General features: G+C 38.9%; 12 protein-coding genes across 20 annotated transcripts in view; 8 read left to right on the top strand and 4 right to left on the bottom strand.

Annotated features, from left to right (window-relative positions):
• Positions 1 to 2,369: 2,369 nt before the first annotated feature.
• RB195_007444 (uncharacterized protein) lies at positions 2,370 to 27,497 on the top strand (the record flags this gene model as incomplete). 3 transcript variants are annotated; one of them, XM_064181075.1, is made up of 19 exons in its annotated part: positions 2,677 to 2,779; positions 9,404 to 9,517; positions 10,546 to 10,684; positions 10,880 to 11,018; positions 11,595 to 11,679; positions 12,153 to 12,263; positions 18,027 to 18,103; positions 20,642 to 20,755; positions 21,754 to 21,870; positions 21,929 to 22,005; positions 23,222 to 23,379; positions 23,468 to 23,561; positions 23,640 to 23,773; positions 24,623 to 24,738; positions 25,225 to 25,394; positions 25,460 to 25,604; positions 26,476 to 26,620; positions 27,180 to 27,243; positions 27,344 to 27,497. In XM_064181075.1, 19 exons carry the CDS (start codon positions 2,677 to 2,679, stop codon positions 27,495 to 27,497), a joined length of 2,256 nt encoding a protein of 751 aa, XP_064037889.1. The 3 variants fall into 3 exon arrangements, with proteins under 3 accessions (XP_064037892.1, XP_064037889.1, XP_064037890.1); XM_064181073.1 differs by lacking the exons at positions 2,677 to 2,779; positions 9,404 to 9,517; positions 10,546 to 10,684; ... (2 more) ...; positions 12,153 to 12,263; positions 18,027 to 18,103; XM_064181074.1 differs by lacking the exons at positions 18,027 to 18,103; positions 20,642 to 20,755; positions 21,754 to 21,870; ... (8 more) ...; positions 27,180 to 27,243; positions 27,344 to 27,497 and adding an exon at positions 2,370 to 2,413 and having other exon boundaries at positions 2,670 to 2,779; positions 12,153 to 12,268.
• RB195_007445 (uncharacterized protein) lies at positions 16,895 to 17,188 on the bottom strand (the record flags this gene model as incomplete). The annotated part of the gene is made up of 1 exon (XM_064181076.1): positions 16,895 to 17,188. The coding sequence occupies one exon, from the start codon at positions 17,186 to 17,188 to the stop codon at positions 16,895 to 16,897; it is 294 nt and encodes a 97-aa protein (XP_064037891.1).
• Positions 27,498 to 27,562: 65 nt separating the features above from the next.
• RB195_007443 (uncharacterized protein) lies at positions 27,563 to 29,287 on the top strand (the record flags this gene model as incomplete). Its single annotated transcript, XM_013448504.2, has 5 exons — positions 27,563 to 27,652; positions 28,301 to 28,453; positions 28,516 to 28,644; positions 28,696 to 28,773; positions 29,210 to 29,287. The coding sequence occupies 5 exons, from the start codon at positions 27,563 to 27,565 to the stop codon at positions 29,285 to 29,287; spliced, it is 528 nt and encodes a 175-aa protein (XP_013303958.1).
• A 2,653-nt stretch (positions 29,288 to 31,940) lies between these two features.
• Positions 31,941 to 35,732, bottom strand: RB195_007442 (uncharacterized protein; the record flags this gene model as incomplete). The annotated part of the gene is made up of 5 exons (XM_064181072.1): positions 31,941 to 32,104; positions 32,469 to 32,551; positions 34,437 to 34,537; positions 35,571 to 35,657; positions 35,727 to 35,732. The coding sequence occupies 5 exons, from the start codon at positions 35,730 to 35,732 to the stop codon at positions 31,941 to 31,943; spliced, it is 441 nt and encodes a 146-aa protein (XP_064037888.1).
• A 192-nt stretch (positions 35,733 to 35,924) lies between these two features.
• On the top strand, positions 35,925 to 42,552 carry RB195_007441 (uncharacterized protein; the record flags this gene model as incomplete). 2 transcript variants are annotated; one of them, XM_064181071.1, is made up of 6 exons in its annotated part: positions 35,925 to 35,927; positions 36,282 to 36,350; positions 36,415 to 36,515; positions 38,236 to 38,318; positions 39,327 to 39,370; positions 41,179 to 42,552. In XM_064181071.1, the coding sequence occupies 6 exons, from the start codon at positions 35,925 to 35,927 to the stop codon at positions 42,550 to 42,552; spliced, it is 1,674 nt and encodes a 557-aa protein (XP_064037886.1). The 2 variants fall into 2 exon arrangements, with proteins under 2 accessions (XP_064037886.1, XP_064037887.1); XM_064181070.1 differs by lacking the exon at positions 41,179 to 42,552 and having other exon boundaries at positions 35,925 to 35,982; positions 36,247 to 36,350; positions 39,327 to 39,490.
• Positions 42,553 to 54,573: 12,021 nt separating this feature from the next.
• Positions 54,574 to 58,527, top strand: RB195_007440 (uncharacterized protein; the record flags this gene model as incomplete). Of its 2 annotated transcripts, XM_064181065.1 has the most annotated exons (8): positions 54,574 to 54,613; positions 54,729 to 54,899; positions 54,961 to 55,140; positions 55,201 to 55,327; positions 55,380 to 55,461; positions 57,383 to 57,467; positions 57,651 to 57,769; positions 58,441 to 58,527. In XM_064181065.1, 8 exons carry the CDS (start codon positions 54,574 to 54,576, stop codon positions 58,525 to 58,527), a joined length of 891 nt encoding a protein of 296 aa, XP_064037884.1. The 2 variants fall into 2 exon arrangements, with proteins under 2 accessions (XP_064037884.1, XP_064037885.1); XM_064181064.1 differs by lacking the exons at positions 54,574 to 54,613; positions 57,651 to 57,769; positions 58,441 to 58,527 and adding an exon at positions 57,532 to 57,542 and having other exon boundaries at positions 54,824 to 54,899.
• A 2,797-nt stretch (positions 58,528 to 61,324) lies between these two features.
• RB195_007439 (uncharacterized protein) lies at positions 61,325 to 64,102 on the bottom strand (the record flags this gene model as incomplete). Of its 3 annotated transcripts, XM_013452108.2 has the most annotated exons (7): positions 61,325 to 61,465; positions 61,791 to 61,871; positions 61,942 to 62,003; positions 62,207 to 62,355; positions 63,078 to 63,170; positions 63,710 to 63,831; positions 63,962 to 64,102. In XM_013452108.2, 7 exons carry the CDS (start codon positions 64,100 to 64,102, stop codon positions 61,325 to 61,327), a joined length of 789 nt encoding a protein of 262 aa, XP_013307562.1. The 3 variants fall into 3 exon arrangements, with proteins under 3 accessions (XP_013307562.1, XP_064037883.1, XP_064037882.1); XM_064181062.1 differs by lacking the exons at positions 61,325 to 61,465; positions 61,791 to 61,871; positions 61,942 to 62,003 and having other exon boundaries at positions 62,178 to 62,355; XM_064181063.1 differs by lacking the exons at positions 62,207 to 62,355; positions 63,078 to 63,170; positions 63,710 to 63,831; positions 63,962 to 64,102 and having other exon boundaries at positions 61,942 to 61,992.
• An 11,261-nt stretch (positions 64,103 to 75,363) lies between these two features.
• Positions 75,364 to 76,300, top strand: RB195_007438 (uncharacterized protein; the record flags this gene model as incomplete). Its single annotated transcript, XM_064181061.1, has 2 exons — positions 75,364 to 75,496; positions 75,903 to 76,300. 2 exons carry the CDS (start codon positions 75,364 to 75,366, stop codon positions 76,298 to 76,300), a joined length of 531 nt encoding a protein of 176 aa, XP_064037881.1.
• Positions 76,301 to 77,017: 717 nt separating this feature from the next.
• Positions 77,018 to 85,287, top strand: RB195_007437 (uncharacterized protein; the record flags this gene model as incomplete). 2 transcript variants are annotated; one of them, XM_064181059.1, is made up of 15 exons in its annotated part: positions 77,018 to 77,072; positions 77,196 to 77,263; positions 77,316 to 77,387; positions 78,620 to 78,664; positions 78,721 to 78,803; positions 79,698 to 79,804; positions 79,864 to 79,922; positions 80,017 to 80,165; positions 80,258 to 80,352; positions 80,432 to 80,540; positions 81,886 to 82,012; positions 82,075 to 82,226; positions 83,215 to 83,368; positions 83,997 to 84,117; positions 85,220 to 85,287. In XM_064181059.1, 15 exons carry the CDS (start codon positions 77,018 to 77,020, stop codon positions 85,285 to 85,287), a joined length of 1,464 nt encoding a protein of 487 aa, XP_064037880.1. The 2 variants fall into 2 exon arrangements, with proteins under 2 accessions (XP_064037880.1, XP_064037879.1); XM_064181060.1 differs by lacking the exons at positions 80,258 to 80,352; positions 80,432 to 80,540.
• A 10,436-nt stretch (positions 85,288 to 95,723) lies between these two features.
• On the top strand, positions 95,724 to 101,909 carry RB195_007436 (uncharacterized protein; the record flags this gene model as incomplete). Its single annotated transcript, XM_064181058.1, has 15 exons — positions 95,724 to 95,775; positions 95,831 to 95,898; positions 95,958 to 96,029; positions 96,309 to 96,353; positions 96,415 to 96,524; positions 98,417 to 98,523; positions 98,575 to 98,633; positions 98,739 to 98,887; positions 98,950 to 99,044; positions 99,127 to 99,235; positions 100,198 to 100,324; positions 100,380 to 100,534; positions 100,595 to 100,748; positions 101,640 to 101,760; positions 101,842 to 101,909. The coding sequence occupies 15 exons, from the start codon at positions 95,724 to 95,726 to the stop codon at positions 101,907 to 101,909; spliced, it is 1,491 nt and encodes a 496-aa protein (XP_064037878.1).
• Positions 101,910 to 109,905: 7,996 nt separating this feature from the next.
• RB195_007435 (uncharacterized protein) lies at positions 109,906 to 116,598 on the bottom strand (the record flags this gene model as incomplete). Of its 2 annotated transcripts, none has more annotated exons than XM_064181057.1 (15): positions 109,906 to 110,022; positions 110,312 to 110,422; positions 110,955 to 111,011; positions 111,070 to 111,162; positions 111,604 to 111,659; positions 111,812 to 111,952; positions 112,034 to 112,106; positions 112,835 to 113,027; positions 113,237 to 113,304; positions 113,365 to 113,517; positions 113,614 to 113,775; positions 113,852 to 113,989; positions 114,219 to 114,382; positions 114,441 to 114,613; positions 116,453 to 116,598. In XM_064181057.1, 15 exons carry the CDS (start codon positions 116,596 to 116,598, stop codon positions 109,906 to 109,908), a joined length of 1,845 nt encoding a protein of 614 aa, XP_064037876.1. The 2 variants fall into 2 exon arrangements, with proteins under 2 accessions (XP_064037876.1, XP_064037877.1); XM_064181056.1 differs by having other exon boundaries at positions 112,835 to 113,024.
• A 3,846-nt stretch (positions 116,599 to 120,444) lies between these two features.
• Positions 120,445 to 122,457, top strand: part of RB195_007434 (uncharacterized protein) — a gene marked incomplete at both ends in the record, with an annotated part of 10,372 nt that continues 8,359 nt past the window's right edge. The window contains one exon of the mRNA XM_064181055.1: positions 120,445 to 120,733. Coding sequence (XP_064037875.1) covers positions 120,445 to 120,733 — 289 coding nt within the window. The remainder of the gene's footprint in view (positions 120,734 to 122,457) is intronic.

Below are 122,457 nucleotides of genomic sequence, written 5' to 3'. Positions count from 1 at the left end.
ATGAGCGTCCTTTAAAAACTTGGCGTTTTGAGAATTTTTTAGAAAATCGGTTGATGTGAAAGGTAGACGGTGGATTGGTTGTTTGTTTTTATATGAATGTGATAACTTAGTATATTGCTGGAAATGACTGTGCATGACAATATACATGAAGTTCTTTTCCTTTTTTCTTCCTCGTAGAACCTGTAGATCTTTTTGGATTCATAGTTGTGCTAATTTTCAAATCTCGAAGAAATTTTTGTTTGGGGAAAAATCTGGGGGAATCAAACCCTTATTTCTGGACGACCCATCTTTTTTATCTTAGCAACTTTAGCCTATATGTCATAGATCCTCTAAGACTAAGGATTAGGCCTTAGGGCCTCCATTGATCTCGTTATATTTAGTTATTTACATCCAGAAATAAGTGCCCCACTAAGTCCCCCACCCCCAACTTCATTTTACCCCTGATATCTTGTTGCCTGAAAGGAACTGAAGCTCCCCCTTTTTTTTAGGGTGGCGTATTTTCCCGTTGAGTGTAACTGTTCGGGATTTCTACACCGTTTCTGTTTTTTTTTTCTTTATTTTAGTACTGGTGAAATTCCATTCTCTATTCCGGATTTCCTATTCTTCAATTGGTTTCTAAATCCCTGATTCCTTGCATGAAATGTTGCTCTCCGCTCAAGAATTTGGACTTCTTTGTCCTTCTTTACCAACTAGAAGAACTATCAGATGGATTAAAAAAGAAAAAGATAGGGAGTAACTAGGAAATGATTTGTACTCCTCGTGCTTAACCGCTCTTTTATTTCTGGAGGCTCAATGTTCTCTATTTCTCTCAGTAGTTTTGGCCTACATCTCATAGAACCTATAAGACTAATGCTTGGGTTTTAGAGTTCTGACTAACTTAGTTATATACTTTCACATTTCCTCCTCCCTCGCCTCCACCCCCCGTCCCCCCGCTTCTCAACAACTACACTTTACCCCTTTGAATATACGTTCTAAGGATAGAATCCTGAGGAAAACTCGATGCAAAAGTATTTGGTGAGGGTCAATGTTCCAACCGAACTAGGTCATCGAGCGCAACAAAAACCGTCCATAGAGCGCAAAGAAAGTTCTTAACAATTTTTTAAATCATTGAAAGTAGTGCATGGTATGATCTAACTATTCACTTTCAGTAACTGTATTTTTGTTTAAGAGTTTGGTGAAGTATTTTATTTTTATTTAAGAGTTTGGTGAAGTTAAAGCATTAGTAGTTATAGCTCTATCTTCCTTTTTCTCTCTTAGTAGCTTTGGGCCACATGTCGTAGTCCTTTGAAAACTGATGCTTAGGTTCTAGGCCATCGACTGAAATGCAGTAAAGTCAAAATGACATGAAGCACAGTGCAGTTGCGTAAGCGGTTGCGCTCGAAGCCGCGCTGTAGACATAGCGGTTAGAATCGAGGTGGGACCATCGCGAATCGCAGCAATGAATTGTGGTAGCGGGGGTCCTCCCGCGATCGTAACCGCTGCGCTCCACCGCACCGCTTCGACCGCAACCGCTTACGCAACTGCATCGCGCTTCATATCGTTTTTTCTCGACTATAGCTACTCATTTCTAGCGATGACCTGTCGATTGATGAATTTTCACCTTCTCTAACGTTAAAACAATTTGTCACTTAAGGACAGTCTTTGTGCCTTATGGACGTTCTGAGCTCAAAAGTACAGTTCAATGAGAGCAGTGCTGAGTGTACAGAACGTCTTATCTCTCCTTGTTGATTACGTAGATAAACACTTGATTATCGATCTCTAAACTTTTCCACTGCAGTAGCCTTTCGTTTGGTGAGCTCATGGATTTCCAACAAAGTACTACAATTCTATTGTTGGCATTTCCAACTTTTTTTTCCTGAAATTTTTCTCCCTGATGTTCACTGTTGTTGTAAAAGTGAGACCAAGCGTCCACGCTTACCAACCTATCTACTACTGGTTGCTCTGCTCTCTTTTATTTAGTTTCGGGGAAAATGTTGTTGGGGCCATTCAGTGACGCCCTTATTTCCCAAAGCTCTAACTTACTTTTTTCTCTTAGTAACTTTAGTCTACATGTCATAGATCCTCTAAGTCTAAGTCGCTTAAACCTTAGGGCTCCGATTGATCTAATTATTTTCTTCGGAAAATAAGGGCGCCACTGAGTGTCCTCCAACGACACTTTATTCTTACTTTCGATCTACCCATTCTATCCTCTTATTTTTTTCTTCTTTTCTTTTAAGGTAAAGAGATAGTCCATTTTTCCGTTTATTACAGCTTGTTGGGTTATGGCAGCTAAAAAAAAGGACTATCTCGTCATCTTAAAACCTATATGGTCTGATTATCCTCCCAAACGTACCCTTAATGTGCTTAACGTTTAACAATCGCACTAAGACATGGACGAAATCAAGAAAACTCACAGAACATTAAAGTTGTTAAAGTACGTTGTATAATCCAACTTGTCGTGTCTTCTAAGCGGTCTTCCAAAAGTTTTCAGTTTTCGGTGTGGATTTTTCCTTTTCCCATCCTCTCCATTGTTTTCGCTATTTTAATGAATATTTCTTGAGCATTCACAATGTACACAATGTAGAGAAATTTGTACAGCTATTGCTACAGGTTTTATTGCTTCTTTGTTGGATTCCCAGTTATTTTGAGATGTTTTACGTTTTACTAATTTTATTTTAGTCTCTTTACAGATTCGAAATGGTTACTACAACAACTGACCTACCAGTGAATGGTAAACGAAAGACTGACGATGATATAAAGGAAACATTTATCATGTTGATGGATGTAAGAACAGAAATAAGTAAGCTGTTCTAATTTGAGAGTTCTCTCCAGTTTCAACTTTTCGTTTGCTTTCTGTATTATTATTATCATTACATATCTTACCTGCTTTACTACATTTCAAATTAACTGATATGACCTTTCAAACTGATAAAGGTCAGCTATAAATACATCTCAATTATCTACCCTAGAAGCCATATGCGTAAATGTCAAATGCTGTGCAAAAGAATAACAAATGGATCGACCAAATAACATAGCGTAGTTCATCTTAAGTATTTTTCTCTTTTTATTTTTTTAATGTTTGATATCACTCGATAACAAAATGAAATTACTTTTTTGAAAAGTCTAGAATATAACAGCTGATATTATGCATAGATAGTATTTTTGAGTGCGAACGTATTATCTTGCTAATTGGTGCATTAAAAAAATCTTTTTTCCTTTTTTCCTGATGCTCCACTGGTTTTAATTCAATTCCAAAAGCAATATTTAAAATGCAAATCACAAAGTATTATTTCACTGTTTAAAACTGCTCTGTACCCCTTCATCCTCGAACGAGTCACTGCCGTAAATAAACCATAATCAATGGTAAACAGGACGTTGACACTCCAAGCAACTCGAATACGGTAATAATTGCGTGACTTGACTTAATCGCCAAAATCCGATTCGTATCCATGGTGTCGTCAAGGACTCATGAGGATTTTATCATCAGCTAATACGGATTAGCGACGAGCAACTTCTGCCATGTGGTGTTCGTAGTATGTAGCGTTACGGGCTGTAAGTTGTTGGTTATACGACTGTGGCATACGACCGCGATCTAAATTCATTTAAGTTCAAATACTTAGCACAAAACCTTTGTTGTAGCTGTTTTATCTGTTTACGTCTGATAAACACTATATCTACAAACTTAGTCCTGGATTTTAACTGAACCAATCTTCTCTGTTCGTTTTCTGTTAATGATAGGACATAGCAAGAAATTGATGACATAAGCATCCATTTAGGTCTTTAATGTTAACATGGTGAATATTTCTTGAAAATGCTCAAAAATAAATGCTCTTATTCTAGATATTGGAGTATTACTCCTAACGAAAACTAGTAATTTTAATGATATGAGTCTGAAGCCTGCATGGTTTCTTTTCTCTCTCTTTTCTTCTTGTTTTTTCTTTCGAAAACAGCCAGAAAAGCAGTAATTTGGAAGACTATACTGCTAGGCATCATCCTTAGAGATGTGACCAGCAGTGGTGGAGCCATCTCCATTGATATTGCGTAGCAAGATGACCTTTGCGCGACCTTGGGTAACATATGTCTGGAACGAACGCGTGAGAGTGCGTGCAGCAGTCATCACCGTTCTTGCTTCCAGCCCACCAGATTTTGTCTGCTCGACAATTGTTATCGATAATCTAATTTAAATAAGGCTTTTATTACCCCATTTCACTGCACTCTTATTTATTTTACTTTTTACTGCTTCTTTCCTGCAAAAGAATGCAAGAGAACAATGAGAGCCTAACAATATTACTCTAATTCTCATCTATCAATCTCGTTTGTTCAATGGACATTCCCCATAGCCAATCGATAAGACTGGAATGCGACGGGAGGGAGCTTTTCATCATAAGTGTTCGCTTCGCTTCACTTCGTTCATACCACAGAGTCATCCATTGGCTTATACTAGGAAGTTTTGTCTTGTAAAATTTGCCATGACTTATTTATCTTTCAATTGGGAACATGCTCCTTGAAATTAGTTCCGTTCACCTTTTCACTTTGTTCCTTACGATGAATTTTCAATCAAAGCAGTTCCTCTTGCGTAACATTACACTCGTCTTGTTCGAGAAAAGTTTTGCTCCTTCCGTTCTGTGCATGTAAAACAAAAGCTGGGCGTTAAAGTTAAATCGCAGGTCTAAGAATTCATTGGGGAAAAGCGAATGATCATCAGTTTTCTAAGTATTCGAAGCCTTTAACAACCTCCGCCAAAATGTGTTCTGTATTATTTCCTCTAGATTGCTTTGACCGACTTACTCATTTTTTGGAACTTCCACTTCCTCTCGTGGTTCCAACGCTGTTTTTTTTCTCAAACCTTTTCTTGAACTCGACTGTTCACTTAATAGTATTTAAAGTATACAATTTTCTCCCTTTTTTTTAGCGAGTGTAACGGAACGGAAATGACTGTTGCTGCGTAGTCGTTGTAATTCTCATTTGCTTAAAAGCAGCTTATCACGAAATTGAAGTAGTGCGAAAATCTGGTGGGGATAATCTTCCTGAAAAACGGCATTCGTTCCTACGAGATAAGTTGGAACGCGTCACTCTTCTACTCGCGTCGCATCCACGAGCGAGCGGTCGAAGATCAGTGAGGTCTCATCAGCAAGCTATTCAAGTAAAACCAGTTAATAAGCTGCTGAAGGAACCGGAACCTGTAAAAAGATGGCTTGTTCTAACATTTCTCGTGGAAACAAACGTCGTTGTTTGGTTTTACTTGAATAGGCTGCTGATGAAACTTCACTGATCTTCAGCCGCTCACTCGTGGATGCGGCGCGTGCAGAAGAGTGGCGCGTTCCAACTTATCTGAGGGATACGAATGCTGTTTTTCTTGACGGTTAGGGGATGTTGAGCGGCGCCACGCCCGTATTCGTGATCTACACCCCGAACTCTGTGTTTTCCATCAGGTTTACCACATCATGTTTATGTCGTACTACGCTCCCTTTAATTAGCAGAAACTGTTTTTATTAGATAGCAGCAAGCGACTGCGACTGTATGCGTTATTAATGGTGAGATCTAACATCTCAATAAAATAGCGAATATTTTCACGATACTTCTCTCCACATTTCTCTCTATCACAGGAGCGAATTGCGTGTGAGGGATTACGGGGTCAGAGACTCATTACAGTACTCAGAATCCGGTTTTTTTAATCACAATAGACAGTATGATTAGTACAGAACGCGAAAGAAATAATTCTCTAATTAATAATAATTATTTCAAAAAATCTAATCCAAAGTAGGTAGATTAGTGCGGTCTGTTCTGTTGGGTAGGATACATAATAAACCTTTCAGTCGTCATGCCGTGGTCGTGTGAGCATCGAGGCTTTGTGCTGGAAGCTTTTCTTTTTTTTTAAAGGCGAATCTGTAACTGCGATGCAGAGAACTGCAATAGTTCTAGAACGGAGAAGGTTTTAGCTGCGACTTCGACGAGTAAGAGCAACAGGATCTGCCCAAAAAAAGAGAAAACCAGCCAGACATCTCTAAAATGTGGGAACTCCCGTAAACTGTTCTTTCGAAAGTCTCCACCCAGGCAGTTTTTTTTTTTGGTTTGGGGGGGGGGGGGGGGGGGGGGGGGGGGTTTTTTTTTTTTTTCTTTCTCCCCCCCCTTTTGGGGGGGGTTTTTTTTTTTTTTTTTTCCCCCCCCCCCCTTTTTTGAAAACCCCCAACTCCCCTTTTTTTTTTTTTTCCTATTTTTTGAACCCCCCCCCCCAGTTGTTTGGTTCCGAGACAAACCTAGGGGTGGTTCCGCTCTCCAATCGTAATCGTAGTAAAAAACGGCGTGAATTTACTCCGTTTTTCACGACGATTCCAGTTGCAACGCTTCACTCCCGTACACGCGCAGCATCCGGTCGAAAGCCAAAAAGTTCTTCTCGACTGCCTATTCAAGTGAAGCCTATGAGTAGGTTGCTGAGAAGACCAGAAAGTATACATAGAGGAGCGTTCAAACATTCCTCGTAGGAACTAAGGCGGTTCTCACGCCGTTTTTTAGGAAAGAGTTTTCTGGGGAAAGCTGAGCAGAACCACCCCTGATCACGCAATCTACAACTCCATCTCTAGATTTTTCCGTGGATTCCCTCACCACGTCAGATTCATGGTATGCTGCCATTAAAGTTTTGGTTCTGAGCTGATTTTTAGAACTGTGGTTAGAAATTCTTACAATTAATTGCAAATTGTCTGATAATTGATAGCTCGTTCATTTGGTTGGGTGAGGCCTTGTTGCGTTCAATTGTACTACGTAAATGATGTGAAATAGTCATATGTAGTGTAATGAAGGCGACTAATGCGAATCGTAAGTCCCTGTATGGGGGTCCGGAGATCCGGTGAGACATAAAAACAAGGAAATGACGTCACCATTGCCATTCTTGTTGTTGTGGGCAGTCTCATGTAGGCAGTTTGATGCAACATGCTGTTTCGTGCCCGGGTGTGAGCAGAGAGGATTGTCTTGCAACCTTGCGCAACCTCCCACTTCATTGTCTCCGTCTTTTCGCGGGAAAGGCAACGATTCGCGGTTCTGAACTGATCAGCGGTCCAAGTAGCGTCGGATCACATCTTACTCCAAAAGCGGTTTATTCTCGCCACACCCCTTACACGAAAACGATGTGTTATTGAGACCATGTTGCTATCGTCACTTAGCTACAACACAGTACGTGTTGTTCTGAAGAAGGTGGCCGAAATAGTTGGTACGTTTGATTATTTAGGGATTGGTAGTTTTATTAACAGTCTTCAATTCCTAAATAAATTAAATTCATGAAATCTTGATATTGTGCACTGAGTTTATGTTTGTTGTCATTGTTTACTTGACATTATTTATTTTTATTCACATTTACGGCCTTTAATATAGACGAGATTGTCAAAATGTCAGGTTATAAATGAAGTTTCATCAAAACACCGTCGCCAAAAGAAGAGAACATGAATTCAGTTTTGTTATTCTTGAAATTAATATTTTTCCAAGGCCCCCTTTTATTTCATATGCTGTATGAAATGCATCCGAGAACTAAATTCCCTGAATTCACCTCTTTAGAATTTGTTTGATACCGAAACCGTATGTAGCTTTGCTTGTGTTAAATAACAAACATGTGGAACTCTGCAGTTCCTGTTCACATATGTGATCAGTATATTCTATTTTGCTTAGACTAAGAATGAACAACCTCTTAGATTTCGTCCAGCGCTTTGGACACCATAGTTTTACTTTTGAAAAATGAGCACATCATATAGCAGTTTTAGCAGTTATCTCTTTCTTTCTGTGTGCAGCCTCACGTCATTAACTGGTTTTATGGTGTCTAGTTTTTGATCGCAACGCAAGCGCGGGTGTTGTTTGCTTCCGATTGTTTACAACGGGCCCTCTTGGACACTACGTTGGTGACGTCATGGATCTCATGCTCAAATTTGTTGAATTGCACTAAGTTGAAATGGGGGAAAACAAGGCTTGACATTGATTTTATAATTCCGGATAAGATATAATTTGAAACAATTACATGCAATTATAGATAAATTTCAAAATTTAGGAGTTTGTGATTTTGGATCTCAGCCCTATGGAAGATATTTTAGCAAATCCATAAGATTCATCGAAACGCATATCAATCTGCAAAAATCAGTCGTGTTCAGGCCTAAACGAGCGCAAGACGTACGAAATTCTATTTTCCTTTCTGACAAATACTCTATCTTCTCAAAACACCTTTCTAACACGTATTAACCCTTCCAGAATCCCTATTCCAAAGTCAAACTTTACGAACTTCACGGCAATCACAGCAAGTTCCTGCTCACTTCTACAAATAGGATACACATGTCTTTGATGACCTAGTAGCAAGTTACATTTCAGTAGAAATGACCTATGTCGCAATATATTATTCATGATAACATTTTCAACGAGAATATCGTAGTCAACACATTCCAATAAACGAAATCTCGCAAAGAAAGTACTATTCGGAAATAGATGGATATAACTTCAGAATGATAATGTAGAAGAAACTTAGTATACAAATTATATAGGTGAACATTCCTAACGTTTCCCGAAAGCTGCTCATGGGAATAAAGATAGCTTGTGGCTCGTATCGACGCAGACGCGTGCAAATTGATTCGGCTTGCTTTGCGATGCCTATATGAGTCCTGCTGTTCTTTTTGAGTGGTATGCGTCAGCTTAATCGTATTGTAAAACAGGCGAATAAGATTGCAGGTATGTGAAAAGAGTTTAGGTAAATAGTATCCGAATAGGGAATAAATAGTTAGTCTTTTTTTCAAACGTACTTTTTCTTCAAAAAAAAAATCACTCAGAAAGTGATTTCATTACGTTTGTCAGAGATAGTGCACGTTTTGCCTCTAAAATTAGCTATCTTACTTGACGCAGAAACGAGAAAAAATACTATGTACAATTGTGCTGCGATTTTGTGCTTGCACCAAAGTGTGTTGTATTGTTTTGCGCACGGATTTCGTCTCTCTCCTGAAATCGACCATGTATGTCTGTTTTCCATCGATTTATTTTTGATTCATCGACTTGTTTTGAGTGCTGCCGTTGTTCAGTTCGCACATGTTCGCTTTGCTTTTGCAACACTGTTTTGACGCTACTGTAAAGGGACGTTCTTTTTTTTATTTGCGAGATATTCCTACAAACCAATTTTGCGATGAGTTGTCGTTCATTACATGCATAAGAAGATATCTATATTTGTCACTGGTAGAGTCATCAGTGTTTGCATTATTGAAATGAGGAAGATTTTTTTAAATTTCTTGTTTTTACACCTTCTGATATGTACTTTTTTGTCAGTGGTGCAATTAAGACGAGAAAAAAAAGACTTTTTTTTTGCATTGCGCAGAATTATTGCATCTTCGATGTACTAAACTTTCTCCAAATTTTATTCTTCGTTTCTGTTTATCAGTTCTTGTTGGAAGGAACTGCATAATTGCAGGAGTCATGCCGTGCCGCCCAATCGTGCTTTCGGGACCATCTGGAGGTGGCAAGAGCACGATTCTCTCGAGGGCTATGAAAGATTACCCAAACAGCTTTGCGTTCAGTGTTTCACGTGAGAAATTTATTGTTCAACTTATTGAACTGAATTGGTGTTTCATTTTTCTTTATCTTCACTTATTTGTCTCTTTCAACACAACAAATTTGCAAATGACTTGCAACATGTTTGCTGCACTATGGAACTATGGTTTTGATCGTTGAGTAAAAAATATCAGAAGTTCCGGTGGCTTAAAATTTCGTATTATGTGTCAAAATCATAGGTACGATAGGGAGAAGCTGGACCCTTTTCAGGTGAAAGGTGTTCAGCTCATGGGGTGTTCATGGGGTATTTCAATAGACGAAGCTTAGCTTTTCACTGTTTTGTTGGTGAAAATTATTCTTTTATTTTATTGATCCTGAACTACTCTCAGATTAGGTGCTTCTCATTAATATTTTCATTACATTTTCAAGATTTTTTTTATCTACTTGGGCTCTTTTCTTGCAGTACCATGCATGTAGGCACGAAAAGTGCTAAATACACAAATGTATTAGTTTGACGATGAACAATGTTATTTCCGTAGATGATATTTTACGAGAGACATCAAACACTAGTTTTATTGGAGTATCCTGACTCTAAGACAGTTCGTTCAAATCTAGTGGTGCTACATCTGCTCCTAAAAAATCGATTCCGTAGGCCATGTTTGACGAAGATCTAAGATATGAAAATTCATGCAATTTTATGCCAATATATATGCTCACGGAGTCGTAGGTTATGGAGAGAGGGGTGATTCCGTCTATTTCTTCTTAATTGCCGTAAAAATGGCTCGGAAGATACGACTTCGAGCGTTCCGGCGCGCTTTTTTCTACAACGAGTTCGATTGGAGCGCGCCAGCCTTGTGCATGCGCCGCATCTTCCGGGCCGTTTTTTACGGCAATTAGGAAGAAATGGACGGACGGAATCGCCCTCCTCTCCATAATCTACGATCCTATGTAGAAACTCTCCACCTGAAATCCGCATCACCCCAGATTCGTGGGTGATGCCTTCAATTTGTATATGAGAGAGTATGTACTTATTCGTTTTTGACATTTACCTTATGTTTCTAGACACCACTCGCAAACCTCGAGAAGGCGAAGAACATGGCGTGCACTACTGGTTCACAGATCATGTAGAAATGCATCGCATGATCGCCGATGGTGAATTTCTTGAACATGCCACATTTGGAGGGAACACATATGGTACAAGGTGAATTCCCTTTCTTTCTTTTTTTTTGTTTTGAAGAAACCAGCTATTTGTCGATTTTCATTTCTAAATATGTGGTGTCACTTAACGATATTATACAAAACAATATTACACAGTCTAGGAAAGTAGAAAGTAAAATGGTTTTTCTTTCTCTGTTTAGTGCATGGTTCGCTTAGTTTCATAGTGTTTCTTTTAAAGCAAGAAGGCGGTCAACGACGTTGAGAAAACTGGAAAGATTTGCGTGTTAGACATCGAACTGCAAGGGGTACGGAATATCAAAAATTCCCACTTGAAGGCGCGTTACATTCTCATACGTCCTCCGTCAATTGAAGTGTTGGTAGGTTTTTTGGTTTTTTTTGGCTCAGTGGTTTGATTTTTTTTCGTTGTATTTCCGATGTAAGCATTTATAATGACAACGAATATAGGAAGTGGTGGTGATTAGAAGACTCTGGAGTTGGAACCCTCCATTTTGTATCCTTGAGATTTCCGAGTAAAAAGTATATCAGAAGAAGCCGAAAGGGGTTTTACATATTAGGATTCGTAAGCGTGACGCAGACATTGCCCTTTAGAAGAGACCTATGAGGAGAATCTCGACATTTGGAGCGAATACCCACCAAACAACCTACAATACATTATTTTTGACACATAGGTCCCTAAAACAATAGTGAACGAAAGAAATGTTGGAGTGCTGGCATCGCAAAAGGCCAAAAATTTAAAAAAGGATTTTTAGGTATTTAGCGGGATCTCATTTATAACAGAGCAGCTTTCAGAATATACCGAAATCTTAAGAGCAACTGTTCATTGGCATTATTTGTCATCCGAGAGCGATGTACCACAACTGAACTGAAATGGGGGCAGCAGCACTTCCATTCACTTCCCCTTCAGGTGACAATGTCTGAGTTAATCATTACAGGAAACACGGCTCCGTTCTCGTGGTACAGAAAAGGAAGAAGATATAGTGAAACGGCTCAATCATGCCAGAGAAGACCTAGAAGCCGGTACGTGTTATATAATTGTGTATAGTTTTCGATTACTACTTAAACCAGCATATATAGTCGGGTCCAAACGGCATGAAGCACAGTGCAGCTGCGCAAGCGGTTGCGCTTGCGGTGGGGGTGGCGGTAGGAGTCGACGCGGGACCTCGAATCGCGAAATGAATCGTGCTATCAATGGTCCTCTCGCGATCCTAACCGCTACGCTTCACCGCGCCGCTACGAGAGCACCCGCTTACGCAACTGCACTGTGCTTTATGTCGTTTTGACTCTACTATATATTCTTTTCCAGAGTTATTGGATCCTACATTATTTTCGTTGTAAGGCTGCTTATTAAACATTGAACAGGGAATTAAAAGAAAGCAATAGGAAAACTACTGTATCTTGCTTCTCAAGGGGTTATATTGGTCTTGAAATGTGTCTGTCGTGTCGATTGTCGTCGATTTGCATAATTTCTCTTCAAATTTTTACTTTTTCAGTGGAACGATGTCCGGATTTGTTCGATCACGTGATCATCAATGATGATTTTGAGTCGGCATATCAACAGTTCATTGCTGCAATTGAAGAGGATCTCATGTCCATTTCATCCAGTTGATGTAATCTCCTACATTTTGGATTACATTTTGTAGTATTTTGTGTCCCATCACATCCTCATCTCGCAACTACTTGTTAGTGTTTTCATCATTGACTTACAGTCTCCGCCAAAGTTTTTATTCTGCTGCTCGTCGCTCCTGCTACCAACCGAGCGCGTTTGTAACGCGGTCCCTATGTTGCCTGACCATATCCGCTGCTTAACGTTTCACTACTTGGTTTGGCCACCGGTCGATATTGGCATCCAACAAAATAGAAACATTGACGGAGACTGTGGGAGTAGGTTCACTGTAGAAGCACGTTTCGAAACATAGGAGGATGTAGCGTAGAATAGGTGATAATCCTATTCTTAATGTCCCAACTACTAGGTGATTCCAAATAATCTTCTATTCCCGTCCTTTATTAACCAATATACCAATATACTTCATCAGATGACCTTTACTAGTTAATTTTCGTTTTCCGTTACTAATAGTGACAGTACTCAACTCATATCAACTTTAATCAGTGTGATGAGCAAGGAGTCGAGAAATCCTTATCCGGTTCAGCGTATTCCAAAATGTGCAACATTTGTTATCAAAACATATCGGTTATGATAATGCGACAGTATATTCGCATTATAAAAAGAAATTAATAGTTTCTGTAGGTTTTATCATTATTTGGAACTTGCTTCCTACGATAAGCTTTATACTTCAGTGCTTGTCTTTTCATACATGATTCCTTTTTGTGATGATTTCGAAATAAAGCATTGATTCCCCGAAGAAGCAATGTAAGATCTTACAGAAGGAGATTTTTAGAAAGTTATATTTGAGGCATCGAAGGTGGTGAGGTGGTGGTTTTTACGGCAATTAGGAAGAAATGGACGGAATCATCCCTCTCCATAATCTACTATCCCGTATAAGAATACTCCACCTGAAATCCGTACCCCCTTTAAAATATGGGGTTTATTTTTGCCGCGTCCCGTACCTCTTAGGAACAAAGGCGATCCCCGCACGACAAGTTCTTCACGACACGAATTAGCCTAAATTGAGTGTGGCCGCCACATACTCGTAATCTACAACCGAATTTCTATGATGTCCCAGCATCTTGAGTTTCGTGATATGCTGCTTTAAGGACGTATGAGACAATAAGTAGTTACGTACGTAACTCATGCACCATTGTACAAAATGAGGATGAAGAACTACACAAAACTAACAAAAAGTTGAGCTAAGGTAAGAATACTGTCACTGTGTTGTATACGAGTAATGGTGGCTGAGACTTGAGATTTGAGAGTAATAAGTAATAACTAGAAACGCTAACGCTTCGGTACCACATCCTAGGCATATCAAAAAGCGTTAGATCATCAATCTGATACATATCACAGGATGTTTTGTTTTGTATTTCAGTTGACAAATGCCTCCATGGATGACATAGGTGTTGTGTAGTGGGTAGAGGTTCTGAGTGTAGCATCTAATAGATCTAAAATCTAAAAAAGTATTAAGCGATTGACTACACATTCATATTCCCATATATTCCTGCGGGTGTAGCGTAGCGGTTAGAGGTTATTCCCCTTCCTGCATGATCGATCGGAAGTTCGAGTCCTCCACCAAGCTCTTCATCCCTCCGGGGTCAATAAATTGGTACCAAACGTGTCTGGGAGGATAAAAACACTAACTTGACCCGACGGCTGGCCCCCGCAAGTCACTGCATGGGCCAGTTACACGTTCGTAAACCTCAAACGATTCTGGGTTGAAGGGAACGTGGTGGTGGATCCCAAGCGGATTGATTGACGCCGCTGACTTTATCCTTTTTGTTTGGCAAACCTGGGGTTTTATTTATTTGTTTTTTGTTTTATGGCGCGGCAAGGCTTTACTACACAAGTAAACGAAGAAATAAATAAATAAGCAAACAAATAAATCTTCATCTAAGATTAGCCATTCAGTCATGTGTTACGCTTATGGCTATAAATAAGCATTTAGTAGGGAGTAGCCCTTAATTACTGGAGAACGGTTGCGTGTACACTTGACGCAAAGCATGCAAACAACATAAACAAATCATTTCACATAGAAAAAAATTATATTTTTATGAATATGAATTTTTTATTTATAGACTCCGCGTACGACTCGGACTCCAGTTTCTAATAGGAACATCAACAACAAAACTGTGATACCATTGTACTCTCGCAAAAACATTTCCCTGAAAATAGTTCGTTTTCCATAAAAAAATCATTTTTAAACCATTTTTTTTTGTCATTGTAAACGAGGGAATTTGCACAAAATAAATTGTAGAAATAAATAAATAAAAACAATAAATAAATAAATAAATAAATAAATTGAAGGGAACGTGGTGGTGGATCCCAAGCGGATTGATTAACACTTTATCAGACACTTTATCCACTTTATCTTCATGGCTTCCAGAAATTCTTCATAATCGCAACTTCTATCGCGACTACAAAGCACGCGAGAGCAAACATCACCATCAGCAAGCGTCACCCGAAATTTGCCACCTGCGCTCTCTCCCCTTTCATTTTTTTTTTGTTAATTTATTTTTCATTGTGCGAGTATGTACTAGGTATATACTGACAAACGGTATTTGCTGTTAATTGAAGCACTGACCAGAATCGGTTGTTTTTTTACATGTCCGCTGCGAGGGACTACTCCTACTACGGGTTTTTCTCCTTTTTTGCCCCCCTCCGCCCCAATTGTCCGTATGGATCATCGGACAATGTCCAATAAAAAAAGTGAACAGATTACAGAACAGACTAGATATCTAACAATCCTTACTGAAGTATTTTTAGATGCTTTGTTCCAACATCATCGGTAATTGTTGTCAGCGTGTTAATATTTATTTATTTATTTACTGGAAACACCTGCAAGTGTGCCATAAAACAAAAAAAAAAAAACAAGATGGAATAGAGCCCACTAGAATTTCGCCTGAATTTTACACAACAAGACTAATATAGCAATATGTTGTATCAATCCATGACCTCTCATTCCTAATAGCAACTATAACGTAGCCGTTTGGTCGATCTAATCATTATTGACCGATGGCGTTTTGCTGATCATTCGGACGACATTTGACACACAATTGGATTGTAACCTTCACTTCACTTATTCATTTCTTTATTTTCCTTACTTCTACTATGTACTTCTTGATGCCTTTTTTAAATAAAGAATAATTTCTAGGTGCACAAGCATTAAAGTTGATCAAAGCCTCTCTTTTTCGAGCAAAAAGGAAAAAATGAAAATTGTAAAATGATCCAGAACTGTAAAGTTTTTTGATCCATGTTAACTAAACTCGACGATGTTAAACCCTCAAATAGCCTTCTTTGTTAGAACTTCAAGTGTTTTTTTTTTGTGGAATTTTTGTTCTCAAACGTTTTTCGAATTGAGACGTCTGAAGGATTAAGTTTTGGAGGAGAAAAAGTAGGATAATTGTCGACTTTTTTGCATACAGTAATTCTCGTTCGTGTTCGTTTTTCTTTTTTATGGATACGGTATAGAAATAGCTCATATTGTAAATAGTTGATAGTCACCCTCACATTGGTGGAGTTATTTTTCTTGTTTTTGGGTGTCTTATTTTATCAAAACTTGAATTTCTCAGAATTCTCTCTGACTTTATATTCCATAACGTTATCGTTTTTATTTTAGGTGCTGTTTTTACATTCATACGGATTCATTCATTGATCTGAAGTGTGTAACCAGCATTTTTCGTTGTAAATTCCGCTCGTATTTCGAATTTTTAATCCAAATTCACGTTAATTGTTGTTCACCAGATGACAATAAGAAGTGTAGGAAGTAACAAGGAGTTTAGAAACAATTCCTCTATTTTATTCCTTTCTCGCCGCCCTTTCTCTCGCTCTTTTGCTTCAGTTTGCCTCTCAAAACATATGATCGATCCATCGTTTAACCTTTGCTGACCAAGAATCAATCAATGACAGTCAACAAAAAACCACGCTTTAATATGAATAGAAGTAATTTTTTTACATTTTATATATAAATGTAATTAAAAGTTATTTTGTCTACATTTTATACATAAATATATAGAAAGAAATTAAAAGTAAAAAATGATAATATACTAGCACACAGGGTAAGAAAGTGTACTTACTTATTTAGATACTTAGATGACCCGTGTTCACTGGACGTGGGGGTCCCACATCTTTTCCACTCGTTTCGTTCTCTCGCCATTGCTATCCAAAGCACTCAACTGATCCAACCATACGAACATATCACTACATCTCGCAGGCGGCCTCCTTCCAGGGCGTTTAGCATCTCTTGGGAGCCACCCTAGCGTTCTTTTAGTCCATCTGTCGTAAATTCTTCTCATGATGTGACCAGTCCATCTATGCTTCGCTTTCGATATATATTCCCCTGGGTCGCGAAGATGAAACACTACTCTTAAGTCAGAGCTACGAAGGCCGGCTAGGTGTTGTGTGCGCCGGTTAAACCTCAGAAAATATCTCTTAAGGGTCTCATCTCTGTGGGTAGTGAATAGCTTCCTAGAGGTGACAGGGGTGTCTGCCCACGTCTTCGCTGCGTAACAGAGCGCTGAAAGAACTGTGAAGTTGAACAGATGGGCACGAAGGTTCTGGTGCGTCAGTTGGTCCGTAACTTCCCTAACGGGTGTGAATGCTGCTCATGCTGCTCTCATCCTTCTATTCAGTTCTTCCTTCAAGTCGTTTTCCATGTTCATAGAACAAGGTTCCGAGGTATACGTATGACGAAGTTCCCACGATTTGAGAACCTTCAAGTTGTACTCCTCCGTACTCGCAGTAGGCGTTTTTCATGAACTGTGTCTTGTTTCTGTTTATTCGCAGTCTCTTCCCTGCTTCATTCAATTCCATGAGCATTGTCTCTGTTTCACTGGTGCTTTTCGAAAAGAGAACGGTCTCGTCCGCAAAACGAAGGTTCGAGAGGAATCGCGGTTCAACGCGCCTAGTCACCTCCATGCCACTATGAGGCCGTAAACCGTTGTGGATGTAAGGAAGTATATTATTTCTCTTTCGTAGGATATTATCATTTGCCTCACTATATTTAATATTACCAATATTAAATTAAATAAAATTGAATGAATAACTAAATTGATAATATTCAGTAGTTAAAGTTGCACAACGCTGTTCAAGGCTTTTGGGTGCGCAGCTACGAGCTCGACTCCAATTCAGAACCTAGAGATTTACGAATGCGTGTGTAGCCTTATGATGAATTGCTTTATGATGGTTAGCCGATATATCAGGCCAGTGTTCTATCCGATCAGAGAACCTTAGTATCGATTTATCGACTCAGTAAGAATGAGAGGCTTGGTTGCCGTGGATAGTTTTCAATCCTTGGGCCGAACAACATGATACCTCACTATCTCCGATTTCTTATCTCTAATGAATAAAGAGTACCGGTATCGTGCCAAGCTCAGCCATGAAAGTTTAGTTTTTCTTCGCGAAACCTCCTATAATTTATGTCCAATTATGCTCAAATAAAGTGATTATCTCCAACTTGACTTCCTAATTGCACAGTATCACACTTTTTCAATGCTGCGTATCATATACGTCACAGTGCAATATAAACGTGTTTGCGCTGAGCGCTAATCACGAAAAGTTTTCGCTTCGTTGGTTTGATGTCTCTGATTGTCATCAAATTAGCGTTTGTCATTTTCTCTCGTGTGATGTTAAAGAATAAAATTGAGATTGAGAAAGGATGCAACAAATAAATCCTTTTCCTATATTGGGCTACCTTTATTTATTGATGTGTTAGATTGTTACAGAAGTGACTTTACAGTTTGTATCTAAGTTTCAGATATTTTTGCTGTCGAGGATGCAGTACGGGCGCTCCTCTGCTTACAAACATTTAAACATGAACAAAACAAGACGAAGGTATAAGAGAAAAGATCTGTATTGAGTTGTATCAGGCTTACTTATGAATGTAAATTTACAGTAAAAGTAAAAGTGATATGGTAAATAACGACTTACGAACATTTCGAGTTATGAAATTAGGAACTCGTTCCTTAATGAAGAAGCGTGCATATATCTTCTTATAGCCGATTACCGATCTACATTACTCTTAGCAGCGTGCTGTCATCGTTTCCTCAAGGTTTGACTATCGATGTCATTTCCTACTAACAATTTAGACCCATCGGATTATCATCTTCTCTAAGCACTTAAGAACCTTGTGCAACTACAAAATCTCTACAACAAATTATGTCAGCAGATAAACATTTTCCGCATCGAACCCGGCGACATCATGGGGAACTGAATAGCCGTTGTCGCACTAGATTCTCCTATGAGACACCTAACAATGCAGAACGTTAGCATGCGCAGGAACGGCCAACAAATGTGCTGCTAACGGCGTTTTTTCCGCTCGCTGGCAGGCGCCACGTGTACGTCTGCTCCCGCAGACGCAACATGTCGATAGGTGTCTAGGAAGACCAGGAAGCGACAAGGACGCTTTCCGCACGATTTTTTGGACAATTAGAAATTGTGGGTGATCACCTTCATATTTTTGATCTACAGTCTTAGTCCAGTTACCACCTCAAACGGTGCTGTACATCCGGTTGGTGTTCGAACTGCAGCGAATGTTCGTTGATTCATGTCATCAAGCAAGCGGACGAACTTTTCTGGTACTCCATCGGTGCGGAGCGCGTTGAGAAGACGGCCTCGATGAGAAAAGTTGAAAGCGACTTCAAATTCGAGAAACGCTAAATGCATTGGCCTCGAATACCACTACCAAATTTCAATCACTCTCGTGACGATGAACACCTAGCCAATCGTAGATCGGACAGAGAGAAAGCCAGTTTGTTCGCCCTACGTTGTTTCTTCGCGTTGGTTGATAAGTCGGTCTAGGATAATCTGTTCAAGAACCTTGTTTGCAACACGCAACAGAGAGATTCCTTGATGGTTCCTAGGGTCCGTGACGGATAACTTCTTGTGGAGGGAAATTGGGATAGGGTGTCTCCACAAGTCAGATATCCTCGTTTATCCATATTGAGCGGATAATCTTTGTCATCTCACGAATCCCAGACGGTCGAAGATATTTCAGCATATTTCTTGCAATATATGGGATCTTTCGCTATATAACAGTGCAGGTTACATAGCTCGCGCGTTCCCAATGGGTACACTCGAACGCCTGATTACGTTTAGTTAAAGCAAGGGCCACTACGAGGAGGTAGCTCTCAGACATGTATACGCGGCCCCACGGTACGCAGAGATCTTAACACACAATTTTGGGGTTTGTTGTCTTTAACTTTGCTTAAAAGCAGCATACCACGAATCTGGGGTGATACGGATTTCAGGTGGAGTATCCGTATACGGGGTCGTAGATTATGGAGACCTGGATGGTTCCACTCATCTCTCGCTGAATCACTGCAAACAGCCGGCCTCTGAATGCTGTTTTGTACGATGCCTTCTATTGCAGCGCGCCACCCTTGCACGCGTATCGTCCCTTACTGCCTATCGGGGCAGTTCGAATTGATTTTCGACGAATCGCAGGGCGGAGGCGGCGCAAGGGGTGGAGCGTTGCAATAGATGGCGTCGTACGAAACAGCATTCTGGAGGCGGCTGTTTGCAGTGATGCAGGGAGAGATGAGCGGAACTACCTCCGTCCCCATAATCTACGACCCCGTAGAAGAATACTCCACCTGAAATCCGCACCACCTCAGATTCGTGGTATGCTGCCTTTAAGCGATACCGAAACATCACCTTGCAGACGAAAACGTTAATATTTGCCATTACGCTGCATGTGCTCTCACACTACAGACAGAAGCGCTCACACTACATTTTAGCTCCATTGTAGCCATCGCTGCTCATTCGTATCATAAAGAAATGTGAGTTGTGAGCTTATCGAAAAGATAAGACCGTTTTCCATTCTGTTCAGTGTTATACTGCAGTTTACTGTTAGGTACGTGGTAGATAAGTAGGTTCGCACGTAACTTCCTTGCATGTGTTTTTTTGTGAGGTATATTAGCAGTAGATATTTTGTTCAGCTTCAAGTGCTCTATGGGTTAATTGAACAAAATTTTGTGTTTTTTTTATTAGGTTCTCATAACATTCTATTTCAAAAATCTATCTAAAAATCTAAAGCATAGAATCCTATTTATTTGTTTTTTTTTATCTGTTTAGTCAACTTCTGAGTAAATTTTCATGAGGTGAGCAGAAAATGTTCCCGTTTCACGCCAACACAATCACAATATTCCACTTGTTCTGCCCCAAAATTCCAGGAATTAGTTCTGTTCAAAATCCTTTGTCCTGATGAGATCATTGGAAATGTAAGGAACGGGCAAACATCCGTTTAGGAGCAAAGTGGGATTATTTGTCAGATTACTATGTACGCTCGCCCTCGTAGAAGCGAAAATTTTGTTCTCCGTTCGACGATCGTAGTCAATCATACAGCAAGAAATATTTATGGATTATTTCCAGATGCAATTGAACAGAGTACTGAGCGAAAGTGATCATCCTGATATAGCAGAAGAACGTAGAAATGCGACATTCGACACTGATGAAATGGCTGCAATCATCTGGGAATCAAAAGAGGTTTGTGTGGGCGATACAGTACTTTTTATTATGCTGTTAAAAAAAATAAAACATGTATGTTCTTCTTTATAATAACACAGATTGACGGAAATGTCAATGTTAGTCACAAACAGAGGAGGTGCAGAAATAGGTATACGTAATTATTCACTTCATTATTGAATTTTGAACATGATTATCTGGAAAAAAATCAGAAATAATGGATGGCTAAACAATAAAAGATGAAATATCAACAAAATAATATGAAATATTATAAACAGGGAGTAACTATGACTCTATCATAACACTTTTACGTCTGTTTTTTATTTTTATTTTTTGCTTTTACGCTTCCGCTGCCTATGTACAGTCCTTAGGTTCAATTCCAGCACTATTATCCTGTAAATTGGGACAGAATGGATATGCTGATCAATACAATCAGCAAAAAACTCGAGAGAAACATGGATGGATTATATATGCATTTGCCAACTATTTTTAGAAATTGCTTAGGAAAGTAAATGTAAATTACATAATGGCGCAATCGGTTCGGAGTCCGCTTAGCCATACGGTCGATGCTTCGAAACCGCCGTAGTGCAAACCAAGCCTTTCATCCCTCGATAAATTGATACCGGACTTGTCTCGGAGGATAAAAACACTGACATGATTATCGGCTGACCGCCGTAAGTAATTGTATAGGGCAACACAGGTTCCATAACCTCAGCGATTACGAATTTCCGTAATTTCTGGGTTGGCGCATCCCAAGTAGATTGATACGTCAAGGACTTTATTCCTTTTATTTTTTTAACTAGCATTATAACTCTAGAAACATAAAATGTGGGAGATAGAAGGAAAAAGCGCGTACAATCTTGCTGAGACTTCTTCCAGAATGTGAACTGTTTCGTCGTTTCTGCTAAACCCTCAAAAATGACTTTAGTACTAAAAGTGCTTTCAAAGAATTAAAATCGATAAATAAACCTGTGTATTTATGATTTGTTGGCCCGAGAAAAGAAACACTAAGGTTTAAGGCAGTACTTCGCCGACGACAGACCTCCAAGAAAGTCGAGGAACATACCGAACTGCACGATCCGTTTAGTCAGGCGTTTATGACAAGAGAAGAAGAAATGGAAAATGCAGCCAGAAAGGTATCCGAGCCATTTACATTATCCGGTACTAAAAATTACTCAAGTTGCTACGTTACAGTCAACCACTATGGTGAGGAAATTAAAAGAGCTTGGCGTCAATCCAATGGATGGAGAGGAAGTGTTTCGTTTGACTAAGTAAGTGTATAATTTCTAAGTGTTTTTTTTCTAAAAGGTACAAAAAGTGAAGTATTGCATAGTTCAACATTGGCTTACTTTACTGCAATGTTTTACTGCAAGTTTTTTTTTCCTTACTCTTCATTTTACTGTTATTTTTGGGGTTGATTGTTAATTAAAAGCAAATTGGAGCCTGTTGACTAATTGCTTTGATTTATAGTTTTCATCGCTTTGAATGTATGACTATATTCTTACTATTGTTCAGTCGAATTAAAACGAGTTGTAGTGTAGTGGTTAGAGGTTAAGGTTCCGCTTCCTGCACGATCGATCGGAGGGTCGAATCCGCCCCAGTACTCACCAAACCTCTCATCCCTCCGGGGTCCGAATAAATTGGTACCAGACCTATCTGGGAGGATAAAAACACTGACTTGACCCGTCGGCTGGCCCCCGTAAGTAGTTGTATAGGCCAGTTACACGTTCGTAAACCTCAAACGATTCTGAATTAAAGTGGACGTGGTGGCGGGTCCCAAGCGGATTGATTAACATCAGCCACCTTATCCTTTACTCTTCACCACTCTCATCTGTGTGCCTTTCCATATTACGTATATGTAGGCAAATTTTCGCACTTATCCATAAACGAATTATCATGTTGATTCATTGCTATTATTATTACACTGCTATCGTTTTCTGTTCGTTTTTTTTTTGTCACTAAATCGAAATGTTTCAAACAAAATTCTTTTAAAAGTGCTATGCTGTTCTGTACGCCGGATATTTCAGCGAAGTGATCGACTGTAGGTCTTGTCAAATCTGAAATATCATTATGAGACCGAAGTGTAAATTATGAAAGCTTATAAAGACGAGCCTAGAGTTGATTTGGGGTGAAAAATAGCAGTTTTATGCGAAGTAAACAATTCGTTCCAACCGGTTCAAATCGGAAACACATCGCACTGACAAAACTAAGTGCAGTGCTTGCATGTGAATGACCTTCCATCATCCAGATGATCATGATTCAAAGTTTTTTTTCTACCTATCGCACAAGAACACATCGATAGTACATAATTGAACAAAAAGCTCAAAAAGTGAAAAAACAAGTGCATTAGTTCATAAATGAAGAAATAAACGATAAACAATAAATAAGCTAAATAAGTGAATAAGTTGTTGTTTTTTTTAAGTTTTTGTAAAGAACTTAAATTTTGGTCTAGCGGAAAACCAAACGATTTAGTAGAGGATATTTTAGCGAAGTGATCGGGATCTCAGGACATCCGTTAGCTCTTCATGGACTTATGTTCACTACTACATTGCAAGGCCAATGCTCAGAGGAACAAATGCATTGGGTGAAACTCGCGTTCACTAGGCAAATTATTGGCACTTATGCGCAAACCGAGATGGGTCATGGTTAGTGGAAAATCCAGAATACTTTCTTCCTCTTTTAAATAACAGATTTCTACACACTCATGGACATCACATATGATTGAATTTTAAGGAACAAATCTTCGAAAACTCGAAACTACAGCAACGTATGACCCAAAAACACAAGAATTTATTCTACATAGCCCAACTACTACATCAATGAAATGGTTAGTCCTTCGTCTAAGAAATTCTTCTTCCTTTTTCCCAAATAGTTAATTGAAAATTAATTTGTTTTTTTCTTTTAGGTGGCCGGGAAATTTAGGCAAGAGCTCAAACCATGCAATCGTTGTGGCTCAGTTGGTGATTAGCGGGAAAAATTACGGCCCACATAATTTTGTCGTTCAAATCCGTGATCTCGAAACTCATCAGCCACTGGCAGGTAAGAGGATTACGTTTCGGATAAAAAAACATCCCAGAATCTTAAGAAATCTTAAGGATCACTGTGAAGTCATATGCTAGATTTATGCAGTGTTTGGCCATTACCGAAGCAGTTCATTGAAGCTCCATATTTCTATAATTTTTGTGGCTGAAGAACATAACGTAGCGATGATTTCTAAAAAAATCACTAAGCTTTCCTGTGCAGAGATTCTCGTCAATTTTTCTATCCAAACTTTAACTTGGTACTATTCTTATTTTCCTGAAAAGTTCAAAAAAGAACATAAAATTTGAGTTCAGAGTCCGCCATTTCAGGATACCAGCATAGATGAACATTTGTTGTCCTCTGTTATTTTCTTCCAAAAATTCGAAAAGAAATTTTTATGAAATTGTAAATAAGAAAATGGTATTTATAACGAAAAAAAAAGTTAGTTTGTTGGTTGTCAGCTTCTGATATTTGTGTAATTTTCTATTTCCATAGGTTCTTAAGTGTTAGTTTATTACTGTTTACTTAATTGTTCCCTAGGTTTTACTCTCAGAGGATTTTCCTACCACTCATAATTGACGTCTTTCTAGCCTCTCCTTTTCAAAGACCTTTCAAAGTCATTATCTCGTGCAAATACAGTAGTCGGTACTTATGTTTACCCTGACAAACGTGACGCGTCTGGAGCAAAATGAGCATTTTCTCTGCTTCACATACACACTACTCCCAATCATCATCGTGTGCAATCCTATGGTGATTGGAAACAGGTCAACATAATTACCGACGTCTATGCAATCGTTTATCGTAAACATTGTTGGGGAAAAATGTGAAAAATGGGAAAATAAATAGTTTTTCTTCACCTTTTTTCAGGTATAACAGTTGGTGACATTGGACCAAAAATGGCCTACAACAGTACCGATAATGGTTTCTTGGCATTTGATCATTATCGAATCCCAAGATTAAATATGTTAATGAAATATGCGAGGGTGAGCTTACAGCTGTTATATTTGAAGTTAAAGTCAAACCCATCACCCCACGAATTTGAGGTGGTACGGATTTCAGGTGGATTATCCGTATACAGGACCGAAGATTATGGAGACCAGGGTGGTTCCGCTCATCTCTCCCTGAATCATTGTAAGCAGCCGGCTCCTGAATTCTGTTTTGTACGATGCCTTCTATTGCAGCGCGCCACCCTTGCACGTGTAGCGTCCCTTACTGCCTATCGGGGCAGTCCAAATTGATTTCCGACGAATCGCAGGGCGGAGGCGGCGCAAGGGGTGGAGCGTTGCAATAGATGGCGTCGTACAAAGCAGCATTTTGGAGGAGGCTGTTTGCAGTGATGCAGGGAGAGATGAGTGGAACTACTCCCGTCTCCATAATCTACGACCCCGTATACGGATAATCCACCTGAAATCCGTACCACCTCAGATTCGTGGTATGGTGCCTTTAATCCAGCTCTCGACTTTATGTAGGTAGCCGCGAATGGAACGTACACTCGTCCACCACATGCCAAGGTTGGATATTCGACTATGGTTTTCGTACGAGCTCATATGATTCGACATCAAGCTATGTATGCATCGTACGCTGTAACAACTGCCATACGATATTCAGTTATTCGACGTCAAGGAGAAATTAAACCAAAGTTAGTAGAAAAAAATTCTAGCGCAAAAAAAATTATTCACAGAAAGTGAAAAAATAAATTTTCAGTTGCGGTGAAGTGAAAATTCTCGACTACCAGACGCAACAATATCGTTTGTTACCGCAATTAGCTCGCGTGTTTGCGTTCTTATTTACTGGATATTCTGTACGAAGATTGTTTGTACAAACTCAGAAGGATGTCGCTAAAGGAAAGGTAACGTCCCTCCCCCATTATCGACTAGTTTTGTGAATTTTTTTTTTGAGAATTGGTGTTTCAGCAGTGTAACTTTATGTTTTCCCTTGTTATTTTTTTGTGATTTCTATTTCTGTCACTTTCTTTGGAACTAAAATTAAAATTGAAGAATTTTGTCTTAGTTTTAGCTTGCTTCGCACAATCTCTTTCTCGCAAACTTTGATTATAAGTCATTTTGAAGTAGTCACATCGCAAATTATCCTTATAATTCAACTTTTCAATGCAAACACATATAGGAACCAATTGAGGTATAGTTGGCTCCAGACGACATGAAGCACGGACAGTTGCGTAAGCGGCTGCGCTCGAAGCGGCGCGGTGGAGCGTAGCGGTTGGGATCGTGTAAGGACCCTCGCTACCGTCACACACCTTCGCAATTCGCCATGCTCCCACCTCGACACCAACAGCTGTCGCCACCGTACCGCTTCCGAGAGCGACCGCTTACGCAGCTGTCCGTGCTTCATGTCGTTTTAACTCAACTATAGGATAATGAAAAGGGGTAGTGGGCGATACGGCATTGAGTGTGTGGGTTGCAGCAGGCGCGTTGCGGTCCAGCAGATGGAAAGTCTGAACGGTGGCGTACGTCGCAGCGGTGACCCACAACTATCACTCTACGCCAACAGCGCTGACTTGAAGGATACATCCGTTCATTTTATTAAGTCACTCACAGTTATCATTATAAACTTGGATAGAATCCGTAACATTGGATACATTATTGAATGTGACGTCCAGATTCTCCTCTCGACCACCAACTATTCACGTATTCGTGTGGGAGGCACGTTGCGATCGGTGATCTGTGCTTAACGGTTTTCGAGATTTATATTTAATTTTTAAGATGGACGGAATGGCCGAATTGCATTACATTACTTCTGGACTCAAAGCAGTTGTCACTCATCTAATTGGTGAAGTTATTGAACAATCACGTATGAGTTGCGGTGGTCATGGTTACTCGAAGGCCAGCAATATTCCCGAGGTTTACGGTTAGTTTGACAATTTCTCAAGTCATGAATTTTGATTTTACTACGTTCTAATTATTTATTCATTTAAAGGCATCACTCCACGAATCTGAGATGGTACGGATTTCAGGTGGAGTATTCGTATACGGGGTAGTAGATTATGGAGAGGAGGGGTGATTCCGTCCATTTGTTTCTAATTGCCGTAAAAAAACGGCCCGGAAGATACGGCATCAGACGTTTTGGCGCACTATTTTCTACAAGGAGTTCGACTGGAGCGCGCCAACTTTGTGCGGCGCCGCATCTTCCGGACCGTTTTTACGGCAATTAGGAAGAAATGGACGGAATCACCCCCTTCTCCATAATCTACTATCCCTTATAAGAATACTCCACGTGAAATCTGCACAACCTCAAATTCGTGGGTTGAAGCCTTTGATACTATCAATGAAATGTAAAAAAAGACGCTAGTGACCTAAAATAAAAAAAGAATAAAGACGTAAGGATACTTCCAATTAGGATTTTTTTTTGTAAACTTGTTGTTATGTTCTTGTTTTGTGCTGCTTACGATCTAAAATTTAAATCTTAGGTGTATCAATCGGAGGCTGTACATACGAAGGTGAGAACATGGTAATGCTTCAACAATTGGCCAGGTACGTAACCATCACAGAAGTTCACCTCCATAATTTACTAGTTCAATTTTCTTTTTCTTTTTTCTTTATTTTTCTTTTGTTTAATTTTTCTCGAAATCAGATATCTGATGAAAGCAGCATATGCAGCCCAATCCGGTGAAGCACTTTCTCCGCTATTGAACTACTTAGTGAAACCGCACGAAACCCAGTCCCTTATTGATAGGACGCCAAATAATGGTAAGCTGCACAAAAATGATTTTTCTTATCCTAACTGAATTTTTTTGTTTCATACTATTCTGCGTATCTGTTGGCGTTCGAATGGGCTGCGCGTCGTCAGATTATGAAAGCTTATGAGAGGTTGCTATCGCTGCGAGCTAAGGGTCTTTCGGATGAAGAAGCCTGGAATGAGAATACTGTTGAGTTGAATAGGGTAAGTTCATGCGTTTTTGCAGTGAACCCTTGCTAAATAAAGTGAACACTTAAGCAAGGTTACATTGAGTCTGTGGGAAAACAGTGCAGTGTCCTACTGGATAAAACAACAAAACAAAATGTGATGACAATGGGAGACAAATACAAATTGATTCCTTACGTACAACACAATTAATATAGCGCTTAAATATTGTTTATCAAGCAGAGCGATTTTGCAACAAAAGATCTGATGCCAAGTCGAAACAAGCCGCTCGCCGCGCATCCACTTAAACGCATCACCCCATGAATCTGGGATGGTGTGGATTTCAGGTGGGTTATGCCTGTACGGGGTCGTAGATTATAGGCAGCAGGGTGATTCCGTCTATTTCCTTCTGAACGCCGTAAAAATGGCCCAGTAGATGCGGGTTCCGGGGCGCCCTTTTCTACAACGAGTTCGATTGGAGCGCGCCAACGTTGCACACGCGCAGCATCTTCCAGGCCGTTTTTTTTACGGCAATTAGGAAGAAATGGACGGAATCATCCTCTTCCCCACAATCTACGACCCCGTATACGGATACTCCACTTGAAGTCCGCACCACCTCAGATTCATGGCATGCTGCCTTTAAATCGGTCAGATTCACACGTCCAAAATAAACGAGATTTTTTTAAGGCAGCTCGTGTTCATACGAAACTCTATATCGCTAGAATGTTCTACGAGAATGCCCATGCAGTGGTTGACGCCAATTGCCGAGCAGTTCTTCAGGATCTTCTCCATTTACATCTAAACTATGAATTGATTGATATGGCTTACTATGTGCTAGAGGTACTGCAGTTTCGTCCAGTGTTTCCATGATTCCTAACTAAATTATCGGAGTTGAATTATAGGATGGTTACCTGTCTTCGCAACAGTTGGACTACATGAAAGAAGATATGTATCGACTGCTTAAGAAGCTACGTCCTAATGCTGTGTCACTTGTAGATTCGTGGGATTATTCAGATCGTGAGCTAAGATCGGTAAGAAACCAGTAATTTCACTCGATTCTCAAATTCTCCCTTATCATTCAGGTTTTGGGACGGAAAGATGGTCATGTTTATGAGAACTTGTATAAATGGGCCCAACAAAGTGAACTGAATAGAACACAGGTCAAACAGATTTGATCAATATTGATCTTAAAGGCATCACCCCACGAATCTGAGGTGGTACGGATTTCAGGTGGAGTATTCGTATACGGGATCGTAGATTATGGAGAGGTGGGTGATTCCGTCCATTTCTTGCTAATTGGCGTAAAAAACGACCCGGAAGATGCGGCGTGTACACACGGCTGGCGCGCTCCAATCGAACTCGTTGTAGAAAATAGCGCGCCGGAACGCTCGAAGCCGTGTCGTCCGGACCGTTTTTTACGGCAATTAGCAAGAAATGGACGGAATCACCAACCTCTCCATAATCTATGATCCCGTATACGAATACTCCACCGTGCCAATCCGTGCCACCTCAGATTCGTGGGGTGATGCCTTTAACCGTGTAACTGGAGGGAGGGAACTTGTTTGTGGAAAATTTTCCATTTCTTTCGCTTTGCAGGTTCTACCATCATTCGAAAAATATCTCCAACCAATGATGAAAGAAGCACGGAAACAGCACGGGAACAGCAAATTGTGATAAGACTTGAAAGAAACAAAAAGCGTAAATCAGGTCGTATGTATATGTACTAACACACATTCGCTTGTAATTATGTATGTTTATTCGAGTGAGCGCAGCGAGTCGACCGAAATACATGATTTTCTTTACTCGTCTTTTTCACTTCTCTTCCAACAGTTGGAAGTGAATAACAGTAGCTCGACTAAACAATTTGTATTAGACGAGTATAGCCTCTAATAAATCTAAATTCTAAAAAAATATCAAGCAATTGACTTCACATTTATATTCGCACATATTCTTGCGGGTGTAGCGTAGCGGTTAGAGGTTCCGCTGCCTGCACTATCGATCGGAGGTTCGAATCCGCCCTAGTGCTCACCAAGCCTTTCATCCCTCCGGGGTCGATAAATGGGTTTCAGACTTGTCTGGGAGGACAAAAACACTGACTTGACACATCGGCTAGGTCCCATAAGTCATTGTGTAGGCCTGTTACACGTTCGTGAACCTCAAACGATTCTGAATTGAAGTGAACGTGGGGGCGCATCCCAAGTGGATTGATTAACACCACACACTTTATCCACTTTATCTTCATAGCTTCCAGAAGTTCTTCATAATCACAACTTCTATCGCGACTACAACGACTTATGTGCATTTATTAACGTTTAGCACATAGGTTTTCCTGCTCCGGACGGATAGGAGGTCTTAAATTCCTCGCACGACGCTTAGTTCACCGAAGAACTTCTGCAGACGCTGAATATCTTGATACGCGGGAATAATTGCACGTTCTGAAGACGAAGACCATTCTGAACGTCTGGCCAAACTTGGACCTCCATCCTTCTTTAGATGCTCGCTTCGCTTGCCTTCCCTGATCACTAAAAAGTGGCGTTTATGTGAAATTAAACATGTGTTTTTTCTAAAATGCTGTACTCGTTCATGCTTCATGCAAATGCTTTATTCGTCTTTTTTCCTAAGGAATTTAAGCATTTATGAAAGATTTCATAGTTTTTCTTTTTTGAATAAGTCAGTTCTACACTTTGAGAATAATCGAATTTTATTCTACAACTGCACTCCTCAAACACCGCTGGAGTTTGAAAACATGAAGTCAGAGTATGAAGTCTTCTCCTGTTTTTTTTTCTCAAACAATTTGTACAGAATGACATGCTAACATGAGCATCTTTGCCAGCGCTACGATAACGTGATGGTACTGATAGAGATAAGGTTCTTTGTCAGATCACGTAAATTACTAGTTACCAACCTAATGCGAAAAGGACACGGAAATAGGGCTAAGTGGAAGGAGGTGAAACACCCATTGGGGTAAAACGCAACACGTGCAGTTATCAGTATATATGGAACAGTTCACAATGCCTTGTTTACTTTTTGCTAAATCCACTTAGAATTATTTTGCAATGCTACTGCACCGTGATACGCCATGTCTTACTGCTTTCTGAAATTTTGTGATACACAGAAAAACATACACATACGCACGGACCAAGCGCATCAGCCTGATAAAGATAAGGATGCTACGTCAGATCACGTGAACTCCTGCTAGTGCTTCGTTTCCATTCAGTTATGAATAGAAATTTGAAGTTGGAGCACCTTCTCCAAACTTCTGCTAGAGAATTAAAAATGCTTTTTTTTTGACGAGGCTTATTTTGCTCTTTTTAAAGAAAGATATGCACTTATGAATGGTTTTCTTATAACCATTTTGATATAGGTGTCTGAATACTGTACATTGAAAAGATATTCAAAGCTGATTTTACGTCCACATTCCTTTGATACCGCAACAGTTTCAAAACAAATTTCGAAGTATTAGACAAACTTTTCGTCTTTCTACTCAGCAATTAAAGTCATCACCCCACGACTATGAGGTGGTGCGCGTTTCAGGTGGGTTATGCCTATAGGGGATCGTAGATTATGAGAAGGAGGGTGATTCCGTCCATCTCTTCCTAATTGCCGTAAAAAACGGCCCGGAAGATGCGGCGCGTGCACAAGGCTGGCGCGCCCCTGTCGAAATCGTTGTAGAAAAGAGCGCCCCGGAACGCTTGAAGCCGCATCCGCTCCGATACATCCCGTATACATCTACGATCCCGTACAGGCATAACCCACCTGAAACCCGCACTACCCCAGATTCTTCGGGTGATGCCTTGAACACAGAATGCTAACGTAAAATGAATGAACGCCATGATCATTCTGATAAAGATGAGGGTGTTATGTCGATTCACGTGAACTCCTGACTGCTATTTGAGCAGCTGTCTGCATGCACGTATCCAGGCTTTAAAAAAAGGATCGGGAAAACAGACATTAGCTGTCGTGACTATAAAACAGCTAACAATACCTCACTTATTCTATAACAAAATCTGCTGGAGTCATTGGCGGTGCCCTTGGACATTAATCCCGGTGATTCCAATTGTTGGCGTCATCGCATCGACCCCGTACAGTGGAATCAAGTTCAGCGATTTCTGCTGCCGACAGACTTATTCGGCACTATTTGGGACCCGTCTCATCCCCATTCTGTAGCTTTCTGGTACGGACGCGTGAATCCGACGCCGTTAGACCGGTGTACCTCGTTTTTTGGAATTTCTTGAGACACAGACAAATACGCAGATTATATATCGGTATGGTACTTTTAGCTCCATTCTAAGGATGTACACTATAAAATTTTTATTGCAGCAAATGATTAGTTCTTAAGAACAAATACTTCGAATGCTTCGAGGCCAAGTAATCCAACGGCTAATAACATCTCAATTATACATGTTATTACCCATAAAAATATAACAAAACCATCATAAAGCTTGACGCTTAAGTATATGAGAATGCTCAACACAGTCGGTGTGAACAACGCTGAAAAGTAAATATTAAAAGCAAGTAATTTGATGACTCGTTTTTTTTTGGCATGATTTAACAATATTCCCAGGATTTACGTTCGCAAGGGTGAAAGTGATGCATCTGCATTAATGTGCCCTCGAGCCACACAAAATTTCAATGCGATTGCGGTGGTCGATCGCACAAATATGAGTACTACTCCTCTATGATTTAGGACTTTCTAAAATTCCGAAATATTAGGAAGGTATTGTGCAGCTCGAATGACTCAGCGTTCATTTTGGATTTTGGTCGTGCGTCTTACAGATCAGTACGAAAATGGAGAAAAAAACTGTTAGCAGAAAAATTTGCAGACCTCTTGAAGGACTTGAATATATCTAATTACCTATTGAGTACTGTACTTTTGTGGTATTTTCAGGTTCACGGATAAGTTGGCGTAAATCGAAGCGGCCGTCAATATTGTAGTACCTGTAACAGCCATGTAAATCAATGATGTATCGTACTACGGGATAGATTGGCAAAAAAAAACCATGAAAATGAAAAAGAATGAAACAACGTAAAAAAAAAACATTACACGTCCACCCCCGACTCTAGATGCAGGCGACTTCACGCTTTCAAGAATTCAGATGCAAACGAACACATTTTTGAGGAGTGTTGACGTCAGTGTAAATATTCTTTGAAACAAAACAGTGGAGTTGAAGGGCGATTGTGGCTACTCCATTGGAGAATTAGGATTGATCAGCTTAGGTCAATGTCAGTAGAGCCAGAATGGAATTGTTTGGTAGTTCAAATTAGCAAATAGAACAACATTTTCAACCCTTCAAAGAAGACATAGGTGTGGAGACGTCGGACCACAGAACACAATAAGCACTTTACCCAACAACCTGTAAGCAAAGTAAAGTGGTCATTGAGACTTTCACAACGACGGGTCGTGAAAGGGATATGGAACTAAGAGGGAGGCCGTAATGGGGTAGGCAGAGGACGAAAAAAAAAAGAATAGAGCAAAGAGGAAAAGAAGAGAGGATAGTCGCTTTTAAAAAAACTCATTAAAGGGTATAAAAATCGCTGTTCGTTGAATCATGTCATTAAGTAGGCAAACAAGCTTTCCTAGTACTCTATTGGCGCGGAGCGCTCTTAGAAGAGGGCCTCGATTAGGTGAGTCAAAAGAGACTTCAATTTCAACTTCAAGAAACGCTGAATGCACTGGTTTCAAATTCCGACACCAGGGATTTCGATCACTCTCGTGACGTGACGACCTGACCAATTGTAGATCGAATAGGACAAAAGGCAGTTTGCTCCTTATTATTGTGCTCAGCGATTTCCGTAGCTGTGTGGACACTTACGATCCAGAGTTTGCATGCTCTTTAATCCTGCAGTCGTACAAATGCGCTTTTAGGTGACGTTGAGCCAAGATCCTAGTATTGGTCCTTCTTCACATCTATCGCGCAGCCTCATTATCTTCTGTTCACCGGCGTCGTCGCAGTAGATAATGTAGTCTCTGCTACAGTGCTTCGCAATTCAGCATGACGGAACGAACGGATGTTGGCAAAGATTCCATGCTACCATCAGGTGATTGACCTTTCTGGCACTGAGTTCTGGCGGTAATGAACGACAGCCTCTTTTGGCAATATGAGTATGAGAATCTTGCGCAATATAAGTGTGCACGTTATGTGGCTCGTACGCTTCCCACGCGTATACTCAAATGCTTGATTTCGTTTAGTGGAAGCAGGAGCATCATGAGCAGGTAACGACTTATATATGTATCAGACTTGTATACGCGGACCCATTATATTGTGTTATTTTATTTTGAACGTACGGCTAAACCAGACTTGAGACTTTCTGTGGTGTTCGCTTCATCGCCTTCACTGATCAATGAAAAATAGTAGTAGTGGCATTTTCTGTGAAATTAGAATTGTTTTTCAAACATTTTTTTCAAATTTTCCATTATTATTAAACTATTTTTCAACTTAATTTCCAAAATTTCTAAAATTGTTCCCTAATCTTTGCTACATTGGAAAATTTGGTTGCTACTTTGGAACGGTTATTTGTCTTTTGTGGATGTCGTTTCTAGATGGGTTTTTTGACAACTACACGCTTGATCCTGGCTGAAATGCACAGTTTGTTTTGATTGTGCGCGCTTTAACTTCTCTCTGAACTGAAAATAAAGTTTTGGCACTGATGAAACAAAACTACGGAAGTTGCTCCCTAAAGTACTACCTTTGCAGCTACCCCTGCCGATAGTTAGGAAATCCCACATCATTAAATCTGCTAAGGGCTGGATAGAAAGGTTTTTCGTCGGACAAATTATTAGGGAAGTTATGCAATGAAAAAATAATAATATACGGCAACTCACCATCTTCTGAAAATATGTATGGTGTACATAACACATAAAATGTTGTAATATATAAACAAAATGATGTCGATACTTCCGGATTGGGTGAAAATCATAAGGATCTGAAATACATCTTGCTATGTATGTGGGTACATCTCTAAAAGCAGCGTTCCGTCATTTTCGGGAATTTTGGACGACCAGGTTTCTCCAGCAGCAAACAAGATTTGGAACGGAGTTCGTAACCGTCACAACTAAACCCTGATGTTATCAAAACAATATCATCAAATTTCACTCCCATGTTATTCCAATCTTCTCATCGCGCTCTCGAGGGTGGCACTGACTATTTTGGGTGAGAATGTGTCACCTCGACGAGCCCTTCTCTTCACGTGGACTCTGACATTATTGTAGAATGGAGAAGATTTGGTCGTGAAGTTGTTATACAGCACACGAAGTATCTCTTCGTATGGATTAAGGACGTCTTGGTTGTCCTCGGCGTACATGGCCGCTTCAGCCTCAATGAATTAAATGCTTTCTTCAGATCGATGAAACTCTCGCGATGCTTCTATAAGTTTTAGAACGGTACAAATATAGCTGATCGTACTGGACTCTTTTGGAAATCCTGCTTGCTCGCATGGCTGTCCTTCATCTACTGCTCTCTCAATCATGTTTGGGAGTAGTCTTCTGAAGACCTTGCAGATGACGGACAGTAAGCAGATTGGGCTATAGTTGTCAATAACATGTGCGTCTTCCTTGTTATGCAACAGCACGGTCTCACAGAACATTGTCTTGCTTATTTTCCATTGCTTAGAAACCCTGCACTCCGACAAATGAAGACTGAAGAGCCTCGTCAGTGTGCTGATAAAGACCAACCATAGATTTTTCAGATGTTCAGAACTGATTCGTCGGAAGGGAAATACAATTCACGAAATTTGTGGATTCAACGGAAATTTCGAATAGTATACTATTGTAAAACCCCCCCCGCAATGTTTGCGGGTTGCACATGCGTTCCTGAATTTCAATGATTATTCAATGAAGTGGAACGCGTAACCGCATTCCTGTAGGGATTGATCAACACTGAATGGCTGCTCTAAAGAAGCATAATAGCACCTAACGAATCAAATCCTATTACTAAAACAAGGTGATGTGAAAACTCACTTGAAATATACAGCAACTGAATTGGAGAGCTCTTGCAGCCCCAACAATATAGGGGAAGTCATAATCACCATAGAAGGATTTGGATTTCTAGAAAAAAAAATTCATTAGGTTGAACGTCACTGTACACCATGATTTGAAATGACATTGATTGCTAACACTCATCGCTGTCACGTTCAACTGCCTCCCCAGTGTAGTGACCACGCAGTGTTGATGAACGAATAAGAATGGACCTATCCTACTCCCAATAAAGAGGAGTTAGGTCTTTTTTCTGTTGATTTTGTAAAGTAGGATAACGGATAGTACATCTGTAATAAAGTTCATTTCTTCTATATTCGTGCCAACACCCTAACGACAATGGTTGGTGTTCTCTGTGTTTGTCGATTCATGATATCAGGATTGGTGAAAGGAAGCAGTGAGAACGCAAAATAATTAACATTTAACCGACGCGCGCGTCTGTTCTGACAAAACAATTCATTTTTGCACAAACGTTTACTTGCTGCGAGAGTGTCTATGGACATTCTGCCAAGCGCTGGAGCTTGTCTGGAGACAATCTGCCCGTAGAGTAAGTCCGCCAGGTTGCTGCGGAGGCATCACGGCAACAAAAGGATCACTAACCTTCCTACCATTAATGAGTTACCACCAAAAACTTGAGCTTCCTAGAGCACCCTTTATTGAGGGATAGAACAAAGAACAGCTCGTATCTATTTCCAGAGCTCATATAGTTTTCCTTTCCTAGTGAACCAATGTAGGACTGTGCAGTTACTTTGTATCATAGTTCAAGTAAGTCCTTTCGAATAGTGTTGTCGCTCCGTGGGGTACCTCAAGTAGATTATACTAATTATAGATCTTCATTATTTACGCCAATGTCGATTACATGGGTATGGTGGCATTCATTCTCAGTATTGCATTATGTCTTTACAACCTCTATGTGACTGGAAGAAGAATGTAAGTGTGACCGTTTCATTATTTCCTGTCTAGTTGGCCAAAGAAAGCAAAGATGAGAACAGTCCGATCGCGGTTACTAGTGATAGCGTCCGCTGGAATTATCGATAGTGGGCCTTTCGTGCAGCAAAATAGAGTTCGGAGGTAGTCTACTAGGGTGGCAGGGAATCACCTTGATCACTTCGACTTCCGTTGATCTTCGAACTGGTCGAGAAGGCGCCAGTATTTCTTCCATTTGTCCCAATCACGTGCCAGAGTAGCCCAATGGTTCCTCCTTTCGCGAGGGAAACGAAGAGCATCATAATTTTCCTTGAGGGACTTCGTGAAGAAATCAGACCATCCGGTCAGCGGTCTTGCTTTATGCGCTTAATATCGCGGGGAACCCAGTCGCTCACGGCTCTGTTCCAATGGTTGTTGTTAAGGCGCATCACGTGTCTGGCCCACCTTATTTTACTTTCCTTGGCAAACGCGGCGGCGTTTCTGATCTTCGATGTGACAGGGAATAAACCTACAAAATCAAAGACCAGAAGATCAGAAGCACATAGAAACCTCAATTTAGCTGATGCGGCAACTCTTTACAGCTGGACGGATGATGAAGATTCGCTCTACCTAACTTTATTTTCCTATCCAAGTGCACGCCAGGACTTGTCACGTTAGGTGAATTAGCAGATTACGAAACTGATGGTGTTGAGCTCTTTCCACAAAAGGATCGAGTTACTGGTGTAGATCACAAGCATGAACGTGATCATGATCAATTTCCTCTCCCCCGATTAACATCTTCATAAAGGTTGTTTTCCGCAACGTTTCCCAGAGCAATTAACTCGAACCGTCCCCTCGGCGCAACACAACGAGTTCGGAAGAATGACTCTAATACTTTCTGTCTTCCTTTAAAGGCATCACCCCACGAATCTGGAGTGGCACGGATTTCTGGTGGAGTATTCATATACGGGATAGTAGATTATTGAGAGAAGGGAAACGGCCCGGAAGATACGGCTTGGGGCGTTTCGGCGCACTATTTTCCACAAGGAGTTCGATTGGAGCGCGCCAGCCTTGTGCACACGCCGCATCTTCCGGGCCTTTTTTACGGCAATTAGACATCTACACATCTACGAAACAGCTGGTTTGAAACCGAATCTACAATCGCACATGTTTAATTCCTACTTGCGTAGTATGTCCATTTGCTAGTAGCGGAGATTGCATTATCTCGGGTGTAGTTTATTTTATTGCTTGCCAAGTATGTGAGGAACATACGTCGGAGAGTCTAGACATTGACGCTAAATTTGGGTGAAAGACCATCTCTAGAGGGATAAGGAAAAAATCTGTGGCGTGTTAACCCGGATGTATCAACGCGTTTTACTACATTTCGGAGTCATTAAGGTTTTGGAACGCATGTTGGCCTATATAATGACTTGCGGGGGCCAGCAGATGTGTCAAGTCAGTGTTTTTATCCTCCCAAACAGGTCCGGTACCAATTTATTGACCCCGGAGAGATGAAGGGCTTGGTTTTCATGAGGGCGGTTTCGAACCATCGACTGTGTGGCTACTACAACGGATCTCTAACCGACTCCGCCACCCGCCGTCCCAAATGAAAATAAGTAAATAAATAGCAGAGCAGGTGTGGTGCAGTTCGTAAGAGGTTCGGCTGCGACTTCAAGGCCGACTTGAAACGAGGCGATTTTCTGAAATATTCTGGAACTTTGGTTTGAAAATGGCATTCTTCCAGGTACAACAATATTGACGGTCGTTTCGATTTGCGCCAGATGGTAAGAGAGAATGATAATCAACTAAGACTTTTATACGCATCCGGTTAGTTTACTTTTGTTTAAAAAATACTGTGAGAGGATGAGAGCCTTGAAAGAAAGAAAGAGGAAGTGAGGAAAGTAATGACAGAAATCTTTTGAATCGTATCGTCGATGAGGACTCTAGAAAAATCGAAACTTAAGACCTCTTGCGAAAGCAGAAGCTAACATCGCTTTCAATCTTTGCCTATTTTATTCACAATTTGCGCCAGATACTTCTCAATGCAAAGGCCAAATATAAAGTGTCGACGTTAAAGTCATCACCCCACGAATCTGAGGTGATACGGGTTTCAGGAGTAGTATTCGTATACGGGACTATAGATTATGGTGAGAAGGTGATTCCGTTCATTTCTTCCTTCATCTTTAATTGTCCTTAATTGTCGTAAGAAAAAAACGGCCTGAAAGATACGGCTTCGAGCGATCCGGCGCGCTATTTTCTACAACGAGTTCGATTGGAGCGCGAAAGCTTTGTGCATGCGTCGCATGTTCCGGGCCGCTTACTACGGCGATTAGGAAGAAATGGATGGAATCACCCCCCTCTCCATTTACTAACCCGTATACGAATACTCTGCCTGAAATCCTTATCACCTCAGATTCGTGGGGTGATGCGTTTAACGCGTGTCTAGATTGCGCAATGACTTGCGGGGGGCTAGCCGATGTATCAGATCAGTGTTTTTATCCTCCCAGACAAAACCGGTACCAATTTACCCGGACCCCGGAGGGATGAAGGGCCTGGTTAGCACTAAGGCGGTCGTGCAGACAGTGGAGCCTCTAGACAGTGCAACTGTGATACACCCGGCTCCGTCTCAGGATAAGAGTGTCCAATGTGGATTGTCCGCAATCTCACTAAAGTCCCACCATTATTTGTTCTCACCTATCGTAAAATCAGCGTCGGTAGCACTAGTGATAGTGTTTTATAATAAGTTTTTAATGTGTGATAGTAGTTTATAATAATTAATATATCTTGCAATAAATGCAATAAATATTATTTAAAATGTAAGAAGCTCTATTGTAGAAGTGTTCACGCCGTCTGTGCTTGGTATCCTCACCTTCCTTATTGTGCGTATTCCGAGTGGAATGGGGAGATTTACGTGGACACTTTGTTGCTGTTCACAAATAACAGCTGCTTTGCTTCTTTTTGCAGTCGAATTTTATGAAGTTTTCATCAAAGGCTATTAGAGGTTTTTTTTTTTTTAAAAATGAAAGTTTGAGGTAAATGTGTTCATAAAAAGTACATCATTATATTCTTATCGCACGGAATACAAAGAACACACTCACATTGTAGTTTTTAGTAAGAGCTCTGCTTTGTGTAATTACGTCTAACGAATTCATCGGGGACCGTTGAGTGTATATGAGTAAATAAGTGAAATAATACATGTGGATACTTTAAACGTTGCTCATGAATCAGTAGTTGTAGTAATCTACATAGTCTAAATGGACTAATTAGTGTTAATAAGCCAATAGCCGTAATTAATGTTCACTTCATATTTCGAATAATCAGATAGTGGATAGCATCTTCGTACTCAGTATTTCCAGCAATTTGTAGCAACACGAGTAATGAATCACTGTGTAATTAGTCATACTAATTATTATTATTAATCAATTAATTATTACATTATTGGTCAGCTTAAAGGCATTACACCACGAATCTGGGTTGGTGCAGATTTCAGGTGGAGTATTCTTATAAGGGATGGTATATTATGGAGAGGAGGGTGATTCCGTCCATTTCTTCCTAATTGCCGTAAAAAAACGGCCCGTAAGATGCGGCGCCGCACAAGACTGGCGCACTCCAGCCGAACTCCTTGTAGAAAATAATGCGCCAGAACGCCCGAAGCCGTATTTTCCGAGCCGTTTTTTTTACGGCAATTGGGGAGAAATGGACGGAATCACCCCCTCTCCATAATCTACTACCCTATATAAGAATACTCCACCTGAAATCCGTGCCACCTCAGATTCGTGGAGTGATGCCTTTAACAACACGTGAGCACGAAGCCGAAATCTCGAACAGAGATGGAATGAAGTTGGTTCGTACTGCAAATTTTGACTTTAAAGTTTACTTTCGTATTTATCTGCATACATTCGATGGTCGTACCCGATGTTCCGTCCCCTCACTTCAGGATGGTTGGCAAAGTGGCACCCTTCACCTAAGCTGTGCAGTTACCACGAGAATGAACAAAAGAGATAGAAGAATGAAGTGTTTGAAGATGTAATGCGGTAGTGTGAAATAAGAAAGCGATGTTTTGAAGAAGTCATCTGCCAACAGAGCGACAGAGGTGTGCATTTAGAGAGTGCTCGTCACTGCTTACAAAAATACACGGAATTAAACAGGTAAAACCGTCAAGCGCCGAAGGCCGAAGGCAAATACGGCAGAATTTAACGAATTAAAAAGTGCAGAACGCATCCAATACGTTTTAATTCCGCTGAAAAATTGGCTCACAAATTAGCGCATAAAAAATTAAGTGGTTTAAGTTTTGAGCCCATAACTTTGTTGTGAGAGAAGCTGACAAAAAAAGCCAACAGTACAAGGAGATACAAGAGAAGAATTGCCTCAATACCTTATCAAAATTGTCTTTTCACTCCTACGACTAAAGTAACAAAAATAGACAAATAGACCTGAAAGTGGAGATAGAAACGTCAAAACTTAAATTTTTTTTGTTTATTTCACCAACTCCGAAATTCGAAACAGAACAGGTAAGTGATATTGTATACCAAACAATCTTCAATCCGCGCTCCATCAGCACGTATAAAACTTAGTGGGGGGATACTTCTTCTCAATGCCCTTCCTTCAGAAATTAGAAACACCTATGCAATCGGTGGCTTAAACAGAATCTAAGAATACGCCCGAAATAGAACTTTACCTTTGTCAGTACAATGGTGATGTTCACTTATTATTATTATTATTATTATTATTATTATTATTATTATTATTATTATTATTATTATTATTATTATTATTATTATTATTATTATTATTATTATTATTATTATTATTATTATTATTATTATTATTATTATTATTATTATTATTATTATTATTATTATTATTATTATTATTATTATTATTATTATTATTATTATTATTATTATTATTATTATTATTATTATTATTATTATTATTATTATTATTATTATTATTATTATTATTATTATTATTATTATTATTATTATTATTATTATTATTATTATTATTATTATTATTATTATTATTATTATTATTATTATTATTATTATTATTATTATTATTATTATTATTATTATTATTATTATTATTATTATTATTATTATTATTATTATTATTATTATTATTATTATTATTATTATTATTATTATTATTATTATTATTATTATTATTATTATTATTATTATTATTATTATTATTATTATTATTATTATTATTATTATTATTATTATTATTATTATTATTATTATTATTATTATTATTATTATTATTATTATTATTATTATTATTATTATTATTATTATTATTATTATTATTATTATTATTATTATTATTATTATTATTATTATTATTATTATTATTATTATTATTATTATTATTATTATTATTATTATTATTATTATTATTATTATTATTATTATTATTATTATTATTATTATTATTATTATTATTATTATTATTATTATTATTATTATTATTATTATTATTATTATTATTATTATTATTATTATTATTATTATTATTATTATTATTATTATTATTATTATTATTATTATTATTATTATTATTATTATTATTATTATTATTATTATTATTATTATTATTATTATTATTATTATTATTATTATTATTATTATTATTATTATTATTATTATTATTATTATTATTATTATTATTATTATTATTATTATTATTATTATTATTATTATTATTATTATTATTATTATTATTATTATTATTATTATTATTATTATTATTATTATTATTATTATTATTATTATTATTATTATTATTATTATTATTATTATTATTATTATTATTATTATTATTATTATTATTATTATTATTATTATTATTATTATCATTATTATTATTATTATTATTATTATTATTATTATTATTATTATTATTATTATTATTATTATTATTATTATTATTATTATTATTATTATTATTATTATTATTATTATTATTACTATTACTATTATTACTATTACTATTACTATTATTATTATTATTATTTCATGTTCATATTATTATTATTGTTGTTGTTTCATGTTAGCATATCATTATGTACTAATGGTTACCGCAATACAGGGGAAAAGTCGAATTCTTCGAATTTTGAATAATGTCTTCTAATTCCACGGATCTCCGTCACTAGAGGGATCGCAGCCGGTTAGTCGCGAGGCTACGTGGCCCGCGCCCGGGTGACGGATGGCGGACTGATCGCGGACCAAAAGCGACCTTGTGCTTGCCCAGAGACGCAAGTGGATTCAGGGGATGGGCTCCCTGTTTCTGGCGAGCCAGGACTGACTCATGACATCCTTGTATCCCGCACGTCGGTCCGGCCAAGAGCCTGCGATCAAGTGACTCGGAGGTGCAAGGGAGGCGGCCTGGAGTCACCTCCAATAAATAAGCTCCACATGTCCACTCCGGGAGAATGCAAGGTTCTCCCAAAAACTCATGGGACCAAAATTTGCGACCCATTTATGGATCTTATCCGTCTTTTCTTCGAAGTTGCTAGTTAAACTTTCTCGATTTAGTTCTCCTAACGTTAGCAGTTAAACTCTTAGTTTCGTTGCATTTTTCTATTAAACATTATGTGTTTTTTATTCTGCTATGGAGATATTCAAGAGAAACAAGTTCCGGGTACTTCAACTTGATTTATCTCGCATGATGATGAATAGGTCGTCTGCTCGCAGTGAACTTTGCTTGCGGGTAATTCTAATCAAGCGCTTCGTCGTTTATCACTAATCGCAATGAAATCCGTCTAGCTACCGTGATCTGTTACCTAGGCCAGCTGTCATTCAACTAATTTATTCATTCATTCATTCAATCACTAGTTCAATTATTTGTCCATCTAATCATTAAGCTATTCAATCATTTTTCCAACCATAATCTATTCAGTCATTCGTTTGTACATCCATTCAATCAACCACCCACTCATTCAATTATTCATCTGTCTACTACAACATTCATTCATTCTTCAATTCATTCACCTATACTTTCATTCAGTTATCCAAGCAGTTAATCAACCAACCATTTAGTCATTCAATCCTCCAGTCATTCAATCTACCATTCAACCATTCATTTACTCATTCAATCACCAGTACATTCATTCTCATCGCTAATTCAATCATTTGTTACGTTATCGTTTTGAAAGAAACATCGTTTTGAAACAATAATGTGACCTCTCAAAAATGGACGAGTAAATATTAATAAACATTATGAAGTAGAATACTGATCACGTAAAAAGATGAAAGTGTTGTGTTGGGCTGAAATGGAGAGATTTGCTACAAAAAAAAAGTAGATTTCATCTACAGTGGCATGTGAACGGTATTCATTCTCCGAAAAAACCCCATAACGAGTATTTACAACCAAGAGTTCTCTGATACTTACTGACGACGATGCGTATATTTACGTTTGAAAACGCGTGAGCAAGGCGCACTTTTGTTTGATAGACGTACTGAGCTAAAGATAGTAAAGCAAAATCAATTGATCAACCTATTGGTGATCCCATCTATAACAGTCATCACAAGCAACTGAGAATAAAAGTTTACCTCAGCAGAGTTAGGTTTAGAATAACATTTACAGACCAAAATATTTCCGTAACTTGTTATCCGCAATTTCCCTCCCCTCTGTGAAGAAATGAAACATAGATTAAAGGCATCACCCCACGAATCTGAAGTGGTACGGATTTCAGGTGGAGTATTCGTATACGGCATAGTAGATTATGGAGAGGGGGTGATTCCGTCCATTTCTTCCTAATTGCCGTAAAAAACGGCCCAGAAGATGCGCACGTGCACAAGGCTTCCGCGCTCCAATCGAACTCCTTGTAGAAAATAGCGCGCCAGAATGCTCGAATCCGTATCCTCCAGGCCGTTTTTTTTACGGCAATTAGGAAGAAATGGACAGAATCACTGCCCTCTATATAATCTACGATCAACCATTTAGTCATTTCTCCAGTCATTCAATCTACTATTCAACCATTCATTTACTCATTCAATTACCAGTACATTCATTCTCATCGCTAATTCAATTATTTGTTACGTTATCGTTTTGAAAGAAACATTGTTTTAAAACAATGATATGAAATAAACTAAAATAACAGCAGTAATAAACAATAACAAACTATACAAATATTCCATCTAAATTCCGTACCACCTCTGGCTCGTGGGGTGATTCCTTCTCTTTTAAAATTCATAGTGAATAGCAGTATTTTAAGTTCATATACTTCTACCTGCTCCTAGCCATCTACGCTATCCTGCAGATAATCCACGTTTCAACTCTCTCTCGGGAACTGGACGATCATTTGAACGAGTTCGACTTCGGTTCAAAATCCTATAGTCTTTTGGACGCGTACGTGTCCTAAAGAATGTCCTGTACGGGGCTATCTGATAAGGTTTTAAATCAGTTACCTTATTCTCGTTAAAATATTTGGCAAATCAGCTCCGAACGAATGGAAAGATTAATTAAATTGAAATTGAATCAATTGTTTTTCACTTTAAATCCACACCAAGCCCTTTTAGACAATTGATATTTTAGCTTTGAAGAAAAAGAAAATTTGTGATTTAAAATGTCATGCAGCTCCCATTCTTCCAATAACAATGTAAAAGCCTAATTGACTCAGCGCTAGTAACGCCATCTGCCTTCAGACACAATTCTAATGCACCTCTTCAAAAGTACAGATGGAAATTGATCTTTCGCGAGCGAATATGACTTAAAACATAGGCTTGAGCACTAAATCGCTACAACAGAATAAATTCTTTTTACTTGATTATTTATATACCAGTCTGATCGTCCGGTTAAAGCCAAACTTTATACGTTCTGTGGTGTTCGCTACGCTCGCCTTCACTCATCAATAAAAATTAGTCGTAGAAGCATTTTCTGTAAAATTAGAACTGAAGTGATTTTACTGCTCTACGACGCCGCCGCACCAATTCGACGCCGTCCCTCTCCCTTTTTGGGATTTCGTGACACTAAGACAAACATACACGAACATACATACACATACATACACACATGCACACGGACTAAGCCTGTCATTACATACCAGTATGAATGTCCGGCTGAAACCGCACAACGGACTTCTTGTGGTGCGCGCTTTGTCCCTCTTCACTAATCAATCGAAATTATTGTAAGGACATATTCCAGAAAAAAATTAAATCTGCACTTTTTCTAAAAACTCTTCTTTCGTTCTTTTTTTTTACCAGAAATTTAAGGAAATTTATGAAATGATCATGAATTAAAGTGGTGATTTTAACCTCTGACACGATGGTCAGATTTCTTCACGAGGTCCTTCAATAACAAATTTTGACGCTCTTCGTGTCCCACGTGGAAGAAGAAAGTGAGCGGCTCTGGCTCGGAACAAATGGAAAAATTACCGGCGCCCGCTCAACCACTTTGAAGAACAACGGAAGTCAAGGTGATCAAGGTAACTTACCGTAGTGAGGTAGGGATTTATAGTGTGAATAACTCCCGTTATTTCTATCACAAGACAAGAACTGAAGATAATTCCGCAGCAGAGCTTGAAAGTATTCCGTCCGATTGACATATTCGGTCATCGCACAAATACATAGTGCAGCCTTTTACAACTCTTTTATTTTTTGATGCTGAGGTTCAAAAAAGACTATTTCTACTTTAAAATGTGTCGCGGAACATTAGAATAAATCTACCTCTCCTAATTTGGGATCTCTTCTAATTTGAAAACTAATCTATTTGATTAATAACAGTACTATCCTATTTTTCTCTACGAATTTCTGAGATTTTCCAAAAAAAAATTCAACTATGGAGATCGTATTATTGTTGCGATATCCTAACATCTGGCTAAGAAACGAGGAAAAGATAAAAAGACGACAAACATTGATTGAAAGCTGTGCGTGGGCAAAAATCAACAATTAAATTTTTCAAGCGGAAGAATCTGCCCGCCCATATCGAAGGAATAATATAAAAAGGAGTAATGAGATTTTCAACGAGAGAAAAGAATCGGCATCTCTCGCCTTTTTTTATCTTTCCTTCATCTCTTCATTTCTTTCTTTTATTCATTCTGAACATTTGCCGCAATCATCTCATTTTCTTGTTCATCCTGAAGAGAAATATTTCCATCCATTGCCGCTGTTCTGCTTTTATGGGTATCACTAATAAATCAAATTTAAAATACTTGCCGGCCCCATCCTGGTAAACCATTTGTGAAATATTAACCTTCTTATGGCCGCTGTTCTGTAGTCAGATTTTCAATAAGCGATTCGTTACTGTGATTTGCAGATGCTTAGAGCAAATGAATAATATAAGAAAGAATAATCACCGCTAACAATCACTTTTACGCTCTTCTCGCTCAACATTTATATTAAATCAGAAAATATTTGAAATTCTTGAAATTTCACAAAATAGTCTGAATAACTTAAGTTTAATTCTTCGAAAAAATGCATAGAACTTTGAAAAATCTAAAGTGGACATGTGTTTTTCGATAAATAAAAACACAAAATACAGTAGCCTATGTCCTGCATGCGAGTCACACAATTTTTTAAGTGTTAAAGGCATCACTCCACGAATCTGAGGTGGTACGGATTTCAGGTGGAGTATTCGTATACGGGGTAGTAGATTATGGAGAGGGGGGTGATTCCGTGCATTTCTTCCTAATTCCCGTAAAAAACAGCCCGGAAGGTACGGCTTCGAGCGTTCTGGCGCACTATTTTCCACAAGGAGTTTGGTTGGAGCGCGCCAGCCTTGTGCACTCGCCGTATCTTCCGGGCCGTTTTCTACGGCAATTAGGAAGAAATGGACGGAATCATCCCCCTCTCCATAATCTACTCTCCCGTACACGAATACTCCACCTGAAATCCGTACCACCTCAGATTCATGGGGTGATGCTTTTAGCCAAGGAGAGATAGAATGGTGATGTTAAAGAGATGGAACAAGAAGAATGATGTATTCAAGGATAAACACTAGAAATCAGTAAGAACCATTAGAAATTTATTTCAGTTGTAAAACGTTGTTTTGTGTTTCTTCGTCGCCTTAATTTGATCAGATATATTACGCTGTAACCATCCACAGTACGACCTTTAACGGAAAAACAATGGGAAAAATATTTAATCATTTATATCTATCTCCTTCTTTTTAAACATTCCTGCTATCTCTCTTTTTTCCAGAGAAGAATTTAATCATATACATATTTGCTGACATATGTAAGCGTAATATCACACACAGCAGCTCTGATATTACGTAGATTACTAGTTATTACTGTAATTCGTCATACAAAACAGTCACCAACAAAACAGTATCAAAGCAATTGCAATCGTTATGTAATTCTATGTTCAGTTTTTACCATCCTTTACTTATAAGGATGATTGCAGTTCTTTTTTATGATCACACAAAAGTTAAACTTCTACAAAAGAAAATGATGGAGGATTCACTCGGAAGAACTCAAAAAGGAAAAAGAAGCCATGAGGGATAGATTTGTCGAATATCGTATTTAACATTTAATTTTAACGCTTTCTGTATGTTATTGTATGTAAACCGTATGAAAAAATGCTACATTTTAGCAAGAAATAAAAAGTTCCTCTTGATTTAAATAATTCAATTCTTTTTTTATCTTCATCTATCATTACTTCTCCACTATTTTTTGTCCTTAGATTCAATTTACGTATCCATGCAAATAAATAAATAACTAAAAATGGTACCCTATTCCCATTTGAATAAATAAGATGTTATTTTTTGGACTCATAGATTTAATCCATTACAAAACAGTCTTGTTGCACTATTCTTCTTAAAGGTATAGATCGAATCAAGCAAAGATCTTTGAACTCCAAAACCATTTAATGAAATATGCGATTTTTTTTTCCACTCATACACGAATACAACGATGTTTTTCTACAAAAAATTTCACCTGTTGTCACTTTTCAATGACCATCTCATTTAATCATGTCTGGAGTTATTCTGCTTATGCTTCAACGAGCAGGTAACACATTTAAAACGACGACGTAGATGATATTCAGAATATTTTGTGAACTAAAAGTTAATCATATGATCATATCATTCGAAAATCACAAATAACGTGCTCCTTTTTCACGAAAACAGCTCCCTGCTTACCTCGTTGTCGCCCTTTTTACAAATATTGCCCTTACGCTAATCTAATTACTTTTGTATTCCACTAATTAGGAGCTATAAGACAAATTAATGTAATCATGAAATATTTTGAAAGTCATAACAATGAGCTCTCTTTCTACGAAATCACATCTCCGACCAGGTAATTATCAGATAATCACCCAATTATCTCTTATCTGATAATGTTGTCCTTACTAGCCTAACTACATACTCTCGCATTCTACGAACGAAGAGTCCATAGAGAGTCATTACAGAAAGATCGCTACTTTAATTAAGAAGGTGGGATCGCGATCAAAGATGTGTTTAATAAATATTTAATAAAAGACGACAACGCAGATGGCCTTAAATCGTACTTAAATACACCGCTAATGTGAACCTTAAAGGAATCACCCGCCCCCCCCACCCCTCCCCCACCCGAATCTGAGGTGGTACGAATTTCAGGTGGAGTATTCGTATACGGGATCGTAGATTATGAAGAGGAGGGTGATTCCATACTTTTCTTCCTAATTCCCGTAAAAATGGTCCGGAAGATGCTGCACAACGCGTGCACAACGCCGGGGCGCTCCAATCGAACTCCCTGTAGAAAATAGCGCGCCGGAACGCCCGAAGCCGTATCTTCCGGGCTGTTTTTTACGGGAATTAGGAAGAAATGCACGGAATCACCCCCCTCTCCATAATCTACGATCCCGTATACGAATATTCCGTACCTGATATCCGTACCACCTCAGATTCGTGGGCTGATGCCTTTAAATTTCATTCACATATAAATCATAACTTAAACTCGTAACTTAACATTTTATTCAGCCCAGCTTTATTCTTTTTTCCTCTTCATTAACAACGTCTGTACAGGAACAACACAATGGGGTTCTTCCTGCATTTTTTTTTGTTTTTTATTCTACTAACCGTTATGATTTTTAAAACAACACTTTGTACAGAAATTAGAATAATAATCAGAAGCATCATGTGCAAGCAATGATGCTTTATTAAACAACTTTTCAGTTCCTGTTCGATGTTTTCATCAGTGACTAGTATTCTATTCATGCAAGTATGAAAAACGCTAGTATTTGTTGAATTCTGGTAAAAACAGTTAAGCGGACAAAATTAACGGGAACTTATTTATGAAGATTTGATTTATGGATAGTGTACACAACTTCTACTAATAAGCATATTTCCACAATAAACATCCGCTGTATTTATATATTTACGCTTGTGTATATGCGTGGCTTCTTTTCAATACCTATACACCAGTTTATAGTCTTCCGCATTATGTTTATGTTTAATTTTTGTTTTTTTCTAAGTTTTTGATCTTCCGAAGTTTTGCATACGTGTGCATTTAAAGGCATCACTCCATGAATCTGACGTGGTGCGGATTTCAGGTGGAGTATTCGTATACGGGATCGTAGGTTATAGAGGGAGGAGTGATCCCGTTTATTTCTTCCTAATTGCCGTAAAAAAACCATTTGTTTGTGAAAACCATTTGTTTCTTTCTAATTGCCGTGAAAAAACGGCCCGGCCATTTTTTCACGGCAATTAGAAAGAAATGGACAAAATCACCCCCCTCTCCATAATATACTATCGCGTATAAGAATACTCCTCCTGAAATCCATACCACCTCAGATTCGTGGGGTGATGCCTTTAACGAATATCCCAATTAAGAAACAAGAAAGAAAAGGCACTTGAAAATACACGAGAAAAAGAAGAGAAGATCCTCCCAGCTCACACTTCTACAGTAGTTTCTTCTTATTGTGAGGCAAATTTGAGGAAGAAAAAAGATGAGGAGCTCCGTTTTATGCTATTGCTTCCTTTACAGCTGAAAACCTCCTTTCTGTTCTGTCGCCCATGTTCCTTTTCCCTTCCTTTACTAGCTTCTTGAATCTTTTCGTCAATTTATTATGTCTGTACTGTTTATTTATTTACTTATTTATATACCTGCACTTGCGGTGCATTGGTGAAAGGTTCCTACAACATCTGCACGTTTTGTAATTCAACACTGTCATGCACCAACTAATTCTCTCATTCCTTCGGAATCGTTAAATTGGAGTCAATGTCCATGAAATCCCGAAAGACGACTGCACTGTTTGAGTTATGCGCTGACTCCTTATGGTCATTGTATGGGCCGCATAAGAGTCCATGAAAACTCCGATAAAAACACACTAATCTAATGATAATTTCATTTAGTATACGCCAAGCATCCCAAATCTTCAAAGATATCCTATTGAACTCTTCGACCAAAACAAAGGATGTCGAGGAGTTGCACACTCGTGGGGTATCTCATATTAAAATGCATATGACCTTTTTGAAATTGGATTTTTGGTGTTTCGAGGTACTCCGATATTCAACCAATGTTACCTGATGATTTCATTCTTATGAAAGTCCCAAAAATGAAAATTGATGGAATTTTGTAGCGTTAAGAAATGGGTGAACTGAAGATGAGCGTGGAAGTCTCATTATTAGGTGATTATACTTATTTGCATGTAATATTTGATGATTGGATGATATGAATAAGTCATCACATGCAGTGAGCCTCTAGAGATTTTTTAGATGAGTAAGATTGCCGTTGTTGTTCTAATTTAATTGTAAATAAATCAGCAGTTATTTATTTTTTCATGTTATACCAACGAGGTTTAAGTGAAACTTTATTATTGGTCTGACGTTTCGACAAACTCGTCTTTATGAAAACTCTGAAAATGGTTTGAATTTTTGTCATTCATTACAGAGATCACAGGGGATTAGGCTTGAGGCTACATGATGGCGCCCCTAGTGGCTAATAGACCAGAAGTCGCAATCGCAGACCAGAAGCGACTTTGTGCCTGTCCCGAGAGGCATCAGGTATACTAAAGGGACTAACTCCCTCTTTCTGGTGTGCCAGGATCGAAATCAGATCAGAATCTGCAACCAACCGATTGAAAGGTGCAACTAAGGCGGTTTGTATTCGCTCCCAACCCAAGTAAGCTCTACTTGTCCACTCTGGAAAGACATAACGTTCTCCCGAAACTCATGGGATTAGAATCCTCTAATCTGATCATGAGTTTTTTATATGCAAAACACAGTAGTAAAAAAGAATCCCCTAACACAAGAAGAAAGCATTGTAGGTTAGCGCCAGGCAGGACGGGATTGCAGGAATCACCTAGGCTATTAAAACGGAAAAGGATTATGGTGACGATCTGCACTTACAATGGTCGTACGCTTGCGTCGAAAACGGTCGTTGAAGATGGTTGAAATCACGACTATAGGTCCATTTCCAATTAACAAATTTCTTCTAGTTGAATCCTTCATATGCTTTATCCAAGCTAATCCTTTATATAGGTAGAAATATACGTAGAGCTCATTTTTTGTAGGATACTTACCAGTACGTAAGAATTGTTTTTGTAGCTCCTATATTTGCACCATACTGCATTTGAAAAAAATCCATGTGACGAAACAAACGAGAAAATAACTGCTGATTTATTTACAATTGAATTAGAACAACAACGGGAATCTTACTCAGTTTAAAAAGCTCTAGAGGCTCAATGCGTATGACTAATTCATATCGTCCAATCATCACATTTTACATGCTAAATAACTATAATCATCTCATTATGAGACTTCCACTTTCATCTTTGGTTTATCCGTTCCTTAAGGCCATAATCTCCCATCAATGTTCATTTTTGAGAATTTCGTAAGAATGAAATCATCGGGTAACGTTGGTTAAATATCAGTGTGCCTCGAAATCCAGAAAATCCAATTTTTTAAAAGTTCATATGCATTTTAGTATGAGATACCCCACGATTGTGCAACTCTTTGACATCTTTTATTTTATACGATCAGTAGGATATTTTTGAAACTACTCAAAACCCAATAAACTCGAAAATCAAGCTTTAGTGAGAGCTCATATGTCATCATAGCGTTACACTGTATTGGAATAGCAGTAGACTTTTCCCTAATCCCTACCCCCTTTTTCCCCTTATCCTGAAATGCTGCCAAAAAAGATCTCTTCATCGCTTATTAACATTCTCACATTCTAAGACTAGTCCTTAGTCATTAATCTGAACCCGATCTCCTCTATCCGAAATTGGCACGATGTCTTAAGGACCATACACTTCAGAAATACTGAATATAAAAAATATAAGTGAAATTTAAAAATTGGAATTAATACATACGAATACGAAGCTCATATTTATGTTGAGAAGGCGTTTGTTTTCAAGAGGGGTTCATTCGGCTTTATTTTTTCTTCGTATTTCTTCTCTTATAATCCATTTCCTGACAAGAAATCAATTTTTAATTTCTTCCTATGCTTAAGGTAGCGTTGAAAAAGGTCATTAAAAGATAAAGGATAAAGTGTCTGGCGTTAACCAATCCGCTTGGGAATCGCCCCCACGTTCGCTTCAATTCAGGATCGTTTGAGGCTTACAAATCTGTAACTGGCCTAAACAATGACTCGCGGGGGCTGGCCGATGTGTCAATTCAGTGTTTTTATCCTCCCAGACAAGTTTGGTACCAATTTGTCGACCCCGGAGGGATGATAGGCTTGGCGAGCACTAAGGAGGGTGTAGCGTAGTCGGTTAGAGGTTCCACTGACTGTAGAATCGATCGGAGGTTCGAATCCGGCTCAGTGCTCACCAAGAAAAATCATTAGTGGAATATTTCAACCGTCCACTCTCTTGATTCGGGAAAAAAAATGCTCTCCAGTCTATATTCTCAAAAATAAATTTAAAAATATCATGTGATACACAAATGTATAGAAAAGAAATATAAACATGACAAAATTGTCTGATGCAAAAAAAAAACTATGAAAACCATGTTTTTCTCTCATATTCTCCGATTACGAGTACTAACGTTATACTTACGTACGATCTTCGACTAGATTACCTGATTATGTACTTATTCAGTTAGCTAAAGAATTATCTAATGATTTATCTTGGTAATGGGTAGTTCCGTCTAGCAACATCAAAAGTTTCCTCAACCACTGCCACCTTCCATTCTCGCTTTTCTCATCCTGTTCATATACATATACGGTCTTCAATCAGAGATCGATAGAACCTCATTTTAAAATATTAATAAGATGTCATAGTAAGTTTCATAGTAATAAATATCATAGGTAAATAAAACAGAACAGTTTTCTGTAAAGAAACGGAAATTTTGACCGCGGCGGTTGCCTTTTTTCGAAAGTCACAAAGATCTTCGCAATCTCATTCCTCTCTAGGCTAATTATCGACCTTTAAAATCACCATATTATCATATCCAATCAGAATGCATACAATTAACATTAACATCTATGATCCTTCTCTTATACAGGGTCAATCAGTAAATGCTGCCAATAGAACGTCTGGTAGCTATATCTGTTGCTACAATCAACACTGATAAAAAAAAATAGCACTGATCAAAGCGTTCTTCACTGGCCTCCACATATATGTGCTCTACCACAAACCTTAATTCACTTAACTTATCGGTGGGTGTAGCGCAGTTGGTAAGTGATTCGGCTGTGACTGCTAAGTCGGTGGTTCGAAACCGCATTAGACTAGCCAAAGATAATGACTCATCAGGAAGGAAAGACTTGTCCGTCAAGACAGAAACACACTTACCTGCTATATCTGCTGGTTCTGGCCATAGATGTGATAGTCGGAGCCGGTGTTCCGACTATGACATCTATGGCCCTTCACTTTTGGACGGTTAGCGAAGGGACCCCTTCACTTGAACTGAACCCCATGAGCTAGACCCCCTTCACCTGAAAAGAATCCGTCGCCTCACTATCACACCTATGGTTCTGGCCTGCTATTTTGTAAGCCATATTTTCGTTCATAAACCTCTAAAGACTCCGAATTGATTAGAAGCGCTTTGGCGCAACTTAGAGGCACTGATTAACATCAGGCACTTTATCCATCATTTCATTCGCTTACTCGTGGATTAGATTAGGTTGTTAATTCGGATGACCTCATAGGACTTCAAAGCACTCATTTCAGATTTGAACACTTTGTCCACTCACAGCACTACCACAGCAGTCATGACTACGGTCACAAATTGGATCGTATATCTGTGCGAAAGTGAGTTTTCAGACTACTTTTTAATATATTGTACCAACCTAGACAATGATTAGAAAGAAATTAACATAAACTCGAAAAGTGTGGATAATTTAGAAGAAAAAAATCATTCTTACAGGTTTTCTTATAATAATTGTGAACACCCCTTTGATTCTTACTATTCTTCTACGGAAAAATAATCGTAATCGTCGAGAGTTTTTAATTATTACTGGCATGGTATTAGGCGATACACTATACGCCTTAGGATTTTTCTTGTCTATTACGAGACGTCTCGAAAACTTGTCATCCGGTAAGTTTCACATTATCTCACCATATAGTACACGTATAAACTTCTTTTAAACATCTTTTAGGTGATAGTTTGGTGACAAGGTCCGAATGTATGGCTCAAATCCCAACGATTGCAGTATTTTTGGGCACATCCCTAATCGGCCAGATGAACACCGTAGTTGCTATTGATAGATTTCTTGCCACAGTATTCCCTATTTGGTATTTTAAAACTACCATACGTTATCCTATAACAATACTTTCAAGTGCGTACAGCTGTTCTATCAGAAACAAATACTTAAAGGGCAAATTTATTCTCGTTTTAGTTGCATATGGATTCTCAATTATTACGTTAGTGCTTAACTGGATACTTGTTCTTAGCGATGAACATGAAAAATTAGCGTTGATCAGTATTCAGTGCAACTTTGCTGACTCGACATTTCCCGGATTCAGGTGAAAACTGGTTCGGTATACTTATTATTCTGCTATCATCTCCCGATTTCAGAAACCTACTCGTCTACTATCGATGGCTCTGCATTATTATTGCTTCTTTACTATACATTATGATCGCACTCTTCATACGAAAGGTATTATTAAAGCGGTGTTAGCATCAATTTTTCAGGGCATTAACATTATTAACTCAACTTAGCGAAAAAGAGTCCATATCTTTTTTGAAAGAAAAGTGGGGACCGATACGAAGCCCATTTCAGTTGTCTTGCTATGGACGGAATCTCGACATCTCATCAACTTCACACTACTCTCAAAATTATAAAAGGATGAGGAGGCTGGCGTTAATCAATCCACTTGGGATGCCCGTCCACGTTCACTTCAATTCAGAATCGTTTGAAGTTTAGGAACGTGTAACTGGCCTATACAGTGACTTGCGGCGACTAGTCGATGCGTCGAGTCAGTGTTTTTATCCTTCCGGACAAGTCTAGTAACAATTTATCGACCCCGGAGGGATGAAAGGCTTGGTGAGCACTACGGCGAATCCGAACCTCCGATCGATCATATGAACAGTGGAAGCTTCTACCGACTGGGCTACACTCTCGAAACTGCCACCTCGATCATTTTGACTCCCGTTATTCTTCGAAGTGGTCGAGCGGGTGCCAGTAATCCTTCCATCTGCCCGATCGTGTGCCAGAATCGCCCAATGTTTCTCCTTTTGCGTGAGACACGAAGAGCATCGAATCTACCTCTCGAGGACTTTGTAAAGGAGTCTGACCATCGGGTCAGAGGTCTTCTTGTGCTGCGTTTAAAGGCATCACTCCACGAATCTGAGATGGTACGGATTTCAGGTGGAGTATTCGTATACGGGACTATGGAGAGGAGGGTAATTCCGTCCATTTCTTCCTAATTGCCGTAAAAAACGGCCGGCGTTCTGGCGCAATATTTTCTACAGGAAGTTCGACTGGAGCGCGCCAGCCTTGTGCGGCGCTGCATCTTCTGGGCCGTTTTTTACGGCAATTAGGAAGAAATGGACGGAATCACCCCCTTTCCGTAGTCTCCCATCCCGTATACAAATACTCCACCTGAAATCTGCACCACCTCAGATTCGTGGGGTGATGCCTTTAATAGACTCTCGCTCGCTCACGACTATGGTCCAACTGCTGTCGTTAAAGCGCATCTCGTGTTCGGAAAACCTTATTTTACTTCCTCTAGATCCATATGGAGAGTTTCGACTTCTTTTTCTTCGTAGCTTGATGTTATAAGCTGCGAAGATTGTCAAAGCTGGCGTTGGACCACATCTTCTCAATCTTCGATTCGGGTGGTAAGTTTTTAATGAGTCAATGTTCTTCGCCATACTCTTGTTGACAAGGACGTCAACTCCTCTACTGTCGCATGTTTCTAAGAACGATTCTTCTCCAGTTTCATACACGGCGTTCAGTGGATGTCGTCGTCTCGTTTCGGTAAGTCCGATGACGACGTACTTAAACTAAGCTTGCACTAGCTAGCTGGCTTGCATCATCGAACACAAGCTTCTGGTCGGAACGACCTGCGCGTTACAAGGATCTTATCAGTCAGTCCTGGAACAGCAGAAACAGGAAGTCCATACCCTGAAACCACCTGCATCTCTGGGCGGGCCACAAGGTCGCTTGTGGTCCGCGATTAGTCCTCTATCCGCCACCCGGGGACGCGCCACGTAGCCTCGCAACTAACTTCCGTCAGTCCGATGACGAGTGGCCGAAGTTAGTCGCGAGGCTGTGATACCTCTAGTGAGGGAGATCTGTGATCTCAAGACTATATTTAGAAAAATTACTCGTTTACCTCAAAAAGTATTCTCTCATTTGAGCCACTGTTAACAGAACTTCCGCATGGCTAATAATACCTCTAGGGTTCCTTAACTCGTTTCCGCAACCACGCCTGCAGGTGGGCTCGGCCACAACAATGTCACTGAAAACCGACTATGTTCCAAATAAAACTGCTAAATCATTTTTATAGCTAGTCATTCAGATTTTATAGATTAGGGTGTTAAGTTTAAAAAAAATAGTAAACTATTACTTTCAGAGGTTCAAAGCCGTTTCACGTACACTTGCGCCACAAATGAACAAAATACATAGCAGGAAACTGATGCGAAGTAACATTACTATGGGTGAGTTATCCTGAAGAAAACTGGTTTCATACTGTACAATTTCTTATAGATTTCATTTATTCAGCGTCTGTTTAAAAATTCAAAGTTACTCAATATATATATATATATATATATATCATAAGCAAACAAAATATTATGGTTATCTTTGTAACAATAAAAACCGAGTAATCCGAGTAATTTCAGGATTAACGACTCTCAGCGCCTTCTTCCTCTTACTAATCCCCGACGTTTTCGCTGAATTTAATTTACCTAATAGTAGTAGTGGTACGAAATTATTCTTGTATTCGCTAATGTTGAACAAGGTACGTTTGTTACTTTCTTTATTTTTAAACACCTCAACCAACAATCTTTACACTTAGATGTTTTTCTATTCTTAAAATGTCCACAGTAAAGATCATTTAAAGCAAACACATATTTTCCGGGTGTAAATACGTCTTAGCGAACATTTGACTCTAACTACTTTCTTTGAAAAAATAGCTCATAGGCACTGCAATGGGATTTATTACGAGACAAGAATGAAGAAAATTTTTGGCGTAAATAACAGCTATAGAATGGGGGATTGCATATGACACACAACTTGGCAACATTGATTCTGATTCATTCAGCGCTTTTCCTACCAATTGAACAAAGAAAACACCAAATTCTTCTATGTTCTCTAAAAAAAATTATTACGTATCATGGAAATCTCATCTTACAGATGAAGATCTTCTCTTCGATGATAAGATTTGGGATTATCACGAGAAATAAAAGTATAAGTAACAGAACCTTATGGCAGCGCCATCGCTAATAGTAAGATTAGTTCAATCCCTTCCTTCAACTATACCCAAACAACAAGCTGAAATCTAAACAATCGTTTGAGAAATGAGGTCTGTAATCTACCTGATCCTATCCAACTCCAACATCATCTGAATGCTGACACATCACATCCTCAGACTACTTACGGAAACTATGTTTAATTCCTCAATTTTTGCAGACAATGGTCAACTTATTAATATTCGTTGTACGACATCGAGAACTGCGTGGTGTGTTCATCGCAGGAGGATCATCAGAACACAGTTAGAAGCAAATTAGCGAAATGCCAAGTGTTTTCTTATGTAAATATGAGTACTCGAATTCACAAATAAACATTAATATCGCATGCAATCATCATCACCAAAGGAAACTAATAAAAGACAAAACTCTCCTCCTATACTGGTACCGAAGATTACAACATTCAAAGTGTGGACGCGATTGAGAACTAGTTCCGGTCATAAGTCGTCGGACTACACTGTCATTATATTCCCAGAGGGAAGTGAGTGAAAACATAAAATCCAATATCACTGAGTATAAAGCGTTGTGAGAAAAAAGATGTGAGGATCTGGACACTATGCACGTTTGCCTCCTTTGTTCGCTCTCAGTAAGAATTCGTTCTGTATTACGCAAATCTACACTATTTATAGAAGAACAAACAGGTGAGAACAAAATAAGAAATCGCCCTGTTCTAAGACTTCAGATCTAGGCTAAAAGTGTCACGAAATCTCTATAGTTGGTCAAAGCGACATGAAGCACGGACAGCTGTGCTCAAAGCGGTGTGGTGGAGACAGCGGCTGGAATCGAGGTGGGACCATGGCGAACAACAGAGATGGTTGGCGGAAGGGAGGATCCTTAAACGATCCCAACCGCTACGCTCTACCGTGCCGCTTCGGACCAGCGGCTTGTGCAACTGTCCGTACTTCATGTCGTTTTTGCCCAACTTAACTACTTTTTACACGTCCTCACATCTATGTACCCGCACTGAAGCTACCGATTCTGAAACGAAAGGCAAACTTAATTCCCCTTCATCACCATGTGCTCAATATTTCATTGTTTCATTATTTTTCATCTCATTATTTTCATTTGTTTCTATTTTTGTTATTTACAACTCAAACTATAGCTGTTGTGCAAGTATAAGTTCATGTCAGTACAAAAACTTCTTCAAGCGGATCACGAACCTAACCCTATTCCTAACAGATTGATTCGCTTTTTATTAACACATCATAACAATGATGAATGTTAAAGGCATCACACACCGAATCTGAGGTGGTGCAGATTTCAGGTGGAGTTTTCGTATACAGGATGGGAGACTACGGAGAGGGGGGTGATTCCGTCCATTTCTTCCTAATTGCCGTAAAAAACGGCCCAGAAGATAGGGCTTCATTCGTTTTGGCGCACCATTTTGTACATGAGGTTCGATTGGAGCGCACCAGTCTTGTGCAGCGCCGCATCTTCCGGGCCGTTTTTTACGGCAATTAGGAAGAAATGGACGGAATCACCCCCCTCTCCGTAGTCTCCCATCCCGTATACGAATACTCCACCTGAAATCTGCACCACCTCAGATTCGTGGGGTGATGCCTTTAATAGAATAGGCAGGATTTATGCTTCTGTCAATTGAAATATTAAGTGATCTTCACAACCTTAATGGTGAATATTTTTGTGTTTGAAGATGATACCTGTGATTCTTGACAACTTGTATTAGGTTGTTACATAAATCCCTTCAATTTCTTTGAATGACGATCTGTTGTGAATATTTTTTTTTTTAATTAACAGGCCTATATTTCAAAAATTATGCTCCTTCCACATTTATTTAGCACTCGGCGCCAACGCTCGGACAACTTGCCGATTCCCTTTGAGAAGAACTGGAGATAGAGCAAGAAGAAGTCACAGTGAACCACTCTGATCCGGGTCCTGAATCTATTTCCACCTAGATGACTGAAGCGTCGGAGAGAGCGAGGCCCGAACTAAAGCAACCTCGGGCTATCACATATTACTTTGGTTATTATCAGCCAGTCATAGCTGTTCAGCACTGCATGGGTGAATGGGACTGCGTTTTTCGTTGCTGTCATGCGTTGTCGTGGCACTTCTTTGAATGTAGGTTGGAGGACGAGACACTCATACTAGTCGGGGAACGGTAAAGAGGGCGTGTTTTGTCCAGATATTACCTTCAGGAAGTCTAGAGATATTATCAGATGATCTCTTTCTTCCAAGTGGTCAGAGATACAGAAAATCTCTGTCTAGAAAAGAAGGCTTCGAAAAACCTTGGGACTTACAGGATAATAATCCTCTTCTCCGCTTCTTTTGGAAGCTGGAATATCCTATGTTTTTAACGAAAACTTCGAAAAAAAAAAACAATTTGAAGCTATTATATGCATCTTCCTCCCATATTTCACGTTAGGATTTCTTCTGCTTCTACTACGGTTACAAATTTGAGATCGCCTCGCATCACAAAATTCAAGTGGATTTGTCTGATTCTCCAAAACAACCCAATAGCTCATGAATTATACCTTATCCGCATATCACTAGCAAGCAGAGTCAACTATTTAGCTAGGAACGAAGGTGAATTTCTTCAGGATACGTACCATCGTTAATGGTTCTGCCGAGACACAATCTGGGGATGTTCAAAAACCCACTTGCACCCTCTTTGTACGCACCTATTGCTTCCTCCTTGCAGGGTGCATAAATCACTGAATCTTGAATGTCTTTGAATTGCTACGATGCTGAAACTTGCCGATGATGTTAGCTGAAGTAGAGATGGAAAATAACCTTGAGGTGTCAACTCAGAAATAATTCTATGAAACCAGATTCTATTATACACATGAAAGAGGCTTATTCCGCTTCAATTTGAGGAAATACAAGAACTATAGTAGTATTATTAATGCTCCTAAAACTTTTCTGAAGACGGTAGAGCTATTAAAGAAAAAATGAGCTAAACTATCACTGGCCCAAAAGTGGGATCGATTTGATATGCTATTAACTAGTGAAGCGGTCAACAACATAGAAAAAATCATTTACGACATCTAATTTTATCCATCTAATACAACTTCGACACATCTAGAAGCCAGTCATTGATCATTGGCGAAGTCAGCTGGATTTTTCCTCCCCACTTCGTGATTTCTCTTCTTTGCCCAATCGTAAAGAAGATACGCGCCAATGGTTTGAGGTAGGAAGTAGTACCATTGATCCCATATGTACGTTTTGAACACCTGAGAGAGGAAAACGTAGTAGATCCAAATAAATGGAAAGCAAGTGGAAAAAAATCGGAGAGAAAAAAGATAACGGTTTCAAAAGCAACTCGATTCTGAAGTTTTATCCCCTCATAAACAAGTTCTTAAGAAAAAGTATTCTGAACACTCTCAACTCAATCAACTCAACACCATACTTGATACATCAAAATTACCAGAGAAATTCTTTAACCAAAAGTAAACAAAGATTTGTTTCACCATATCAACTTCCACCTAAACTGCTAACAGAAGGAGGTAAAGTCAGCAAAAAAAAGGCACTGTACCTCGCTGTTAAGCTTCTACTAACCTTAACAAAAGCTTGGTCCAAGAATCCTTTGAACGCTTTCTGCTCATTAGGAGCTAAAGCAAATCGGTATTCGCCGTACATCTGAAAATTAAAACTCACTACATCACAAATCTCAATCTCAAGTACTTTCCAAACATGCTATTCAACTAACTTTGCCGAGCATTCCGAAATGTTTGCCCATGCTAACTGCCGAAACGCGCATGTTGACGAGACCTACAGCGGATACAATATACAAAGAGGGTAGAAGTCAAGTAATACTAATTCAAATATTTCGGGTTCAAAACCGTTCACATAATCTCACGATCTCATCAATCTACAAATCTTTATTCTATAATAGCTATAGAAATCAATGATCTAGAACTTGTCCACATCATTTGCAATTTGAGACTACTTGCTCCCAGTGAATCGATCGAAACGCTCTAGATTCACGAATTCCGGATCGTTCTTCTGTGTCTCCAACTCGGTCTCTCGTGAACGCTTCCATTCAAAACCAAAGCCTGGTGTTGGTGCTTCCAGACCAAAATTCGCATTAGGACCTTTGTTGACTTGTATGGCTTCTTCACGACTGCAAAGAAACAGGAATTGGAATATTTCTAAAAATTATCTTTTTCGTTTCAAAAAAAGCATCATGGGTAAAAATGCGAGAAACACAGCATGTTTGCCTCCGTTATATGACTACTAATTACTTCTTTTTCATTTGCTAATCTCAGACTTCCGCCTTATTCGAGTTTTTTCAAAAATAACCAAGGGAAGAAGAAGATTTACCCACAATTTATAGTATTAATGTCAATAACTTCACAACTGATTTCTATAAACCTTCCGTGGAACATTTACAAACAAACCCATTTAACGTACAAACAAGCGCTGTTGTAGGAAAGTTCCTACAAACCGACGAGTAAAAGCAATAAAAGGTGGAATGATAAGAAAAGTAGGTAAAGTGTTGTAGAGAGATAAGTGAAAACAGAGATTTCTAGGTAAAAGTTAATCTTTTCTTCAAAAAAGTAATGTTTCGTAGCGGCTTCAATTTGAGTTGATCTATGTAACTTGCTGGTATTTCCCTTGGGGAAAAGGCCAGTAAATACTTATTTTATGCTGAACCTAGTCAACTACTCTGCATTTTATCATATCACTCACAAACAAAAAGAGTATTACAGAAACCAGATGAGGTTATCATATCACATGTTTTGCTCTCAAAAAAAGCTCCCGAAACAGTGAGGTGAAATATGATGGCGATAATGACAGAGAAAAGACTAAAAATAAAAGAAAAGCTGAAGGAAACACATTTACGTTAGTGCATCTCCTGCATATGTCCCATAGTGCACACCTTGAGCGTTTGCTGCGTACAGCGCATTCGGTGGTAGAACCTCACGGCGACCATCTCTGGAGGTAATAAATTAGTAAGCATCGGAACCACTAACATCACTGTTTCCTAGAATCATTATTGCTCCAGAGAAATCTATAAAAAGACATCCAAATAAAAAGAAATTGATGAAAAAAGAACCAAAACATAGTCATTATAACAGATTTAGCCTATTTTTTAATGAATGTTGAGGGTTTAAGAGTACAGTAAGGTTATAGATCAAATAGCGCCATAAGGTTCCATCATAACGGGAAACGAATTCAACCTGACGATGTAAATGCGATGTGTATACTCTAAAGATCATTTATTGTAAGAGCGCAATTCTTTCAACAGGCTTCATTATAAGATAAAAAACTTAATATACGCAAAAAAAGACCGAATAGGAAACTAATATTGCACAAGGCTGATCTGATCATTCTCAAATTATTTGAAAGAAATTAGTCTTTGTAACATATATAAGAGATAAAAACTAATAACTATATATAATATGTGCAACAGATAACAACTAATAAATGATAACAGTTGAATGAACTACGAATAACCTAAGAGTTATTCATACCTTGTAAAGTAGTAGTTCTCAGCCAACTTGTGATGAACACCTCCCGGCAAAGCCGGATGCTCAGCTGAACCTGGCCGAGCCGACTGCGTTTTGGGAAAACGCAAAGGATTATGATACGCAGCCTAAACGCTAAAGTTGCATAAATTCGATTGTGGTAAGGATATATATATATATATATATATATAAAGATTGATATATAAGATAATAGATCATTTCCATTGAAAAAAAGCAGGAAAAAATCGTGCAGCAAACCTTTCCCTCAGGTGTAGGAATTCCCGGTGGTGGAGTGACGGGAAGCCTGTCGACAGCTAGCAATTTGTTCCGAATCCATGACCAAAATGGAGTCTGTGTACGATTTTGCACCGTTGCAGCCGCGATCTTGCGGCCGCTCATCACCTCTGCTATTATGTATACCTTGAGAAAAAAAAAAAACGAAACAGAAGAAGAATAAAGCGAAACGTAGCAGTTATAACGTTAAGATAGAAGTTGGTAGTTCAGTGATAGAAGATCAGCATAAAAATTGAGGAACTTGTCAGTAAAAAAAGAACGAAAAGCTAATCCACCCACTTAAGAAATCGATTGTGCCGAAAAAATTCAAACAAGTAAGGGAGGCCAATCAGAGGGTAAAGTGGGGTTGGGGGACCACTCAGTGGCGCCTTTATTTCCCGAAGCTCTAACTTACTTTTTTCTTTTAAGAACTTAACTTTACATGTCATAGATCCTCTAAAACTAATGCTTAGGACTTAGAGCCCCGAATGATTTCATTACTTACTTCGAGAAATAAGGGCGCCACTGAGTGCCCCCCCAAACGACACTTTACCCCAATTAGATTAGATTATTGCGTTTTTGAAAACGAAGCATTTCAAGTGAAGCAGGACTGGTAAATTACTCGAGTGGGAACATTGAGTGCCAGTATCTGGACCGTGTTCCGGGGCTACCTCGCTGGGCGGTGCAGTCGCGACGCGGCGCTCCTATCTCGCCCAGCTGTGGGGCGCGATTGTTGCAAATGTACACGAAAACCACGTAAATGAGGACAGAGATATGAGAATGCCGTAGAATGTTCTAGAAGCTCATCCCAGTTGTGTATAGGTCCATATGGAGCAAACTCGGATTTGGCGAAATATTGTGAGAAGAAGCACAGCGACAGATGTTCACCTTGACTGAAAATATTTTGTTTGTCGAACCTGCAAAGGCGAAGTTTAAATTCTTCATATTATTCCATATCCGAATTGTTTTCTGCTCGTGATCCTTCGAAACTAACCAGTTCACAAGGAAAATCTACTTTTTTTTCTTCCATTACTGATGTCCGCTTATTTCTAACATATACAGATCTTTCGGGTGAATTTCTACCATAATGAAAACCATCTGAGCAAATATCAAGAGATCGCTTGGAATTAATACTTTGCAAAAAAAAGGAGGAGAACTAAGGATAGGACATTTTTACGTCTCTGAGGTTTTCAATGCAATTTCTCTGTTTATTTCTGTTCATATCTGACCAGAACTGCCCATACATGGGATAGTCGAACCTGCTGCTCCGACCCGTTTCACTTTTGTACGGTTGCCGAAGGGACCCCATTCACTTTTGGACGATTGGCGAAGGTAGTATCGAGTTTGATAAGCTGTACACGAGGTTGTTAAATAAATTTATTGGCTAACATTTCGGCAATATTGCCTTCTTCAGAGCCTGAAAAGATATTTGTTTCGGAATCTTTTCAGGTTCTGAAGAAGAAAAAAGAAAAGAAAAAATAAGAAGGCACTAAGGCACTTATGACACTATATTCAACTATGCCTAGGTTCATTGAAAGTCGAACTTTTCAGCCGATTGGCGAAGAGATCCTCACCATTTAAGCTACACCCCATGAGCTGGACCCCCCTCACCACCTCTGAGGAAGGTCCGGCTCCTCCCTATCGCACCTATGGGACTACCATTGCGAAGCAAAGGCAATGCTTATGTACACGTTTGATATTTTTGTATCGCTGCTTCATTTCCTACGAGTCGATCTCCTCCATCTCCTCTAGGATCTAGGCAAAAGTAGGTGTAAATATCGTCTTTGCTGCTTCTGCTAACGTGTCGTCGCCTTGTACGCATAGAACACGCTTCGCGTTCCTTCAAACCCAAACATTACAGTTGTGTCATAACGACATGAAGCACGGACCGTTGCTTAAGCGGCCACGCTCGGAAGCGGTGCGGTGGAGGCAGCGGTTGGAATCGAGGTGGGACCATGGCGAACTGCAGAGGTGAGTGGCGGCAGCAAGGATCCTTACACGATCTCAACCGCTACGCTCCACCGCTCCGCTTCGAGCGCAGCCGCTTGCGCAAATGTCAGTGCTTCATGTCGTTTTGACCCGACTATACTTAGGTGGACAGAAAATTGCGGATACACACGATACAACTAGCAATCTCTTCTACCACGAATCCATATTTGACACGTTGTTCAAAGTTTCTCCGAGAATTGAATGTTCTCTAGAGAGGGTGACTAGAGACTTAGGGCTTTTATTACCTTAATTGAACAGATCAAGACGGTGGTTCAGTGAAATATATCTATTATATGAATATAGGTAAAGAACAGTTCCAACAGTCCCGCACTCTTGGACGGTACAAGTGGTTATGGCACGAATGTAACCATAACAGTGAACGGTACTTTAAAGGCATCACCCCACGAATCTGAGGTGGTATGGATTTCAGGTGGAGTATTCGTATACGGAATCGTGGATTATGGAAAGGTAGGTGATTCCGTCCATTTCTTGCTAGTTGCCGTAAAAAACTGCCCGGAAGATGCGACGCGTGCGCAAGGCTGGCACGCTCCAATCGAACTCGTTGTAGAAAATAGCGCGCCAGAACGCTCGAAGCCGTATCTTCCGGCCTTTTTTTCTACGGCAATTAAGAAGAAATGGATGAAGTTACCCCATTAGAAGAAATGGGCGAAGCTAATCACGAAACCGCACCAACGAAAAAAACATTGAGATACACATGTATCGAAGGGAAGGAATTTTTCAGTTAGTCTTCCAGTAAAAATTGCTCTCGGTCACTGGAAGTTGCGAGAATTCACCAGAAATGAGTAGACGCCAAAAGGCAGAACAGAAAGTAACTCAGATGAAGATGGTTAAATACACAATCGATCAAAGTTGCAACTCGATCCTAGTCAGGCTCCCTGATCTCCGGATTTCTCATGTTTCAACTTATTTCTTAACTCAGTTCAGGACTCAGGTGCGAAATCTAACACTTGTTTCTTGAAGGGAAAAATTAAAGTCCAGACAATTTACTAAGGAGATCTAGAGGTTCTAAAGGAGTAAGTATGTGTTCCAAGCGCTTATTTTCCTGCCCTAGTTATTCTGTGATCTTCATTGATTCTTTGATTGAATCTGGTACGTCACTCCGTAGCCTTTTAATTTTAATTTTTAGTTTTTTCTTTTACTTTTTTTTTACTCTTTTACTTTCTTCTTTTCTTCCCTCTTTTTTCTTCCTTTTAATTTTTTCTGATTGTAGAAGTTGTCCTGTTGTAGTCATCTGTGCCCGTATGCAACATCATTCATCCAATTGGATCAGCTCTAAGTAGCTCTAAAGTAAATCGAAGAATCAGAACAGCTATACATATAAAATAGCGCTGCGAAAACTGGTCCCCTGGCTGCCACTGACAAGTTTTATCAGTTTTATCAAGTGAATTTTGGGCGTTTTTTGAAAAAGAGAACTTAGAGGCTGAGCTAACAGAACTGTTATCAAGCAGGTACCAGAAATGATGGACGGGAATAGGATGTGCCTTCGATTTTCGAAGAGATTTTCAGTTATTACAATCCGCTTTAATAGCATCAACTCACGAATCTGGGGTCCACCGGAAATCAGAACCACCCCAGCTTCGTGGGGTGATGCCTTTAAGGTGGGTGTAGTGTAGCGGTTAGAGGTTCCGCTGCCTGCATGATCGATTAGAGGTTCGTTCGAATCCGCCGAATCCTAGTGCTCACCGAGCCTTTCATTGACAACCGGGGTCGATAATTGGTGGCAGACTTCTTCGGGAGGATAAAAACACTGACTTGACCCGTCCGTTAGCCTCTGCAAGTCATTGTATAGGCCAGTTACACGTCCCGTAAACCTCAAACGATTCTGAATTGAACGCGGTGGTGGATCCCAAGCGGATTGATCAACTCTAGGAACTTTATCCTTTATCCTTTATATCTCGTCTTATGAGCGATGTGTCAGAGCAGGTAGAACAGCGCGGCACCCTCAGGGATATCGCTGTCGCATGGATCACATTACACGTTTTAAAGTGTGTCATATTAGACAACCTCTCAGAACACAGGTGTCCGTCACAGTCATCACATCATTACGTCTACTCTTTCTTGGAAACCTTGCGCCTTTGCAATAATTGTAGACATCACTTAGTTCCACTGCATTCGCTTCAACTACTGTTGTTAGATTTCATGGGTTCTTCTGCACGGGAACCACTAGAGTTTAGTAGATTTTTGTCGAAACCTTCCCTTACATTGAATTGACATGGAAAATTGAAATTTCCACTGGATACATCTGCCTGACATAAAGGGCCGTAAGAAAAACAGATCAATTTCCATGTGATCTATGTCTATATCCTTTCTTCTCATGGGAAGTGCCGTAACACTTCGCTGCTTCATACGTGATTTTTCAATGTGACCATAGATTTGTATAGATCACATAGAAATTGACCTGTTTTTCAGTTGCGGAAGCTCCGAGAAGCCAAAACTTGCATTTCTTCTCACACCTTTACTGTTGTGGTACGCTGTTGATTGCTCCTTGCTACTTCAAATTCTACTTTGTGTCGATTTTCAAACAAAGGACCGTTTCTAATTCTTAGCTGTTTCACGGATACGATCTGATTATCCTGGGTTACTTCCGCTGATCTTGTTAAAGGCATCACCCCACGAACCTGAAGTGGTACGGATTTCAGGTGGAGTATTCGTATGCGGGATCGTGGATTATGGGGAGGGGATGATTCCGTCCATTTCCTCCTAACTGCCGTAAAAAACGGCCCGGAAGATACGGCTTCAGGCGTTCCGGCGCGCTCTTTTCTACACCGAGTTCGATCGGAGCGCGCCAGCAATGTGCACCACATCTTCCGGACCGTTTTTTTTTTAACGAAAATTAGGAAGAAATGGACGGAATCACCAACTCTCCATAATACACTATCCCGTATACGAATGCTCCACCTGAAATCCGTACCACTTCAGATTCGTGGAGTGATGCCTTTAACCTTTCCCTCATCCTCCGCGCAACAGATTGCTGCGTTCAGTATTCATAATTTATATTTATGTTTAAATAAAAAGCCTGCAAGGTTCTGATTTATCAAAGGCCCACTTTTTTTAGTGCAAATGCAATTCATTCCAATCGTTATTTACCGTAATCATTAGTTTTAAGAAGAACATTCGAGATTACCGAAAGATGCTCGCTAGGCTTTCAGGGATGCACACTCTCTTTTTTTCAAACGAAGGTTGTAAGGAATAAGGATAAAGGATAAATTGTCTGGCGTTATCCGATCCGCTTGGGATGCGCCCCCACGTTCACTTCAATTCAGAATCGTTTGAGGTTTACGAAACGTGTAACTGGCCCATACAATGATTTGCGATGGCCTGCCGAATCAGTGTTTTTATTCTCTCAGACAAATGTGGTACCAATTTATCGACCCCGATAGGATGAAAGGCTTGGTTGGCACTAGGGCGGAGTCGAACCACCGATCGATCGTGTAGGAAGCGGACCTCTAACCGCTACACCACACCCATCCCTGTTGTAAGGAATAGTCGAGAAAAATACTTCTAGTGATTTCTTGGACTTCTCACTAGTTTTTTCTTTTTGATATTTTTTTGATGATTAGTATTTTTTTCCAGAATCAGGTATCTTATCTGATTTCACTCTGATCCTTTTATATGGTATGTTCTTTAACAAATATCTAAGGCTATTGTTAGAGGCTTTCACCGGAGGTTAGTTACTAGTTGAGTTATGCTTATCGGGAGTAATAATCGCTCGGCATTCGTCCCATGGGGATTTTCCGTCAGCGATGCGTCGGCAAATGTGAGATGCTTTAATAGCCGTATTATCGACGCCAAAAGCAGAGTTTCAGACATCTCGCGGCTCAAATTTCTAAATTCGACGTTTCTTGGAAGGAGGCGGAAGTCTTGAACATTATCTTGTATGCTAATGATGCCTTCGGACTAGGATGAGGATTAGATTCTACCGGTTTTAGTTTGCTGCATCTATTTAGAGTAGCGAATACGTTTGGAAAATATCCGGAAGCATTTCTAGGAAAACGAAACAAATCTCCTTAGTTTTTTTTTTACCAAGAACCACTCCTTAGTATTTTTTTTTTTTGACAGCAACCACTTTTTCCCGCAAAATTGCTACAGCACGTGATACAACGGAAATTATCTTAATCAAGAATTTTCAAGAGTTTCCTATGAACAAATAGAGCAAATTACGTAAATTAATAAATAAAGTAATAAAATAAATAAATAACGTAAATAAAGTAAGTTAATCCATGAGAGATAATTTTTGATGTGAAGCAGACTTCTTTCTTCTCCTCTTTCAAGTGAAATCTGTTCGAATTCGTGAAAAGTTTTATGGATTTCGACAAAAAGAGCACTTAGCAGAAGAGATTTCGGTTCTATTCAGTGAGTGAGTGCCCTGAATTAAATTTTCTTGAGAAACAGGAGGGAATCTCTGCCAAGAGTTCATACGGATGGCGCACAAATATCCCCTATCTCTCAGGTTCTTCGTTCTTTTTGAAATCCAAAAACAATATGGAAATCTCTGGAAAACAAGACGCTTGAATTTTTTGAGAAGGAATTGAAATCTGTGGTTTTCCTTTTGTAATTTTTAAAGTTTTGTATTTTTGAGATCTTTGTATAATGATTCATAATTTGTACATCGATTTGAATTTTTTTTGCATAAAGGTCCCCCGATCCAGCTGCTCACAGCGCTCAGGGCGGTGGCGCAATGGTCGCACCTCAACAAATTTCAACGGCGCCATAGGCTAAATGGCTTAATTCTCAACTAAATTCTTATTAACTGTTAAAAGGACAAAGGATAAAGTTTCTGGCAGATCAACCCAAAATCCGGGATGCGCCCCCACGTTCACTTCAATTCAGAATCGTTTGAGGTTTACCGAACGTGTAACTGGCCCATAAAATGACTTGCGGGGGCTAGCCGACGGGTCAGGTCAGTGGTTTTATCCTCCCAGACAAGTCTGGTACCAATTTATCCGGATCCGGGAGGGACGAGCGGCTTGGTGAGCACTAGGGCGGATTTGAGCCATCGACCAATCGTTCAGTCACAGCGCTACACCCACCCTACTAACCGATTAGGTTGCAAAATAGATCTACAACACACATCACATTCCACATGGCAACTTGGCACCAAGCAGTATTTTTACAAAGAGACGTAACCTCATTCCCACAGATAGATTTGCCCTCTCCCTCATTTGCATTCACTCTGCTTTTTTATCAAGGTAATCTGTATCGAATTACCTGACTTTTTTGTTCTCTTATTTCGTCTCCTGTGGAAACTCACAGAATTTCACTGGTAGGCTAAGTTTTAAGTTTGCAGATAAGAAGATGGAGATGTAGGACTAAAAGGATTGGATCGGTTGCCAGAACACCTTAAGAACCTTCCTACAGTACTCACCAACACCCTGGCGTAGTTGCAAGTATTAGATGAGCTGAAGTAGCTTATCAGGTACACAAACATATCCCTAAGGATAAAGGATAAAGTTTCTGGCGTTAATCAATCCGCTTGGGACGCGCCACCACGTTCGCTACAATTCAGAATCGTTTAAGGTTTACGGGACGTGTCACTGGCCCGTACAATGACCTGTGGGGGCTACCCAACGGGTCAAGTCAGTGTTTTTATCCTCCCGGACAGGTCTGGTACCAATTTACCGACCTCGAAGGTCGATGAAAGGCTTGGTGAGCACTAGGGCGGATTCGAACCTCCGATCGAACGTGCAGGAAGCGGAATCTCTAACCGACTGCACTACACTCGCCCCAAAGTCACCATAGATCATTTCATATTGTTAGATTTGTACAGCTCTACGAACAATGTCCTTTTTGAAAATAGAAAGGTACTACTCAGGCTCTTTCTCCATAAATTTACACATTAAATTAACTTAACCACATTCTAGTGAGTTTACTAATGCCAAAGCTGGTAGATGACCATCTAAGCTTGAGGGAAATGAGTTAGCAAATGTCTTTGGAGCTTGGATGGACAAGGCGGCGGTGGTGAACGCCTTAAAAAGAGCGATCATTCAGTCTCTTCACAAAAAAATAGCACCTAAACTCTCTTCCTCGCAGAATAATCGCATTCGAGTTTCTGCTTTGGGATCAATCTGTTTTGGGATCAACAGTACTATCTAACCGTATTTTAGTGGTGGAGGAGTTACGTTGTTACGTAGAGGAAAAGAAAGAAATATGCTTCCAGACATAGGTTATTTCTTTTTTTTCGGTTTCTTTTTTTTTCATAGTTGAAATCAGCAAGAAAAAAAATCGCTACCTCAAGGGCCCATCTCATTTCCCATCTGCAGGATGTGAAATACGTGTCGATAAAATTTATTCTCCAGTTTTATGCGGGATTTTTACTTCGTCTTCTTCATCCCAGTAACCAGTTAAATACTGGCATATGCTTTCTTTGCTGTATGCATTCTCGCCTAGAAAATCCAATGAAAATGAAAGTCAACCATATCTTTGATTAGCTACAGTTTTCCCGCCGAACAAAAACTTTTTTTTTGAAATTTAAATTTATTGAGCATAGAATTGAACACCTTAAATACTTTACAAGTAGCTTACATAAATGTTAAATCTTACATAAATGCTAATAAATGTTCAATGAGTTACGGTGGTCATGTCGTTATCAGTCCAATATAACGTTAAGGTATTAACGTTACGGTCCCAATGATCTACAGCGCTGGACCACCCCCTGGTTGTTTTACTGGATTCACCACTCATCTCGAATTCGCCTCGAATTCTCCTAATTCCATCGGGGAATCTTCTAACATTTTTTTTCCGCTCACATTTACTAATGATGATAAGATGGCAGGCGCACAAATCCAGAAAGAAAAAGAAACGCAAATCCTTCACCCATCCTAAACGATTCATCACCGTAGTGGTTCATTTCCCCTGACTAAGCGTCCCAGATGAGCTGCTCATTCTTCATTCCTGGAGCGTTTTCGAGAGAGAGCGGCCCGCCTCCTCCTCCTATTTTGCATCACTTCGCAACCACATCCTGCATTAGTGGATCCTTATTATACAGTTTTTTTTTTTCTCTAAAAATCCTGAATCTAACGCTTGTACGTAATTACAGAATCATTGGTTTAAAGTATCTCTCCCGTAAATGTTACCAATCCTCACATGACGATCACTAATTTTTTTGGATATTGGCGTTCTATTTTTGAGAATGCTATAAACATAAACATAAACATAACGATGAAGGTTTTCTGTTATACATACGTTGTGAAGCAATTCTCTCTGGAACCGTATTAACCATATGGACTTCCAGAAAATAGCATATGTACTTCAGTTAAAAGCAATTTTATGTGTTGTTACGAGTGCACTCATGAACATATGCGATATCTTATTCTTTTATTGCATCCGAGCATGCTGAGACCTCAGAAAAATAGCGCTGTCTTATTCCTCGTTATCGAAGAAAAGCATCTACACTATTTAAACGTAGAAAAAATAAAAAGGATAAAGTCATTGGCGTATTAATCCACTCGCGATGCGCCAACGCGTTTTTACTGGAATTCGTAATCGTTGAGGGTTTGGAACGTGTGTTGGCCTCGACAATGACTTGAAAAAAATATAGAAAAAAATAGGAAAAACACAGATTTATTTGAACCTAGAAAAAATATTCCATTTGCATTAATACTAATGATTTTGATGTGAACGATTGATGAAGGCCACCAGTGTCAAAAGGTGATATGGCGGAGGTTGTTTAATTCATATTTGACTCAATAATAAACTCAATTTCATTCAATTCAATTTTTTTTCGCTTAAAAGCACCAAGATCAGAATGCCGGCTGGCAAATAACAGTAAATGAAGTAAATTATCTTAAAAATCTAAAATCATGGATTTTTGAGACTGCCGCGTTTCAATGCTGCGACTGAAATTTCCTTCAGTTCCATGGAACATGAGACCACTAGTGATCCATGAACTACACCGTAAAATTTTCTTTACCGTTATAGCCCGTTTTTATGCAGAACATCTTTTTTGACGTAACAATTCAACAAAAGTACAGACGATTGACTAATTTCGACGTTTGATTCTGTTCTTGCAAGGCGTTTTCTTGTTGAGGTTTGTTGTATCAAAAAAAAATTGGATTTTTCTTTTTGAATCACAAATTTTATAATGACATTCCAACAAAAATTATCCCACTAAAATCGTATTTTAATTTCTTGGACGTGTAATTCATAAAGATGAGGATACTCTCTATATATTAAATTAAGGATAGTGAACTGTGAAACCTAAAATTTAGCTCTTCATCCACAACAACTCTGATATTCTTAGTCGTTGGAGACGTATAGCCGGGTACCAAAACGAGATGACGCACAGTGCAGTTGCGTAAGCGGCTGCGCTCGAACCGACGCGGTGAAGATGGCGGTTGGAATCGACGCGGGACCCGATCGCTAAGGGCAGCGATGGGTGGAGGGTTCTCTCGCGATCTTACCGTAACGCTCCACCGCGTCACTTAGAGAGCAGCCGCCTATGCAACTGCACCGTGCTTCATTTCGTTTTCACCCTACTATAGGTCACAATTTTTCTTTTTCGAGATCCCATTAGATCGCCGTCAACACAGAGCAATGCTGATCATCTCATATTTTTTTCCACAGACACCACAAAAGCGTTTTCCGCAACTGAAAAGTAAATATTAGTTGAGAAAATTCTACCAGAAAATAGGAACAGGGGGAGATAATGGCAGAAATTATCAAGATAAAAAATGTTATAATTAAGATAATGGTATATTTTAAATCCCAGAGAGTTTTGTCGTGCTAAATTTAAAAAAAATGAATGATGCACAGAGCACTGAATTATTTATGGGCGTGACTCATTTAGAATATCGAAATAAATCGGACTACAATAGCAAATAATTAAAGAAATTTATCTAAAAATAACCCAAGCTATTTTTTCTTTACAATCTGACCACTACAGTATGCAAAAAACAAAACGGCTCCATATGGTAACTTTCTGCTGCTCTTCTGGCGACTGCAGAAAGTCATGCTTATTGAGAGACAGTCAAAAGTTTCTCCAACTAAGTAATGGACGTTTTCGCTGACAATCTTGTTCTATATGAGGGAAATATAGAATCTTAAAAAAATACCAGAAAAAAAAGCACTAAAGGAAGTCATCGAATAATTACGTTGCGGATTTTCCAAGCACTGCCGGAACAAGTGCACATGTATCAGATTGCACCACAGGTTGAAGATGCCTACATGTAGGAAAAAAAGACAAAATTCTCGTGGTGTCACATATTTCTGCATTTGTATCCATCGTCAAAATTTCAGGAACTGTTTGGACTGGGTGAGCATTTGGATGTACAGTCGGTTCAAAACGACATGAAGCACGGTGCATTTGCGTACACGCTCGAAACGGCGCGGTGGTGGCAGCAGTTTGGACCAGCGAGGTGGGACCATTGGAAACTGTAGTGATGGGTGGTGCCAGCAAGGGTCCCAGTGCGCTGCTAACTGCTACGCTCTGCCGTGCCGCCGCTCGAGAGAGGCCGTGTACTGTACGTAATTGCACCATGCGTGCTTCATGTCGTTTCGATCCTACTATAGTTAGTTTGGTTGTTTGACGGTCCTCTTCCTCAAAATTAGTTTTTCAGTTTGGTCGGTTTTTCCTAGGAAGAATAGCCGCATTTCAAAAGTTAGATATCGTAATAATTGAGAAAAGGTAAAAAAGTTAAAAGTTTCTGGCGTTAATCAATCCAATCAATCAAAGAATGAAAGGCTTGGTGGGCACTAGGGCGGATTCAATCATTCGATCATGCAAGCAGCGGGACTTATTATTATTATTGTTATTGTTATTGTTGTTATTATTACTATTACTATTTTTTCAGTTAAAACAGATTCATTCGTAATCCGAAGATCAGAATTATTAGAATAATCCTTATTGCGCTATTATGATCAGTGTTCCTAGCGCAATAAAAATGATTCTAATAATTCTGATCTTCGGATCACGAATGAGTCTTTTTTCAACTATTATTATTATTATTATTATTATTATTATTATTATTATTATTATTATTATTATTATTATTATTATTATTATTATTATTATTATTATTATTATTATTATTATTATTATTATTATTATTATTATTATTATTATTATTATTATTATTATTATTATTATTATTATTATTATTATTATTATTATTATTATTATTATTATTATTATTATTATTATTATTATTATTATTATTATTATTGTTATTATTATTATTGTTATTATTATTATTATTATTATTATTATTATTATTATTATTATTATTGTTATTATTATTATTATTATTATTGTTATTATTATTATTATTATTATTATTATTATTATTATTATTATTATTATTATTATTATTATTCTGACTATTTGAGAAAAACTAAGAAAAATTACGGTTAGTGTTGATCAAGAAATGTGAATTTGTGAAAGTAAGCGTTGGAGCTACGAGGAAGAACTGAAGCTGAAGCATCCAGGCGTTTTTTTTTCTTCAAATTCATCTGATGTGTAACGACATCGGATGAAATTGAAGAAAATGTAGGATAGATATAAAATAATTTTAGAGGACCATTTTATGGCCGTTATCGATCGACGAATCCCTTTTGTGGGCGCATAATATGGACATCCATTTGCCAACGGCATTGGTTCATTGCAAGAAAAGCGAGCATGGACCTCTTCGAGGATGGAGTGGTGGAGGGCTTTTATCTAAGCCCTTAAAGGCTTCGCGGAGACACGCCCGAGCGCACATTGTACTCTAATCCATCCATCTAGTGAATATGATTGCATAGTTTAAGTGCACTTAGCAGCATATGCATAAAAATCCCGGTCTGGATTCGCCCCGCTTATCTCATCATGTTCACTACAGTACCACCTACAGTAAGCTATGGTTTTGCTTTTGTAACTCTTACACAGCTACATCACTCTTTCTTCTCCATTTATACTGTTCGTGTAGGCACTCGACGTTTTTATCAAATATGTATGGATTAAGCCATTTCAAAAAATCCCCAAGACTGCTACGACTATTGATTTATTGATTTATTTCAGGTGAAGTTGTTGAAATGAAATAGTCTACCTCACTGAAAATAATGATGCACCTACAAACATTTCTTGCAACCATTTTGGGCATCCGAGCAGTAAAAGGTATGCCGGAACTTTGAAATTTCGAACTCTCTTATGAACGCGCTTACTCCTATTGATTACCTTACTCTGCGTCTCTAACACCTACTACAGTTATTGATTAAGTCCCAAGTTCATTGAATTTAGTGCTCGCCTCTGATGATGAGGAGCGCTTGATGATGGATGTATTTCGAGGATATAATAATCTAATTCAGGTGAATTCATGTGTCCGGTTTAATCGATACCGATCAATACCTATAATTACAGCCTGTGAAGAATATCAGCGACACTCCGATCATAGTCAAAATTGCGTTACAGCTGGTACTGCTTATTAATGTGGTAAGCATATCGCGTATTTAAAATTTGATTTGTTTTTTTTTTACAGATTATCATGTTTAACTAAAATTACTTTCGTATTTGTTGGCATTGTTTCGATATAAATGGTTGATTGGAAAAAAGAGAAAAGAAATAAAAGAGTGATAAGATGAAGAGACAGACAGACGAGTAGGAAGACAAGTAAATGAATGTATGGATGAAAAGACTGTCGACTGCCTAAGATGACGCAGTTATTCTAAATTTAGTTTTATTATTTTATTTTATTTTATTTTGATTTTGATTTTACTTTATTATTTTTCATCTCATTTTTTGAATTTTTTCTGCAAACACTATAGGACCTCTTGAGAAATCCTAAAGGGAAATTCCTTGAAGGTCGCACAGCGAGAATCTGAAGCGATAAAGGGTTCCAAAGTTAGAGATTGAGATGTAGATTGCGGGATTTGGGGCGGTTCCGCTCATCTCTTCTCAGTCATTGTAAAAAACGACGTAGAAACGGCTTCAGTTCCTGCATGATGCGTTGGAACGCTCCTCTACGTTCACTTAATGGTTCCCTTAGCAGCCTATTTATTGGTTTCACTTGGATAGACTGGTAGGGAGACCTCTTTAATCCACCACCGCTCGCATGTGGGGCTGCACGTGCACAAAGGTGGCGTGTTGTTACTGATCGTCGTCTTCCACACCGTTTTGTACGACGATTGAAAATAATGAACAGAATCACACTGGCTTCTACTAGCCAAACCCTATATTTTCGCTGTGGGTTTAGCACAATTTTAGATTCATGGTGTGATTCAAATTCATCACCACACGAATCTAAGGTGGTACGGTTTTCAGGCGGGTAATGCCTATGCGGGGTCGTAGATTGTGGTAAGAAGGGTGATTCCGTTCAGCTCTCCCTGTGTCTTTGTGAAAGGACGACCCCGGAACGCTGTTTCTTACGACGGCTTCTCTTTCCAATTCGCAACCATTTTGCCCCGCCCCCGCCTGTGATTTGTCCGAATAGGTTTTTGACGAATCACAGGCGGGGGCGGGGCGCAAGGGTGGCACGCTGCAACAGAAGTAGCCATAAAAAACAGCGTTTCGGGGTCGTCCATTTACACTGATACAATGAAGGACACACCCTGTTCCCCGAATCTACCACTCCGTATAGGCATTACCCGACTGAAACCTGTGCCATCCCAGATTCCTGGGATGATGCCTTTAACTAATCCAATTCTCCATATCCAGTTCTGTTTCAGGACGAGAAAGATCAAGTGATGCATACAAACGTATGGTTAACATTGGTGAGTAAAATATAGCAATTATAGAGACTAGCTATCTATTTATTGATTTTTCACAGAAATGGCACGATTTCCAAATGCGATGGGACCCGGTGAACTACGGTGAAATCAATCAGATTCGAGTCTCGCCGGATAAAGTCTGGTTACCTGACATTGTTCTTTTTAACAAGCAAGTTCATTTCATACATATTGATTGACTAATTGAAGACACAGAGTCGGAAGATGTGAATCTGACTCACATAACTGAATCTGTTCTGCATTTTCTTTTTCTGTGCCCTTTTAAAACACTTGAACAAGAAAATAATGTTTTATGCACAGTAACGTTAACAGTAAAATCTTAACAGCACATAGAAGTGGACGAGTGTAGCGGTGACGGTAAGAGGTTTTGACGTGACAGCACGATCGATCGGTGGTTCGAATCCGCCCTAGGGCTGACCAAGCCTTTCATCTCTCCAGGGTCGATAAATTGGTCTCAGACTCGTCTGGGAAGATAAAAACAGTGACCTGACACTTCGGTTAGCCCCGCCAAGTCATGTGCAGGCTAGGCATCCTAAGCGGGTTGATTAAAGCTACATGCTTTTTATCCTTAAAGGTATCACCCCACGAATCTGGAGTGGTGCGGGTTCCAGGTGGGTTATGCCTATACGGACGGGGTCGTAAATTATGGAGAGTAGGGTAACTCCGTCCATTTCTTCCTAATTACCGTGAAAAACGGCCCAGAAGCGGCGCGTGCACAAGGCTGGCGCGCTGCAATCAAACACGTCATGGAAAATAGCGCCCCGGAACGCTCAAAGCTGTATCTTCCGGGCCTTTTTTCAGAGCAATTAGGAAGAAATGGACGGAATCTCCCTCCTCCACATAATCTACGACCCCGTATAGGCATAACCCACCTGGAACACGCACCACCCCAGATTCGTGGAGTGATGTCTTTAATGCTAAAGCTCCGCCCACTTTCCCAAGACATATTTATCGTCTCGCATTTCTGACAGAGTTTCGCGAACTTTGCAATATTTTATGCGTATTTATGTTGTTTCAGTGCCGACGGCAATTATGAAGTGTCATTCATGTGCAATGTTGTTATAAACAATCTTGGAGACATGCTATGGGTACCACCAGCCATTTACAAAAGCTCCTGTATTATTGGTACGTTTTAATAAATCAATAAATCGACCATTTCCATATTGGACACCACAATTCTTTAGACGTAGAATTCTTTCCTTTCGATGAACAAGTGTGCACACTGGTGTTTGGATCGTGGACGGTAAGTTCACTTCATGTATTCTTCAAAGTGAAGGCTCAGCAATTTATTTGTCGTGTTTATTGTTGTTTATTTGTTGTTTATCGTGTAATTGCAGTACAATGAGAGTGAGATTAAACTTGAATTTGAACAAGCTGAATGGGTTGATCTGTCGGAGTATTCAGCATCTTCTATATGGGATGTTATGGATGCACCGGCATCACTAGTAAATAAACGTAGTCGAATCGAATTTCAAGTGAGAATACGGTAAGCCTTCGAATTTCAAGTGAGAATACGGTAAGCCTATGAGTCCTCAGGGGATATACGGCTATATATACTCTCAAAATGGTCGTTTACAGAAGAAAAACTTTATTCTACACAGTCGTGCTAATTATACCTACAGTACTTATGGCATTTTTAAGCATGGCCGTTTTCTTCTTGCCAACTGATTCAGGTGAGAAAGATTGGCTTAATAATTTCCTGATTATGATTGAATAATCCATCAGTTGCTAGTAATGTATGTTTTTTTTCAGGTGAAAAGATGACTTTAACTATTTCCGTACTATTGTCAATTGTTGTATTTCTATTGCTTGTCTCAAAAATTCTACCACCTACATCCAGCACTATTCCACTTATGGCAAAGTAGGCTTACAATATTTTTTTTTATAACATAGAGCGAACAATGTGCTGTGATTCTTACGGCACTGATGAAAAAAGCATAAAAATTCAAAATTTTATAAGAGTATTGATAAGAAGGGAACTGGAAAGGTCTCAGCAACTAATTATTAAAGCTAAATTAAAGGCAGCATACCACGAATTGGGGTGGTACGGATTTCAGGTGGGGTATCCGTGTACGGAGTCGTAGACTATGGAGACCGGGGTGGTTCCGCTCATCTCTCCCTGAATCACTGCAAGCAGCGGGCCCCTGAATGCTGTTTTGTACGATGCCTTCAATTGCAGCGCGCCACCCTTGCACGCGTAGCGTCCCTTACCGCCTATCGGAGCAGTCCGAATTGATTTTCGACGAATCGCAGGGCGGAGGCGGCGCGAAGGGTGGAGCGTTGCAATAGATGACGCCATACAAAACAGCATTCTGAAGGCGGCTGTTTGCAGTGATGCAGGGAGATATGAGTGGAACCACCCCTGTCTCCATAATCTACGACCCCGTATACGAATACCCCACCGGAAATCCGTACCACTCCAGATTCGTGGGGTGATGCTTTTAAGGTGGGAGTATAATCGGGTCAAAATACAGACATGAAGCACGGATAGTCGCGTAAGCGGCTGCACTCGGAAGCGGTGCGGTGGAGCGCAGCGGTTCGGGTCGTGTAAGGACCATGGCGATCTGCAAAGATGGATGGTCGTAGCGAGGTTCCTTGTACGATCCGAACCGCTACGCTCCGTCGCGCCGCTTCGAGCGCAACCGCTTACGCAACTGTCCGTGCTTGATGTCGTTTTGACCCAACTATAGCTTGACATGCAACATGTGGCATCAATGGAACTCCTACGAGTCCAGGATTCTTTTATTTTTGACATTATTTGTTATTTATATTTTATTCACTTTAGTTTGACATCTTTATTCTTTATTATTCTTTATATCTTTATTCTTTATTCTTTATTATTATTATATTATTTATTCTTTATTTTTTCATTTCTACAAAATTAAGTGAAAAAAAGATAAATTCACGTCGCTCGAAATGGTTGGCCGCGCAATATTTCATCCTGTGATGAAACGAGGGGGGGGGGTCAAACAAGATAAAGACAGTCAAAATACAAATTTCCTTTTTATAATTTTTTCCTGAATTCTCTGGATAGAACTAAAGTTACATCCTGCAGTTACAGTTACATCTGTGGTATTATAATTTACATCGAAATTTATTTACAATTATTATTTATTTATTTGTTTATGTATTTATTTATTCATAATTTATTTATTTACAATTTACAAAATTCTGTATTATAACCCTTTTTCATTGTCATCTCATAGATATCTCCTCCTCACGTTTGTACTTAACGTGATCACCATTTTGGTTACCGTAATCATCATCAACGTCTACTTTCGTGGTCCAACCACACATCGCATGCCAGCATGGGTTCGACAAGTGTTCCTGGAGGTATTACAATTCATTTCTAAGCTTAGTACAGCTCATATGTATCCCTAATCCCAGAATTTTAGTGGATGCCACATGCAATGTGCATGCAACGTCCGAAATCTTCGAGGAAAACCACGCTTAGTCGGAGTCCGGAAATAACACGACTCCCTGGAGTGGGTCAATTCATATTCAATCCAGCTGCGCATCATCCATTCTGCCCAAGTGCTGATGAGAAGTATGTTCGGTTAATTAATAGCTGTCTAAGTTGTAAGCAGTATAATTTTGATCAGGGGCGGGCGTGGCGCAGTCGGTTAAAGGCATCACCTCGCGAATCTGGGATGGTACGGGTTTCAGCCGTATATTTCTCTGCGGGGCCGTACATTGTGGGAAAGAGGGTGATTCCGTTCATCTGTCCCTGTATCAGTGTGAACGAAACATCCCGGAGGATCTGTTTTTTACGACGTCCTCTAGTACAGCGCACCACCCTTGCGCCCCGCCCTCGCTTGCGATTTGTCGAAAACCAATTCGGACGAATCGCAGGCGAGGGCGGGACGCAAGGGTTGCGCACTGTAACAGAAGCTGCCGTAAGAAGCAACGTTCCGGCGGTCATACGTTTACACTTACACACAATCACCATTTTTGGAATCACCATTTTCCCCACAACCTACGAGCCCGTATTGACATTACCCGCCTAAAACCCGTACCACCGCAGATTCGTGGGGTGATACCTTTAATAACCATTCCACTTCATAAAGGCGCAAAAACCGTATTTTTCCATATGTTTTTATTTTCCTTATAAAATCGTAAAAGTTATATAAAGTCCGTAATTTCAATTTAACAACGTCTGTAGAATCAAGTTCAATTTTCATTTTCAAGTTTAAAAAAAGTGCAAATAGTTTTAAAAAAGTTCAATTTAACCACGTCTGCAGAACAAATAGTCGATTAGAATTTCATCCATGGATTTGACTTCTCCAGTCCCCTAATTCCTTCCTCTATCTTTTGAAGGTGACCTGTAAGGAGTCCTCCTCCGCTGCGAAAGACTTGTAGACTACTGACAAACCATTAATTTCCCCGTGTGATTCGAAATGCACAAAATTTCTTGCACTCTTGAGGTAGAATAGGGACCAACATGTTTATTTTGAATGGAAGGAAATTAGGACTTTTCGTGTAACAGAAAGCAGAAAGCCAATAGAAACTATGGCATAAAAACTTGATCGTTGCAGGACCGTGTCGGAAAAAACGTTGAACTCTAACTCGGATTTGATGTGTCATCCTGCCACTTCCTGTTTCTACCCACTTTCTCAGGATGCTATTCGAGCAATAGATGCTATTGAATACATCACGGACCACTTGCGGCAAGACGAGGAGTACAAAATGGTAGGAAATAAATAAATAAATAAAAATACAATTGAAATGTAAACCAATTAAATACGTTATTTCTTGAACTAGAGTAGCATACGTGAAAGGTGAGCGCAAAATGAAGCAACGTAGAAAAGCAGGATTCTGATTGGACAGTGCAAGTATAACGCCCGCCCATCTCTTTCGCTGTGATTGGTCACTTATGCTCGCTCATGTCGCTTATGCAATGAAAAGTGCTTAAATAAGCACTGTAGATAGTTTTAAATTCATATCATATCCACCCACGTCTCTGAATTTTGCTCCATTCCCGGCGCAGCTATACAGTGCTATACTTTACGAAAGACATATCGATTGAATTTTGCGAATCAATCAATATCTACTAGCATTTGTCTAATTTTGGATCATTCTATTTTTGACGACTGAAAAAAAGTGCACTTCTTTCACCGGAGCGTCCTTTTTTTCGCCAGACTCATAATTTTTTCTGGAAACTACTCAGATAGAGAGGATAAAGAGATTTTTTCTGCTTGTTCCCACACTTATCCTGTATCTGCTGCAAATTTCCCGCTTCCTACGGTTACTTAATAGCTTCGCTTACGTCTCCACCGATTTTTTTCCGTCCGTGTTTGAAAAGATCGACAAATTTCAGTATCGAGACGATTGGAAATATGTGGCGATGATTATCGATCGATTGCTACTGTACGTCTTCTTTGGTATCACCATCGGTGGCACATGTGGAATACTCTTCAGCGCACCTTACGTATTTCAAGGTTAATTCGAATTTCTACACTACCGTAGTAGGGAAAACGTGGAATTTAGAATTTTTAAGCATACATAATAAAAAAATTAGAAAAATTACGAGCATAAGAGAATAATTAGGATGGAGACAGAGATGACGGCCCGTTTTTTACGGCGATTAGGAAAAAAAGAACCGAATCACCCTCTTCCCCAGAATCCATAATCCCTCATAGACATAACCCACCTGAAACCCGTACCACCTCAGATTCGTGGGGTGATGCCTTTAAAATTTCACTTCGGACAAATTCGAATTTCACTTTGAACAAATTTCAAAGAAAAAAAAGTAGAATTACCGTACATATTGGGTTGGGGAATAAGTTTGTAGCGTTCTTATCAAGGACATTCATTCAATTAAAAATCATTAATATTATTAATCATTAATATGTTCACAGTTCATTTTTTTGGCCAATTCACGACTTGTTTGGCGACCGTTCTCCTTCAAAAGTGCGGTTAGGCACTCTTCGTCAAAGTCAGAAGGTCTTCCACAACAAGGCGAGTCGTCGACGTTAAAATCGCCATTTTTGAACTTTTCAAACCATTTCTGTGCTGTAGACTCGCCTATGACACCTTTTTCCGTAGACGTTGCAAATGTCCCGGGCTGCTTTAGCAGCTTTTTGGCCTCGGTAGAACAGCGAAGAAGAGCAGGTGTCGAAAATGTTGATTTTTACCTTCCGGATACTCGATTTCTAAGCCTAAAAAGTAATTAAAAATTAAATTACTCAAAATGACAATTAACACAGTTTTGTAGAGCAGAAACAGCTCTATCGAATGAATATTATAAACTTTGTCAAACAGCAAAAAAAAAAAATCGGCGAAAAGCAAAGAAAATATAAAAACGCTACGAACTTACTCCCCAACCTAATAATATTTGTTGGAAATTGTAAAAAGTGAACAGAAACGTTTACTTGCCGCTTACACAGTAGTTGCTTAGAAAGCACACAAAAACTATTTGACATTTTTCTTCTGGAATTTTTTTTCTGGAAAATAAAGGGTAGAGTGCATGATGTGACATTCCATTATTAGTTTTTTTTTCTTTTTTTTCAGTTATGTGCTTTAAACCCCCGGTAATTTCAGTGGTAAATCAACGTGAAGTGCTCGATAAACTAATCAATTTATATAAAACTGGTGGAAGTCGCGATTAACACACTGGACAAATCAATAAACGGGTGATACTCAGATGCTATATGTATGTGCTTTATTTTATTCTCTAAAAGTGTCTTTCGAATAAATTTTCGCCGCTGTTCGTTCATGTCTACGTCCATTTCTGTACACATCCGAATATAAAACCCCAATCCAGACCCCCCACCCAACCAGCGTGGCACACAAGAATATTCTCGATTAATGGAGGCGGGTCCTGCGATGATTGACATTTCCACACACTAGATGAGCCTGAAAAATCCGTTTTACACTCTTAGCAATCACATCGATAATCGTCCATCGACCATCAGGTGTTCGACCCGCTGCTGGCAGCACAATGGATGGAAGCAGCAGTGTACGACGGACGCGTGCTATTCTCCTGTAGAAAATAATAGAAATTTCCTAATTTATTTATTAGTAGTAAGTCACAAACATTTTTCTTAGCTTATTAAAGTTTTTCTTAGTTTTTTCTTAATTTCTTAACATTTTTAGTAATTATAATATTTAAGTAAGTAATTTTTGTTAGCTTATCAACGTTCTTCTTAGTTTCTTAACGTTTGTCTTAGCTTATTAACTTTTTTCTTAATTTCTTAACGTTTGTCTTAGCTTATTAACGTTTTTCTTAATTTCTTAACGTTTTTTTTAGCTTATTAACTTTTTTTCTTAATTTCTTAACGTTTTTAGTAATTAATTAAGTTCGTAATTTTTGTTAGCTTATTAACGTTTTTCGTAATTTCTGAACGTTTTTGTTAGCGCAGTGTACGACGGACATGCTATTCTCCTGCAGAAATAATAGAAAATCCCTAATTTTTTATTAATAGTAAGTCGCAAACGTTTTCTTAACTTATTAATGTTTTTTTTTAAATTTCTTGACGTTTTTCTTAGCTTATTAACGTTTTTCTTGATTTCCTAACGTTTTTGTTAGCGCAGTGTACGATCCCTAATTTTTTATTTATAGAAAGTCGGAAATGTTTTTATTAGTTTATTACTCAATTAATACTCAATTAATTACAGTTACTTGACTATTCTGGACATTCATGTACCAGTAGCTTCATGCACGCTCCAAAATCCTCAATTGAAGCAATCTAGTGGTTGTTCTTCGTCATCCAAAGATCATTCCTTGATCAGATCTCTAATCGATTTCTATACTGAACTATTTTAAAACTATGTTTTTGTGTTAAATCTATACACTTATTCTTAAAATATTATTTTAATTATAATCATATTTTCCTCATATTATTTTATGACCATATTATCATATTATATTACTTTAATTTTATTTATTTTATTTCATATTTTACTGAAATTTTGGAATTTTGGGAAAAAAATGAAATGAATCCGTAATTGGAGATCTAGACTTTCCTTCATATCAGGTGTTGATCTTTCTTTTTTTCTAATAGTAGGTATCAATACTATTAAATTATTAAGATTAAGTAAGATTATTATTACTAAGGTATTAGCAGTTGAATTTTTTTTTTATCTATTATTTGTATCCTTTTACTTATTTCACTTATTTCCGTCATACACAACTCGACTTTGTTCGACGTATTCGTATCGCTTAAGTTGTTTATCCTCGTCTCCTAATATCTGCCTCATCTTATACCTGCAATGACAACTAATTTAAAAACTTTCGGGCTTTTCCTTCGCCTACTACACGCCTACATTGGAACGAAGTAAGATGTGAGTGAAGTGTTATCGTGCATAAAAATTGGTTACAGTCTTTATTCATGTTTCGAAGGAAGACATATATGTTCTCTGGCGCTCTGTAGAAGCTCACATTGATTTCTACGTTTTTAGTTAATTTCATTCCCTTTCATTGATTGATTGGATTAATTAAATCGCCGGAAACTTTCAATTTTTCGTCCTATTCTTAATTATTACGATACCTAACTTTTGGATTGTGGCTATTCTTTCTAAGAAAAACCGATTTTTTGGTTATTCAGTGACGATTGTTTACCCCATGATGGGCGTGGTTTATTTTGGTTCCAACCTAACTTCTTTCAAAAAGTGGAAAAATTGATGTATCGGATATTCCTCTGTTCTTCCTTCCAGAAAAAATCGCTGCTGAAATCATTCATTCACATAATTAGCATAAATTACCAAAGTACAGGATTCTGAGTGTACGAGATGGTTAGGAATTGATATCCACGGTTAATACGTTAAAGGAAAAATATAAAATAAAAAAAAAATTTTTTTTAAAAAAAATTAAAAAAAAAAAAAAAAATTTTTTTTTTTTTTTTTATCCCATAAAAAACTTAAACACCCCACGATTCTGAGGTGGTACGAATTTCAGGTGAAGTGTTCGTATACGGGATCGTAGATTATGGGGAGAAGGATGATTCCGTCCATTTCTTCCTAACTGCCGTGAAAAACGGCACGGAAGATACAGCTTCGAGCGTTCCGATGCGCTCTTTTCTACGAGTTCGATTGGAGCGCACCAGCCTTGTGCACGCGCCGCATCTTCCGGACCGTTTTTTACGGCAATCAGGAAGAAATAGACAGAATCACCCCTCTCCGTAATCTACAACCCCGTATAGGCATAACCCATCTGAAAACAGCACCACCCCAAATTCGTAGGGTGGTGGCTTTAAGGGTTTTCACTGATAACTTCGATTTTACCAAGCACTGACGAAGACGATTACGCTGAAACGTTAGCTAATTAGTTTAATGAAGAAAGATCAACACAAATCTTGGCCACAGCTCAGGGAAATCAGCCAATAACTTCTTCTCCATTGTTTAACTTTCAACCAAAGGAATTTTCGGGAAATTTCTGAGGAACATCATGTCGTTGTATGTCGCTTGTACTCGCATCCGCTCGCGTTTGCAATATTCTCCACTTCTATTTCAATAACAATCAATTCAACACACATTCTCACTTACGTATATGTACTTCTCGAACACACAAAACTTTTCGTATACGGCTAAAGACGTCCCGTGGTGAAGGCTTTGTTGAAATTCGATACACATTCGAATTGCAGGGATTTTTTCCTCGACCTGGTCAGCATTTAGTCGTCTTTCATAGAATTACGATGCGCCGAGTTAATGATTGCATCCAGACGCATACTTCCTTAACAAGTTTAACACCGGCCAGCATTCCCGGATAATTTGTGGTCCGAAGCCGCAATCGTCCTCCATTCGCCGATTTTTATACTGGATCCACATTATAGTCGTTATTTCAGTGGCAGTAGTTTCCGGAAAGTTCCACTCTTTTCCAATCGTACAATTTCTTTTCGTGCTTTTTTTCCTCAATCGTACACAATTCCTTTTCGTGTAATTATCGTTATTCATTAATATTATTGCTCTGAATTATTTATTACTTAAATTTTTAATAAACCACCAAAAATTACAAACTTTATTTCTTTATTATTTATTTATTCACTTCTTATTTTGTGATTTTTTACCATTAATTTATTTAATTCTTATTTTATTATTCGCGCTTATTTATTGTTAATTCGTACAATTGTTCATTACATTATTGTTATTCTGAATTATTCATTACATTAATTTTTATTAAGTCATTAAAAATACAAATTTCAATAATTTATTATTGATTTGTTTACTTCTTATTTGATGATTCGCACTAATTTATTATTATTTCGTGAGATTCATTTATTATTATTATTCTGAATTACTTATTACTTAAATTTTTATTAAGTCATTAAAGATTACAAACTTCAATTATTTATTACTCGTTTATTCACTTCTTATTTTCTTATTAGCGATTATTCATTATTAATTTCCGCGCAATTATTGTTACTCATTATTATTATTTTTAATTATCTAATACTTAAATTTTTATTAAGTCATTAAAAATTAAAAACTTCATTTATTTATTATTCATTTATTTACTTCTTATTTTATTTTTTGCGTTTTTTTGTTATTATTCACTCATTTATTTGATGTATTATATTCCTTACAATAAATCTGTTACTAATAAAATTTTGAATAAATAGTAATTTCCATTCACTTTGCTATTTAAACAACTTTGTTATTTTTATTAATATCGAAGTTATCGATTTTTTTGTAACTGATGGATGTAATATTTTAAAATATATCTTGGCCATTTTTTAGTCAATTCCTGCCTCTCCGATATTTCTTGCGTTTTCAGAAATTACTAATTACTTAAAAGTTAACTGCTGATTATTGAAAAACAACAGCATTATGTACACCGAAACATTAATACACGTAAAATCAATCAAGTAAAGATATATGTATATATATACATACACATATTATATATAATATGTAAATATAATAAATAAATAATGGTATAATAATGTAATTAATGTTAGTAATAATAACAGTAATAGTAATAATAATAATGTAAATATAATAAATGTAATAATATAAATCTTAAATCGATCTGCTTCGGTGCGATGAGTTCGCACTAAATAAACTATCAATTTAAAAAAATTTTATCTACTTTTTCATTTTTTAGACGTAAGAAATCTTGTTTTTCTGAGAAAAAAGGACTAAAAACCAAGAAGTGAAACATGGCCAATAGAGAAAGATCAATCACAAACGTTAATTTTTTGTGCTTTTTGTATTTGTTTTTGTATCTTGTTTTTTGTATTCTTCCCTTTCCCAGTTCCGTTCGAGTCCTTCTTCCGGCAGTTGGTTTACGTGTATTTCAATGTAATAATAAAACTAATAAATAACAAAAGACATTACAATCTTCATAACATCTGCTCTCAAAGGTGGAAAAAATACAAAATATTTGGCATTAAAGGCATCATCCCACGAATCTGAGGTGGTATGGATTTCAGGTGGATTATTATTCGTCGTATTCGGGATCGTAGATTAAGGAGGAGGGGGTCATCCCGTCCATTTCTTCCTAATTGCCGTAAAAAAAACGGCCCGGAAGATGAGGCTTCGAGCGATCCGGCGCGCTATTTTCTACAACGAGTTCGATTGGAGCGCGCCAGCCTTGAACGCTCCAATCGAACTCGCAGAAAATAGCGCCCTGGAACGCTCGAAGCCGTATCTTTCGGACCGTTTTTTACGGCAATTAGGAAGAAATGGACGGAATAACCCAACTCTCCATAATCTACGATCCCGTATACGAATACTCCACCTGAAATCCGTACCAGCTCAGATTCGTAGGGCGATGCCTTTAATCAATCTGCTTAGGATTGCGCCAGCCACCGTGCTCACTTCAATTCAGAATCCGTTGAGGTTTACGAACACATGTGTGGTGGTCGTAAACAATAACTTGGCATCAAGACTGTATTTTTATCCTCCCACACAAGTCTGATTCCTGAAAAATACACTGCGGAAAGATGAATGGTTTGATTGGTTCTAGTGCGGTGTTGAACCCGCATTACATGGCTAGTCTGGTCGACGGACCTCTTACCGACTACGCTACATCCACCTTATCGTTTCTTAAAGCGGAAAAAACTTCATTTTCTCTAAATGTTAAAATCCATTGGAATACTAATTGATGAGTTAATAAATAACTGAGTAAATAGTAAATAAATGAGACGAGTAAACAAACACTCGTAAAAATTGCCAATAAATAAGTCGTAAGCAGCTAAAAACAGAGGTATGCATTATCTACAGTTATACATTAGCATACTTCTTCGTGTCTCCAACAGTACTACATTCTTCTACGTCCACTTCTGAAGAATTCTGTAATTTTACGTGGTAATTAAGGAGGAGGAGGAAAAAAAATTTTCCAACCAACCAACATACTTTTTCTCATCAGTTTTTAAAGTAATGTCCTCACTATTTATGAGTTAGGATTACCAATACAAAAAAAAACGTTTTCATTATGCCGCTTGCATACTAGTAGAAAAAAGAAACACTGCGAAAGAGAAAATTCCCCACAAATGTCCTTCTATCTTTTTCTCATCAAGTTGTTTTATTTTTTCACGAGAAAGTTAGTTTGTTTTTCTAAAATAATTTATTTCAACTCCATATGACACACCTTCTGCTAACATTAGAATTAAATTCGGCATTTAAGTTTTCTTGAACATCTAACAATCTGAAATCTAAAAGAATTCTTTCTTGAGCTTGAGAAAACTGGAAAAAATTTCTTTTGTCAGAAATTTTGTAACAGTTGTGTTTCAAAAGTATAATACACAAACTCAATAATTTGTAAAAAAGAAATTGTTTCAGTATTTAACCTAAGCAATGGAAATTCGAAATTTCCGGATAAACTTCCCTTAGGGTTTAATCCTGTTGGCTTGCTTTAGAACTCAGCCACAATTCTTTTTTTTTACGAATTTTATTGACTAATTAGAGATATGTAGATCTGATTTTGCTCAAATACATAATTTTTCGAAAAAAAATCTGAACATTTCTTGCTACAACCTCAGCCTTAACTTAACTATCATAATGTTTCCTCGATTTTATCCTGTTTTTATGTCCATCTTTTCGATTGTCTCAAATTTTCGAACTGCTTCCAAACTTCCTCGCCTTTCATGTTCTGGGTTTTTTTTTTAATTTAAGTTGTTCAGGGCGAAAATTAGTCTTTCTTTGAATTAATTTATGACACGTTTTAGTTATGGCAGGTTATTGATTTGTAAAAAAAGAAAAAAATCTATCGCTCCATCTTATTCTCACGTACTCCTAGTCGTAAATAACCGAAAAGGAAATTAGGCACGCTTCTCGGATAACTCGTCCAGATATTCCTTTGGGATTAACTCTACTACCTGTTTTTTTTCGGTGCTATCTGGAAATCGTAGAGTACTCCACTCAGCTTTTCGCTTTTCTCAAAACAGTTATTCGTTTCTCCTGAGAATTTCTATTCCACAAAGAAATTTATCGTGTCCGAAAACCATACCAATTTTTTCTTTTTTTTAAAGAAAATAACTATAAGAAAATAAGAAGAAATGATATAGATAAATAATAAATATAAATATGTATAAATAAAGAAAAGAAAATAAGAAAAAGAAAAATAAGAAGAAATATTTCTATGTGAAGTTGCAAAGACGTTGTTGTACGATTGTTTTGTCATCATTTCTATTATATATTGTCAAACAGCATCTGCAATGGGAGGGATTTTCATTAAGCCGTCCGCCACACGCGGCCACGCCTCCGTAATCCTTGACGGACTATGATTTGAATGCTTTCGCATGCGATTTCGCTAGTATGTCCGACGGACAGATTTCCACTGCTCGCGCTATGAACGCATCCTTACATCCTTACAACATTCCTTCATATTCCGACCCTTCATACAATTTATTATTTATTATTTATTTATTATATATTCTTCACATGTTCAGGACAAGAGTCAAATCTTATTAGTTTTCATATATATTTTCATATGTTTTAATTGTTCTTCTCTTTAACAACAGGATACATATTTTTAAGGAAGAATGTTTTTTTTTTCAGTAGAACAATCAGTATTTTCTAGGATATGTTTTTCTTAATACTTACCTAATATTTTCTAGAATTTGCTTTCCTTAACCTACTATTTTGTTGTTTTTTTTAGATACACACTCTGTTTACAGCAATTTACAGCAACTTTATCTATTTTTGACGAGATTCTTTCAAACTCTGTTCCATTTCGTTTTTTTTTTTTGTTTTATAGCACATCTGCAGGTGTTTTCAATAAATAAATAAATAAATAGATAAATAAATAAATTCTCATTTTTCCTGTCCGTACACTCTTGTTCTTACTTTTGTTGTTTTTTCCTAATGTAGAACAAATAATGCTCTAGTTTTTCTCTGATTTTTCTCTAGTAGACAGATTTTTTCCTAGTGGACATGATTTTCGAGAAATCTTTCGTTTTCTAACTATTCCGCGTTAGAATATCGTTTCGAAGAGTTGGTAGAAGTCTTCGATGAAAGGAGGAATCAGTGATTTTGTAGTAGCTAGTGCTTGAAGTGCTCATTACCCCACAAATCGGGAGTGGTACGGGTTTCAGGTGGCTTCTGCGTATACGGGATCGTAGATTGTAGGGAAGGGGGTGATTCCGTCCATTTTTTCCTAAGCGCCGTAAAAAAACGGTCTGGAAGATGCGGCGCGTGCACACGGCTGGCGCGCTCCAATCGAACTCGTTGTGGAAAGTAGCGCCCCGAAACGCTCGAAGCCGTATCTTTTGGGACGTTTTTTACGGCAACTAGGAAGAAATGACCGGGATCCCACCCGTTTCAGCTATCTACGATCTCGTCCAGTTTTTGCCAATCGGAAATCCCTTACCACCTCAGATTCGTGGGGTGATGCCTTTAAATGAACGGAACAGGGGTCAACTTACAGTATCGATCGGATACTTTTTTTTTTTGAAAAACAACAAAAAATGACGTTAAATTATTCCCGGCAGAAAGAATTCTGTATTCATCTACTGATGAGTTTCGCAAGAGAAATTATTGCACCATATAGAAGGCTACTCTGCACTTTTTACAGAATTGTCTCATCAACTATAGATTAACAGCCTTATACCCATGAAGTCAATGAAATAAAATAAGAACGAATGTATTCAGTTTTCATTGCTCCCCATGTTTTCTTCTTCTCCAAAATTATTTTCATCATCCTAAATCCCCTTAAAAAAGGAGAGGAGTCAGGGGATTTTTCCTATTTTTATTTTCAACGAAGTGCATTCGTAGGTTCCTGTTTAGTGACTCTTAACATAAAAATTCCATTGTTTCAACACCAATTATATCCACTCCATGGATTGCGTGTTAGGAGAAAAAGTTTGAATTAGATGAAGTTTTAAAAAAAAAAACAAAAAAAAGTGTGACGTAATAGCGAGAGAGAACGAGAAAAAGTGCAATAAATATGTATAAAACTAGAAAAAAGGAAAAAATATCAAAGAGGAGACACGAGAAAAATAGAGAAATATGTAAATAAAAATAGAAAATTAATATTAGAAAGTAATAAAATAGTTATTTTAAACTTCTCGTTTTACTAGTATGACAAAATTTGTTTCGAAAGTAAATACTAAAACTGCGCTAAAAAAAATCAGGTGTGAATTCTTAATAAATTCAAGTTGAGTGACCAGGTGATGGGATTTCACTAAGGATTTACATACATCCACTAGTTTCATCACGTGAAATCACTTTCCATTAAATTCCAGTAACCTTTAGATTGACTCTTCACTTTCAGAGTAATTCCGTCCATTTCTCCCTGTACCAGCGGAAACGGACAACCCCTGAACGCTGTTTCTTACGACGTCCTCAATTGCAGCGCGCCACCCTTTCGCCGCCCCTCGCCTGTGATTCGTCCGAATGGGTATCCGACGAATCGCAGGCGGGGCGGGCATAGGCGAAGCGCAAACGTTGCGCATTGCAAGATAAGCCGTCATAAGAAACAGCATTCCGGGGTCGTCCGTTTCCACTGATACAGGGAAAAATGGACGGAGCCACCCACTTCTCTCTGACTGGAAAAAAGTAGCGTTCAAATGTTAGTCCCTTTGCTTACTTAGCCCTCATATGTTTGAAGCGTTCCCGCCACGAAAAGGACTGCGCCAGGTCCCATTGACAATGAATTTGCCGATTTTTCCTTGAATGCTTTCACATAGACAAATGTGTTTCCTTTTTTTCCTTTTTGGTGCACAATTCATGTAAGTGAATAATTAAGTAAATAAATAAATATGCGATCATAAATCTTTTCCAGGGACGTTGTAGACGTAAGAAAGAAAAAACGCAGCACAGCAAGTGATTCCGTTTCGTTTGCATCGATCCGTGGTTACATTGATTCGCAACCACAATTTCTTAGAAAAAATTTATACGAGATTTAGAATAACTTTAAAAATACTAAAAAGTACGACAGTATTTCCATCTCTGAGCTGAATCAAGGAGGAAACGTTGCTAACATTAGCAACAACTAGTTTTAGAACACTAACACTCTCGGAGACCAATTTTTTTTCTTTCTTTTTTTCTTCTTTTTTCTTCTCTTTTTTTAAACATTTTCTTTAAAAAAAAACCTAACTTTTTTAACTTTTTAGAACTCTTCAGAGAAAAAAAACATATTCGTGCATTTTCTAAATTATTTACCCACGTAATTGTTTCTTTTTATTTTTAGAAGTTCTTAGTGTCTTTGCTTAGCGCTTGTGGATTTGTGAGAATAATTTCATATTTTTGCTGTCATTTCTTTTTTTGAAATAACTGTCCCATTCAAAAATTTCTTTTACTTCCATCCTATTCATTTTCTCTATGCCTTTTTTCACATTTTCCACAATTTCTTTGCAAGCAATGCGTTCTATTTCTTCGTTTTCATTTCCACATTGTTATTCATCGCATTTTTCCCTTTTCTCTTTTCTTTTCTTTTTTTCTCACATTTTTATTAAATTCTTCCCAAATTCACCTATTTTTTTGTCGGCGGCTATGAGTATTCATCCGTTTATTTCTGGAGGACCGTTGTTAATAGCTTTTTTCTCTTAAACCTTCTCTTTCCACATGATTTATTACTATAGCTCTCTCTCTCTCTCTGTTCTATTATTGCTCATTTTATCGATTGATCACAGAAAACAGATATGTCCCTTCGACATCGGTAATAATGCGTTTTGAGCCATTAATTCACACGGCTCTTGTTGTTTTTATCATCAACGGTAAGCCTTATTAAAGATTTAATTAAACGCAATTAAACAACTTTAAAGTATTTAGTAAATGCCTCGGATGATGAAGAACGTCTTATGGTGGACGTATTTCGCGGTTACAACTCACTGATCCAAGTAAGTCCCCATCCAGTCCGAGATTATTCCGCATCAATCGATACGTATTTTTTCTGCAGCCGGTACAAAACATCTCTGAAATACCGATTATCGTCAAAATGGCGCTACAATTAGTGTTGCTCATTAATGTGGTGAGTTAGTTACAGTTAAATCAAAGGATCTACCGTAATCTTTTCCGTGACTTTACTCTTTTCGTTTTCTATCTACCCTCGTGCTTGATTGTTTTTCGCAAACACATCAGATCTTCGCCTAATCTTTAATTCAGTCGAAAAAGAGACAAAAACACGAGTTTTAGGTTTAGGTTTACAAAGAATTTTGAAAAAGTGACAAAAAAAGACTTTTAGGTTTAGGTCTTAAAATAATTTTTTTTTTTAGGTTTAGCCCCGAAAATTAAAGTATTCGTATTTCAGGACGAAAAAGATCAAGTGATGCACACTAATGTTTGGCTAACACTGGTATATACTTCATTTTCACTTCACTGTTACCTTATCGATTTATTGACTTTTTTTTTTGCAGAAATGGCATGATTTTCAAATGCGTTGGAATCCAGTGAACTATGGTGAAATTCGTGAGATACGCGTTTCACCGGATAAAGTTTGGCTGCCGGACATCGTTCTTTTCAATAAGTTCGGGAATTTTGTTGAATTTTTTTTTTCAAAAGCATGTCAGTATCAGATAAGCAGAATTTTTGGGAAGCAGCCAATAATTTACTTTAAAAAAAATGTCTTAGGCGAGGCGATCCATTTTAATTTTGTCCTCTATTTTATTTATTTTACCTTTATGCAACATAGTCCTCAACGAGAAAAACTATAAGTAGAAACGTAGTTTTTAATTGATCTTCTTGAACTGTAGTCAAGATTAGTATTGATCTTCCTTTGTTAAACAACAGCTAACGTTTCGGCTCAAGAAAATCAATTAAAAACTATATGGCAACATGCCAAAATTCCACGACAATCGAAAATGGGCAATGTAACTGGAAAATTTGGAAAGAAAAATAAACAAAAATAGCAAAAATAAGTTACTTAAAGTGTTTGAAAGCTTTCAAGTATTCCTCAATCAATACATCAATCAATTCTCCAATCAATTGACTATTGCTCAGCGAAACGATCATGATTGTTTTCCTTTCTTTCCTCCTTTTGTTTATCTTACTTTCTGTTTATAAGTCGTTGCCTGAGATTTGAAGCATATTTCATATTTATAGTATATTTTAAAAAAAAGTTCTACGTAGTTTTCGCTACCAACATTTATGGAGAGTGGGGTCATTGGTCATTCTGGATGTTCAAGTGCTGAAGAACACTTTACTGAACATATGGCTTTTATATTCAACTACTAATAGGTTTTTATTTTCTTCTTTCTATTTATTCTACTTTTTATTTCTATTTTCTATTTTTTTTTCCAATTTATTTACTGCCCAAAAAAAAACTTGTCCATTGCAACACCGGAACCGATCACTAAATCAAAATGACCATTGGAAATAATCGCATTCTGTGGTTATTTTTACAAATTGAGCTTATCTTCGGTATGTCATACTCTGGATCAAATCAGGACACATTCCAAGAGCACACAACGATTGGTCAGCCGAGAGATGTGAAATGTGGGCGGGGCGATTGCTCATTGACCAATCGTGACGTGATGGTGCTATATATCATTTCCAATAAAGGACACAACTGAAAATTAGATTAATAAACTATATTATATAAATTAAACTATATTATATAAATGAGATATATAGTCGTGTCAAAACGACATGAATCACGAGTGCGATTGCGGTGCATTTGCGTACGCGCTCGAAACGGCGCGCGGCGGAGTCAGCAATTGGGACCGGGGTGGGACCGTTGCAAATTGCAGCAACGGGTGGTGCCAGCAAGGCCGCCACGCTCCACCGAAGCGCCTAGAGAGAAGCTGCGTACGCAATTGCGTACGTGCTTCATGTCGTTTTGACCCTATTATAATGAATAAATTAATTTTGGATATTAATTAAGGTTGATTAAGAAGCGTAGAACTAGAATTCTCTTCAGCTTGCAAAGTCTCTACGATATTTGCCGGGTTTACGCGATTATTTCAATATAGTCGGGTCAAAACTACATGGAGCACGGACAGTTGCTTGAGCGGTTGCGCTCGAAGCGGCGTGGTGGAGCGCAGCGGTTAGGATCGTGTAGGGATCCCCGCTACCGCCACCCATTTCTGCAGTTCACCATGGTCCCACCACGATTCCAACAGCTGTCTCGACCGCACCGCTTCCAGCGCGCAGCCGCTTGCGCAATCGTCTGTGCTTCATGTGTTTTCGTACCTGACTGTACGTCTCCAACGACTGAGAATATTACCGCTCTTGTGGATGAATAGCTAAGTTTCAGGTTTTAGAGTTCAATATCCTCATTTAATATATAGAGTATTTATATTATGTTTATTTATTCTATATTTGTTATTTATTCTATATTTATATTTACTCATATTTATGGAGTGACGTGTACAAGAAATCAATATACTACCAATATGTGTAATACGTATCGATTTCCAGCGCTGATGGCAACTACGAGGTATCATTCATGTGCAATGTTGTTATAAACTATCTTGGTGAGATGTTATGGGTGCCGCCAGCGATCTATAAAAGTTCCTGTATCATCGGTTAGTTAGGAGAAATAGATATGTGATTTTCATCGTAGGAATATTTTACAGACGTAGAATTCTTTCCTTTCGATGAACAAGTTTGTACACTCGTATTTGGATCATGGACGGTAAGTTCACTTCATGTATTCTTCAAAGTGAAAGCTTAACAATTTATTTGTCGTGTTTATTGTCGTTTATTTGTTGTGTGTCGTAGTTTGTCGATGTAATTCCAGTACAATGAGAATGAGATAAAGCTCGATTTTGATCAAGCCGAATGGGTGGATCTATCCGAATATGCGCCATCTTCCATATGGGATGTGATGGATGCTCCCGCGTCACTAGTAAATAAACGAAGTCGAATTGAATTTCAAGTTAGAATACGGTAAGTAGGTGCTAGTTGCACCGATATCGCACCATTTTTTTTCTTGAAGTGAAACTGTCTAGACGAAAAACTTTGTTCTACACTGTGGTGCTTATTATACCTACGGTACTTATGGCTTTCCTGAGTATGGCTGTGTTCTTCTTGCCAACAGATTCAGGTATGAAAAGACAAGCTCTTATTGATCAACTGTTGATGTTCAGTTGTTTTGTTCAGTTGATTCGAACATACTTTTTTTCCAGGAGAAAAAATGACGTTAACAATTTCTGTTCTCTTATCTATTGTTGTATTTTTGCTACTTGTGTCGAAGATTCTACCGCCTACGTCAAGTACCATACCACTAATGGCAAAGTAGGCAAGACCTATTCTCGTTTATTTGTTGTGAAGCAAAACTTGAAAAGTCAGCACCATCGGCCGTTCAAGAAAATGATCGAAGCGAGCTTCGGTGCACTTTCTCCACGATAACGCTAGGCCCCATGTAGCTAAGTAGACCCATGAAAAACTAGAGGAGTTAGGCTGGGACACGGTGCCCCATCTCCTTATTCTCCCGACATTGCTCTTCCTCGACCCCCGGTCTCCCCAGTTCCGGGAGAAAGGGATCGGTGACCTGTCCATTAGCTCGGGCACTATTGTAATTAATAATGGTGATTATATTATTCAGGGAAAAGTTTAAAAAAAAGGCTATTGTTGTCTTTATCATCTGTAAAATATTGTAATAAGCGAGTGATAACGAGGATAGGGACGGGTGTAGTGTAGCGGTTAGAGGTTCCGCTGCTTGCACGATCGAACGGAGGTTCGAAACTGCCCTGGTGCTCACCAAGCCTCTCATCCCTTCGGGATCGATAAATTGGTACCAGACTTGTCCGGCAGGATAAAAACACTGACTTGACACACCGGCTAGCCACTGCAAGTCATTGTATAGGCCAGTTACACGTTCGTGAACCTCCAACGATTCCGAATTGAAGTGAACGTGGATGCGCATCCCAAGTAGATTGATTAACGCCAGAAACTTTGTCCTTTACCCTTTAACGAGAATAAGTCCATTCTCTACGCTTTTGAACCAAATCTGGGATTTGGGACCGGTTCTGGGACTCCCTGAATTTGCTTGCGTACTGCAAATTATTCGCTTCGGTTCCTATTTTCACAATCGCAATTAGTATCTCAGAAATGTGTAGGATATTTGGAAAGGGTAGGCTAGCAAACGATGATTACATTGAATGCGATGGTTCGTCCTCAACATCCTTACAATGTGGGACAGCAGAAGATTTTTTTCTCTCGCATATTTTCGTCATCCCTAACCTCTATAACCTAAGGTACTTGCTCCTAACTTTTGTGCTCAACGTGATCACCATCTTGGTTACTGTAATCATCATTAATGTCTACTTCCGTGGACCAACAACTCATCGAATGCCGGCATGGGTGCGAAAACTCTTCTTAGAGGTAAGCGAACCCAAATTATCCTATTCGATACGCTCAGCGCCTCTGGGCTGTTCAGTGGATGCCTTGCGTTATGTGCATGCAACGACCGAAATCGGCTTCACGAAAGTTGTTGACTAGTCAGAAGAGGGGCGTCGCTCAACTTCCAGGATTGGGGCAATTCACCTTCAATCCAGCCACACATCATCCGTTTTGTCCTAGTGCCGATGATAGGTAAGGAATTTTTCATAGTCTCTTCAGCCAATCAATAGCTGAGCTACAATTTCTTTGTAGGACCGCCACCATGAAAGTACTGAATAGTTCAACGGAAATACCTAGAGATCCAGTAACGGCGGCATACTATCCGCTATCTCCGGATGCTTTGAGAGCGATAGACGCTATCGAATACATTACTGATCATTTGAAACAAGATGAGGAATATAAAATGGTGAGTGGAGCTTATCAGTTTATCAGTTTCCAGAACTGGAAGAGGAAATATCAGTAAAAACCTTTCTTAAAGGCATCACCCCACAAATCTGGGGTGGTACGAGTTTCAGCCGGGTAATGCTTATACGGGGTCGTAAACCGTGGGAAAGAGGATGATTCCGTTCACGCTCCCTGTATCAGTGGGATCCCGGATCGCTGCTTCTTTCGACGGCTTATGTTGCAGAGCGCCACCACTGCGCCCCGCCCCCGCCTCCGATTTGTTGAAAACCCAATCCGGCCAATGGCAGGCGTCACGGGACGCAATGGTTGCGCATTGCAACACAAGTCGTCGTAAGAAACAGCATTCCGGGTCGTCCATTTACACTGATACAGGGAGAGATGAACGGAATCACCCTCTTCTCACAATCTACGACCCCGTATAAGCATTACCCGCCTGAAACCCGTACCACCCCAGATTCGTGGGCTGATGCCTTTAAGAGGTTCTCCTCTGTGAATCACTCATTACTCGCTCATATTCGTTCACGCTCGCTATTTTGGTTCAAATCCGCGGTATCTGTTTCTTCGCGATTATTCTGGAAAACTGGAAGAATTCTTAAAAGATCGGTCAACACTCGTGACTGTTTGTTGGTTGTCTGGTCCGCTTACAATCGCATCACTCGCCCTTTCTTTCCTACAACTTCCCTAACCTCTTTGTTAACCTTTGGTTTTCTGTATTGGCCCTTCTAGCCACGACTTTCCAAAGGGATATCAATTTTGTCGCTTGCGCTCTCTTATTGTTGACTGCTCAAAAGCTTTCAGTCTCCGTTCCACAGTACCGTCTCTCTTATAAACCTTCGTACTTCAAATACGTCCAGAAAACCATTGTTTTCCCGCATAAATCAATACCGTTCAGTATCGAGATGACTGGAAATACGTGGCAATGATTATCGATCGATTGCTGCTCTACGTCTTTTTTGGCATTACTGTTGGTGGTACATGTGGAATACTTTTCAGTGCACCGTACGTCTTCCAAGGTGAGTAAAAAGCAGTGTTTGGCAAATTATATCGTAATAGGTCGAGTTGACCCTGAAGATTGATAATTTTTGTTGTTACAGTTGTTAACCAACGAGAAGTGCTCCAGAGACTCATCGATTTATACAAGAGTGGAGGAAGTCGGAGCTAAGGCATACAACAATTATGCGGGTTCATTAACAGATGTGCCTTATGGATTTTTATGTCTTTCGATCAAAATTTTACAATAAAAAATTAAATAATTCGAAATGAAGAATGGATTTGTAAGAAGAGAAATGACGTCCAACCTAGATTTTCAACTCAGATCAGCTAAGCACCTCAGCTGATCATATCGATCAATGCAGGTTCGCAAAGGGGATGAGAAGAACAGAAGAGAGCAGAGACAGAAAATGACTTGACTCTGAATCAACCGGCGAGCTGATGTCATCGCCTGACGCGATTACCCGCATCTTAGCCGAGGTATGTCTTCCTTGAATCCAGCTCTGCCCAACCTTCTCGATCTTCTACGAGAGATTGGGCAGAACCAATCCATTCGTCGTTATTCCATATTCTACGAAACATTACGTCTTGCCTGAACTACCTATCCACGCCGAGTGCCATCATCAGGTACTCTTTCACCACCTCACTCCAGTTCATCCATATCATGCGGGTGACGCGCGCATGATATGGATGAACCGTTTTATGGTAGTAATTTACGTCTAACAAAGTCTACTCGCTTGTGGTTACTCTCACCATTTTCGCCCGATCCTTCTTCAAAACCTGGATACATGTAGGCAGACAGCTGCTTAAAGGTATCACCTAACGAATTTTGGGTGGTGCGGGTTTCAGGTGGGTTATGCTTATACGGGATCGTTGATTGTGGCGAAGAGGGTGATTCCGTTCATCTCTTCCTAATCGCTGTAAAACCGGTCCGGAAGATGCTGCTTGTGCACAAGGCTGGCGCGCTCCAATTCAACTCTTCGTAGACAACGGTGCCCCGGAAAAGAACAAGATTTCTGGGGTGATGCCTTTAAATGTTAGTAAACAGTTTACGTTACTCGACGTAGCACCCTCATCTTTATCAGAATGACGGTAGCATTCATGCCATTTCAAGTTTGCATTCTATGTTAATTACTGAGTAGGAACACGAAAAGTTTGTCTAGTACTTCCAAATATGTTTACAAACTGCTGCGGTATCCAAGAAATAAAGATGTAAAATCAGCTTTGAATATCTTCTAAATGTAGAATATTCAGACACTTGTAACAAAATTCTTACCAACGAGATCATCCATCAGTGCGCATATTTCGCACATTCCTTGAAAAAAGAGCGAAATAAAATTCGTTTAGAAAAAACATCTTTGATTTTTTTTTTGGCGAAAAAAATTAATGGGAGTGCTTCTGCTTTAAATTTGTATTCATAACTTAAGGGAAGCGATTGGGACATTAGATGACGTCTGATGACTGATTTTAACCGGACGTTCAGATTTCATCTGACGGTATAATAATATTATAATCATCCAGAGATTTCAAATACCTTCTCATTTTTGTTTTTGAATGAACAAACGAATAGGTATAAAATTCTGAAACAACTGATAAGATACAAGAAACTGGTAATCCACGTAAAAACTCGCATCTACGGGAATTTTCTGCCCATAGACATGAGGCAAACCTTTATTATACTGCAGATATAAAATAAAAAGATAATAAATATAAAAAAGTGATAATAAATAATAATAACAAATATAAGAATAAAACAAATATAAAACGAAGTCAAAAGGTGCTGTAAATTTATCTTAGAGCTCTTTTCATACAAGTATACTTGCATGTTAAGAGCTAGAAGAACATCCCTTCTTATCGTCTTCCTTTAGGCACTCAAAATAGTTTGCAGTCACGACGAATATAAAGAAATCAAGAATCTGAGACAGAAATTAAGTCAGGATTGAGTTGTACCCAAGTGATGCGCCTAAAAATTCAGTTTTATATCAAACACACTACAATATATATATATATATATATATAAAATTCTAAATTTGCGTTTCCATTCCATACGGCCATAAGTGCGATAGGGAGGAGACAGACCCTCCTCAGGTGAAGGTGGGGTCTAGTTCATGGGGTGAGGCTCAGGTGATGAGGATCCCTTCGCCAATCGTCCAGAAGTGAAGTTGGTCCATCCTTCAACCATTCAAAAGGGGGTCAGAGCATCGGGTACAACTACAGCATCTATGCATACGGCGTTGGTTCCTCCTGTCGAGGCAACGTGGAATCCGTATGGATGTTAGGGCACGGGAAGGAGATCGTTTACAGATGGTGATGTATGTAACTAGTAATCTCCTCACGTTGAATTTTCGTCTGTTATTTCCATGACCAACATCGCTCTACCGCTGATCTGAACATATTGCCGCATATTATCGATCCGAAAACCATTGTACAGAAAAGAATCGGGGAAATTTTTCTAGAAGAACCATTCACTATGGACTTTGACACTCGAACTGAGCGATTTCTGGATCCTTATAATTCATAGATGGCAGAGGAAAAGAAATGGAGATGAAAAAGTAATAGGAAACTAGAAAAGTTCACAGCCGACGCACGAATAAACGGTGAAATTCACCGCTACACGCAAGGAAATTACGTGCTGGAAAGAAATTCGGAATCGATTGGAACAATAAACTCGAAGAATCCAAAAACATAAGATCATTTAGTTAAGAGCAGTTAAAAGTGGTAGGTTAAGCGAATTGGTAACCGAAACAGAGATCCCGACAGAATCAATCATCCGTATCACATTTTCTGCTTTGGCCTACTTTTTCAAATGTTTGATCTATGCCCTTTGGAAACAAATCAATGCAGGAACGCAAAAAACGGAACTTAGATCCGAACATATGAAAATTAACTGAACAAAAAAAATGAATTCTGAAACTCGAACATATGTGAAGAGTAGTCTCGTTGAAGAAATGCTGAAGGAGGGAATCTAGTACGGAATAGTCTACCATAATTGTATTTTCCTAACAGGACTGTCGTAAACCTTGGGTTCCTGATGCCACCCAGTTAGCTCTGCCAATTAAAGGCATCACCCCACGAATCTGAGGTGGTATGGATTTCAGGTGGAGTATTCGTATACGGGATCGTAGATTACGGAGAGGTGGGTGATTCCGTTCATTCCTTCCTAATTGCCGTAAAAAAAACGGCCCGGAAGAAGCCAGCCCTGTGCGGCACCGAATCTTCCGGTCCGTTTTTTACGGCAGTTGAGAAGAAATGGACGGAATTACCCTCCTCTCCATAGTCTCCCATCCCGTATACGAATACTCCACCTGGAATCTGCACCACAGATCAGATTCGTGGGATGATGCCTTTAACGCGGATCTTCTGCCGCGCTCGAAGAATGGGAGACACGTATCGGCGCGGTGTCGCCTTCACGTCGTCCTGGCTCGGGTCACTGTTCTGTCGCTGCGTTTGCTTCTCTGGCTAGTTCCTAAGCCGATATTTTTCATCCTTCTACAGTCATGCCAGCGGACTCACGATCAACCTCAAACTCTAGTGGGCAGGATAATAAAGGATAGAAAGGATAAAGTGTTTGGCGTTGATCAATCCGCTTGGGATGCGTCCCCACGTTCACTTCAATTCAGAATCGTTTGAAGTTTACGAACGTGTATCTGGCCTATACAATGACCTGTGGTGGCCGATGTGTCACGTCAGTGTTTTTATCCTCCCAGACAAGTCTGGTACCAATTTATCGACCCCAGAGGGATGAGAGGCTTGGTGAGCACTAGGGCGGATTCGAACCTCCGATCGATCGTGCAGGCAGCGGATCCTCTAACCGCTACTACGCCCGCCCGGGCAGGGCAATGGGTTTAATAAAAGTCAAGCTCAAGCTCAGGAAAATGGAGCACTCAATAGTACTCAAATATGTGTATGACAGATCGAATACAAGTATATTGTAAAAAATATATGGAGAATTAATATATAAACGAAAGGAGTGTATTGTAAGAAAAGAAAACAGATTAAAAGATTAAATTAGAATAAGAAACAGATTAAAACTATATTTGAGTTTAATCCGCCCAAAACAAACAATCGCCTGCAGCGAATCGAACCTGGCCCGTCGCGTTTCAGCCGAGTATTCTATCACTGAACCAAGAAACTCTTCGGAGTTCGCGAATGTAAGCATTTTGATCCTTTTATCAAGCCAATGGTCACACAGCGCCAGTTTGAGCGCAGCACCTCACCACAGCTGCACGAGATCCCGAAAGGTTTCTGAAGCTACTGTCATTCTTTTCAATTTCCTTATAAAAAATGATAAATCGTGGAGATAAGAAAAACAGATCCTGATATCGCAGAGTTAAAGCTGCTTCCATTGCCTCTTCAGAAAAAAGCACGGAAAAGGGGTCAAAAACAAAAAAAAAAGCACGGAAAAAGGGTCAGAAAAAAAGAAAAAAGGTCAAGACTGGAGCTTTGCTCAAAAGACGCATTTCAACTGGGTATTCTTACTGAAAAAAAAAACATCGAACTAAATCTAAGCAGCAATTTAAAGACACTACACCCACCAGATTGATGATTTTTGGATTTCTCCAGCAGAGCATAGGGTTACGAGTGTACACTATAAGACTGAGCGAGATCATGGTCATGTCCCCAGCCGCCTTTGCCCAAACATGGCGGGGAAATGGCCTTATCAATAGAATATTCCAACAATTCTGCCAGATATCGGGAATTCTGCGTAGGCTGCTCATTGGCTGTCCGCTTACTGACTTACTATTATTACTATTACTTACCATTATTATTACTACCATTATTTCTTTCCTTCTTTTCTTTGCTTTTTTTTGGCCCCATATCGACTTCTTAACCAGGTATCGGTCAGGAAAATTTTGCGGACGTTTTTTGTTCCTTTGAGATGTTAGTTCGTGGGGACCTAATTTTCATTTTTTTTCCCTTCTGTACATTTCTTCATGTAGATGCGAATCGCTAACATTTTTTTAGTAGTCGTGATCTTAATTTCCCATCGATTTGATGTTAGATAGCCTAGACTCCTACAAAAAATAGGTCAATGCTCTACCAGACGTAATAAGCCGTATTTTTCCCTCAAGTAACCACAATTCGAACACCCATGCATAAATGATGTAATAAGGCAAAAATAAATTGAGGTCAAGAAAACATGAAGAGATTCAAACGTGTTTTTCATACTTTTTCTCTTTTTTTCGTATGGATATCCTTATAATGATGTTATATGTAATTAAAGTTCTTTTCCATGATTTTTGCTTCCTTTTTTTTTGTTTTTGAAGCTCTCCAAAGATTGTACATTGCCGAGATTTGATTTCTGTCCAATTTTTTTTGTGTAGCTATGCATTACTAGCATTTTTTTCGTAATCACAGACTTAGTTTTTATTCGATTCAATACTAGAACTTTAGGAAGATCAAATACCTACGAACAATATAATAGCTTTTTTCAGTAGCAGTACATTATCATGCTTGATTATTCATTTCGTATGTTCACGTTACATAAACTATGTAGTTGATGAAGAAGCGACTTTCTACCCAAATATCGCTCAGCAGATTTTTACAAAATTCGTGGAAACATGAAACGATTCAAAGGTGTCTTTCATATTTTTTTCTCTTGTTTTTCGTATGGATAAGATTATAGTTCCTCGGTGCAGTTCTCGGCCACTTGTCTCTGAAATCTGCTAACTTCATTGCCATCAACAACTGATATGTTCTGCAAAATTTTGACGAACTGACACAAAGGATCTGTCACAACATATCTTCTTCAGAAAATCTCACAACAAAATCCTGACGTTTCTATTTGTTGCTGGATGTCCTTGTCGTGCACTTTCGGGGATAGCGCAACGAGAGGGAAACTTTTGATGTTTGGCTCAGTTCAATATTAGCTTTTGTGCATATTACAAGGAAAACACGAAATTCTGAATTCAGAAGTACTCTAAGCATCATTTTACACAACAATGCAACTCTTTACACTCACATAGAATTTGCAAAAGCAAAAGGAAATAGGTTAGTGGTGAAATCGCTGGCTAGACCAGCTCCTTACTCTCGTACAAGCGATGAAATAACCTTTACGTTTCTCTGAAAGAATCCTCGTACATTGGCATCGGAAACGGACACTGAATGCCAAAATTAAATGTTTTAAATGAAATTTTAACAATTTATTCATGTGAAATTACAAACGATGGAAACGTTTCTTTCATCCGTATATTACTTATTACCCAAGAGTACTAAATTATTTTAGTGGCAACAAAAAACAAACTTACTTATATTTAATTGTATTTTTACTCGATGATGTAATTTTCGCCGCTATCCAAGACCTTTTGCCATCTTACTGGTAGAGTTTGAATCCCATGTGCATAAAACTTTGTTTCCGCGAGATAAGAATATGATTCTAGGTGAGGTCTCTCTCGTTTCCCTTAATTGTAAGCCTTTTTTGCTTAGGAGGGCTACCTCGATACAACAGAAAATGAAGGGCTACTTTCATTTCTTGAGGGCTAAATCTTCAGATTTCTTTACTTTCAAGATCTTTTTGAATTTTGAATGACATATTCACCTGGGACCTATTTATCCGCTGTCATTGAAGCTGTGTAGAGTTGAAGACCGCATTGAGTTCATATGTGGTGGTTTCCTTCATTTTGTATCTAAGTTGACCGAAAATGTAGGAAAGACCCTTCAGGTGAGTACGGTGATTCCGAATTGTGTGACACACACCTTTCTCGTCTACGTCATTCCAGATGGATGCAGTTTTGCTGAGTTCGGCTCAGAGAGGTCCTTAGATTTCATAGTTTTCTTTCTGAATGCGTCAGTTCTACATTTGAAGAACATTCAAACATCAACTTCAAACACTCCTTCGATGCCAGTATAATGAAGGCACAATTTGAAATGTTGCCGGTTCGAGCGCAGCCAATTACTCCGTTTTAATACCTAATGAACTACAATTATCTTGTAAATTAAGTATTACGATAACTTCGTGTAGTTCTTCAACTATTCTTCTTTGGAATAATTGTCAGCACTAAGTGCAAATTCGCAGCCATCAACAAACTCAAAGACTGCCACAAAATTTGCTCTGAGAATGCAACACAACATTCTCAGAGCAAGTTTTGAAAAAGTATTTGACTTCGTAGCGTGTTTATCTCAGTGTACAACAGAATACTGAGGTTTCTATTCGCCACAGCACACGACTGCCCCTATTTTCTACTTTTGAGTTGCAAGGCATGAAGATAAAGAGATGACAAGTTTCCTGTTGTAGTTTCTAGAATTTATATACAACAGAGATCTCTCTAATTGAGCTACTTTCAACCACGGCGTCATTTTCTACAACACGAATATGAAATGTCAGCTAGGATCTTATACTTAACAGTCGCCAAACCTATCACAGTGGCAAGCTTTATTTTTAAAAAATCACACTAAAATATCAAAAGAAGTCTTCGAAACAGGCAGTAATTGCGTCCAACTTCCCTTATATGGTGTAAACAACCATAAAAACAACAATAATATATACAAGGAAAAAAGAGAGAAACAGAGAAACAACCAGCTTTTTCCGCACAAATTTCGAACTTTTGATGATGGAAGATCTATTTTAAGTTACTCAGTTCTTTTGTTTTATATATTTCTATCAAGTAGATTATAGCTTTCACACGAGATTATTTTGGAGAACGTAAAATCCAACATTAAAACTGGAGATCTAGACAAAAAAGCTCTAAAATTTCTCAGATACCCGGCCCGATCAAAGAAAGTTGTTTAATTTGAGACTTTAAATTCCGAGTTAAATCATATATTTGCTGGAAGAATCGAACAAAATGTAATTTTCAACAGTAAAACTTGCGAAAAAGCAATCCAACAATACACACATTTTGAGAAAGATACATAATAACAAGAACTAACTATCGGAAAGACTTCACAAATATCTATGTATAATCGCAGATTTGAAACGTCCATTAGAAAACAAAGACAAACAATTTAAAACAATTCGATCAAATCTGAACAAATTCAGCAGTGAATACGTATGAGTATGTAATTTCCTTAAACTATACGCATACAGCACAAGGGATTTCTAGGTAGATAGACTTAGATTATGAGCTTGCAAAAAGACAACACTCAGTTAAACGTTACAAAACAATCATTAAAAATGAATAAAAATACTTAAAATTGACAATAAAGTAAACAACAGTTGAAACGTACGCCTATTCTCCACGCTGAACCGCTAAATCTCCATAATAAATCGTGAGTGCTTTGATCTTCTTGTTCAAACAACTTTGTTCTATCTCACATCTTCCTCCCGGCCCACTGAGAGAAATTAACTGGAACACGAGAAATACGCTAAGCATAGCCTTAATAAATATGGCAATATGTCGTTTTATAGTTTCGCTATGTAATGATAATAAAGCAAAACAAATAAAAGAAAGAAAGAGAGAAAAAGAAAAGGAATTAGAACACCTCATTCAATTATTTACGACTTCACAATAATGCCTTTAAAAAAATGTCGGAAAAGTTAAAGTTTAAAAGTTCTAGATGTATCAAAGAAGTGAAGAAGTGAGTTGGTGAAACGAAGAGAAAACTTAACATGAGCTGAAACAGAAGAAAATTCACCTGCTTGACACTGGTACTTCTCGGCAGAAAATATGCAATGTTTGGCGACATTTTCCTGGCTGCAGTGTATATATCGAATCCATTCGGAGTCAGATCATCAAGATCGAATACCTACAACCAATAGAATAGAAGTTTTTAACAATTATTCAATTATTCATTACACTTAAGAATTTATGTCACGTGTTCGTGTTGTCACGAGTTACGATAATTTTTATGTCTCAGGAACTTTTCAGGAATGTATCTCTCCACAAATTGTATGGAAACTTTAATTAGCATCACATTGGATCGCGTTTCCGCGGAATAAATGTCGAAACGTGCAGAATGTGAAATCGCATCCATCAACAGCTAATGTAATGTCGTAATTGTTTTCCACACACTGTGTGATGTCAGTTAATCATATGCGTACTTTGTTGCACAGAAAATGCGCTTCAATTCTAAATGCGTTAACATGTATATGCTTAACGAAAAGAAAATCTTCACACTTAATTCGCGTTAGATGTTCTGCGCTCTAAAGAAAAATCGTAAATTGCAGCTCAAATTGTTCAAATCTGTCAAACCAACGGTAGGACCATTTCTTCATATCTTCGAGTTGGGTGGTTGGAACATTTAAACGTTGCTAACCCCATAAACAAAGAAAACTCACTTTTGATTTCAGATAGCTCGGACCTCCCCAAGGTGGACTTAAGAAAACTGCGTCCATCTGGAATAACGTAGACGAGAAAGGTGCGTATCACGCAATTAGGAAGCACCGAACTCACCTGTACAGTCTTTCCTACATTCTCGGTCCACTTAGATGCAAAGTGAAAGAAATCACAGCATATGAACTCAATGCGGTCTTCAACTCCATATACCTTCAATGAAAGCGGATAAGTAGGTCACAAGCGAATAGGTCACTCAAAATTCAAAAAGATCTTGAAAGTAAAGAAATCTGAAGATCTAGCCCTCAAGAAATGAAAAGAGCTCTTCATTTTTTTGTTGTATCGAGGTAGCCCTCCTAAGCAAAAAAGGCTTACAATTAAGGGAAACGAGAGAAAGAGAGAGAGGGAGGGAGAGAGAGAGAAAGAGAGAGAGGTGATCGTGCTACAACTATTTCTGAAAACATACTAGAGTTTGATCCTTAATCAACAAAAAACTAAAACCTCCTGTAATATCAATCTCTTTAGAGAGAAATTACAAACTAGGGATGCGAAAGCATCGTGGGATTAACAATGTAACAAGCGAGGCAAGCAATTATGTGCAATTATTAACACTAGAAATAATAATAGAACAGTAAAAATACAATGGAAGCACACCTTTGCATTCTCTCTTGCACATTTCAATCGTACCGGATCCATATCGATAGCTATGACTGAAAGGGTGACAGTAAGCATGACAACCTCGACAAAATTCCTGTTCTTTTCATTCGACTTTGAATCGAGTAGATAAAGAATTCGATTTAAAATAGCGAAAATACTAAGAAAGATGAAATAGATATGAAAGGGAATACTTCACAAAGTTCACCTCTCGCTCCTTTGATGGCCATCTGAATGCTGTTGCCTCCAACACCAGCAAATGCATCTACTACTAACATTTCTGGTCGTCGCACCACTCGATCGGCGATGTGTTCCGCTATTCGTTCTGGTGTCACTGAGAACCATCCTTCTGAAATAGCTATCTGTGTTATAAACCAATAAGAATAAGCCAAACTGTGTTACTCGTTTCTGGAAAACCAGAATAATTTACCTCTATCCATGATTACTCCATTGTCCAATTTCGAAAACAGTCGATATCGTTGGTACCAGTACTTAATGATTTCCTGAAATGTTTCACTTAGGAGCGGCGTACACAAGCCTAATTCCAACTTGCTAGTGGTGGCCCCGGTTTCACTAAACGCAATCAGAGATTAGAGTATACACCTTGGGAGCGTACGAGCTACATAAGTCACACGGTTATATGACAAAAGTTTCCCATACACTGCAAATAGGTGCTATCGTCGTGAACCATGCCAAAGCCCATACCCTGAGATTTCGGCCCGAAGAAAACAGGCACAGAAAGCCGCCCCAGACGAAGTGCAGGCGTTTCATGAGGATCTTCCATGGATATGATTGGATATTTGATCAGTTTTAAAAGGTATGGTGTACGCAAGGGCTGGCGTGCCAAAACAATCCAACAGCTGATCAAGGTTATCAAGTATTGCTTGAAAAACCTTGCCACAAGCCTTGTCCAGCGTTTCAGCGAATCGTCCAAGAAAAGCTCAACAAAATCAGACGAATGATGTGATCGAAAACAAATGAGAGTGCCATCGTATGTTTTAGATTCTTAGCTTTCTTTTACTAGATCAACTTTGCCTTTTTGTTGCTGAAAATGCTAAAATAGCCGCATTAAGCCGTAACACCCGACTAAGTCAAATAAGTAAGTCAACTTCACCCAGATAACGATAAACACAACAAAAACTGCGTGGAAATGCATGGAAGATTTTTGCAAGCTTAAAGAAACAAATCTTCCAGAAAAAAAGAAAAATAAGAGCTATCAAAGTCAACTAGCCTGATCATCTCTGTAGTACTGAAATGCGTTCTTGGCAACCAGATGGGGCTCCTTGTCTGGATTAAAGGCGAAAGATACGTCAATGTGGGCGTCGTCGGGAGAGGAATGTGAATTACTGGTAGGTTCTTGGGCAGTGACAAGAACATCAGCTTTTTCAACACAGTCGCCTTCCTTTGAAGAATTATCGCACCTGCTATTATTATTCGTTAAGAACGAATCATCTAGTGCAGAGACCGAGTGAAGTTTCGTTTTCCTCTGACGAGAGATACACTGGGAAGAGAATTTGAAAAAAAAGTTCGAGAAATATCCGGGTTGCAAAGAATATCAACGTTCATAAAGGTAAGAAACAAAAAATAACGAATTTTCAACCAAAAAGCCCACAATACAATGTACAGAACTGACCTATCCAGCACTATATTCATGGAAGCAGCATGCGGATCGTAAACATCGTAGTAAATGTCGCTGAACACCTGCGACAGACGGATCTTTAACCATTACTAGGGCCAACCTCTCAAAACTTCTGCACAAACCTCGTCATCACCGTAAGTAACTGGAAACCGTTTCTCTCCCTCAGGCTTGGTTTTCTTCCTGGGAACCACTTCCTCCGACTCCGAAATATGGGTCCCATTAGGAGCGTTAATATCACTATCGGCATAACCTGGGACGAATCCCATCTTTTCTACCTGAAGAAGCAAATAAAATATTGCATAGAAAAGAGGTGAGTTTAGAAAAATCCTCGAGAGAAGCACATACTCCTAACAATTACGAACAATACATACTTTCTTGAGGAACGTCTTACATCGATGACTTGTCAACACCGCACGGAACAACTCAAAATCTTTAGCGGCCAGTTTCACAATGGCGTCCGAATGCATTGCGAACAGTTCTTCGTACGTGGAATATTTTGCATCTTTGGTGAGACCAAAATATTTGTGTATTTGCTGAAAGAGAATGAGAGAAGGCAAAATATGAATAAAAAATAGTTGCGAGTTGAAAGCGGAAAACTACATAACTCACTTCATCGCTATGTTCATCAATCAATGCGAAAGGTTTACATTCTTCTATTTGCTTTTTCAGTTGGTCCCGATCATCTTCATTCATGATATTGCCGTAATCCTCGTACCACGTACGATAGATGACATATGAAGCTGCCTCCTGAACGAGAAATGTAGGTAATTAGACGAAAGAAGACCTTTTCCACTTCCACCGCTACTCCTTTATTAACTGGCCTCAAAGTCTTTGCTTGGATTTCTAACCCAAGACGTCTCAAAATCAAAAAAAAAAAGTGCAAAGAAATTTCCTTAGAAATCTACAAGTCAGTAAAGTCAAGCACAACAGAATCTAGAAGAGAAAGCTGGAATCAGTAGAACAAACTTAAAACTACCTCCCAATACTCCTCAAACGTGGTGTTCCTTAACCACTTTTGTGCGTCTTCGTGAGACTTTTTGCGTCTTTTATAATATCTACTATGGTTTTCTGTCTTCGACGACCCAAACCGCTTCGGAAGTTCCGCCCATGCATCTCTTGTGAGTTCAATGTTTTTCAGGCCTGGAAGGTGAAGAATAACGAAAATAATACCTCAGACCTGGAAATCTTCAAACTCTACCATCTTCGCCATGCTGCGACATCTTTTCTGTAGAAATGTCATCCAATACATTACTGGGTTCATCTCCTCCATTCTCACGTACTCCCATCATCTCAAGTGATTCCGTCAAATCGACAACGTCTGTTGTTTCAGAAGCCTGCTTACGTTCGCTGATTCGGACAAGATCTTTGTCACTGGAATCTTCATTCTGCACCAATGAATGAAAAATGGCCCCATCCAAACCTACTTAAGGGCATCACCCCGCGAAACTGTGATGGTGCGGATTTCAGCCGTGTAATGCTTGGACGAGGTCGTAGATTGTGGGGAAGATGGTGATTCCGTCCATTTCTCCCTGTATCAGTGTATCAGTGTAAATTGACGACCCCGGAAGCTGTTTCTTACGACGGCTTCTGTTGCAATGCGCAGCGCCCCACCTGCGATTCGTCGAAAACTCATTCGGACGAATTGCAGGTGGTGGTGGGCGCAAGGGTGGCGCTACAATCGAGGACGTCATAAGAAACAGCATGAGGTGGTCGTAATTTTCCACTGATACAGGGAGAAATGGACGGAATCACCCTTTTCCCCACAAGCTACGACCCTGTATAGGCATTACCCGGCTGAAACTCGCATCATCCCGGACCCGTGGGGTAATGTCTTTAAACGGCTGCGCGGGCGGTCACGTCGCGGAAGGCTGGCTAGCTACAAGCTCTGCTGCATCTTGAGCTCCATCACACGTGTGAAGAGAGTGCGTGGTTGCAAGTGTTCCTTATGAACTCGCCGCAAAGTTAGGAGATTCCCAACCTCTATCCAAGCAATAAAGAGAACTACTTGTGAAATTTCCTCAGCTGAGGCACTCCTCTGTTCTCTTCGAATCTACGCAACTTTATTCTCTGCTGGAGATTCTTGTCTAAATCTTCTAGAACTACTGTGCGAGAGTTTTCAGCAATATAATCTTATATGCCTATCTGTGCGCTCATGGAAAACATTGAAAATAGGACACCGTTGCTTAGAACCAACTGAACTAACTGCTTCCGTGAACAATATGGATATAGCTATTCAGTATGCCTCTTTCAGACTGATGCACAATTCAACTTCACATATTTTTGAAAAGACAGAAGAAAAAGAAACGAAAGAAAGAAGTATTAGTAAGAGCGAGGTTGCAATGGATGAATGTAAGCAAATGATTCTTGTAGCAAAGAACGACCTCAGTCGATGACATTATTATTCAGAAAATTAGTGGACTCTCCACGCTGGAAGTTGCGGAGGCAAGACTTACTGAAGTTTCTGCCAAAATAAACCCCATCCTAGCACATGTGTCACACATAATGTTTAAAATGTGTCACTCATACTGTTTAAAGTGTATAATGTGTCACACATACTGTTTAAAGCTGACAGTGTTGCAACCAACACTGTCAGCTTTAAACATATTTCAAAAAGTAACCTACAATGTTATGTGCAAGACATTAGATTAATGTTAGTAAGTATTGAACACACCTATGAGACACAGTAGAGGAAGTACTTCTAGAAACAACAGCTTAGTGAATTTGCGCTAGGAAACAATAAACAGCAGAAGTTGGCCTGACCATTCCACTCAGTATTCAAGTTCCAAACTACTTCCACTTAAATCAAAAGGAATTTCCAATAAAATTTTATCTAAGCCTCCCAACCTAGCCAATCCAGCATGCTGTACGCGAGATCATTGTCACTGGAAAATTCATTCTGCATCAGTAAATTAAACATACATAAGGAATAAAAAGGAGTCCACAACACAAAGTTTTGAGCAAACATTCCAATTAATCTTTTTAATTGAATAAGCTACTTTTAATTCAAAAGAAGTTGGGACGTGTCGAAGCTGAATTTCACAAAAATAGACCATAGTTTCCGGTTTTTCAAGAAGAACGAATAATTTGGACATTGGGAAGTTTGATGGGCACATACTTTAGAAATCAATTCTAGCCACTAGAAATTTCTAAGTCTTCAAAATAAAAACGGAATTTGTATAACATAGAACGAGGGAATAAAAATAAACCTACTTCAAATGAACCCTCGACAAGCTGCACTCGTAGTCGTAGGTGGTGCCGTATTTTTCGTTCCGTCGTTTGAATATAGCGTAAAAATCAGCAAGATGTTCCCAAGGAAATTTAAATTCGTCTTCAGGTATGGTGATGTCGTCCTCCATACAAAAAATAGACCTGAAGGAGTCTTTATGCTTGAAAATATAGCAGAGTGACATATACTTTACTAAAGAAGACTAGCATCACAACTCCCCTAACCAATTAAGTTTTAACTTCAAGATTTGCGAAGATTTGGTGCATTAGAAGTGAAATTTTCTAATGGAATATAACAACCAAGCATTAATAAAAAGATACTGGAATAACATTGAGAGCAATTCATTGACGATCACTACCATTACATAAGAAAATCTGAATTCAAAATCTTCTCACATACTCGAAGAGCAGTATGAATTCATTATAAATGGCAATAGAGACTCCTGGCATACTCTCATTCACAAGAAGGAAAACATGTTAAAAAGGAACACGGGATGAATGATCCGAAGAAAAATCCCACGGAAATTTCGGAGGAATTTCGAAAAAAAAAAGTACGAGTTTCGGCGGAGGAGGAGTTGGACGAGTTTGTACGGCATTATTTCAAGGCACTGTAGGACATTTTCGATAGAATAGAGCTTGTGCAGTAAATTGCAGAACTCAACGTGATTACGCTCATCTTACCCTGATCTGTAGTGCCTAAGAACTGTAAAACGTTTTTTTTTTTAAATGATGATTTCAATTCCAATGCACCCAAGGTCCGAGAGGACCGAAACGTAGGTAGGTGGAGGCACGTGGTAAAGTGTGGTTGGAAGGAGGCCACTCAACCTCGCTCCTATTTCTGGATGTAAGTAAATAAATCGGTCGGCTCGTGAAATATCTAAAGGTTCAATGTAGTATCGAGTTTGATAAGCTGTACACGAGGTTGTTAAAGGGTTTTTTTTTTTGGGGGGTTTTGTTTGGGGGGGGGGGGGGGGGGGGGGGGGGGGTGGTTTTTTTTTTTTTTTAAATAAAGAAAAAAAAAAGGGGGGGGGGAGGGGGGGAGGAGGGGGGGGGGGGGGTGTGGTTTGTTTGGTTTGAGGGGGGGGAAAAACCCCCAAAAGGGTTTTTTTGGGGGTTTTTTTTTTGTTATTTGGAGGAAGGGGGGGGAACCCCCCCCCCTTTTTTTCCCTTCCCCTTTTATAATTCTCCCCCCCCAATCTTCCCCCCCCCAGATTCGTGGGGGGGTCCTTTAAATAAATTTATTGGCTAACGTTTCGGTAATATCGCCTTCTTCATAGCCTGAAATGTGCGATTCAATGCACAATTTAATCCCGAAACGTTAGACAATAAATTTATTTAACAACCTCGTGAACAACTTATCAAACTCGATTCTACATTCAACTATGCCGAGGTTCATTGAAAGTCGAACTTTTCAACTATCTAAAGGTTGCTCAGGTTTCGATTTGATTCCTCTTTCCATCGAATACAAATAGTACATTTCCCTCGGGACGCGTACTAATGTACCTCGTAGGAACTAAAACGTTTTGTACGACGGTTAGGCGACGGGTGGGACCAGGCTTGGTTCCGCAATCTACTGCCTAAATTACGCTTTGCGTTACGCATCACGTCGAAGTTGTGATATACTGCCTTTAAAGATATCACCCCACGAATCTGGGGTGGTGCGGATTTCAGGTGGAGGTGATTCCGTCCACTTCTTCCTAACTGCCGTAAAAAATGGCCCAGAAGATGCGGCACGTGCACGAGTCTGGCGCGCTCCAACAGAACTCGTTGTGGAAAACAGCGCGCCGTAACGCTCGAAGTCGTATTTTCCGGGCCGTTTTTTGCGGCAATTAGGAAGAAATAGACGGAATCACCATATTCTACGACTCCGTATAGCCATAATCCACCTGAAACACTGGACCACCCCAGATTCGTGGGGTGATGCCTTTAAACGAGTGCGCAGGTATCAGTAAGTGGTAATAGAGCACAAAATTATGAGCATTTTTAACTATTTGTCTAACTTACATGTCTTCCCAGCATAATTTTAACCTATGATTCTTAGGGTTAATCATCGACAGTTGGAAATTGTCTGCACATTTCTCACATTGAAAATATCTTTTTCTCAAAAATAGGACCTTAGACCGACCACATTTTGCCTAAATACATGAGTTGTGCGCTTTTTCTAGAAGGACTAGAATACTGAATTAATCGATTTGAGCATTTCTGAGAACAAACTAAAATCGGAATGGTGAAAATGTCAACGAGCTGTTTTCTAGCTCAGGGGAAGAAATCTTCCGCTATTCTTCTGGTGTTTTTGACTAATGGCCGAAGGCTGAAGAATCAATTCGTCAAAATTGCGACAGAAAAAGTAAAAAATGAAAATAATGTAAAAGAGGATAATGCTACCGCTTTTTAGCAGTCGATTTATAATTGAATGCAAATCTTTTCTGTTTTTCAGGAGGAATATGACTGGGGGACAGCAGCATTGTTAGTAAAATCTGTTTTCTCTTTTCTGTTTTCTTCTAATGTGAATAAACAGATAAATAGCTGTGCAAGCGTGACCGAGGAGAAAAATTAGCTCCATAATCTAGGCGCTCTAATCGATTTGTCATTGAAATGTCCAGACCCGTTATCGAATTATACCCATTCATTTGTGATCTCTTCATAAAGAATACAACCGGTTTTACTCCGTACTATTTCATAAATTTACGATTTTTTTTCTTCGCCTTCACTGGTTTTTACATACGCTTTCATTCTAGCAAGGTTAAACAAGGTTGGCCTTTTCGGTCACTTTCACCATTTTTTTAATCATACATGCTAGGAGATCACCAATTTATCTCTTTATTTTTGAGCGCTAGCAATTTACTTTTCAAGCCCTGCTTGTTCGCATGATTTAGCTATTTCCTAGAACTGTTAACAAATTTCTCTGGACGATATCTTACCAAACTCTTAAAGTTGGGAACATTACGAAAACTCGACATTTTGCAGTTTTCTATATCGTAGCAACACTTTACATCTCCGGTAATATTCATCTGTGTATAGTAGGGTCAAAACGACATGAATCACGTACGCAATTGCGTACGCGTCTTCTCTCGAGGCGCTTCGGCGGAGCGGCGCAGCTACGAGCGTGGTGAAACCTTCGCTGGCACCACCCATCGCTGCAGTTAGCCACGGTCCTAACTCGGTTCCAACTACTGCCTCCACCGCGCCGTTTCGAGCGCGTACGCAAACGCACCGCAACTGCACTCGTGATTCATGTCGTTTTAACCCGACTATAATGCAGTTTTACGTGAAGGAGCTTTACCTCTAGAAACTTCACACTTTTAATCCTTCTGATCGCTAACTACACTTATATACAATGATTTCCTGGAATATCATTGAATAACCACCGATCTCCCTCATTAGAGGGATCACAGCAGGTTAGTCGCGAGGCTACGTGGCGCGTCCCCGGGTGGCTGATAGGGACCCATCTGCGGACTAAAAGCTACCTTGTACCAGCCCTGAGACCCAGGTGAAGTCAGGGGATGGAGTCCCTGTTTCTGATGTGCTAGAATCGGCTCATAACACTACTGTATCCCGCACGTCGGTCCGGCTAAGGTTCCAATCCAGCGACTGGAAGGTGCAAGGGAGGCGGTTTGGAGTGACCTCCAACAAATAAGTTCCACCTGCCCACTTTGGGGAGAACGTTGCGTTCTCCCAAAAACTCATGGGACTAAAGGCTTGCAAACTGCCCACGAAATTTAAATTTTTGTGTGAAACACGGAGATGGAAAAGAGTCTCCTCATTCCGGAGAAAAGCCTGGTACGGTAGCGCTAGGAAAGACGAGGTTGCAGAATTCATATAGTCTACCGAAACAGGAAAGGACCACGATGACGATCTGTACTTATAACGCCCCGGCGCTTGCATGCTTGAAGCTGAAGAGGCGAGACAGAGCATTTGTTATGCCCGTCGGAACTTCGTCAATCGTAAAACAACAATGACTGCTCTCCGGACCCTAGATGGAACAACTATGTACAGCATCGAGAAGGGGGATGGAAAAAGTCATTCACGACGTCTACTCAGATCTCTTCGATAGCCACATCCACTTGCCTCCTCACCATCTGAGGGAAGATGGACATGCCTTTCTAAAGGTCCTCTCTTCCGAATTCCGACATGTCATCATGTCGGTGAAGAACCGTACTTCATCCATTCCCGACAGGATCAAACCTGAACATCTGAAGTACCTACCGCCAGTCCTAATCAACACACTTGCGAGGCTCTTCACTCCCATACCCGTAGCAATGCAAGGTTCCTAAGCAATGGAAAACCAGCAAGACCGTGCTGTTGTGTAAGAAAGGATAGCCACAAGACATTGGCAACTATCGCTCAATATGCTTACTGTCTGTCATCTACAAGCTCTTCACAAGAGTAATCCTAAACAGGATAGAAAGAACGTTAGATGTTACGATTCTAGCACGTAACAAGAAAAATCACAAAGGAACAAGAATAACAAGCAACTACGAATAATCTCTCTCTTAAATTTACTCAATTAGCCACAATCTGGATCACCCTACCTCACTTAATACAGTACCATTGTGAGATTTGCTTCAATTTGATGTGAATTTCATATATATACCTTTTCCCGTCAATCAACAATTTTTGCACATACAATAAAGAGCAGAAGAAAGACGAAACCACGAAAAAGTTAGGGATGTTCATACAAAAACATAATCAATAATAATTCATACAAAATCATAATCAATAAATCGTTATTGCCAGAACATAATGTGTGTGAACTAACTTATGGGGAAAGAATATATATCCATCTCTACATTTCAAATGTTCATAGAAAAAATGCTCTTTCAAGAAGAATTCCGTAAAAATTGTACTTCTAAATTCTCAGAAGAAAAATGTGCAAAGAAGAGAAATCGACAAGTCTTTGCTCCCGCACTAATGTAGTACTAATGTCCGACATTTTCACCCTTATGATCATGATATTTTCCCGGTTTGCAAGTTGAAAGAAAATATCGAAAAGTAATTTGCCGTACCAGGAGGTTTCGAATTTTGTGATTCAGAATTTATGAAGAAATGAATAAAGAATAAACTACCTATCTGAGGTGAATTTTTTAATGGTCACGAGAATTCCGCTGGAATTCGCATCAAAATCCAAAGTCTACTTCTTATCTTGTCATCTCAGGAAAACAGGAATTCGGCTACCGTGCATGGGATGACGAGCAAAAAAAAAACGACGACGTCACCAGCTCATTTTATGCGCGAAGCTGTCAATCAAGGGTTTCTTTGAATACAACGAACGTTTCATCGCCATTTCATTTCAACAACTGGAATGGGATGCTGAGAAATGATAAATAACGCTTTTTCATCTTGCAGATGGAATTTGCACTATCGATAAGGATGCACATAGATATGAAAGACAGGCATCGGGAAGAGAACTGCATCTCTGGGTGTTCAATCAATGTAGATTTTGTGATTTAAGGTTTGCTTGGAATTTGATAAGGATAAATAAAAGATAAAGTTTCTGGCGTTAATCAATTCGCTTGGGATGCGCCCCAACGTTCACTTCAATTCAGAATCGTTTGAGGTTTACGAACGTGTAACTGTCCTATACAATGACATTTGGGACTAGCCGATGTGTCAGATCAGTGTTTTTATCCTTTCAGACAAGTCTGGCACCAATTTATCGACTCCGGAGGGATGAAACGCCTGGTGAGCGCCAGGGCGGATTTGAACCCCCGATCGATCGTGCACGAACCTCCAACCGCTACACTACACCCGCCCTTGAAATTTGTTAATAAGGTTGAAAGTAAGAATGAAGTAAGAATATTCTTTTTCTTGCAATGCTCCAGCCTTGCCTAATCTTAATCAATCCACAAATTTGCCATAATTATTTTGAATTTGAAATTTTGTGTGACTTCCCGACTGATGGGCGAACTTGCATCTTACAACAAGGGTCACGTAAGTGACCTGAAGTTGCAAGCTTTGCTGCCGTCGTGGGCACCGAAATCACGAAATCT

This window comes from Necator americanus, chromosome I, assembly GCF_031761385.1.
Source record: "Necator americanus strain Aroian chromosome I, whole genome shotgun sequence".
In the NCBI taxonomy this organism is placed as follows: domain Eukaryota; kingdom Metazoa; phylum Nematoda; class Chromadorea; order Rhabditida; family Ancylostomatidae; genus Necator; species Necator americanus.
This window is presented reverse-complemented; position numbering and strand designations above follow the sequence as displayed.